Below are 144179 nucleotides of genomic sequence, written 5' to 3'. Positions count from 1 at the left end.
GTGATCCGGCTACATCGGCGACGGTGGTGAAGATTCCGTTGGCGGCGGCAATTCCCAGCGACGGAGAAGCACAGGAACTCAAGAGCGACGACCAGGGGTCATGGAGGCACCTTAGGGTTTGAGGCGAAACGGCTTTGATGAAGAAAAATCAAAGATTTGGTCCGCTCGTATATATACCCATTCGCTGTCGGTGTCACCGAGATTACGAAATCGGTGTCACCGAGTTCCTCTACTGTCAGCTCACAGGGAAACTCGATGGAACTGAGTTTGCGATTCTGATGGTACCGAGATGGAAAACCTAGTTCAACTTTGGACTTTGTTGGAATCGAGTTTGTGAAGTTGGATTCACCGAGTTCATTCACAGAGAGGTTTTGGAGGTCAACCATTGACGATACGGAAGTCCGAGTGCTCCTTCACACTGAGGGATCGACAAGTTCTTGTTCAAGTTTTGTGGTGAAGCATGAATAGAACTTGAGATGAGATAGCATAGATAGCTAGAGAAGGGTCCTATGTATTCTTGTCCATCCACTTGTCAAAAGATAAATCAAGAGCCAATTAACAACAATAGGATGTCCTCGAATGATCAAACACATGCATCCCAACATGCTCACACAATAAGAATGGCAAAGAAAAACATGGTGAACATGCACAATCATCCTAACAGCTATCAAGCACTTGGGCGATGACAAAGTCATCTATATATGAGTATATTGACATAGGAGACAAGTAAGAATACTTGATCATAGGTCATACTCATCGTTAAGCACAAGTGGGGTTACCACTTTTACATAAGAATTAATGTGTTCATATCCTTAGGAGACGCTTATACTCAAGTCTGAGAGTAAAGCTCCCCCTTTATATGACATCCCCACTAAGTGGGATCAACTAACATTGGGTTTTGTCGTAGAAGACTTCAAGACGGTGAAGTAGTGGTGGATGCTCAAAGTTGATGAAGATCATCTTGAGTTGGGAGCAATCCTTGTTGTTTACATACTCTTCTCACCTACACGTGTTAGTCCCAAAGCACGAGGAACATATGCAAGATTATCTATGGACATGGAGTGAAACACATATGAAATGATGTCCAAAGATGCATTAATTACCTTATTCTTTGATTACCTTTGAGGGAATGTGTGACTCCTTTAACTAATGCATATGGTTGCGGTTGATTGCAAATGGTTCTTGCCAAAATGAATATGTCGGCATTCTGGGAATGGGTTTATCCAAACCTGCATGCGTGCGGCCCAGGGTTGGCCCACTTCATCGACCGAAAACCAGCAGGCCCGGCACCACTCAAGGCAAGGCCCTCGTGAGGGGCCAAGCGTCGTGAGGAGGAACAACATGAAGACCCGTAGGGGCCCCCTCAGGACCCCTCCAAAGTGGCGGATATTCTAAGGTGAGGCCCGACCTAGGGAGTTAAGGCTGACGTGGGGGAAGGAGAGGTGAGAAGCAAACAGCAGGGTGGAGCAGTTTCCCCTTTAGTGCAAAGGGGCAAGGACGTACCGGTGTTCCCAAGGCATCTTCCAAAGGTTTCCTTTCTGGTGCAAGAAAACCATCACTGCCCGGCAACAGGAAAGACGTCATCCCTGGACCCATCCCTGCAGCGTTGGCGGCCACTTTGTAGGCGAAGACCACCTTTGGGTAGGGGAGCAAGTTCCCCCGTTCGCCTTCAAAATTGGTTGTTGTGGGATCGCTTCCCGCCGAAATGGTAAGGGAAGAGGACCGGGACCGCCGCTATGTATAGAGGATAGGTTACTTCGTAGAGGGGGATCTGATCGATTCTTTCACGCACCGACACCACACAAAGGCCTCCCAGCCTCCGGAGGCCCTCGAACACAGTACTAGTTCATCCACCAACCTCCACGAGAGGCAATATACCAAAGCAGGAGTAGGGTATTACTCTTCTGAGCGGCCCTAACCTAGGAAACTGTCATGTTCTATGTGTTCTTTGGAAATATTCCCTAGAGTCAATAATAAATTGGTTATTATTATATTTCCTTGTTCATGATAATCGTTTATTATCCATGATATAATTGTATTGATTGGAAACTCAAATACATGTGTGGATACATAGACAAAACATTGTCCCTGGTAAGTGTCTGGTTGACTAGCTCGTTGATCAAAGATGGTTACGGTTTCCTAGCCATAGACAAGTGTTGTCACTTGATAACGGGATCACATCATTAGGAGAATGATGTGATGGACAAGATCCAAACTATAAACGTAGCATATGATCGTGTCAGTTTATTGCTACTGTTTTCTGCATGTCAATGTATCTATTCCTATGACCATGAGATCATGCAACTCCCGGACACCGGAGGAATACCTTGTGTGTATCAAACGTCGCAACGTAACTGGGTGACTATAAAGGTGCTCTACAGGTATCTCCGAAGGTGTCTGTTGGGTTGGCATGAATCGAGACTGGGATTTGTCACTACGTATGACGGAGAGGTATCCCAGGGCCCACTCGGTAATAGAACATCAGAATAAGCCTTGCAAGCAATGTGAGTAAGGAGTTAGCCATGAGATTTTGTATTACGGAACGAGTAAATAGACTTGCCGCTAACGAGATTGAACTAGGTATAGACATACCGACGATCGAATCTCGGGCAACTAACATACCGAAGGACAAAGGGAACATCATACGGGATAAATTGAATCCTTGACATAGAGGTTCAACAGATAAAGATCTTTGTAGAATATGTAGGAGCCAATATGGGCATCCAGGTCCCACTATTGGTTATTGACCGTAGAGGTGTATCGGTCATGTCTGCATAGTTCTCGAACCCGCAGGGTCTACACACTTAAGGTTCAATGATGTTGCAATATAGCTGAGTTATAGGTGTTGGTAACCGAACGTTGTTCGGAGTCCCGGACGTCATGAGGAGCTCCGGAATGTTCTGAAGGTAAAGATTGATATATAGGAAGTCCTTTTTTGGTCACCGGAAAAGTTTTGGGCTCATCGGTAGTGTACTGGGAGTGCCGGGAGGGTACCGGAGACCATCGGGAGGGGTGTCACGCCCCAAGGGGCCTTATGGACTATGGGAGGATACAAACCAGACCCTAGTAGGCTGACATAAGCTCCCACTAAGGCCCATGAGGTTTGAGAGGCAAAAACCAAAAGGTGGAAAAGGCGGAAAGGGTTTCCATGTGGAAAGGAGGAATCCTACTTCTAGTAGGATTGGAGTAGGACTCCTCAACCTTGAGGGTTTGGGTCTGCCTCCTCCCCTCTCTCCCTCCTATATATAGTAGAGGTATTGATGGTTTTTGAGACATAGGAAAACAGCCACATGCCCCCTCTACTTCTCTCTAGATCTGTTCTTCCTCTAGATCAGTTTTTTTGAAGCGCTTAGGCGAAGCCGTGTTGGAATAGATCCACCACCACCACCACCATGCCGCCGTGCTGGAGAACTCATCTACCTCTCTGCCCCTCTTGCTGGATCAAGAAGGCGGGGATCGTCATCGTGTTGTACGTGTGCTGAACGCGGAGGTGTCGTCCATTCGGCAGTAGATCGGGATGGATCGTGATGGGATCGCGTGACGGATCGTGATCAGATCACGGGAGGGGCTGCGATTTGAATCGTGAAGATGTTCCACTACACCAACCTTATTATATACTCTTTCGCTTAGCGATCTACAATGGTATGTAGATTCACTCTCCCCTCTCGTAGATGATCATCACCATGGACAAGTATTGCGTGTGCGTAGGAATTTTTTTGTTTCCCATGCAACATTCCCCAACAGTGGCATCATGAACTAGGTTCATCCGTAGATGGTATCTCGATAAGAACACAAAAGAGTTTGTGGGCGTTGATGTTCAATTTGCTGACCGACTTTGTCTTTTCTTGATTCGGCGATATTGTTAGATTGAAGTGGCCCGGACCAACTTTACTCGCATGCTTACGAGAGACCGGTTTCATCGACTAACATGCAACTTGTTGCATAAAGATGACTGATACGTCTCCAACGTATCTATAATTTTTGATGGTTTCATGCTATTATCTTGTCAAACTTTGGATGTTTTGCATGCCTTTTATTTATTTCCTGGGACACTTATTAATCCAGTGCCAAGTGCCAGTTCCTGTTTTTTCCATGTTTTGACCCCTTTCAGAGGAGGATTTTGAAAAGTGTCCAAACGGAATAAAACTTCTGAAAAGATTTTTTCCGGAACGGAAGAAGATTGGGAGACTTGAGAACCAAGGCAGGGGGTCCTCAGGGACCCCACAAGCCCTCATGGCGCGGCCAGGGGGGCCCACGCCGTCCAGGCTTGTGGGCTCCCAGGGCCACGTCTGCCCTAGGGTTTGCGCCTATATATCCCAAAAAATTCCACAAAAAATCAGGGGAGCATCGTAATCGCTTTTCCGCCGCGGAAAGCTTCGATCTCCGCAAGATCCCATCTCGGGCGCGTCCTGGTGCCCTGCCGGAGGGGGGATTCGGATACGGAAGGCTTCTCCATCAACACCATGACCTCTCTGATGATGCGTGAGTAGTTCAGCTGAGACCTATGGGTCCATAGCTAGTAACTAGATGGCTTCTTCTCTCTCTTGGATTTTCAATACAAAGTTCTCCATGATCTTCATGGAGATCTATCCGATGTAATCTTCTTTTGCGGTGTGTTTGTCGAGATCCGATGAATTGTGGATTTATGATCAGATTATCTATGAATCTTATTTGAGTTTCTTCTGATCTCTCTTATGCATGATTTCATATCCTTGTAATTCTCTTCGAGTTGTGGGTTTTGTTTGGCCAACTAGATCTATGATTCTTTCAATGGGACAAGTGCTTGGTTTTGGGTTCATACCGTGTGGTGACCTCACCAAGTGACAGAAGGGGTAGCGAGGCACGTATTGTGTTGTTTCCATCAAGGGTAAAATGATGGGGTTTTCATCATTAGTTTGATATTATCCCTCTACATCATGTCATGTTGCTTAAAGCGTTACTCTGTTCGTCATGAACTCAATACACTAGATGCATGCTGGATAGCGGTCGATGTGTGGAGTAATAGTAGTAGATGCAGAAAGTATCGGTCTACTTGTCTCCGACGTGATGCCTATATGCTAGATCATTGCCTTAGATATCATCATGACTTTGCGTGGTTCTATCAATTGCTCGACAGTAATTTGTTCACCCACCGTGATATTTGCTATTATGAGAGAAGCCTCTAGTGAACACTATGGCCCCCAAGGTCTACTCCACACCATATTTCCAGCCTTACACTTTTTACTTCGTTGCACTTTACGCCTTCAAATCTCACTTTTGCACTTGAAGGGATTGACAACCCCTTTGAAGCGTTGGGTGCAAGTTGTTTGTTTTTGCGCAGATACTTTGGACTTGACGAGGCCCTCCTTTTGGTTCGATACCTTGGTTCTAAAACTGAGGGAAATACTTACTACTTTGCCACCCCCTTTCGAATCTTCCAGCACCTGACGCAAAAACATGTCGTGATCTTGGTGGTGCATGAGCTCATGCGCCGACACGCCACCCGCCGCCGCCGCGTCGGCGGGCACAAGCGCGCTCTTTGGCGTGACGTCACCGGCGATAACCAAGCGCGGCCCCGTGGAGGATGTGCTTGTCTGCTCCCACTACTAGAGGCTACAACAGGGGAACCACGCGGGCACGACCCAGACACCCGCCGAGGCCTGCCCCCGCTGGGGTCCGGCAAGAACTCCTGGAGGGACGGGACTTGGCCGCATTGGTGAGGCGTCGTCCAGCGCCCCCCGGCATGCTTCACAAAACGAGGAGGGAGTACCGAAGGCCCGACTACATCAACCCCTGGAGGCACGCGCAGTTCGATGATGACCCCGTCGAGAAGCATCCCGGATATAGAGGAAGCAGTGCGGATCACCACTGCGGCAGGAGACACGCACGCGCCCATAGGGCCGCCCCCGCGCAAACACGTATGAACAACACCGTAGGGGTGGCCCGCGGGGGTGGCTCCGCGGGGACACCCGGCGTGGGTGTCCTCGCGGGGCGCACATTCAGGTAGGGAGCCGCTCCAGGCAGACGTCTGGTTCTCGGGACCGGGGACCTCTCGCCTGGGACGGGGTGGACGCACCCTTGCATCCAGGTCGAGAGGCCCCAGCCTCAAAACGTAGGGTGCAGCACACGCCCATGTTCCCGGGTCAAACGATCCTAACGTGGAGGCCAGGGGTGGTATATCCGCCCCTGCCTTTGGGGCGTGCGACGCCTGCCTGGGGACTGAGGGTGGAACACACGCCCATGTTGCGAGTGAAGGCTTTGTTCGATCATGAGCGGGTGTTCGGGTACCCTCTGTTGCCCTCAGGTTGGGCTGCGCCAACCTCGAGGCATGGCCAAGGGTACTAACGTGGGTACCTGTGGGGCCTCAACGAGGCGCGTTGGGGCAATGCCCCGGGGACTCAGGAGCTACCGTCTGGGTGAGATCTCCGGTCAGCGAGCGCTGGGGGCTCCACCCACGCTCGAGGGATCGCTCAGGGCGGACCACGCCATGTCGCTACAAGCCTAGGGACCACAACGGAGCACGCACCTGAGAGGCATGGGGCTCCCGAAGCGTCCCCGGGACCTGCATCGACCCATGACGCCTCTGCATCGTCCTTCAATCCTTCCGGAACCTACTTCATCCCGTGACACTCTCACGTAATAACGAGCCAAGGATGTATATGTCCGGGGCCGCCCCGAGGACGCGAAGGGGTTCCTCCCATGTCTAGTGGCAGCCCTACGCTCCGCGAAAGGGGATTAGACGAAGGCAATCAACACAGTCCACCAATGACTTCCGGGATCACGCACCTATGCCTCGGGGGTAGGGACACTCGCCAGGCCAAAGCGTCCCAGATACACCCCCACCGTGACACTCTGACGTAATAACGAGCCAAGGTTGTATACGCCCAAGGCCCCCTGAGGACGCGAATGGGTCCATCCCATGCCTAGTGGAAGCCCTATGCTCCCCGCAGGGGGGAGACGGAGGTGGTGAATAGCTTAGGTGTCGGACGCGGCCGTTTTCTTGTTTTTTTCTCGCGTTTCAAGTTGCGACCCTCAAGGGCCTCCCCTTTTGTATTGGTAAACGTTTATACACGGGGCGCCGACCGAACCGTTTCGGTCGGACGCACCGCGTTCGTCCGATCTGGGCGGATCGCACGCGTCCCCTCCCCCCGTGCAGGTCGCCGTCGCCCCGCTCCCCCCGCGCAGGCACTGCCGTCATGTGCTTCCCCGCCGCGCAGGTCACCGTCGCCCCTCCCCCCGCCCAGGCGCCGCCGCCGTGTGCTTCCCCTCTGCGCAAGTCGCCATCGCCCCCTCCCGTCGCGCAGGCCCCGCCGTCGCGTGCCTCTCCTCTGTGCATGCCGTCATCGCCCCCTCCCCCGCAGGCACCGCCGCACGCCCTCGTACCCTTCGCTGGCGTTGCTGCAAAACCACCATCGGCGGTGCTCGGGCCGAGCCACAGGGGAGGTGACATGGCTGCCTCCTGCCATGGATTGATCTATGTGTATGCATGTATTAAAAAAAGCTACAAGCAATGTGCAAAAAGCTTCAAATGGCATAAAAAAGCTTCGACCGTTGATAAAAGAAGTTACAACCACATCCATGAGAGTTGCAACCGAACTTCACCGGAGTTTTGTAGGCGGAGTGGCAACCATGATGAAAAAATGCTACAACCATTATACAAATTTGATACATCAGTCATTTTTTTTGTTGCAACCGTATTGGTTTTTTGCTACAACAATTGACATGGGCGAGTTGCAACCATGATGGAAAATGCTGCAATCATTATACAAATTTGCTACATCAGTCATTTTTTGTTGTTGCAACCGTATTGTGTTTTTTCTACAACCATTGACATGGGCGAGTTGCAACCATGATGGGAAATGATGCAACCATTATACAATTTTGCTACATTTGTCGTTCTGTTTTGTTGCCACCATATTGTTTTTTACAAGAGGTTGCAACCATGAGCGCACGCTGCTACATCCAGGGAGGTTAGAAAGGGAACATAGGTGAGGGTGGCGAGGGCGGCGACCGACGGTGGAGGGCGGCAAGCGGTGAGGAGGTGAGGCGAGGTGGTCGGCGCGTGGTGGGGCGTCGGCGCGGGCTAGGCGCGTGTGGGGACGGTGGCGCATGCGGGTACGGTGACGCGTGCGAGGATGGCGGGCGGTGGGGGCTCGCGCGACTAGATCTGACGGTTATGGGGCCCTGATCTAACGGCTGCTGCGCGACCGGCGCGAGCCCTCGGGTCAGTGCGCCGGCGCCTAGCACTGCCCTTTTGTATTTTGATCCATCAAAGGCTCGAAGATCTCTTTGTTTGATGTTTTGAAAAGAAAAGAAGGGGGGGTTTCTTCTATATGTTTCTCTCGTTTTACCAAAATCGAGTCCTCTTTCTCCTTTTGTTTTGGTTTGTGTTTCGCGGAAACCATAGTAGACCGCCGGCCTCCCAAGGCAACCACAGGGGGGGAGGAATGGGGAATCGGTCGAGCGTCAAAGGGGACCCCTGAGGCGCGCCTCAGGAGTCTTACCGGTTGCAAAACCACTTGGCCACCCTGGTGCCGTCCAGGCACATTCGGTCGGTATCAGGGGTGTTAGGGCCTAGCCCCATGAGGAACGACCTTGACTAGGTCGCGCTTCACGACGGCAGGGAAATATGCGGGACTGGGACCTGTCGACATAGAGCGGTTTGAGTGTCATGGGGGACTCCTGAGCAACGTTCCTCAGGAGCCTTACCGGTCGCAAGGCCAGTCGACCGTCCACGTGCTGCCCATGTCGGCACTCAGGGCGTCGGGGCATTGCCCATGAGGAACAACCTTGGTAACGGGTTGCGCCTAGCGGCGGAAGGGAAATGTGCGAGACCGGTACCTGCATACATAGAGTGCCAAAAGGGTCCTCAAACCACTCCACAAGTAGGGAGGAAGCATCACGAACGGAGCCATGCTCGCGGGCCGGACTGTTAGCATCGCAACAAACACGGGGCTGGCAACGGCCACGGCCAGGAGGGAAGCATTATGCACACCTTTTTTTTTCAGAGAACGCATTGAAAGGTAACATCCGTATACACCAAAGTTGCTATTAAACCTAGTGCGTAACCCTGTTAGGGGAACAAGAAGGAAAATCAGGGGGACGCATCATCGTCGAAGCTCACGCTGCCACCTTCGGGAGCTAGCCTCATCACCAGGTCTTCCACGTGGACCTCGACCCATTCGGCCAAGGCGACACAGACCGTCTCTAGCACCGGGGCCAACACTGCGTTGAAGTCAAAGTTCGGGTCAAGGCGAAGGAGGTGGTTGAAGACGTCCGAGGCCGCTTGATCCAAGAGGTCATGTGTCTTCTCTTCTGTGAGCGCGCGTGCCTTCTTGGCACCTGCCTCAAGGCATCCCACAACATGGAGGAACAAGCCCAAGTACCCAACATCGTCGGCCACCAGGGGGCTCGTGACACCCTTGCCACAGATGTCGCTCAAAGCCTGGGAGGCTCTCCTCTTGAGGGATTGGAACATCCGTGAGCGTTCAAGCTGCAGGCCACTCCACCCAGGGAAGCCATGCCTTTCACCTATTTTTAAAGAAGAGACAGTTTATCTTTGGGAATAGCCTGGGCATCCAGTGCAACTTGCCGATGTTTCACTTCCTGATCCAACCTCTTCCGAAGAACATCAACCTTGTTTTTCACATGGTCAATACGCTCGCGGAAGCGGGACTCCTGGAGCCTCAGCTTCGCACAATAGTCAAGAAGAAGGGGACACTGAGCCTCCACCACCACCGTGTCAATGTCCTCCTGAAGCTTCATCTCACGAGAAGAAAGGGATTCTTCAACAAGTGACACCTAGAGGTCCCTCACCTCTAGATGCTCCCGCTCCACGTCCTACTCCACCTCTACAAGTGTCAGCGAATCGGCGGACGCTCGGATGCCCACGCCAGCGGGGAAGAACTTAGCAGGTGGACCCCCTAGGGTGGCCCTCCATTGAGCCTGCTCTCCAAGATCGGCGTTGAGGGCACACAGCTCCCTGTGGAGATCCTCGGAGGCCCTGTGCCGACAATCAGCCTCCCGATCCTCAAAGAGAGCACGCTCGCGGGCTTCCACCGCCGCGGCAAGGGACCCCTTTGCCTCCGCGCGGGCGTGCTCACGCTACGGACGGTTGAGGTTCACGACAACTTCTAGCTGGAACCACCCCGACACAAGGTGTCGGCGCTCATCCCCGAGGCATACTTCATTGCTGGCAAGCCCCGCTCCTAGATGCTGAAGGGGGTCCACTGCAGTGTGGAGCAAGTACCACAGCGCGGCACACACACCTTCAGGAGGCTCCAGTGGCCAACAAGAGCTCTCACTTCTACATGTCGAACGGGAGAGGCGCGCGAGGAGCCTCTTAGCCCGAATCCATACCCGGGGGCTGGGGGCTCATATGCAGGTGCCTCGTCGAAAGGAAGCGCCCCTGAGGCCCCACGTCACCAAGCAGAAGGGGTCCGAAAGGGAGGCGCAACACGTCCTTAGGAGGAACCACAGGAGGATCACGCGCGGATGACTTGGGAGGTTGAACCTCGCGAGGTGCGAGGGAAGAACCCACAAGGTGCTCTGCGATCTCAGGGGTGGGCAGCACCGATCCACCTCCCCTGTTGCTGGTCTAGAGCGTGCAGAACAAAGGCTTGGAAGGGAGGCACAGAAAGAAAGGACGAAGGAGGGTACGAGCGCTTACTCATCCACGACGACCCACTTCTTCACCGGGCCCCACCGCGTCGAGGGGTGACCGCCTTCAACCAACCTCCTCTTTCGGCCGACGCGGGTAGCTTGGTGTGGAGACTCGATGACCCTCGACTGGAGCTTGAGGGCGGGGGCGGCGACAATCATCGTCTACCGGTCGTCGCCACCAACCCCGGCTCAACGTGGAGCAAGAGCTGAGGGAGCACGCGGCAATACACCACCCACCCTGGCTGCGGGAGGGGCGAAACGACCAGAATTTTCGTGGGCCTGAACCCCAAGGGTCGAGGCCCCCCGGGGGCACGCGTCCCCCCATGGAGGAACCCCCACTCATCGAGGAACGACATCCCCGCGACGAGAGTTTCCGGGGCCATGAAGTCATACAATGGGAGACCATTCTAGGGAAGCTCATCAGGATCGCTACCAGTCAGCCGATGGAGCAGCTCGCGAAGGACGCCAGGGGAGAGAGGCGGGACCTGGATCTTCATGGGGTCATGATGTCCTGCGTAAGCCCACATTGGACGGGAGTGGCGTTGGAGAGGAGCAATCCGCTGGCGGATAAACTCCCGCACCACCATCGCCATTGTCCCCCCCCCCGCCCGCTTTAGCTTCTCCAGCCGGATCAGGACCGGCGTGAGTCGGGGGGTCATCAAGCTCCTCGCGCATCCACCCCTAGTTCAACGTTGCACGTGTCGGCGGGGGCTGGAACAGGGCTCCGGCCCCCGCAGTTTCGATCTGCACCCACTGCCGCTGGAACCCCTCTGCTTCGGGGAAGAGCTCGGCGTCGAGGGCCCTGGGGGCCGATGCGTCGGCCGTTTTCAAGGACACACACCCGGAGCAATGCTCCTCGGAGATCAATTCAAGGTATAAGAAGTGGTGAAGCAATGCCATGGAAGGGATAACGCCAACAAAGGCCTCGCACAAGAACGCGAAGGCCGAGAGGAGAACCAGAGAACTGGGGTCAAGGTGGAGTGCGTGGATCTGATAATGCGAAAGCATTGCAATGAGGAAGCTCGAGACCGGCGACAGCACACGAGACAGAAGGGCGTGGATATTAAGGGGAACTGCGGGGGTCGCCGTCTCGCCCTGAGGCCATGAACCTGGCCAGATCTTGGTGGCCTCCCACTCATTGGACCGGACGCGACTACCTGTCAGATATTCTCACCACCGTTGACCGGACCAACACGGGCCGAGGCGCGGTCGAGACAGACGGACCACGCGAGCCACCGCTCCCCCCCGTCAAAGGCATGGCGAGGAGAATAATGGTAAAAGTGATGTAGCGCGTGGGCGCTCGGAGGAGGGAGACGGGATCACACAGGAGGGAGAACAGATGACGAAATCGACGTGAGACGAAGGCGGCTCACGGATGCGGATCTAGTGGTTCGGCGAGTCCTCTTGAGGCTGGTCTGGCACGGAGAAGAAGGGAAGATAAGCTTTCAGTTCTCCGTTTATAGGGCCCGGCCCGCAGGCAATTAGGGCCCACGATGCTTCAGACCACCCTTGAGGTTTTGCCAAGAAGCCACCCCGGGCGCGCCTTGGGCCCGGGGGCTACTGTCAGCGTTCTGGGAATGGAGGTACCCAGACCTACCTGCCTGCGGCCGAGGGTTGGCCCACTTCATCGACCAAAAACCAGTAGGCCCGACACCAATAAACGAAAGGCCCTCGTGAGGGACCAAGCCTCGCAAGGAGGAACATCATCAAGACCCGCAGGGGGCCCCCTCAGGACCCCTCCTGAGTGACGGATATTCCGAGGCGTAGCCCGGCCTCGGGAGTCAAGGATGACGTGGGGGAAGGACAGGCGAGCAGTAGACAGCAGGGCGGAGCAGTTTCCCCTTTAGTGCAAATGGGGCAAGGACGTACCGGGGTTGCCAAGGCATCTCCCAAAGGTTTCGTTTTGGGTGCAACAAAGCCAACGCCGCCCGCCAGCAGGACAGACGTCATCCCTGGACCCGTCCCTGCAGCATTGGCAACCACTTGGCACGCGAAGACCACCTGTGGGAAGGGGAGCATGTTCCCCTGCTCTCCTTCAAAATTGACCGTTGTGGGTTCCTTCCGGCCGAAACGATAAGAAAAGAGGACTGGGGCTACCGCTATATATGGAGTATAGGTTACTTCCTAGAGGGGTATCCGATCGATTCATTCACACACCGACACCACACAAAAGCCTCCAAGCCTCCGGAGGCCCTCGAACACGGTACTAGTTCATCCACCAACCTCCACGAGAGGCAATCCACTAAAGCAGGAGTAGGGTATTACGCTTCTCAGCGGCCCGAACCTGGTTAAAGTGCCGTGTTTGTGTGTTCGTCACCAACGAATGAGTTTTCTGTCGTCCTCAGCGAGTAGCAAGTTAGGTGAGGCGAGCCCGTGAGAAATCTTCGTACACGCCCCTGAGTTTGAATCTTTAGGGTTTTGCGGAGCCAGAAATCCGACAGAATAAGAGTGAATTTCATTGGCGGAGTCACCCCTCAAGAACTTCCCTAGTTCTTCCTCTTGGGGATCCACATCAAATTGATGGTAATCCTTGGAGTTGTGGTAGCACTTGTATAGGTAGAGCTAGTAGTGTCCTTGGGAACCCAGATGACCTTGGCTTGGGGTTCTTCTTCAAATAGGTCAATGTCATCTTGAAGCTTTTCCTTGCCATTGTAGTCTTGTGGTAGAAGGCCATCTTGTGAGCTTGTTCCTTTGGGAGGAGTGGGATCACACTTCTCCTCTTGGGGAATAAACTTAGGAGTGGGATATGGACCTTATCCCCAAACATCTCCGTTGACATTGAGGTAGCCAACACCTTGTTTATTCCAATGTTCTCCTTGCTTACGCACAATTTCCTAGAACTTTTTTACTTCCGGCAAGGCTCTTGAAGATACCTTTCTCTATAATCCCTTTCAATAGATCATTTTCGTTATCAAGTGTAACTTGGCTAAGAGAATCGTTAGAGGAATCAATAGAGCTACTAGCAACAACATTAATGGTTTTAGCCTTAGCATGGTTGTTACTAGATGAAGAAACCTTCTTGCCTTTTATACTAGTGTTCCTATGTTTAACTTGTGGAACTATGTTGGACAAGAGTAACCGTTTGGCTAGATAAGAAGAACTCTTCTTTCAAAGATCATCATTGATCTCTTTTAAGAACTCATGCTCTTGCTCCAAGTTGAGCTTCTCAAAGCGTAGCATCTCATGGGTTCTTGCAAGCTCTCTATGATATTCTAGAGTTGTCTCATGAGCTAACTTAAGAGTTTTTAATTCTTGAGTTAGTCGTTCAATTTCTTTCTTATCATCATCATTCGGTTTCTCTTGACTAGCATGATAAATAGCAAGTTCATTTTTAGTGCAATCACTAGATTTATCAAGAAACAAGTCATCTTCTCCTAAAAAGTCATCATCATCACTATTAAAATCAAGATACTCGGGATGTGATACCTTGGGGCCTTTGGCCATGAAGCAGTTTCCGACTCCCTCATTTGGTGAATCAAATTAGTCGTAGGAGTTGGTGGAAACAAGTGCAATACCGGCAACACCTACATATTGAGTATAGTCGGAGTGGGAGTGATAGCTTCTCTCGGAGTGTTGATCACACTCGGATCCAGACACCCATTCACCAACATGAGCTTGATGTCTTTTCTTGAACTGCTCTTGTTGTACTTATCAGTGTCTTCGTTCATACTTATCTTCTCTCCTCCTTCTCTCCATGCGAGGTGAATCATCTCTTGAGCTTCGTCTTCGAGGTGAATATTCCCTTGTTTTGTAGGGGAACGAGAACTCATTTGAGTAGTGTCCGGGCTTCCCACAATTGTAGCAATTTCAGTCACGACTGGACGAACGTTCTCTTCATCTCTCGAGCTGGAGCTTCTATTTTTGCCTCTACTCTTATAGAACTTATTGAATTTTCTGACCATGAGGCTTATCTCTTCATTCGTGACAAGATTTTCCTTTGAAGTAGCGGGATAATCACAATAAGCTTTATAAGCACCACTTGACTTGTTGTGCAGGTCATATTTGTCCTTGAGTGACATCTCATTAGCAACAATCCTACCAATGACTTCCATTGGCTTGAGATATTTGTAGTTTGGCATCATTTGGATCAATGTGCACACTATTTCATACTTGCCATCGATAGGTCTAAGTATCTTCTTGATGATGAATTTGTCGGTCATCTCCTCGCTTCCTAAGCTGGCAATCTCATTGGTGATGAGAGCTAGCCTAGAGTACATTTCAGCGGCACCTTCACCATCCTTCATCTTGAACATGTGTAGTTGAATTTGAAGCACATCCAACTTAAATTCTCTGACAGAATCAGAACCTTCGTGCATATCAACCAAATTATCCCAAATCTGTTTTGCATTCTGAAGACGACTGGTTTTGTTGAATTTCTTCGGGGCATAGGCAGTTGAAGATGATCTCGCAGGTTGAGCATTAAGTTGCAAAATCTTCAGTTCATCATGTGTCGCATAACGATTTGGCTCATGCCCTTCTCCAAAGAAGTTACCTTGCACACCAACACGAATCACAACTCAAACATGAGGACTAAAGCCAAGAATATGCATTTTCATTTTATGCTTCCAACTAGCAAAATTAGTGCCATTGAAATATGGATCTGTACGATGATAATTTCCCTCACTAGATGCCACACTCTCCTAGGTTGTTAAACCAATTAAATGGGGACGAATGATCTGATACCACTTGTAGGATCAAAAGTATGTATAGAGGGGGGTGATTAGACTACTTGACAGGATATTTTTTTCCTTTTCCCAGTTCTACTTGAGAAACGACTACGGCAGTTATAGCAAGTCAAACACAGCCTACACATGCACTTCTAATAGTATAGCAGTGGAAAGTAAAACATGCAAGTGTAAAGTAGAGGAGTAAGGTAGGGAGATCAAACGCATGAGGTTGACACGGTGATTTTTGGCATGGTTCCGATAGGTAGCGCTATCATACGTCCATGTTAGTGGAGACTTCAAACCACGGAGGGTAACAGCTGCGAGAGTCCATGGACGGTCCAAAAGAAGCAACTTTGTCTATTCCACTATGACTTCTATCCACGGACGACTAGCCTAACTCATGGTAGATCTTCACGAAGTAGGCGATCTCCTTGCACTTACGAACATCTTGGTTCAACTCCACAACACGAAGTAGGAGGCTCCCAAGCGACACCTAACCAATTTAGGAGGTACCACACTCCAAAAGGTAATAGATGTGGTAGATCAGTGAACTCCTTGATCTTGTGCTTCTAAAGCTAGTCTCCTCAAGACAAATGATTCTCTCACAGAATATGCATGGGTAGGAGAGGTTGATTTGGTGGAAAGTTGTTTGAGGAGGCTAGAGATCAAGTTTCAAATGATAGAATTGGAATATCTTGGTCTCAACACATGAGTAGGTGGCTCTCTATCAGAAAATGGATCTGGCAGTGAAGTGTGTGTTCTAAGTGGTTCTCCCATGAGTGAGAGGTGGGTGAAGGGGTAAATATATATGCAGCAGCCAAAATCCAATCGTTACATACAAAAGAGCAAACTTGGTGACACCGAAGTTGACAACTCGGTGGTACAAATTAGTACTCAAGGTGTGAACTTTTGAATCTCGGTGAGACCAATATAAGAAACTCGGTGGCACCGAAAAGGTGACTAATGGTCCGATGACCAAACTCGGTGGCACCGATACTCAAACTCGGAAATTTCGATTTTGTGTATCTTGGCAACAGAATGTTGGTCACACTAAACTCGGTAGTACCGACTTGGTTTGAGTTGCACCGATTTGGTGGGAATGGCTAGGATTTCTGCGTGAGGTCAAACTCGGTGGGTCTAATACGGGAATGTTGGTGACACCTAATTTGTGATTGTGGATCTTGATAAAGTGGATATGTGGGAAAAATGGCTGAGTGTTTTGGTGGATAACCTTTTGCATTTGATCAATCAGTTCACTTTACTACCTCACCCCGTGTTAATAGTATTGGCTTTCCTATAGACTCAAAAGTGATTTCTCACAAATATAAAATGAAGAGTTTTCTAGATTGAAGCTTGAGCCAATGTTATTCCTTACTTGCATCCAGGGGCATCTCCACATAAACCTTAAGCCATACCATATTTTGAACTTTTTCTGAAATATACTTGGAAATATATTAGTCCAATTATGCGCATGTTGTGATCAATTATCAAAACCACCCTAGGGAGCAATTGTGCTTTAACTAGTCCACACCTACCTGCCATTAATGATTACAAGCATGCTAGGTAACCAAAGATCAAAGGTTGATGTTGGCCCCTTGCCAGGCAACCAAATTTCGATGGTTCTCTGATGTCTACTACAAAACTTTATTCTTGTAGACTTTGTTGGGCTTCCAAGCACAATTTTTTTAGGATAGTGGTAATTTTCCCTCAAGTGGAGGACCTAAGGTTTATCAATCCGTGGGATTTGTAGGATGAAGACAGTCCATCTCAAACAACCCTCCAATATAATACAAGAAATCTCTTGTGTTCCCAACACACCCAATACGATGGTAAATTGTATAGGTGCACTAGTTCGACAAAGAGAGGTTATTGTAATATAAAAATATAAAAACAACAAGGTAACAAGTACTAAAAGTGATCATAAACATCATTGCGATGCTTGGAAATAAGGCCTAGGGCTCATACTTTTACTAGTACAACCTGTTTCAACAATGCTAACGTAATAGAATCATATGATCATCCCTTAACGTGCGACAAAGAATCACTCCAAAGTTCATAAGTAGCAGAGAACATAAGATGAAAATTTTGTAGGTAGTATAACCACCTCAAAGTTGTCCTTTCCAATCAATCTATTTATCTATTCATATAAGTGTCACAAACAGTCGTAGAGTTCGTACTAGAATAACACCTATGATACACATTAATCAACCCTAATGTCACCTAGATACTCTAATGTCACCTCAAGTATCCATCGGTTAATTACTCTACATGCATCAAACAATTTAAGATTCATCATATTCAATCCAACACAAAGAACTTCAGAGAGTGTCCCAAGATTTTTATCGAAGAAAGTACGACAAGAATGTGTATCAACCCATATGCATAGATTACCCCATTATCACGACAGGAATCCGGAAATTGTGTACCAAAACGTATATCAAGTGAATCATTAGAACATCCCATTGTAACCACGCGCATCCACATGAAATACATACATCAAGTGATGTCAAATATAATATTCAATCTGACAAAACAAAATCTCAAAGGAAATATTCAATTCAGCACATCAAGATAGCAAGGGACAAACACCATATGATCCAACAATTAACAAAGCTCGTGATACATAAAGATCGTGATATCTCAAGAACACACTAGAGAGAGAGATAGAGAGCGAGAGGGAGATCAAACACATAGCTACTGGTTCATACCCTCGGCCCGAGGGTGAACTACTCTCTCCTCATCATGGACACCACCTGGATGATGAAGATGGCCTCCAACGATGATTTCCCCCCTTTTGTAGGGTGCCGGAACAAGGATTCAGATGAGATTTCCTCGGTACACACGCTTGAATTGGCAAAGCGGAAGTTCTAGGTTTAATTTTTGAGGGTTGTTGTATATATATGAGTTCTCATTGCTGGAATCACGTCAAACACAACCATGAGGTGGTCCCAAGTTATCCTGGAGCGTCGAGGGGTGTGTGCACGCCCTTTTGGCTTGGCACCAATAGGTGGACTCCTCCGATGGTTCATCGCTCCGATATTTATTATTTTATTCAGAATAAGTCGTCAAAAAGTTTTGGGCGACTCCGAGAACTTTTATTTTCTACACAAAAAACAACATCGTGAGATTGATAGAAGAGGTGTCTAGAGGGGGTGAATAGACTACTTGCATAAATTAAAATCCTAGCCTTTTCCCAGTTTAATGGTTAGCAGATATTAGCGATTCTAACAAGTCTAGTGCACCCTACACATGCTAGTCAACAAATATGGCAGCGGAAAGTAAATACTTTGCGCATGTAGTAAGGAGTAGAGTTTAGGATGATCAAACGTGAAGAAGTTGACACGGCGATTTTTGGCATGGTTCCAATAGGTGGCGCTATCGTACGTCCATGTTAGTGGATACTTCAACTCACAAAGGGGCACTGCTCCGAGACACCACAGAGGTCCCCACCCACAAGGATTCCACGAATAAGCGGCCTTGTCTATTCCACCACGACTTCCTTTCACACACGACTAGCCTCACTCATGCTAGATCTTCACGAATTAGGCGATCTCCTTGCCCTTACAAAGTTCTTGGTTCAACTCCACAACATGAAGTAGGAGGCTCTCAAGCGACACCTAACCAATGAGGAGGCACCACCCTCCAAAAGGTAATAGATGTGGTAGAACTATGAACTCCTTCCTTTTGTGCTTTTAAAGATATTTGCCTCAACACTCAATCACTCTCTCTCAGATTTGGTCGGGGTAGGAGAGATTGATCTTGTGGAAAGCAACTTGGGGAGGCTAGAAATCAAGGTTCAAACGGTTGGTATGGAATCTCTTGATCTCAACACATGAGTAGGTGGCTCCCTCTCAGAGAAATGGATCTGGAAAGTGTAAATGTTTTATGAGTGCTTCCTCTACGAATGGGAGGTAGGTGGAGGGGTATATATCGGGCATCCCCCAAAATCGAATCATTACAACATTATTGTCCAACTTGGTGACACCAAAATGTTAATCTCGGATGTATCGAGTTCACTAAATGTGGCTCTCGGTGAGACCGATATATGAATCTCGGTGGTACCGATACGTTGACCTAGACTGGATTTCCAAACTCGGTTAGACCGACTTCAAACTCGGCAATTCTGAAACTTGAAGTTATCTTAACCAAAAGTTGGTCACCCAATATCGGTGGCACCGATAGGAATGTTGGCTGTACCAAGATGGTGGGTTTGGCATAGGATTTGTCTAAGTGTAAAATCAGTATGGCTTGGTAGGAAAAGTTAGCGGCATCGATTTTGCATATTTGGTTTGGGACATATATATTTGTGGGAAAGTGGCTGAGTATGTTTGGTGGCTATCCCTAAGAACTTGAGCAACCAATTCATCATAATACCACATCCCATTTTAATAGTATTGGCTTTCCTATGGATTCAAAGTGATTTCTCACAAGTGTGAAATGTAGATTCTTCTTGTTTGAAACTTTAGCCAATCCTATTCCTTCCTTCATCAAAGGGGCTGCTCCTCACAATCCTTTAGACAAAGCTCTCTCTGGACTATACCTGAAATATACTTGGTAAAAGTGTTAGTCCAAGAGACAATGCATGTTGTCATGAATTATCAAAACAACCAAGGGAGAACATGTGCATTCAAACACCATGGTATTTCTTTTGAAAACTGCGTCAATCTAGGTTAGTACTAATTAAACCATATCAAGTGCATCAAAACCATATAAATGTATTGTAAACATGAGTAAATTTGGCATGAATACATCATAAATTATAGATACGTTGGGGAAGAATCAGCATCCCCAAGCTTAATTCATTCTCGTCCTCGAGAAGGTAAATGATTAAAGACGTAATTTGTGAAGTGTGAATGCTAGCATAGTATGTACATTTTATTAATGATAATTCCAGTCACTTATTCTTGCATCGTAAACAACAACTCCTTTTCTTATAAACTCATCATGATAGGGTAGAAATCAATTCACATGTCATGGCTCAAACAATGCATTCTCTTGAAAGTTAACAACTTATATTCCTAGGCACCAAATAATTTCAATGCATCTTAATTTTAGCAAAGTCTAAGTAAGATGACCACATACTCCATTGTCTAATACTCGAAGCATATTTTTAGAAGAAACAACATCCATTAAACAAATACAAACATGGGAGTTAATGTTTTGCCTCCTAACGCACTTATCATTTCAACGTTACAAAAAGGGATTTCAATATCTTCCATGCTAATCACATTATTGGCGGTTCCCAGACAGAAATGAATTTTACCCCCCCCCCCCCGCTTCACCATTCAAACACTTTCCATGGCTAGCCGTATCCACGAGTGCTCACAAAACAATCAACTTTCCTGGGGGAGTTCTTGTTTATTTATTTTTGTATTATGCATGACTAGTAATATTTTTTACCAGCCTCTCTCATGCAATGACAAGTGAATAAACACTCATCATGAGAATAACTAGTTTAGCATGGAAGATATTGACAGCCCCGATCGCTCCGTTAGTGTTACGGGCACACAAAATAGATGTTTATTTGAATTTTTAGAGGTGGCACATGCAAATTTACTTGGAATGGCAATGAAATACCATATGTAGGTAGGTATGGTTGACTCTCATGGCAATAAACTGGGTATAAGGGTTTTTGGATGCAGAAGTAGTATCTCTACTTCGTATGAATTTTTGGCTAGCAAAAGATCCTAAGCAAGCACCACATGTTAAAAGATCCATAAAAATATAACTTCTTGCAAATATACCCAAACATAACCATTATGTTGTCTTCCTTGTCCAACTTCAATAATTTGATCAAGGTTGAAAATAATTAATGGGTATTCACAATCATAAAAGATGTCCAAGATGATATATTTGTATGTGAAAGTTCTCTTTCTTATACTAATAATTCATGAATTGCGTGTACGACCAATATTGTGATTGTCAAACGTCAATATATTTTATTTTCTAAACGAAAAGTGAAACTACTACTAAGCATAAAACACATTGATAATTTCAAATTCATTATATTTCATTCATTCACAATTTACTCTTAAGATATAAGTGAAGCACAGGAGTAAACAACAAACTACTCTCAAAAAAATATAAGTGAAGATCAATCAAGAGCTGTAGTTATTAAAAACAAAATCTATTGTTTGATTATTATAATCTTCATTACTGACGCAACCCCATGCGATGGATATGGCTTGTGGTAAGACAAATGATTCTTGATGCATGACTCATGCGGGTCAAGATGTTATTTGGACACATCCCCACTTCAGTTGTAACAAGCACATATCGATGGGTGACATCCACCGCACAAATTAATACGCTATCTGGTCCCAACCCAAATAGATGGTTGTAAGCATTAAGTCCTCAATATGTGTACCTTCTCTTTATTATAAGTGTTACATCATTACTAGTTTGATTGATCTGGTCAAAGCTTGTAACCGACCCTTTAACAATTGCTCGCTAGAGACCACAATGTTTCTCTCACAGGTTCGATAACCCAGGTCACTTTTTGGGGAAATATGTGTGGGATACTTTTTGGTTCTTTACCAGATCATACAAAAAGAAAGTATAATCAACTCACCCCACTTTACAATGACTGTTCTTTGAGATCTCTAAAATTAATGATCCTAAAGCTAAAAAGATTGCTACTATTATCCTTATGAATGAATTTGATTACATAAATCAAGAAGATAGAGATATCTTTGATTATTATGGCATGAATAATGAGTATCCTTTGATAAATGAAATTCTCCATGATCAATTTTATGCGTAGATTTGCATCTAAAGATCATCATGCTTCTAAAGAGAGTACTAGAAAGAGAATCCCAAATTTGGCTTTAATCCAACATCTATTTAATAGCACTAATAATAAATATGATTGGATTGTTAGAGGAAATCAGCAAGGATTTAATGAGGATTTCTTTAAACATGTTAGAGTTCTTATAGATGGCGAATTTACACTCACATATGAAAGGTCCCTTGATGACCATATTCCTGAAGAAACACAAAGCATTGATATTCAAATTAATGAGGGTAGCCCCTTCCATTATTTATGTTCTCTAATAGAAATTATGTTGTTTAAATATAAATTCTAAGGAATGCTTATGATAATATTATTTACAAGGAAAAGATAAAAGAGGACAAAACGTGAAACTTTCATTATGCCTAGCTAGGGACATGCAACAATAGAGCTTAGTGGGAGGCAACCCAATATTTATGTTTTGTTTTATTTTCTATTTTGCAAGTCAACATGATTATTGCTTTTGTAGTAATTATGTTCCACTATAGCAATCATTTACTTTTCCATCAGCCATAGAGGACGACAAAGGACCTGTCCATGGATGATAAAGAACTTTGCCGTCTGCTGGCTAGCGGACCCACTTCCAACACTGAAAATCACGGTACACAACTTCATTGTCGTCTACAGCCGTAGCGGACGACAAAGACATTTTTCCGTCTACTTCCCGCTCTAGCTGACGGCAAAGGGCCTAGACAGCAAAGTATAGTTGTTAGCCCCATTAGGTGGCTAATGGTAGACTTTGCTGTCAGCATGCGGACAATAGACTTTGTCGTCTTCCCTATGATGTCAGCACACGTGTGGTTGCGCGTCATTCATGCTTTGTCTTTGCTGTCTACCAAGGAGGTATTTGTCGTCTGCTAGCTGACGGCTGAATGAAAAAATGGGTCACGCATTGTGCTCCCAAGTTGCACATGGTGCTGCCACGTGGCAGCCTTGTCGTCTACCTACCAATGACAAAGGGGTTTGCCATCCGCTGGCTGACGACAAAGTGCGTGTATTACCACCATTTTATCTGTTTTCTGTTATTTTCTAGCATTTTCACAACACATATATGAGACATACTATTTCAAGATGAAGCATAGTCCATGTATTCAAACAAATAGTATGTACTTTCCAATATCATCGTGAAATATTGAACACGAGAACACATAGGCTATTAAAAGCACGAATACATACATAGTTTCACGCTGTTCATCCATATATACATACATAGTTTCACATTGTTCATCAATACAAATCAAAACAAAAATTAAACACTAGCATTCCATCAATGCCAGCTTCCATGAAGTGAATCAAATATTCAAAATAGGAAGAAGAAAGTTAGAAGTAGAAGAAAAATAAGATTAGAAGAAAAAGAAGACTAGAAGAAGAAGAAGACTAGAAGAAGAAGAGGAAGAAGAAGACTAGAAGAAGAAGAAGAAGAAAGAGACGAAAAATAATAAGAATAAAGAAAGAAGAAGAACAAGAAGTAACAACAATAAGAACAAGAAGGAGTACAAGAGGGAGAAAAAGAAAGAAGAGAAAAAGGAAGAACAAGAATATATTTTCTTCTTGTTCTCTCTTTTTCTCATCTTTCTTCTTCTCTTCTATATTTTTATCCTTTTCCCTCTCATTCTTTTTTATTCTATATTTTTCTTATCTTTCTTATTCTATTCTTTCTTTTTCTCCTCTTCCTTGGTTTTCTTCTTCTTATTCTTATTTGTGTCATTTCAAAGCTAACTTAGGTAATTAAGCCATTTTAGAGCTAACTAAGCTTGTTATGTAATTTTGGAGGAAAATGAGGTAAGTATGGGGCATTATTTAGCTAACTTAGGTAATTATGCCATTTTGAGCTAACTAAGCTTATTGCATCAATTTGCAGGAAAATAATGTAAGTATATGTCGGGACCCCGATCCTAAGCCATAGGAATCCAGCCTGTAACACATCGCATCCCTTTGTGGTCTCACGCACGGTTAACTCCACGGCTGCAGCCTTACCTTAGCCGGGACCGTTTGCGTCTTTTGACTCACGTATGCGATAGTGTCGCTAGCATTCCAATGTCAAAGAACCCGGATCGACATGTCTAGTCATAAACCAAAGTGGCAGTTCCGCACAAGGACAGGCATACATGACCCAACAAAGCAGGTGTCGGTCATCAACGAACGTAGACGAGTCGTAGCAAGCTACAAGGACTCCATTACGTTGCGTGACATTTCCCAAAGGGGACAGACACAGCAGCTAAGAAGGACACATGCCGGTCAACCAATGTGTCCGGAGCAGTAGCGAACTACCAAGGCTCGTTGGATCACAAAGGGGCATTTCCTTGTAAGGAGTGCTACTAAAGTCCACGACTAGGTATTCGAACCCCATACATATCAAGTAAGACACACGTACGCATGGCATACCGATATGTATAGATACATCGATGGCATCACAACATAACCATAAACATACAAACTTTATTTAAGAGGCTCAGAAGAGCCACACACATAATATTACACATTAAGGGTCTCACGACCCATAGTAACAGTCATACAATACAAGCCAGCGGAAGAGTTATAAACTGTCTGGGTACAGACAGTGCAACTAGAAGGCACATGGCCTGACTATACTACAAAGCCGACGTAGGGCCAGATCGTAGCTGGGACACCAGCTACTCGTCGTCGTCGATGTCTACGAAGAACCCTCCATTAGGGTCATTAGCAACCTCTGCAACATTTATTAAGCAAACATGAGTACGAAGGTACTCAGCAAGACTTTAGGATGACTAACTACTCATGCAAGGTATCAAGAAGGTGTTGTGGGGTTTCATGTGGAAAGCCAGCATTTGACTCGTGGCTAGACAACTTGCTTTTTGAAATTAGTTTTGACAACTTGATTTCTCGCACACGAGTCCACTAACACCACAACAATACTCTATCGTGGAATCATTCCGTCTCCATACGGAAATGCCGTCCATGACACTCACGCTTATCTTGACAATTTTATGAGTAGCCATTGAAGTTATCTATGAACAACATATGTCTCCAAGTAGTCCATATCCGCGGACGCGGCTATTCGAATAGATCATAACCCTGCAGGGGTGTACTTCGTCACACACGCTCCCGCCACTTATCGCCATGTGCACGTCATGCACCTCGGCAACCTTCAAGCGGAAGCCCAGCGAGGGAGTCGGCCACGACCGTTAACCACACTAGTACCTAGTCCAGGTTTATCGCCTATCTGAGAGTAACCCTTACGGAAGTCCGGCCGAGGTTTCCGCCACGGCCTCAAACGATGTGCGCAGGGTTCCCAAGCCCACCATCCGGGTGCCACTTGGTACACCGTGCCACTGCCTACGGCATCACGGTCCACCTCTCAGGTCAGCACCATGCACGGCCTCCAGCATTACTATAAACACCAGAAACTACTTGCAACTCCTGGACCGAGTACTACGCGATTAATAGGCCGAGCGGGGTCATATTTCAGGGCCCAGCATGTGGTAGTATCTAGTCTTGGATTACATACACGGAACTCAGTTCCTAAGGACGGTTCCAATGAAACAACCCGCCATGTACTCCTACACAGCCTTTCACCGGTACCTTTACCAAATCAAGTTCAACACACGACCTTTGCCCACCGAACACATTCCACATTTCTATTCATCTCCCAGATGACAGACCATACACAACTCTAAGCATAGCATGCATAGCAGGATAAGGCACATCATAGCTCAAGCAACTACCAGGTATGCTAGGTTACAAGGTTCGGCTATTTACTCTGACAAGGTTAAGTCATGCAAAGGAAGTGGGTCCAACTATCGTGGCAAAAGCAGTTGAAGCATTTTATCCTAATGCAATAAATAGGTGCAGGAGCAAGAACATAGGAGTTATCGGGATGATCAAAAGGGTTGCTTGCCTTGTTGCTCAGAGGAGGAACGATATCCGTCAGACGGATATTCGATGGAATCCAGGGGTGCGGAGCCTACCGAAATGAATGGCAACATTCAATAACAATCATATGCAATCAAAATGATTCATGAGCATGGCATGAGAATGCAAGTGATAAGTTATTATAATCAAGATGTTTTAGGTTTAGAGTTGATTTGAATCACATTCGAATAGCAATTCAAACGGGTATTCTCGGATGCCGATTTAATTGATTCGACCTGATGCTCAGATCAACCTAATGTTAACATGCATGAAATGTCATGTTATGATACTGATTTACCTCTAGGGCAGTGTGTGATCATTGTATTTATAATGAAATTTGGATATTTTTGCAAATTCCATTTATAAAGTGATTAAAAGAATTGAATTATTCCTTATTTCTCAATTTAGGGTTCTGTAACTTTTTCAAACCTAGCTGAAAATAGCATAATCAGAATCCTTGAATTGTTCTGACACTTTTTCATATATAAATTATTTTCATTGGAGTTACAGATTAATTTCTATGATTTTTGCAATTTTTAGCAATTTCCTGAATTATTTTTATACTGGAAATTCCATTTATTGCATCAGGCTGACGTCAGCAGGTCAGCCGACCTGTTCAGGTCAAACCTGACAGGGGGGCCCCACTGGTCAGCCTCTCTGGGACTAATCCCGCGCTGACCAGCCCCTAATTGGGGTTTGACCAGGCGTGGGGCCCTCTGGCAGCGACTCAGGAGAGGGCGATTAGGCCCTAATGGTCGGCCACGTCGACGGCCAACGGAGGGTGGTCGCCGGCGACCAAACCCGCAGCGGAGGGCTCGCCGGAGGCAACCTAGACGGCGCTGCATAGCACGAAAACACACGCGGTTTGCAGCTATAGCATGCTCGCGAAGTGGCCGATCTGGCAGGACCAACTGGGGAGGCTAGGGTCGCCGGAAGAGGCGTCGGCGACGAGCCGGAGCGGCGGCCGAAGCTCGGGCGTCGTCGGGGGCTTTGAATCAGAGGGATCCACGCTTAGTTCTTAGTTGCTACGGCGTCTACGCGTCGTCCTGGAGCTGCTGGTGCTCTCGGGAGGACGAGCTGGACATCGGAGGGCTACCGGCGACGAGCGGCAGCGGCGGTGTTCGTCGGGCTCCGGTGAAACTAGGGCTAGAGGAGGGGATCGACGGGGAAAACTTAGGGAAAACCACCGCATGCTCACAGGGAGTGCAGAGAAGAGCTCAGACGGCTCGGGGAAGGCCTGGGGGCGACGAATCGACGGGAGAGGTCCGGCGGCCGGAGGAGGAAGACGACGGTGTTGCGGGCGTTGCAGGGCTCGAGGAGGCTTCGGCTTCTGCAGAGACGACCAGGGCGACGAGGCGGATCTAATGGCGTGCTCGGGGAGGGGTTCCGATGGTCAGGGGCACGGCTAGCTCGAGCTCGAGCTCGGCTCTAATGGCGGCAGGAGGGAGAAGGAGGGGATCCGGGAGGAGGGGAAGAACCGAGGCGAGGAATGGATAGGGGAAGCGCTGCGGAGCTTATCCCCGTCGTCGCCAGCGCGAACCGGCGGCCAGGCAGGCACGCAGGTGCGTGGCCGCGCCGGAGGAGGCGGCGGCCACCTCCTGCTGCCTACTGGCGCGGGGAAGGGGACGAGCGGCGAGATGGGCTGGGCCTGGCTTGGGCGTCAGGTAACTCTTTTCCTTTTTCTTCTGCTTTTGTTTTTCTGTTTTGCTATTTATTGCTTTGCTAATTATTTCAGCTCCAAAACAAAAAGTAAAAACTAATTTTGACCTCCTGAAAAATTTGTTATAATATCCCCACTCATTTCCAAGACTTTCAACATTTTTGGAAAATTTTAGCTTCTGATTTCAAATTTTTAAATTTGAAACCAGTGGCTTTTGCATTTATTTAAAATGCTTAAAGTGTCAAGAAAATAGTTTTCTCTAATGCTCATTTACTTTCATGGTTTATCAGAAAGTTTGAACATTTCTTGAGGCCATTTTGGGTTCATTGATTTTGAACTAGTTAAAATTTCCTTTAATTGAAATGGTGGCTAGGGTTTTGAGTTTTACCTTTGCCACTTGGTTGTTTTTGTTGAAACTTCTTGGATGCAAATGCAAAGAAGACATGAGCACAATTCTATCTTGGTTAAGGGTTAGGGATGTGACAGTATATGTCATTTTTGTGCTAACTTAGGTAATTATGCCATTTTTAGCTAACTAAGATTATTGTGATATTTTGGAGGAAACAAAGGTAAGTATAGGTCATTATTGAGCTAACAAAGGTAATTATGCCATTTTGGAGCTAAGTAAGCTTAATATGTCATTTTGGAGGAAAATATGGTAAGTATAGGTCATTATTGAGCTATCTTAGGTAATTATGCCATTTTTGAATTAACTAAGCTTATTATGTCAATTTGGAGGAAAATAAGGTAAGTGTAGGTCATTTTGGTCCTAACTTAGGTAATTATGACATTTTTGAGCTAAGTAAGATTATTATGACATTTTGGGGGGAAAGATGGTAATTATAGGTCATTATTGATATAACATAGGTAATTAAACCATTTGGAGCTAACCAAGCTTAATATGTCATTTTGGAAGAAAATAAGATAAGTTTTTGTTATTACTGAACAAACTTAGGTAATTATGCCATTTTTGAACTAGATATGCTTATTATGTCATTTTGGTGGAAATGAAGTTAAGGATAGGTCATTATTGAGCTAACTTAGGTAATTATGTTATTTTGGAGCTACCTAAGCTATTATGTCATTTTGGAGGAAAATAACATAATTATAGGTCATTATTGGGCTAACCTATGTAATTATGTCATTTTTTAGTTAACTAAACTTATTATGTCATTTTGCAGGAAACGAAGCTAAGTATGATTATTGAGCTAACTTAGGTAAGTATAGGTGATTATTGAGCTAACTTAGCTTATTATGTCATTTTGGAGGAAAACAAGCTAAGTATATGACATTTATGGCCTAACCAAGGTTATTATGCCATTTTGACCTAACTAAGCTAATTATGTCATAAATGAACTAAATAAGTATGTCTTTTTTGGGGTAAATAAGCTAAGTATGTGGAATATTAGGGCTAAGTGGCATGTACGGAGCTAAGTTTGCATTTTTTAAGAAAAACTCTAGATAAAATGTACCGTTGTCGTCATCGCGGAGGTCAAGCACTGGGGTTGCTCACGCTGATTTCACCTGGAGAAGGGTTGTGCCATGCGGCTTGGGAGTTATGTTGCACCAAACATCATTTGCAATGTCTTGTTAGCATGATGACACTCAAGCTTTCAGAGTAGTAACTAATGACCATTCAAATGAAACTCACCGTTCCCACTGGAGTAATGACTCGCATCGACGGAGGTGTCTGACCGGTATTCTCGCACATAGAATGCACATTTGGTTTTGACGAGTTAGACATATTAGTTAGTAATGAAACAAACATTACATGCATGATTTGGCTAATATGGAGAAGAAACTTACCACCAGGATCTCGTACATCGCCCAGTGAGCCGCCTCATTCCGTGCCTTCTCGTCCTCCAACAACCTAGTCGTCTTCTCCTCCGCCAGCAATTCCTTCGCCCCGTTCCCTCTCCTACATAAGTTCCTGGGTTGTTGCTCTCTTTTTCTGAAGAGTAGCCTCCAACACTACTCTTTGTTAGCATTGTAATCATCGATGGCCGCGCACACGGTGTAATGGAGGAAAGATATCTAAATCCGTATAACTAACCTCGATGGCGAGATTGACAGGCTGTGGATGAGTACTTATCTCAGGACAACAGCTTGTTTGGCGCGCCTTGATATCTGGGAGAGTGAGAGGACAACGTTTTAGTCCATCTCCAATGTCTATCGAGCCATGGGGCCTCCCACCACCAGCTATCATCACCAGCTCTCGATCAATAGGATGTCGGCTCGGGTTATAGTCCTCCCCTTTCCTCTCCTTCCCCTCCTCATTGTACCTCATGAGCTTGTGGTGGGAGGATATGTTGGTGAACATTTCTGGATGATGGAGGTCACACTTAGAGAATGCCTTGGCCTTCTTGTACGAGGTAGTATGGTCCATGGCACAAAGGTTGTACACCTCTAGCACCTCCGTTTTATTGTGCCGCGCCTAAAAGAGACGAACAAAAGTAAAGGGCTCAAGATAGCATGAATAATGAATTGCACGAATCATGAAGCAAAGCATATACCCAATTTTGCTCGAATAGGAATAAGTTGGCGCTGCGTTTATGGTGTGGCACACCAACAATTTGGACACGTCGGTCCTTCACATTGTCGTGGATGGCTCGCTAGTGGTCTGTGCACCACTCATCCACCAATTCCTCCCAACAATCCATCTTATCCTCACACCATCTTGGGGGCACCTAAGTTAGTAAAGAGAAATTTGAGAGCTATACCTACGAATCAAATCATGGAAACTAAGTACAAGGCCTTAAGAATAGGTAATTTCATTAATGTACTGATGCTTCTTCAGAAACTTTTCATGGCACGACGGTTTGTCCGTCTTAATACCACGTGTGGCGTAGTAGTTTCGAAAAGCCTGTGGTCGAGCCTCGTGTCATAAGTTTTGTAATAGGCGAGTGCACTCGGTATCGATAACCTTCATCGCGTCCTCCTTGCATCCCTCCTCACACTTGTAGAAGGTCTACAATCAAACGAGACAACACTGATTAGTACAATAATTGCTATTGTTAATTTTTAATTGTGTAAAGGATAAATTACCCAAAAGCTTCTGATCACCATGTTGGCCCTCATGTGGCACAAGGCACCCTCGATAGTCTCCTCCGGCGGGGCCTGAGCAGCCTTGTAGTGCTCCCAGCTCAATCCTAGCCCCGGCAGCAGAACCTCATCACCAAACGTGACAAACACCGGCAAATTTTGTAGGCAAAGCACACCAAAGACGGTGTTGGGCCAGCGGACTCCATTGGCACAATGCCAACCCCTGCGGTATGACAAGGCCAACGCATTAGATATTTGAAGATACATGAAGGTAAAAGGTACCAAAATAATAAATGCACTTAGTTCTCCCCATCAGACCAAATCACCAGCCTCTGTTCGTGGGTCGCTGATACGTCCATTTTGCATCACGTTGTGCCACTGTTATTTATAGTGGTTTTATGCATTATACCACTTTATTGAGTAATTATAATGTCTTTTCTCTCATAATATGCAAGGTTTACACCAAGAGGTAGAATGCTGACACATGGAACTCTAGACCTGAAAAAGCTACGTCAGAGATACCTATTCTGCACACCTCCAAATGGTATGAAATTCATGAGGATTATTTATGAAATAAATAAGAAATATTGGAGGAAAGAAGTACTAGAGTGTGGCTACCAGGTGCCCATTTGGCAGCAGGGCGCGCCAGACACCCCTGGCGCGACCTGGTGGGTAGTGGGCAACCCAGCTAACTTCTGGCTACCATCTTCTGTTATATATTCTCTCTTGACCTGAAAAAACTCAGGGGAGGACTTTCGGGATGAACCACCACCCTCTCGAGGTGGAACCTGGTCAAGAGCACTTTTGCCCTCTGGCGGAGCGACTCCGCCGGAGGAATTTCCCTCCCGGAGAGGGAAATTGAGGCCATCGTCATCACCAACAACCTCCTTATATTAGGGTGGCCAATCTTCATCAACATCTTCAACATCACCATCTCCTCTCAAAACCCTAGTTCATCTCTTGTTCTCAATCTTCCATCGGAACCTCAGATTGGTACCTGGGGGTGACTAATAGTGTTGATTACATCTTGTAGTTGATGCTTTATGATTTATTTGGTAGAAGATCATATGTTAATATCCAGTAAGCTACTTAATACCTCTCTGATCACGAGCATGTTTATCACTTGTGAGTAGTTACTTTTGTTCTTGAGGCCATGGCCGAAGTCATGTTGCAAGTAATCATGTGAAGTTGATATTCGTTCGATATTTTGATGATATGAATGTTGTGATTCCCTTACTGATGTTATGTGAACGTCGACTACATAACACTTCACCATCCTTGGGCCTAAGGTAATACATTGTGGAGTAGATATTAGATGGTGGGTTGCGACAATGACAGGAACTTAAACCCTAGTTTAGCGCTATTCCGTATGGGGCTGATTTGGATCCCTATGTTTAATGTTATGGTTAGAATTTTTTCTTAATACTTTTTTCTCGTGGTTGCGGATGCTTGCGGAAGGGTTAATTGTAAGTCGGAGGTTTTTCCAAGTAATAACAACACCCAAGAACTGGTCCACCCACATATCAAATTATCAAAGTAACGAACATGAATTAACCCGACATGACGAAAGTGACTAGATGAAATTCCCATGTGCCCTAAAAAACGCTTTGCCTATTATAAGAAAATGTTTTGGCTTGTACTTTGCTAGAGAAGTATTGGTCTACCTTTCTGCACCTATTGTTACTATTGCTAATCATTACTTGTTACAATTATCTTGCTCTCAAACAACTTGTTACCGCTATTTCAGTGCTTGCACAAATTACCATGCTGAAAACCGCTTGTCATTTCCTTGTGCTCGGCATTTGGTTCGACACTCTTACTTATCGAAAGAACTAATGTTGATCCCCTATACTTGTGGGTCATCAAGACTCTTTTCAGGCGCCATTTCTGGGGTATGGAGCGCCTTTTGTAAGCGGAATTTGGTAAGGTCAAATTTATATTACGTGCTATAATTTACTGTCACTTGTCACTATGGAAAGTAATCCTTTGAGGGGTTTGTTTGGGGTATGTTCACCTCAACCGGAAACACCAAGAGTTGTCCCTCAACCTTATGAACCTACTGAAAATGTTTATTATGAAATTCCTTCGGGTATGATAGAGAAACAACTAGCAAATCCTTATGCAGGAGATGGAACAAAACATCCCGATATGCACCTAACTTATGTGGATGAAGTTTGTGGATTATTTAAGCTTGGAGGTTTATCCGGAGATGAAGTCAATAAGAAGCTTTTCCCTTTATAATTGGGGGGAAATCATAGACATGGTATAAGTTATGTGATGACACAGTATCTTGGAACTGGAATTGATTGCAATTGGAGTTTCACAAAAAACATTATCCTATGCATTTTGTTCATCGTGATCGTAATTTTATCAATAATTTTTGGCCTCGTGAAGGTGAAAGTATCAATGTTATTTTCATGAACCAATCATGAGCTCCTAAGAGAAATTATTATTCATAATTTTTATGCTCGGCTTTCTCGTAATGACCAAACCAAGCTTGATACTTCTTGTTCTGGTTCTTTTATGAAGAAGACTATTGAATTCAGGTGGGATCTTTTGAAAAGAATTAAACGCAACTCTGAAGATTGGGAACTCGACGAAGGTAAATAGTTAGGTATACAAATTAAGTTTGTTTGTGTAAAATCATCTACAAATACTGATGCTTTCAGTGATTTGAGCACTAAATATGGACTTAACTCTGAGATATTAGCCTCATTTTGTGAAACATTTGCTGTTGATGTTGATCTCCCAAAAGAGAAATTGTTTAAATATCATCCACCTAATAAATAAAGAGTTGAAGAACCAATTAAAGTTCACGATGAAACTATCATTTACAATGTTGACCTAGTTGTGGCTACTGCTTATATTGAGAAACCACTTTTCCCTGTAAGGATAAAGGAACATGCTAAAGCTTCAACCGTGGTTAACAAAAGTTATGTTAGAACAGCTAATGAGAAACTAAAGGTAGAACCTAGTATTCCTATGGTTAAAGATCTCTTGGTCGATAATATTGATGGGCATGTTCTTTTTCTCTATGATGAAGCTGCTAGAATTGCAAAACCTTATTCTAAAGATAAAAATAGACCTGTTGTTGGCATGCCTCTCATCTCAGTCAAAATAGGAGGTCATTGTTATCATGATTTATGTGATATGGGTTCTACTTTTAGTGCTATTCCTTTTACCTTATATTAAGAAATTATGCATGAGGTAGCACCCGCTGAAATAGAAGACATATATGTTATTATTAAACTTTTTAACAAAGACACCAACACATCACTTGGGATTGTTAGGGATGTTGAATTCTTTTGTGGAAAAGTAAAATACCATACTGATTTTCTTGTACTTGGCTCATCACAATATGATTTTTGTCCCATAATATTTGGTAGACCCTTCTTGAACACCGGCAATGCTCAAATAGATCGCAGAAAGGAAACTATGAGTGTTAAATTTGGTGGTATGTCTCATGAGTTTAATTTCTCCAAGTTCAGTAGGCAACCCCATGATAAAGAATTGACTAGTAAAGATGAAGTGATTGGTCTTGCTTCTAGAGCCATTCCTCCTACTGATCCATTAGAACTATATATGCTAGACCATGAAAATGATATGCATATGCGTGTAAGAAATGAAATAGATAAACTTAGACACAACTTTCCCGTTTAAACTCTAGGAGGTCCTCCTCCACCCAAAGGTGATCCTGTATTTGACTTAAAGCAATTACACGACACTTTGAAATATGCGTATGTTGATGAAAAGAAGATATATCTTGTTATTATAAGTGCTAACCTTACACAGCATGAAGAAGAAGATTGTTAAAACCTTTGAGGAAGCACCGATGTGCCATTGGGTATACTCTTGATGATCTTAAGGGAATTACTACCACTCTCTGTCAGACAAGATTAATATGGAACGAGATGCTAAACCCGTTATTGATCACCAACAAAGACTGAATCCCAAAATGAAATAAGTGGTAAGAAATGAAATACTAAAGATTCTAGAATCAGGTATAATTTATCCCATATCTGATAGTATATGGGTAAGTCCCGTTCATTGGGTTCCTAAGAAAGGAGGTATTATTGTTGTCCCTAATGATAAAAATGAACTCATTCCACAAAGAATTGTGACTTGCTATAGAATGGTAATTGATTTTAGAAAAGTAAACAAATTTAAGCTACTAGAAAATATCATTACCCTTTACCTTTCATAGACCAAACACAAGAAAGATTATCGAAGCATGCATATTTTTTCTTTCTAGATGGTTATTCTCGGTTTTCTCAAATACGTGTGTCACAACCTGATCAAGCGAAAACCACCTTTACTTGTCCTTTTGGAACCTATTCTTATAGATGTATACCTTTTGTATTATGAAATGCACCTGCTATCTTTCAAAGATGTAGGGCTGCTATATCCTCTGATTTTTGTGAAAAGATTGTTGAGGCTTTCGTTGATTTTTTTTGCATTTATGGAACTTCTTTTGATGATTTCTTAAGCAACCTCGATCGAGTTTTGTGGAGATGTGAGCAACGAACCTTGTATTGAATTGGGAGAAGTTCCACTTTATGGTAAATGAAGGTATTTTCTTGTTCCATAAAATTTCCGAACAAGGTAATAATGCAATTGAGAAGATGCCATGTCCTAAAGATATTAAAGGAATTCATAGTTTCCTTGGTCATTCTAGTTTCTATAAGAGATTTAATAAAGACTTCTCTAAAATATCTGGACCTCTTACCAATTTATTACAAAAGGATGTTCTTTCCGTTTTTCATGATGATTGTGTAGAATCCATTGAAACACTTAAGAAAACCTTAACTTATGCACCTATTGTTCAACCAACTAATTGGAACTTGCCTTTTGAAATCATGTGTGATGCTAGTGCTTATGCTCTTGGTGTTGTTCTAGGACAAAGAGTTGATAATAAATTAAGTGTTTTCGTTATGCTAGTAAAACTCTAGATAGTGCCCAGATAAATTATGCTACCACTAAAAAAGAATTCTTAACAGTTGTATTTTCTTGTGATAAATTCAGATCTTATAGTGTTGATTCTAAAGTAATTTTTCACACTGATCATGCTGCTATTAAATATATTATTTAAAAGAAATATGCTAAGCCTAGACTTATTAGGTGTGTTCTTTTGCTACAAGAATTTGATTTGCATATCATTGATAGGAAAGGAGCTCAAAACCCCGTAGGTGATAACTTGTCTAGGTTAGAAAATATTCTTGATGGCCCACTACCTATTGATGTTAAAAATACAATTGCATCTCCCTATAATCCTCAATCTAGTGTTCAAGTAAAATTAATCAATGGAGAAATAAAATTGATATTGCAAAATACTATCAATAGGTCCCGAAAATTTGGTCTAAGAAATTAGATGTTGCATGGTGGGCCTAAAGAACAACTTATAAAACTCCTATGGTTATGTCTCCTTATATTTTTTATCGAAAAGCATGTAATTTACCTCTTGAGTTAGAACATAGAGCTTATTGGGAAATTGAAGAACTCAACTATGATTTCAAACTTGCTTGAAAAGAGGTTATTTGATAGTAGCTCACTAGATAAATGGAGAGCCCAATCTTAGGAAAATGCCAAACTATTCAAATAAAAAGTTAAAAGATGGCATGACAAAAGAATCCAAAAGCGATAATTCAAAGTTGGTGAATATGTTCTATTGTACAATTCTAGTCTTAGATTTTTTGTAAGAAAACTTCTCTCCAAATGGGAAGGACCATATATCGTCGAAGAAGTTTATAGGTTTAGATATATGAAGATCAATAATCCTGAAGGCGCTAACTCGAAGGTGGTCAATGGAGACAGAATAAAGCACTATATTTCAGGTACACCTATTAATGTTGAAACAAACATTATTCAAACCATTACGCCGGAGGAACACATAAAGGAGACCTTGCAAAACACTCGAAAACCCTTAAAATGAAGAGGTATGTGATACGGTAAGTAAACAGACTCCAAAAAATCCGCAAAAATATTTTATGTTAGTTTTGGAATATTAGAAAAAATAGGAAATTGATAAATGCATGGGAAGGCAACTCAGGTGCCCTCTAGGCGCCAGGTCGTGCTAGCCCTCGTGACGCGGCCTAGTGGGTAGTGGGCCCCTCAGGCACCTTCCTCGCTCCGTTTTCTTGTAAGACAAGTATTTCCCTGTATAAAAATTATTTATATATATATCTTGATGATTTGACCCCAGTACCACGGAGAAATCCTATGCTCTTGTTTTTTGCTTATTTTTTGTCAGAACTATCAAGCAAGGCACCATGTCTTATCCCCCTCCAACCGTGAAGAATATGATGCTTGGCCAATGAACATGGAAATGAAGAAGGAGGAACTAGTAGAGGCCACCAAGGAGAACAAGGGCAAGGAAGTCAAGGGGGGTCTAGCTCGAGAAGAAGGGTAGGTCATGCCGGTAAAGGAAGAGGAGGAAGAAGATTACCTCCAACCTACTATGAGCATCTCACCCATATTGAAATCAAAGCCTTTAGAGCCTTAAAAATGGTTCGTGTTCAAAATATATATCTTACTCATGAAAATATTTTGTTAATGGACCAGATCATTGGCCTTGAGAGGATTACTCAACAACTGGACAACCTCTTGAGGCTACATTGTGACGCTGCCTCATCATCTAAACCAGCACCACCTCCAACTTCATTGCCAAAAAAGGAGACTTGAGTACACGGGTATGGGCACTCCCCTTGGCTTGTGCCAAGCTTGGTGGAGGTGCCCCGATAACGCATCAGTATCACCCTTATTATCTTTATCCATCTTAGTTCGATCTTTAGTTATTTTGTGATTAACTCAAATAAACTTTTAGATCGATCAATCTTTTTGGGTACTAGTTTCGTGATCTATCTATCTATCTATGTAATCGAGTGAGAGTTATATAATAAAGTTTAGTTTGAGCTTTTGCTTCTTTACTTTCTAGCTGCAATAAAAATGAAGTAAGATAATTAACAAAATATCATGTGCTAATCTTATAGTAAGTAGTGACATCACATAAGGAGAAGTATAAGTGGTAAAGAAAATTAAAGGTTGACAAACATAGCATTGGTCGGCGATGCAACACATGAAAGAATTAATAATGGAAGAGGATATTTACATGCAAATACACTATCCTTGACATCTTTTATGATTGTGAGCCCCCATTAATTATACTATGCAAAGCTGTTGACGTTGGACAAGGAAGGCGACATAATAATTTATGTTTGGTCACATTCACATAAAAGTTATATTTTTATAGATCCTTGAAAGCACATATGTTCCCTTGGTGGTTTTGATAATTCATGACAACATACATTGTCTCTTGGACTTACATCTTTACCTATTATATATAAGGTTTAGTCCACAGAGAGCTTTGACTATAGGATTGAGTGGAGAAGCCCCTTGATGAAGGATGGAATAGGATTGGCTAAAGCTTCAAGCAAGAAGACTCTACATTTTATATTTGTGAGAAATCACATTTGAGTCCCTAGGAAAGCCAATACTATTAAAAGGAGATGAGAACTACGGTGATTTGGTTGCTAAAGTTCTTAGAGTTAGCCACCAAAAATACTCAACCACACTTCCACAAAATATATATGTCCCAAGACAAATATCCAAAATCGGTGCTACCAACATTTATCACTCGACCATACCAATTTTAGACAAAAAGATCCCAGCCAAACCCTACATTTTCGGTGCAACCGAATCGGCATCGGTCCTACTAAGTTTGGGTAACCAACCTTCTGTTGCCTCAGTACACAAAATCTTAATTTCCAAGTTTGAGTATCGGTATCACCGAGTTGTGTCATTTGACCGTTATCCACCTTTTCGTATCTACCGAGTTGTGTATATCGGTTACACCAAGATTCAGAGTTTCTACTGTTTGAGCAAGTTGGCACCACTGAGTTTGTAACTTCGGTGTCACTGAGTTGGTCAATTATGCTGTAATGGTTTTCAGAGGATGCCCATATATACCCCTCCACCTACCTCTCATTCGTAGAGGCAGCACTCAGAACACACTTAGACTTCCCAGATAAATTTTTTCTGAGAGAGAGCCACCTACTCATGTGTTGAGATCAAGAGATTCCATTCCTACCAGTTGAACCTTGATTTTTAGCCTCCCCAAGTTGATATCCATAAGATCAATCTCTCCTACCCCTGCCAAACCTGAGAGAGAGTGATTGAGTGTTGAGGAGACTATCTTTAGAAACACAAGAGCAAGGACTTCATCGTTCTACGGCATCTATTACCTTTTAAACCGTGGTAGCTCCTAGATTGGTTAGGTGTCTCTTCGGAACCTCCTACTTCGTGTTGTGGAGTTGAACCAAGATGTTGGTATGGGCAAGGAGATTGCCTACTTCATGAAGATCTACCGTGAGTAAGGCTAGTCATGTCTAGACAGAAGCCGTGGTGGTATAGACAAGGCCGCTTCTTCGTGGAACCCTTATGGGTGGAGCCCTCCGTGGACTCTCGTAGCCATTATCTTCTATGGGTTGAAGTCCCCACTAACATGGACATATGATATCTCCATCTATCGGAACCATGCCAAAAATCACCGTGTCAACTTGTTCGCGTTTGATCTTCCTACAGTCTACTCCTTACTACATGTGCAAAGTCTTTACTTTTCTGGTGCCGTATTTGTTGACTAGCATGTGTAGGGTGCCCTAGACGTGTTAGAATTGCTAAAATATGCCAACCATTAAATTGGGAAAAGAATTGGGTTTTAATTTATGCAAATAGTCTATTCACCCCTCTAGACACCTTTTCTATCGATCTCTCAATTGGTATCATAGCCAGGTCTCCAAAACCTCAATTTAAACACCATTGGAGGAATATGGATGTGCCTAGTTTAGGGAATATTAGTTGTAGAGTGCCTATTATTGATGGGAAATATTTTAGACAATGGGAATATGAAATACTTGATATATTTGATGAATTCCATTTACGCAAGTGTGTTAAATATCCCTATGAGCCTCCCATTGATCCTTTGCATCCTTCTCATGCTGTAGAACTTGATATGCTTGGTAATGTTAAAACTGTAAATCAAATCATTAGAGGAATGCCAAGTAATGTGCTTAATCAATTGCAAAATTTTGAGTGTGCTCATACTTTGTGGAAAGACTTAGAGAAAAGATATCATGACAATACATTGAAAATCTTGAGATCATTTTCCATAAATGCATTGCCTTTCACAAAATGAAACCAACCAATCCTAATTTTGATAAATGCCTTTTTGAGCTTCGTGATCTCATGCATGCTAAAGGAGATGTCATTGCCATTAACAATGTCATTGTTGAAGCCATTCAAATGCATAAATATTAACATTGTCATAGTCGAAATTCTGATGAAATTCTTGTTTCCTATGACGAGGATATTTCGTCCGACAATGACAATGTGGAGCATGGATACTACAATGAAGATGAAGAGTTTGACATCGAGTATGAGAAGACCATGAGGAACCTTAGTCTTATGGCGAACCTTAGAGACTAGATGGCTAGTGGAAAGGAGTGGGTTCTCGAGAGTGGATGCACCAACACATGACCGGAGATAAAGACATGTTCCATGAGATCATATCAAACCGTGGACCTAGAAGGTACATGACCTTTGGAGACAAGTCCAAGGGTAAGGTGGCCATATCGCATGGAAGTTCCATCCAAAATGTCATGCTTGTTGAATCCATTGGCTACAATCTTCTTTCCATATCTAGACTAGTAGACTTTGGTTTCAATGTGCTATTTATGAAAGATGACTCCCAAGTGTTTCATAGTGACAATTATAACATGGTCTTTACTGGTTTCTGTACAGGTGATCTATATGATGTTGATTTCACTAAAAAATCCAAACCACGTACATGTGTTATTGCAAAATCTTCCAAAGGTTGGTTGTGGCATAGAAGGTTAGGACATGTAGGTATGCGTAACCTTGATAGGCTTATCAAATGTGATGATATTCTTGGTGTTAGAGATGTTATCTTTGAAAAACATAGACTTTGTATTGATTGTCAAGCAGGAAAGCAAGTTGGTGGAAGTTATCTCGTGAAGAACATCACGACTACAAGAAGGCCACTCAAGCTGCTTCACATGGATCTCTTTGGCCCCAATGCTTACAAGAGCCTTGGTGGAAATTCTTATGGTCTAGTCATTGTTGATAATTTTTCCAGATTTACGTGGGTATTCTTTCTTGATGATAAATCGCAAGATCTTCAAGAACTTTGCGAGGAAACCTCAAAATCAGTTTGAAGTGAAGATCAAGAAAGTTCGGAGCGACAACTGAACATAGTTCAAGAACACAAATGTGGATACTTTTCTTGACGAAGAAGGTATCTCACATGAGTTCTCGACGATGTACACACCTCAACCAAATGGAGTTGTTGAGAGGAAGAACCGGATACTCATAGAGATGGCCAGAACGATGCTCGACGAATACAAGATGCCAACACCATTTTGGGAAGAAGCCGTGGAAACAGCTTGCCATGCCATAAACCGACTCTACTTACACAAGCTTCTCAGCAAAACGGCATACGAGCTACTCACCGAGAACAAGCCCGAAGTTGGATACTTTTGAGTATCGAGCTCTAAGTGCTATATTATTGATAAGCATCGTCGCACTAAATTTGCTCCTAAATCCCTTGATAGTTTCCTACTTGGTTATGGCTCAAACTCTCACACTTACAGTGTCTACAACAGCTTCACTCGAAAAGTTGAAGAGACGGTAGATGTGAAGTTTGATGAATCTAATGGTTCACAAGTCGAAAAATTGCCAAATGGTGTAGGTCATAAGGAACCTTCGGAATCCATCCAAGATATACCTATCCACAAGATTCGTCCCATGGAGGTGAAGCAAAGTAGTTCATCAACTCAAGTGGAAGCTCCTACTTCGCGTCAAGGAGAACCACAAAACGACATGGAGGCATCCACAAGCAGTACACTACATGATGAAAAAGAAGAAGAAGTACATCATGATGATCCACCTCATCCTTCTTCAGCACCACATCAAGGAGATGACGCCGTCAACGATAATGTGCAAGATGATGATGATGAAGAAACTCCACCATCCAACAAGAAGAAGTTGTCATGACTTCGAGCAAGAGTGGACAAAGATCATCCGCTGAATCAAATCTTCGGTGACATACAAACTGGGAGAATCACTCACTCTAAATCTCGTTTAGCTAACTTTTGCAAGCATTATTCTTTCATCTCTATCATTGAGCCTTTGGAGGTAGAATAATCCCTTCAAGACCCGGATTGGGTGAATGCCATGCATGAAGAGCTACACAGCTTTGAGAGGAAACAAGTGTGGACACTTGTTGAAAAGCCCAAAGGAGAGCAAAACATCATTTCTACAAGATGGGTGTTTAGGAACAAGCAAGATGAAGATCGACAAGTTGTACGCAACAAGGCGCGTCTCGTACCCCAAGGATACACGCAAGTCGAAGGTATGGACTATGGTGAGACTCATGCCCCCGTTGCTAGACTTACAGATATTCACATTCTTCTCGCTTATGCCAATCACCATGATATTACTCTTTACCAAATGGATATGAAAATTTCCTTTCTAAATGGTGAAACTGAGGACGAGGTTTATGTCAAACAAGCTCCCAGATTTGTGAACCCTTGGAAACCTAATCATATTAATAAACTTCGTAAAGCTTTATATGGTCTTAAACAAGCCCCTAGAGCTTGGTACAAATGTCTAACGAAGTTTCTCATTGAAAAGGGTTTTGAAATTGGTAAAATTGACGCAAACTTATTCACTAAAAGAGTTAATGGCGAACTATTTGAATGCCAAATATGTGAACGATAGTATATTTTGTTCTACAAACCCAGATTTTAGTGAAAATTTGGAAAGTTGATGTACGAGAAATATGAGATGTCAATGATGTGCGAGCTGAAATTCTTCTTTGGATTGCAAATCAAACAATCGAGAGAAGGTACGTTTATCTCTCAAACCAAGTACGCTATGGATTAAATCAGGAAGTTCAGTATTCAAGAGTGCCAAGGTATGATAACCCCCACGCCTACTAGTGGACATATTAACCTCACTAAGGAGGACAAACCAGTGGATCAAAGAGTTTATTGATCAATGGTGAGCTCATTGCTATATCCATGTTGCTCCTGTCTTGACATCATGTTGAGTGTTTGCATGTGTGCCCGATATCAAGCGGAACCTAAAGAGTGTCATCTATTGGCTGTTAAAAGAATCGTGAGATACCTAATACATACACCAAACTTTGGAATATGGTATCCCAAGGGATCTTCTTTTAATCTTGTTGGCTATTCCAACTCGGACTATGCCGGGAACAAGGTTGATAGAAAATCCACCTCGAGTGCATGTCCATTTCTTGGGAGATCTCTTCTGTCTTCGTCATCCAAGAAACAAAACTTGGTATCTTTATCTACTACTGAAGCTTAATATATATTCACTGGATCATGCTGCGTGCAATTACTATGGATCACTCAAACTCTGAAGGATTATGGCATTCATGTTAGAAATGTTCCATTATTGTGTGACAATCAAAGTACTATTAAGATTTCCTATAATCATGTGCAACATTCTTGAACAAAATATATTCAAGTGTGACAACATTACATTCGTGATCATGTTGGTAAAGGAGATATAGATCTTAAGCATGTTCGTACTGACAAACAATTATATGATATATTTACCAAACCACTTTATGAGAAAGTGCTTTATCATTAGAGGAGTGAGTTGAACATAATTGATGCTTCAAACTTGAGCTAGACTCAAGCCGGCGCATGCAAGGGCATGAGCTTGATTGTCTATTCCATGACGCTATTGATATGACACTATCTTATATCTTGGAAAACTATGCTCCCTTATATTGCATCTAACCTTTTGTAGGTACTTGGAAGAAATACACTCCACAAGCTTGCCAGCAACTCACATCTAAAGCAATCTTGACATGGCCAAGTATCAACAATCCCTTCTTCGGAGATGGAGGAAGAAGACAACAAAATCAGATCCTTGACAATTATATGATGATGAAATTCACTCATGTTATTTGGATATATTATGTTCTTCCTTGCATGACTAACCATTGTAGGTGAAAAGTGAACCAAAAAAACAAGGATAGCTCCCAACTCAAGATGAGCATCATTAACTTTGAGCATTCACGACAAGTTCACCTACATCCCATGTCATCACCAACATTCGAAGGTTTGTACTCATATCCTTGATAAAGATTTGCACCAAGTCATGAGGTAAAGTGAAAGCACAATTGCTCCCTATGGTGGTTTTGATAATTGATCACAACATATGCATCATTGGACTAATGTGTTTTCCAAGTGTATTTCCGAGAAGTTCAAAATATGCTATGGCTTAAGGTTTATGTGGAGATACCCCTGGATACAAGCAAGGAACAAAATTAGCTCAAGATTCAAGATACAAGACTCTTCATTTTATATTTGTGAGGATCACTATTGAGTCCATAGGAAATCCAATACTATTAAAAGGGGTGAGGTAGTAAAACGAACTGATTGCTCAAATGCACAAAGCTAGCCACCAAAACACTTAGTCAATTTTCCCACGTATCCACTCTGTCAAGTTCCACATACAAAATTGGTGTAACCAACATTGCCACTTTGGACCCACCAAGTTTCAACCGCAGACATAACCCTAGCCATTCCCACCAAATCGGTGCAACCGAAACTGCATCGATGCTACCGAGTTCAGTATGACCAACATTTTGTTGCCAAGATACACAAAATTGGAATTTACGAGTTTGAGTATCGGTGACACCGAGTTTGGTCATCTGACCGTTAGTCACATTTTCGGTGACACCGAGTTCTATATATCAGTCTCACCGAGATTCAATGTTCACACTTTAGTACTAGTCGGTACCACTAAGTTGTCCACTTCGGTGTCATCGAGTTTGCAATTTTGTGTGTGACGGTTGGATTTTGGATGCTGCCTATATATACCCCTTCACCCACCTCTCATGCATGGGACAAGCACTCCGAACACATAATTCATTTCCAGATCCATTTTCTGAGAGAGAACCACCTACTCATGTGTCGAGATCAAGATATTCCAATCAAATCATTTGAAACTTGATATCTAGCCTGCCCAAACTACTTTCCACCAAATTAACCTCTCCTACCCATTCATATCCTGTGAGAGAGTGATTTGTGTTGAGGATACTACCTTTTGAAGCACAAGAGCGAGGAGTTCATTGATCTACCACATCTATTACCTTTTGGAGGGTGGTGCCTCCTAGATTGGTTAGGTGTCGCTTGCGAGCCTACTACTGTGTGTTGTAGATTTGAACCAAGATGTCTGTAAGGGCAAGGATATTGCCAACTTCGTGAAGATCTACCGTGAGTGAGGCTAGTCCTGTGTGGACGTAAACCATGGTGTAATAAACAAGGCCGCTTCTTTGTGGACCCCATGTGGGTGGAGCCCTGTGTGCACTCTCCCAGCCGTTACCCTCAGGGGTTGTAGTCTCCACTAACATGGGCGTACGATAGTGCCACCTATCGGAACAATGCCAAAAATCGTCGTGTCAACCTGATGTGTTTGATCTCCCTACCTTATTCCTCTACTTTACACTTACATGTTTTACTTTCCGCTGCAATACTCTTAGAACTACATGTGTAGGGTGTACTTGACCTGCTATAACTGCCGTAGCTGCCTCTCAAGTAAAATTGGGAAAAGGCAAAAAAATTATCTTGTCAAGTAGTCTAATCACCCCCCCCCTCTAGACATACTTTTGATCCTACAAGTGGTGTGAGAGATTTGGTCTCCATTCCATTGGTTTAGAAACCTAGGAGAGTATGTCATCTAGTGAGGGAAATTTTCATCATAGATGTCCTTACTTCGATGGCACTAATTTCGCTAGTTGGAAGCATAAAATGAAAATACATATACTTGGCTTTAATACTCATGTTTGGGCTGTCATTCGTGTTGGTGTGCAAGGTAACTTCTTTGGAGAAGGACATGAACCAGATCTTGATGCGACACCTGATGAACTGAAGATATTGCAACTTAATGCTGAAGCCTATGATATCATCTTCAACTGCCTTTGCCCTGAAGAATTCAACAAAATTAGTCGTGTTGAGAATGCAAAAGAAATTTGGGATACTTTGGTTGATATCCACGAAGGTACGAATTCTATTAGAGAATCAACGTTGGAAGTGCTTTAGAGTCAGCTTGACACGTTCAAGATGAATGATGGTGAAGGAGTCGCTGAAATGTACTCTAGGCTAGCTGTCATCACCAATGGGATTGTCGGCTTAGGAAGCGAAGAGATGACCGACAAATTCATCATCAAGACGATACTTAGAGATCTTGATGGCAAGTATGACACAGTGTGCACATTGATCCAAATGATGCCAAATTACAAAGATCTCAAGCCAACTGAAGTCATTGGTAGGATTGTTGCTCATGAGATGTCACTCAAGGACAAAGATGAGCTTCACAACAAGTCAAGCGGTGCTTATAAAGCTTCACGTGATGCTCCCACTACTTTAAAAGACAATCTTGTCACTAATGAAGAGATAAGCCTCATAGTCAGAAAATTCAACAGGTTCTACAATATTAGGGGCAAAGATAGAAGCTCGTGTTCAAGACATGATGACAAGCGTTCGTCCAGTCGTGACCGAAACTTCTACAAGTGTGGGAAGCTCGAACACTACTCAAATGAGTGCTCGGCTGCCTACAAACGAACAGAAGAGTCACCTAAAATACGAAGCTCAAAAGATGAGTCAGCTTGTAAATAGAGAAGGAGTAAAGAAGATCACTATGAACAAAGACACTCACGGAGAGGCAAGGAATCAGAGAAGAAGGACAAATACACCAGGAGCAGTTCAAGAAGAAGACATCAAGCTCATGTTGGTGAATGGGTCTCTGGCTTCGAGTGTGATCACCACTCCGAGAGAAGCTATCACTCCAACTCCGACTATAGTCAAGATGAAGGTGTTGCCAAAATTGCGCTTGTGTCCACCAACTCCTACGACTTATTTGATTCACCAAATGAGCGAGTCAGAAAATGCTTCATGGCTAAATGATGAGGATGACTTGTTAGGAGAAGATGACTTTCTTCTAGATAAAACTAGTGAATGCATCGAAAATGAACTTGCTATTTATCATGCTAGTCAAGAGAAATTGAATGATGATGATAATAAAGAAATTGAACGACTAAGTCAAGAATTAAAAACTCTTAAGTTAGCTCATGAGACTACTCTAGAAGATCATAGAGAGATTTCAAGAACCCATGAGAAGCTACGCTTCGAGAAGCTCAACTTGGAGCAAGAGCATGAGTTCTTAAAAGGAATCAATGATGATATTCAAAATAAGATTTCTTCTTATCTAGCCAAACGATTACTCTTGTCTAACTTTGTTCCACAAGTTAAACCTAGGAACACTTGTAACAAAGGCAAGAAGGTTTGTTCATCTAGTAACAACAATGCTAAAGCTTAATCCAATAATGTCATTGCTAGTATCTCTATTGATTCCACTAACGATTCTCTTAGCCAAGTTACACTTGAGCAAGAAAATGATCTATTGAAAGGGATTATAGAGAGAGCTGCCTTCAAGAGTCTTGCTGGAAGTAAGCAATTTGAGGAAATTGTGCGCAAGCAAGGAGGATATCGTAAGAAACAAGGTTTTGGCTACTTCAACGTCAACGGAGATGTTCGGGAAGAAGGTCCATATCACACTCCCAAGTTTGTTCCCAAAGAGGAGAAGTCCACTCCTTCCGAAGGAACAAGCTCACAAGATGGCCTTCTACCACAAGACCAAAAAGGCAAGGGAAAGCTTCAATATGAGAGTGAACTATTTGAAGAACCTGAAACCAAGGTCAAGTGGGTTCCCAAGGATATTACTAGATCTACCTTAACAAGTGCTACCACAATTCCAAGGATTCCCATCAATTTGGTGTGGTTTCCCAAGAGGAAGAACTAGAAGTTCTTGACGTGTGACTCTCCCAATGAAATTCACTCTTATTCATTTTGGCAAGAACTATATGCAATCAACCTCAACCATATCCATTAGTTTGATGAGTCACACATTCCCTTAAAGTAAGCAAGGAACAAGGTAATAAATGCATCTTTGGACATTATCCCATGTGTGCTTCACTCCATGTCCATAGATATTCTTGCATATGTTCCTTTGGCTTTGGGCTAACCCGTGTAGGTGAGAAGAGTATGAAAACAACAAGGATTGCTCCCAACTCAAGATGATCTTCATCAACATTGAGAATCCACCACTACTTCACCTACTTGAAGTCTTCTACGGCAAAACCCAAGGTTAGTTGATTCCTCTTAGTGGGGATATCATATCAAGGGGGAGTTTACTCTAAGACTTGAGTATAGGCATCTCCTAAGGATATGAACACATTAATGCTTATGTAGAAGTGGTAACCCCACTTGTACTTAACGATGAGTATGACCTACGATTAATTATTCTTACTTGGCTCATATGTCAATATACTCATATAAAGATGACTTTGTCATCGCCCAAGTGCTTGATAGCTGCTAGGATGTGTGTGCATGTTCACCATGTTTTATTCATCATTCTTATTGTGTGACCATGTTGGTTTGCATGTGTTTGATCATTCGAGGACATCCTATTGTGGTTATTTGGCTTTTGATTTATCTTTTGCCAATTGGACGTACAAGAATGCCTAGGACCCTTCTCTAGCTATCTATGCTATCTCATCTCAAGTTCTATTCATGCTTCATCACAAAACTTGAACAAGCACTTGTCAATCTATGTGTGTGAAGGTGCACTCGGAGTTCCGTATCGTCAAAGGCTGCCTTCCAAAACCCCTTTGAAAACCTCGGTGTGACCAACTCCACAAACTCGACGCCACCGATTTTTCAAAGTTGATCAGGTTTTCAATCTCGGTACAACCAAAATCGACAACTCGGTTACACTGAGTTTCCTTGTCTGCTGACAATTGAGGAACTCGGTGATACTGATTTTGCCATGTCGGTGACACGGACAGTGCATGGGTATATATACTTGCAGACCGAATCTTTGACATCACTTCGTCAAAACGTTTCGTTCGCCAACACCCTCGCTGCCCTTGAGACCACATGTCATCTCCCTTGACTCCTCAAGCACTGCCACCGAAGGGATTCACCGTCGTCGATGAAATCTGCCCCGCCATCGTCGTCGTAGCCGAACCGCCACCAAGCTAGGGTACGGTTCGATCACCCTTGCATTCCCCATCTGATTCTTACGCATTGGGGCAGATTTTTTCTTTGAGCCACCATGTGCGAACCCTTCTATCCACCAGATAAATATTGTAGAGTTGAAGAAGTAGAAATTCTGGATCTGATCAGCCGCAGCATGCAACTTGGTGAGACCGAGTTTGCAAAATCGGTTCCATCGATTCCTGTTTTAGGTTTCCTGAGAGGAAACTCGGTGAGACCGAGAAACTCTTTTCGGTGCCACCAAAAATGAATGCCAAGTATCTGTTAAGCGATTAAGCCTTCTCGATGACTCCGAAATTGCCAACTCGGTGCCATCGATTTACATCGTGCAGAAGATCATATTCTGAGTTTCAAAACTGCAAATTTTCAAAAACATTTGAATTTTGTCATACTCATCCATTCCGTCTTTCCTATATCCACTTCACAGGTTCTGCTGTTTTCTACCTAGTGTGTTTGTCAGCATGTCAGGTTCAGATGATAGCTAGAATGACAATAGAGAGCAGATTGTCGAGATGGACTCATGCACTAGTCCAGAGAGCACTGCTTCAAACCCTAGTTCTCCTAGTTACCATGGCTTTCCCAAGGTAGCCACGAGGCAAAGGAGGAGGATAGTTTCTGATGAGGAAGACTCAGACTTTTTGCCTAAGGAAACTTCAACCCCTCCTAAGGCTCCTCCAAGGACAGTTGTCACAAAGATATCTCCCAGTGTTTCTGAACAGAGAGCACATGATTATGCCAAGAAGGCCAAAACAATTTCCAATGATGCACATGCAAAGAAGGCTGGTGTGAAGAGGCCCAGGAAGAGAACTATCCAATTGACAACCCAGAAGAAGCCGAGGAAGAACCTCCTGAGGAGATCCAGTTCCTGCAATGAAGTCTGCCCAAAGCCTACTTCAAAAGCAAAGAAGGATGTAGCTTCCAGGAAGTCTACTAAAGATATACATGTAGCTGCTAAGAGAAAAGGCCCTGCATCCAGTGCCCATGATGGACAAGAGGAAGAAGATAAGAATGCTCCAGTTCTTAGGAAGCTCAGACCATACGTTCCACACCACAATGATGCCCATCGTGTAGTAGAAGACATGAAGAAGAGGAAGGATGATGGATTAAGAAAGTGGAGAGCTGCTGATCCATATGCTGTCAGAAGAAGTGTTGTTGATCCAAGGTTCAAACCAAGGAACAACAAGATTTTTATGAGACTGTCTTATATGACAAGAGTCCTGCTCTCAGTGATATGAGGTATGTCGACTGGGCATACATAAAAAATAATGAAAATTTCTTTCCACATGTTCAAGAGAACTTCAGGCTAGTTGACATAGAAGACTTTCTTGGGAAGGAGATGACCCCATGGAATGACGAGATGATCATGCAATTTTATGCAATAGTTCATTTCTATGAAGACTCCCTAATCTGGATGACCGATGGTCACACGTATGATGCTACAATTGCTGAATGGCTGCAATCATTGGTGTTCCCAAGCAGGAAGAAGTAGATGTAGATGTGTATGCGGATGCTAAGCAGAATCACAACTCCATGGCCAATATGTAAAAGACCATTCCACATTAGTATTTGGGCAATCACAAGTTTGGTTCAGTATATTTTCTACAAGCTGGTATTCCCACGACAAACACTATACCGCGATACACTCTCATGCCAAAGTCAGGAGAAGAGAAGATTATCATAGGATTTTCAATCAACCTGCTGGACGTACTTGATACCCATACCAGATTTCGAGTGATGGATTTGATAGTTGATACTAAACGAAGGACTGCTACGGATCAGAAGAGATCATGTGGATATGCACCCTATATTCAGATGCTCATCAATGCCAAGCTAGGCAAGCATCCATATCAACTTGATCGTCCCCATCTACCTCCTCAGCCTGAATTTGAAGACAATGAGGTTGTTATGGATGATAATGATCCCAACTCAGCTGCAGCGAGAATGGCTGCAGATGCAGCAGAGGCTGAAGCTGCTAGAAATAGGCCACCTCCAGTTCAATAGCTTAGAACTCAAGTTGAGCATATCGCATTTCTAGTGAGGACTGTCCAAGGCATGGAGAAGAACATTCAGGATATTATGCAAAATCAAAAGAGCCTTGAGAGAGTTGTGGAGAGAAAATTCCACAACATGGATTTGAAGGTAACTACGTTGACCTCCATTGTCAGACAACTTCCACATGAAGTTGACTGTATGGAGATTCCATGCTAAGAAGATGAAGATGATGATGATGATGAGGATGAGTCTCCTCCTCCCACTACCACTAGGTTCAGCACCCAACCTTGGTTAGTTGTTGTTCCTGCTCCAGAGACAAGACACATATCTTTAGCACAAGCTTCAACACCTTCAGCACCAGCTCCAGCTCAAGCTCCTTCACTAGAAACTCCTCCAGCTCCAGGGATGTCAGCAGAAGCCTTCGCCGACGATGTTTTATCGACTCCATCATCAGCTGCCCAGAGAGACGAGTAGTTCTATACTTTTGAACTTTTTGGTAACTTGTTGCCAAAGGGGGGAATGTATAGATCATAGACTTTGTGTGAGAGAGAGCTTTTGACTTTATTTGCTCTCATTTGGTTTTAAAAACATATGCTTTTGTATGACTTTGTCCTATCTGTGTGTGTGATCATACGCTTTATCGTATGTGATGCTACTATATCATCTTTTAGCTATCCTTGTGATGATCACTCACTTAACTTTTTGGTGTCATATGCATTACTTTTGCTTTTACGCACCACCAAGATGTATGTGACATGGAAGAGTAACCTATGATCATAATCGATTTCGCATTTGCATTCAAATGCAAATTTTAAATAATGCACAAATCTACGGGGAGTTCTTGCTTTTCACATACTTCTCAAAGCGTCGATGCTAATCATTGATTATATCTTTTGTCGAAGCTTTGATCTATATGTTTACATCAATTACCAAAAAGGGGGAGATTGAAAGCACACTTTCTCCCTAGGGTGGTTTTCATAATTGATCACAACATATACATCATTGTACTAATGTGTTTTCCAAGTGTATTTCAGAAAAGTTCAAAAGATGTTATGGCTTAAGGTTTATGTGGAGACACCCCTAGATACAAGAAAGGAACAATATTGGCTCAAGCTTCAAGCTAGAAGACTCTTCATTTTATATTTGTGAGAAATCACTTTTGAGTCCATAGGAAAGCCAATACTATTAAAAGGGGGTGAGGTAGTAAAATGAATTGGCTGCTAAAATGCTCAAAGCTGGCCACCAAAACACTCAGTCATTTTCCCACATATCCACTCTGTCAAGTTCCACTGACAAAATCGGTGTAACCAACATTGCCACTTCGGACCCACCGAGTTTGTACCTCAGACACAACCCTAGCCATTCCCACCAAATCGGTGCAACCCAAACTGCATGGTGCTACCGAGTTGAGTGTGACCAACATTCTGTTGCCAAGATACAGAAAATTGGAATTTCCAAGTTCGAGTATCGGTGCCATCGTGTTTGGCCATCTGACCGTTAGTCACCTTTCCGGTGCCACCAAGTTCTATATATCGGTATCACCGAGATTCACAGTTCACCCTTTTAGTACTAGTCAGTACCACCGAGTTGTCCACTTCGGTGTCACCGAGTTTGCACTTTTGTGTGTAAAGGTTGGATTTTGGCTGCTGCCTATATATACCCCTTCATCCACCTCTCATTCGTGGGAGAAGTACTCAGAACACATAATTCATTTCCAGATCCATTTTCTGAGAGAGAACCACCTACTCATGTGTTGAGACCAAGATATTCCAATCCAATCATTTGAAACTTGATCTCTAGCCTCCCAAACTGTTTCCACCAAATCAACCTCTCCTAACCATTCATATCATGTGAGAGAGTGATTTGTGTTGAGGAGACTATCTTTAGAAGCACAAGAGCAAGGAGTTCATTGATCTACCACATCTATTACCTTTTGGAGGGTGGTGCCTCCTAGATTGGTTAGGTGTCGCTTGGGAGCCTCCTATTGTGTGTTGTGTAGTTGAACCAAGGTGTTTGTAAGGGCAAGGAGATCGCCTACTTCGTGAAGATCTACCGTGAGTGAGGCTATTCATGTGTGGACATAAGTCATGGTAGAACAGACAAGGCCGCTTCTTTATGGACCCCTTGAGGGTGGAGCCCTGTGTGGACTCTTACAGTCGTTACCCTCCGTGGGTTGAAGTCTCCACTAACATGGACGTACGATAGCGCCACCTATCGGAACCATGCCAAAAATTGCGGTCTCAACCTAATGTGTTTGATCTCACTACCTTACTCCTCTACTTTCACTTGCATGTTTTACTTTCCGCTGCAATACTACTAGAACTGCATGTGTAGGGTGTACTTGACCTGTTATAACTGTCGTAGCTTCTTCTCAAGTAAAATTAGGAAAAGGCAAATTATTTATCTTGTCAAGTAGTCTAATCACCCCCCTCTAGACATACTTTCGATCCTACATAAAGCAACTCAAGTGATATGAAGACATTAAAAAACTTAATCGAAAAATTGTAACCCCATTTTGCGCTTGACGATGACTATGACCTATGATGAAGCATTCTTGCTTTACTCCTCAAGTCACCACCCCACATCTATATGAAGTTTCATGTATGGTTCACATTTTTCATTGCATTCTTACTTGGAACCATTCAACTCTCATCTATATGTATGTATATTTCAAAAATAAAAAAAATCTCTTGTTTTCTTTCAATTTTGGATTTTTCTTTTTTCAAAGTTTGTGGGAATTGTCTGCTTATTTTTAAAGTTTTTTCAAACTTGAGTTTCATCGATGTGGGAAACTTGGTCCAACCAGTTTCTCCCACAGGCTTGATTTTCATTCTCGGTTCTACCGAACCGCTTTGCCTCGGTGACTCCGATATTATCACTGTCTTCTATTTTCTGATATTTTCTAGACTTTTGCCTTAGGAGGAGAAATATTATCAATGATCCAATGTTTCATTGCCTTCTAAGACTTTATTGAAAATTTTGGGAAACAAAATCAGTTTTAGCATTATTTCCTAGGGGGGAATACTTCTCTAGGGTGAGAAAACCTTAGTGATCCCATACAATATAAGAGGGAGAATCATACAAGATCCCTAACCCAGGGGAGATAGTTGAAGGAACTCTTATCCATCTTAAAGGAGAGAACATTCAATGAACCCTTTCCTACTACTTAAGGGGGATAAAAGTCAAATTAAAGGAACCCTTATCAAAGAGAGAAGTATCAAGGATCCCTTTCTCTTAATGAGCCCTTACGCTGTGAACTTTTTGGCAATTTATGCTAAAGGGGGACAAATATCAAAGCTTCCAACGAACCTATATAAAGGGGAGAAATATGACTAACAAGCTTACACAAAAGGGGGAGAAATATCACTAATAAGCTTACACAAAAGGGCGAGAGATATCAATAGGGGGAGATATATGTTCCTAAGGGAGGTCTGCCTAAGGGGAGATCTACCTAAAGGGAGATGTATCAAACCTTACATATTAAGGGGGAGAGAGATAAAATTGTTTTAGATATCATTGCTATTGGATTGAACTTGTCTTGCCCTACCTACTCCCAATATATAAATGCTATGATTCAGGGGGAGAGGAAATTCTTACATATTCGTTCTTAGGGGAGAAAGTTCTAAATTCTCTTGGAGACATACTTATTATCAAATCCTATTTTCAATATGTCTCCAATATCTTGGTATTTTTAAGCTCTTTTCATCTTTACAATAGAATACTCTTGTGTTATCTAACACTTGTTTTCCCAAGTGTACTTCTACTGCTAAGACACTCAAGAACTTCAAGGTAAGTATGTGCATCATATCATTGTTCATGACGATCTCTTTTCTCTTGCACATATTTTTTGCAAGAGTGAGTCTTCAACATGGAAGTTCTGCATTCACATATGTTTGATGCATATAACCAATATTTATATGACTTGTATTGTCCTTTCTACCATGTGTGGGTCCATGCAGTCCAAAGCAACTATCCTTTAAAAGGAATTGCACATATTTATGGGGAGATTGTACTAGTCATGTATCTTTCAAAGCTGTCATATTGTAATGCCTATCTTTATTTGAAGCTTTGATTGTATGTTGTCATAAATTACCACAAAGGGGGAGAGTGAAAACACATATGCTCCGTTCGAGGTCTTGATAATTCATGACAACATACATTGTCTCTTGGACTAACAAATTTACCTAGTATATTTCAGATTTAATCCACACAGAGCTTTCGCTATAGGATTGAGTGGAGAAGCCCCTTGATTAAGGATAGAATTGGATTGGATAAAGCTTCAAGCAAAAAGACTCTACATTTTATATTTGTGAGAAATAACATTTGAGTCCATAGGAAAGCCAATATTATTAAAAGGGGATGAGGTACTATGATGAATTGGTTGCTCAAGTGCTTAGAGTTAGCCACCAAAAATACTCACCACTCTTCGAGAAAATATATCTGTCCCAAGCCAAATATCCAAAATCGGTGCTACCAACATTTATCACTCGACCATACCGATTTTAGACAAACACATCCCAGACAAACTCTATCTGTTCGGTGCAACAGAATCTGCATCGGTGCTACCCAGTTCGGGTGACCAACTTTCTGTTTTCTCGGTACACAAAATCAGAATTTCCGAGTTTGAGTATCGGTGTCAACTAGTTGTGTCATTTGACCATTCTCCCCTTTTTGGTTCTACCGATCTGTGTATATCGGTTCCACCGAGATTCAACGTTGTTACTATTTGAGAAAGTCGGTACCACCGAGTTGGTCAACTATGGTGTAACGGTTGGATTTTGGAAGATGCACATATATGCCCCTTCACCTACCTCTCATTCATAGAGGAACCACTCAGAATACACTTACACTTGCGAGATCCATTTTTTCTAAGAGAGAGCCACCTACTCATGTGTTGAGATCAAGAGATTCCATTCCTACCATTTGAACCTTGATTTATAGCCTCCCCAAGTTGCTTTCCACAAGATCAATCTCTCCGACCCCTACCAAATCTGAGAGAGAGTGATTGAGTGTTGAGGAGATTATCTTTAGAAGCACAAGAGCAAGGAGTTCATCATTCTACCACATCGATTACATTTTGGAGGGTGGTGCCACCTGGATTGGTTAGGTTTCTCTTAGGAGCCTCCTACTTCGTGTTGTAGAGTTTAACCAAGAGGTTTGTACGGGCAAGGAGACCGCCTAATTCGTGAAGATCTACCGCGAGTGAGGGCTAGTGTTGTGTGGATACAAGTCGTGGTGGAATAGACAAGGTTGCTTCTTCATGGACCCCTTGTCGGTGGATCCATGCATGGACTCTCGCAGCTGTTACCCTCTATGGGTTGAAGTCTCCACTAACATGGACGTACGATAGCGCCACCTTTCAGAACCATGCCAAAAATCGTCGTGTCAACTTCTTCGCGTTAACTCTACTCCTTACTACATGTGCAAAGTATTTACTTTTCCGCTGCCATATTTGTTGACTAGCATGTGTAGGGTTCACTAGACTTGTTAGAATCGCTAAAATCTGCCAATCATTAAATTGGGAAAAGGCTAGGATTTTAATATATGCAAGTAGTCTATTCACCCCCCTGTATAGACACCTCTTCTATAGATCTCTCAATCCTCTAAAATGTGCTGCTTGTGCAATATCTTTCCTAGACAAAACTCTGCACTAAGTAGAGATAATACTTGTGTATCCAAAACCTTAAACCCAAATACATGTTTTAAGAGTCCACCATACCTACCTATGCATTGAGTAAGACACTTCAAGTAAGTTGTCATTGGTGCAAAAGGTAAGAAAAATTGCTTCTAAACGTGTTCGATCATTTAGTGTAAGGGAAATTAAGGATTGTACGAACTTGTGATGGCAATAATAAAAGTGATAAACCGTATAATAAAGGTTCCCATCATGAGGGGCAATATAACGTAAGGTTCCTTTGCACTAAGGGATTTGGCATACAACCAAAAAGCGCATGACAACCTCTACTTCCCTCTGTGAAGGTCCTATGTTTTATTCTTCTCTACTCATTCTTAATTTATCTTTTGCGAGCATCATGTGGTGGGGAAATATCTTGACATATATATCCAGTTCGATGTGCTTGATCATGAGTTATTATTGTTGAGATCACCCTTGAGGTGAATAATTAGGGAGGTGACACTTTAAGACCCTACCTTTCTATCTATCTGGTTGAAACCTTTTGCTCATTTTTAGGGGTAAGTGTTAGAAATCATAGAAGACTAAATGATAGTTGATTATGTAGACTTCCTTAAAAGCTCCAATATGTAACCCTTCTTGAAAATGTGATGAATTGTAATGCAAAGTTGACTGAAAACATAGTTTGTCAGTTTTCAATAGAGTTTATGCTTCATACTTCGATGTCGTGATGAATTGTTACTTGCTTATGAGAAGTTTTATGATCAAAGTTATATGTTGAAAAATATGTGATGAAGTATATTATAAAGTTTATTGTTGTTATAATAATGAGCATGATGCTACTAAGTTCGTATTTAGTTTTTATCGACACCTCTCTCTCAAAGCATGTGGTCATGATTTTCGTTATTATCTTTCGCTTGAGGACAAGCAAGGTCTAAGCTTGGGGTCGGTGATACGCCCAAGTTGCATCATATTTTTCCACTTTTATTTATAGTGCTTTTACACATTATGCCACATTATGGAGTAATTCAATGCCTTTTCTGTCATCATATGCTAGGTTTACACCAAGAGGGAGAAAGCCGTCATATGGAATTGTGGACCTGAAAAAGCTACATCATAGATACCTATTCTGCACACCTGGGCAGAAACTTCACGAGGATTTTTTAGAAAAAATAAGAAATATTGGAGGAAATAAGTACCAGAGGGTGGCTACCAGGTGTCTACTAGGCATCCGGGCATGCAAGACCCCACCTGGTGCGGTCTGGTGGGTAGTGGGCTAACCAACCCACTTCTGGCGACCATCTTTCTCTAAACCCTAGTTCATCTCTTTTGAACTGAAAAAATCAGGGGAGGACTTTCGGGGCAAAGCGACATCGTCTCGAGGCGGAACCTGGGCAAGAGCACTTTTGCCCTCCGACGGAGTGATTCCGCCGAAGGAACTTCCCTCGTGGAGGGGTAAATCAAGGCCATTGTCGTCACCAATGACCCTCTCATCTTAGAGAGGCCAATCTTCATCAACATCTTCAACATCACCATCTCCTCTCAAAGCCCTACTTCATCTCTTGTGCTCAATCTTGTATCAGAATCTCGGATTGGTACATGGGGGTGACTAGTAGTGTTGATTACATCTTGTACTTGATGCTATATGGTTTATTTGGTTCAAGATCATATGTTCATATCCAATGTGCTATTTAATACCTCTCTGATCATGAGCATGTTTATCACTTGTGAGTTGTTACTTTTGTTCTTGAGGCCATGGGAGAAGTCATGTTGCAAGTAGTCATGTAAAGTTGATATTCGTTCGACATTTTGATGATATGAATGTTGTGATTCCCGTACTGGTGTTATGTGGACGTCGAGTACACAACACTTCACCATATTTGGGCCTAAGGGAATGCAGTGTGAAGTAGTTATTAGATGGTGGGTTGCGAGAGTGATAGAAACTTAAACCCTAGTTTATGCGCTATTCCATAAGGGGTTGATTTGGATCCCTATGTTTAATGCTATGGTTAGAACTTATTCTTAATACTTTTCTCATAGCTGTGGATGCTTGCAGGAGGGTTAATCATAAGTGGGAGGTTTCTTCAAGTAAGAACAACACCCAAGCACTGGTTCACCCACATGTCAAATTATCAAAGTGTCGAACGCGAATTAACCCAACATGACGAAGGTGACTAGATGAAATTCCCATGTGCCCTCAAGAATGTTTTGCCTATTATAAGAAGCCGTTCCGACCTATCATTTGCCACAAAAGGATTGGGCTACCTTGCTGCACCTATTGTTACTATTGCTACTCGTTACTTGTTACAATTTTGTTGCTCTCGAACAACTTGTTACCGCTATTTCGGTGCTTGCAGAAATTACCTTGGTGAAAACTGCTTGTCATTTCCTTCTGCTCCTTGCTGGGTTCGACACTCTTACTTGTCGAAAGGACTATGATTGATCCCCTATATTTGTGGGTCATCAGTCGCCGGCGGGGGCGAGATCCTTGTACCACCACCCTGGTACACGGTGATCCCCTCAACCACCTTGCCCTCACTATCAGTAAACTGATCCCCGCCGCCATCAGCATGCCCACCCGGCGCCTCAGGCAAATCTGGACAGGTACCCCATCCGGACGTCTCCTTGGACGTAGTCCTATCGAGAGTCTAGAGGACCAAAGCTTCTGGGACCAGACTCTCGTGGGCCAAAGAGTGCGGGACCGGAGTCTCGTGGGTTGAAGGCATGTCGACCCGAGCCTCGTGGTTTGGACTCCTCGTATCCTCCACCTCACGCGGGTCCACCCTAGATGTCATCTGCTCGGGTCAATTAGCTGGGGGTGGCAGCAAGGAAGGACTCCCACCTCTCCTGTGGCTACGTCATGTACCTCCGGTGTCCCCATACTGTCTATCAGTGCTCTCTATGGGCAAGGAAGCCGATAAAGACGCGCCCGCCTGTGTCCCCATACTGTCTATCAGTGCCCTCCGGAGAGCTTGTGGTGGAATGGAAGTAGCCCTCCCGCGGACCACCGATGAAGATGTACCAGCAGAGCCTGTGGACATGAAAAAGAGTAAACGAAATTAGTACAACATAAAAAAATGAATACATGACCTGAATAATAATATGTAAATAATTTAAAATGGGATGCATACAAACTAATAATAGTCTGAATCGTCTATGTATGATCTAGGATCAATAAATGCATCATCATCATCACTATCACACGTGTTGTGATGAATGACATGCTCATCGGGTTCAGCGGGATCAACATGTGGAAGGCTTTTCTGTAATCAGTCAAGCATTGACAGGTCATCCGCAATAGTAACCTATTCTTGCTCCGGCTCTTCTTGTTCTAGCCCAGGGGTGTAGTCGGATTCACTGTCGATATCTACTTCCATTTTCTGGGGTCAAGTAGAGCGGTTCTTGAAACATTTTTTGGAAAGGTGTGTTTCTTGGAAAAATTCTCCTTCATATGCATTTGGGTTAATGTGAGGTTCATAATCCTCACATTATCAGTTTGTGGTGGATGTTGTTTAGAACGTGGTGCCATTTTCTGGTGGATGTTGTTTAGAACGTGGTGCCACTTCATAAATGACATCCCAACTACTCATATTTTTATCAGTTTGTCACGCCCACGATAGATAGAAAACTTGGGTCGCATGTTGAGCCATAATCTAACTGGGTGCTTTGTTTGATTTTGACTAGCCCTATATGTTCATGAGTCCTTCTAGACTCCTTTAGCTCGAACCTATAACATTTGAAGACCACGACGTTCGGTGGGTTTTCACCATAGAATTGAAGTTCATAAATTGGTTCAACATCTACCCAGAAACCTTTGTACCACATCCCAAATCAATATTATCACCATCGTAAGCCTTTGTTCTTCCACAATTCCATCTGGAGGCCTTTTCTAGTACTCTGTCGAAGGGGGGATCCATCACAAAAGTCATTCTCATCAACCTGGCTACCTCCATGGTGATGTGTTAGTAGTTCCCCAAAGGACCTATGGGTCCATAGCAGTAGCTATATGGCTCTCTCTCTCTTTGATCTTCAATCCCATGTTCTCTTTGGAGATCTATTCGATGTAATGTTTGTGGTGCATTTGTATGGATCCAAAGAAGTGTGTTTTATGATAAGATTATTTATTGAAGTAACATGGTCTTTTCAGATATATTATGTATAATTCTATAATTATGTATGTTTTTTGATCTATGAGTTTTCATTGCCCAAGGTGAGGATTAGATCTTTATAGAAAGTGGTGTATAGTAGTATGTTCAATATTGCGGTGTCCTTAGTCTGTGACAAGAGGAGTTGCAAGACATGTATTGTATTGTTTCTACTAACAATAAAACGAGGGGGTTAGAACATATTGCATGGTATTTTTCTGTCTACATCATGCCATCTTGCTTTGTGCATGACTTTGCTGTGAACTTGATACCTTGTGATGCATGTTGGATAGCGGTCAAGGGGTAGAGTAATAGGAGTACATACAGATGGATGTCGGACTACTTTTCACACACATGATGCCTATTTACAGATTATGCCATATACATCTCCAACGTATCTATAATTTTTTATGGTTCCATGCTATTATCTTGTCAAACTTTGGATGTTTTGTATGCCTTTTATATCTTTTTGGGACTAACTTATTAACTAAGTGCCAAGTGCCAGTTCCTGTTTTTTCCGTGTTTTGACCCTTTTCATAGGAGAATATTAAACGGAGTCCAAACGAAATAAAACCTCCGAAAAGATTTTTTTCCGGAACAGAAGATACGCACGGAGCCTGAGAACCAAGGCAGAGGGCGCCATGGGAGGCCACAAGCCCCCTAGCCGCGGCCTGGGGGGCCCGCGCCTAGCAGGCTTGTAGGCCCCCTGTGGCTCCTCTGCCCCACTTCTTCCGCCTACAAATCCCTGAAAAATCCAAAACCATGAGAGAGATCCACGAAAATACTTTTCCACCACCACAAGTTTCTGTCTCCACAAGATCCCATCTTGGCACATTCTGGTGCCCTGCCGGAGTGGGAAATTCGGATACGGAGGGCTACTTCATCAGAACCATTGCATCTCCTTTGATGCGTGAGTAGTTCACCATAGACCTTCGGGTCCATAGCTAGTAGCTAGATGGCTTCTTCTCTCTCTTGGATCTTCAATACAAAGTTCTCCATGATCTTCATGGAGATCTATCCGATGTAATCTTCTTTTGAGGTGTGTTTGTCGAGATACGATGAATTGTGTATTTATGATCAGATTATCTATGAATCTTATTTGAGTGTCTTCTGATCTCTTATATGCATGATTTCATATCCTTGTAATTCTCTTCGAGTTGTGGGTTTTGTTTGGCCAACTTGATCTATGATTCTTGCAATGGCAGAAGTGCTTGGTTTTGAGTTCATACCGTGCGGTGACCTCACCCAGTGACAAAAGGGGTAGCGAGACACGCATCGTCTTGTTGCCATCAAGGGTAAAAAGATGGGGTTTATATCTATTGCATGAATTTATCCCTCTACATCATGTCATCTTGCTTAAGGCGTTACTCTGTTTTTCATGAACTCAATACACTAGATGCATGCTGGATAGCGGTCGAGGTGTGGAGTAATAGTAGTAGATGCAGAAAGTATCGGTCTACTTGTCTCGGACGTGATCCCGATATGTATGGTCATTGCCTTAGATATCGTCATGACTTTGCGCGGTTCTGTCAATTGCTCGATAGTAATTCATTCACCCACTGTAATATCTTCTATCTTGCGAGAAGCCTCTAGTGAACACTATGGCCCCCGGGTCTACTTCACATCGTATTTTCAGCCCTACACTTTTACTTTGTTGCACTTTCCGCCTTCAGATCTCACCTTGCAATTAATCATGAAGGGATTCACAACCCCTTTGTAGCGTTGGGTGCAAGTTTGTTGTTTTTGCGCAGGTACATTGGTGCCTCATCTTGATACTCCTACTGGATTGATACCTTGGTTCTCAAACTGAGGGAAATACTTACTGCTACTGTGCTACATCACCCTTTCCTCTTCAAGGAAAAAAACCAACGCAAGCTCAAGAGGTAGCAAGAATAATTTCTGGTGCCGTTGACGGGGAGCATCATGTGAATCTTATCCAAGTAAGTGTCGCAAACTCATCTCTTGCATTTACTTATTTTGCCTCTCGTATTCCTCTCCCCCACTTCTGAAAAACAAAAATTTACAAAAATATTTGCCTTTTTCATTCGCCCCTTTCTTTGCTTGCTTTCTGTTTGCTTGTGTGCTTGTCTACTTGCTGAAGTCACCATGACTGAAAACACCAAACTTTGTGACTTCTCGAATACTAATAATAATGATTTTATTAGTACTCCGATTGCTCGCGCCACTAGTGCGGAATCATATGAAATCAATGTTGCTTTGTTGAATCTTGTTATGAAAGAGCAATTCTCCGGCCTTCCTAGTGAAGATGCCGCATCCCATCCTAATACCTACATTGAGTTATGCGATATGCAAAAGAAGAAAGATGTGGATAATGATGTTATTAAATTGAAGCAATTTCCGTTCTCATTGCGAGATCGGGCAAAAACTTGGTTTTCATCTTTGCCCAAAAATAGTATTGATTCTTGGAACAAGTGCAAAGATGCTTATATATCCATGTATTCTCCGCCGGCTAAGATTATTTCTCTTTGTAATGATACCATGAAATTTAAGCAACTTGATCATGAACATGTTGCACAATCTTGGGAGAGAATGAAATTCATGATTAGGAATTGTCCCACTCATGGCTTGAGTCTTTGGATGATTATACAAATCTTCTACGCTGGTTTGAATTTTGCTTCTAGAACTATCTTGGACTCTGCCTCCAGTGGAACTTTCGTGGAAATCACATTAGGAGAAGCCACAAAACTCCTAGACAATATCATGACAAACTATTCTCAATGGCACACTAAAAGGTCACCTACTAGTAAAAAAGTACACGCTATAGAAGAAATTTACTCGTTGAGTGCTAAGATGGATGAGTTAATGAAATTTTTTGCTAGTAAAGGTGCTCCTTTAGATCCAAATGATATGCCCTTGTCTTCCTTGATTGAGAGTAGCAATGAGAGCTTGGACGTTAATTTTGTTGGTAGGAACAATTTTGGCCACAACAATGCTTTTAGAGGTAACTATATTCCTAGGCCTTTTCCTAGTAATCTCTCTAGTAACTTTGGCAATTCCTACTACAATGCTCATGGAAATTATAATAAATTACCCTCTGATCTAGAGAGTAATATTAAAGAGTTTATCAACTCACAAAGGATTTTCAATGCGTCCATAGAAGATTTGGCTAGGAGCGTTGATAGAATGTCCCTTGATATTGATGCTTTGAAAGTTAGATGTGCTCCTCCCAAGATCAATACGAATGAAACTTTTAAGGCTATGTGTGTTTCCATGAATGAGAGTAAAGAAAGAACCGCCCAAATTCGTGCTAGACATGAATGGCTTAAAAAGGTGTGTTCCCGTGATGAGAATCACAAAGATCTTAAAGTGCTTGGTGTGACTCCCATTGAATCCTTGTTTTGTAGTGTCAAACCTAATGATGATGGGGCTAGATATGAATCCACTTTGGTTGAAAAACGCCCCAATGATTTGGAGTGTCACATCCCTGATCCCTATTAGAGTTTAGCAAGTTGTGCTCATGTTTTCTTTCTTTGCATTCAAGAAATGGAAATGAACTCAAAGGAAGTGGTGAAATCAAAGCAAAACCCTAGCCACTCCTTATTCAAAAAAAAAACAATTCAACTAGTGCTAAATCAATGAACCCAAAATGGCCATTAGAAAAGTTCATCTTTTCAGATAAATGTTGAAAAGAAGATATCAGGGGTGAAACATATTTGCAAAATGCTTTTGGCATTTTATTTTAAATTTGAAAGTCACTGAAATCAACTATATATTTGATTTCAAATAATTCAAAGTTTCCAAAAACGTTGAAAACTTTATGTGTGGTTGGAAATATTCCAACTGAAACTCTAGTATTTTTCAAACTATTTTTGAAATAGTGCTGAGTCAAAATTTAAATAGAACCAAATGTCAGAAGAATAAACAGAAACTGGAAAGAAAGAAAAATGGAAAAACCCTAGCTACTGCTCACCTGAGGCCCAGCCCACCTCTTCTCCTGTCGTCTACCTCGTGCCATCGAGCAGCAGGAGGTGGCCGCCGCTCGTTCCGGCACGTCCACGGACCTGTGTGCCTACCTGGACCTCCCTGATGCACTGGAGAGGAGGGATAAGTCCTCAGGGATCCATTCCCGACCTCATCCTCTCCCCATTCGCTCTATCTCCCCTCTTCCTCTCAGCTGTCATTAGAGCCCGAGCCGAGCTCGAGCTCGCCGTCGCTCCAGCCCCTCTCCCTCTCTTCTGAGACGCGCAAAAGAACCGTCGAGCCCTGCATCACCTCAACGTCATCGTCTTCTTCCTCGGATCGCCGACATTCACCACGACCGTTCTCCCTCCTCAGGACATCCCCGAGCCCGCTTTCGACATCACTGCACTCCTTGTGAGCTCAAGGTGCTTCCCCCCTTGTTTCCCCTCTCGATTCCGAGCTCTAGGCCTAGTTTCACCGGAGCCCGACGAGGACCGCCGCGGTAGCTCATCGTCGGTGACCCTACGGTCACCGGTTGGTCCACCCGAGGCCTGCAATGGCTCCAGCTTGTCGTGTAGATGCTCTAGGAGTCGAGCCCCGCGTGAAATGGCCTCTGTTTTGATGACCTCGACGATGGTCGAGCTCCGGCAGCCGCCGAGCTCGTCGCCTACGTCGATTCCGGTCATCTCAGCCCATGTGGCTTGTTCCTTTCTGCTCGCGATCGATTGGCCGATTGAATGAGCCCTTCTACCGTGCGTTTGGTCACAGAAATAGGAAACCCCGAGCCCCTCCGCCGTCTCTGTGGTCGCCGGAGCTCACCGCCGTCGAGTTCCACCTTTTCGCCGGTGGATTTGAGCGCCTCAGAGTCAATCACATGTGGGGCCACGTTCAAACTAATTAACTGTAATTAAAAAACTTAATAAACTTAATCAGACACTGACAGGTGGGTCCTACCCTGCTAATTAGCTAATTAAATTAAAACTTAAGTAAAAACTGTCAAGAGTCACTGACCAGTGGGTCCCACTGGTCAGGTTTGACTTTCAATGGCCAGCTAACCTGCTGATGTCATACTGATGCAATAAATCTAATTCTGGATTTAATACAATTCCAAAATAATTGCAAAACTTTGGAAATTCATAGAAAATTGAATATGACTCCAAATCAGACAAATAATATATGCAAATTGATCAGAAAAATTCAATGAACACAATGGTGCTACTTGCATGCATGAAAAATAAAGTTATAAAACAGCATCACGTCAAATCAATTAAATGATTAAGATAAATATGCCATTTCAAATGATATTTGAATTTGTATTTCAAGCCAGACGCAAACTAAGGTTTCACCAACCACATTGAAACATATCACCCTTCATTTCATGGCATGTTCATGTATCATGACCGTTGCATATGATTGTTATTGATTGTATGTTGTTACTCGATAGGCCCCGCCCCTTCGGATATGACTGATTATCCGAGTGATGGATATCACCCCTCTGCTGAGCAACAAGGCAAGCAACCATTTTGAACATCCCGAAAAATCCCCTGTTCTCGCTCTTGCTCTTACTCATTGGATTAGGTCAAAATGCTTTCAATGCTTTTACCACGTTAGTTGAACCCATTCCTTTGCATGACCTGTCTTTGTCACAGTAAATAGCTAAACCTTGCAACCTAGCATACCTGGTAGATGCTTGAGCCATGATGTGTATTATTCTGCTATGCATGCTATGCTTGGAGTTGTTTAAGTTCTGTCATCTGGGTGATGAACAGCATCGTGAGAATGTGTTCAGTTAATAAAGGTTGTGTGTTGAACCTGATTTGGTAAAGGTACCGGTGAAAGGCTACGTAGGAGTACATGGCGGGTTGTTTCATTGGAACCGTCCTTAGGAACTGAGTTCTGTGTATGTAATCCAAGACTAGATACTACCACACGTTGGGATACTTAATTGACCCTCTCGACTTATTAATCGCCTAGTACTCGGTCCACGAGTTGCAAGTAGTTTCTGGTGTTTATAGTGATGCTGGAGGCCGTGCATAGTGCTGACCTTAGAGGTGGACTATGATGCGGTAGGCAGTGGCACGACGTACCAAGTGGCACTCGGATGGGGGGCTTGGGAACCCTACGCACATCGTTTGCGGCCGTGGCGGAGACCTCGGCCGGACTTCCGTGCAGGTTACCCTCCGATAGGCGATAAACCTGGACTAGGTACTGGTATGGTTAACGGTCATGGCCGACTCCCTCGCTGAGCTTCCGCTTGAAGGTTGCCGAGGTGCATGACGTGAACATGGCGATAAGTGGCGAAAGCGTGTGTGAAGAAGTACACCCCTGCAGGGTTATGATCTATTCGAATAGCCGCATCCGCGGATATGGACTACTTGGAAACATATGTTATTCATAGACAACTATAATGGCTACTCATAAAATTGTCAAGATAAGTGTGAGTGTCGTGGATGGCATTTCCATAGGGAGACGGAATGATTCCACGATGGAGTATTGTTGTGGTGTTAGTGGACTCGTGTGCGAGAAAACAAAGTGGTCAAAGCTATTTGAAAATGTAAGTTTGTCTAGCCAAGAGTCAAATGCTGGCTTTCTGCATGAAACCCCACAACTCCTTGTTGATACATTGCATGAGTAGATAGATTATCCTAAAGTCTTGTTGAGTACCTTGGTACTCACGTTTGGTTAATAACTTGTTGCAGAGGTTCTTAATGACCCTAATGGTGGGCTCTTTCTAGACGTTGACGACGACGAGTAGGTGGTGTCCCAGCTACGATTTGGCCCTAGGTTGGGTCTGTAGATAGTCACGACATGTGCCTTTATCTTTCCGTCTGTCTGTACCCAGACAATTTTAATCTTCCGCTGGCTTGTAAGACTTGTTTGAATGACTTGTGATGATGGGTCGTGAGACCCCTATCTATGTAATATTATGTGTGAGGCTCTTCCGAGCCCTCTAAATAAAGTTGTATGATTATGGTTATGTTGTGATGCCATCCATGTATCTATGCATATCGGTATGCCATGCGTACGTGTGTTGTACTTGATATGTATGGGGTTCGAATACCTAGTCGTATGCCTTAGTAGCACCCTTTACGGGGAAATGCCCCTTTGTGATTCCACCGAGCCATGGTAGTTCGCTACGCGATGTAATGGAGTCCTTGTAGCTTGCTACGACTCGTCGACGCTCGTTGTTGACCGACACCTGCTTTGTTGGGTCATGTATGCATGTCCCTGTACGGAACTTCCACTTGGGTTTATAACTAGACATGTCGATCCGGATTCTTTTACATCGGAATGCTAGCGATACAATTGCATACGCGAGTCAAAAGGCGCAAACGGTCCCGTCTAAGGTAAGTCTGCAGTAGTGGGGATAACCGTGCGTGAGACCGCAAAGAGATGTGATGTGTTACAGGTTGGATTCCTATGGCTTAGGATCGGGGTCCCGACACGGAGTCTATCTATCTTGATGCTAAAAGCATTGAAAGTGGAGTAGAAGATATCAGAAGTTTGAGTAGTAATTAAACTACTACTTTGGATTTCAAGGAATTCAATTATGATAGTTGCTCTTTGATTGAATGTATTTCCTTGATGCAATCCATGCTAAACTCTCCACACGCTTATAGCCCAAACAAGGCCTTTACCGATCATATCGTCGATGCTATGATGAAATCTCTTGAAGAGAAACTTGAATTGGAAGTTTCTATTCCTGGAAAACTTCATGATGAGTGGGAACCTACTATCAAAATCAAGATCAAAAACTATGAATGCAATGCTTTGTGTGATTTGGGTGCTAGTGTTTCCGCGATTCCAAAGTCTTGCAGATTCTACTGTTAACAAACCTATGGGAAGGATCAATGATGTTCTTATTATTGCAAATAGGAACTATGTACCCGTGCATTTCATTGTGCTTGATATTGATTGCAATCCTACATGTCCTATCATTCTTGGTAGACTTTTCCTAAGGGCTATTGGTGATGTCATCGATATGAACGTAGGGAATATTAGATTTCAATTTACTTTAAATAAGGGCATGGAACATTTTCCTAGAAAGAAAATAAGATTTCCTTATGAATCCATGATGAGGGCTACTTATGGTTTGAGTACCAAAGACGACGATACGTGATTCTATCGCCTTATGCCTAGCTAAGGGCGTTAAACAATAGCGCTTGTTGGGAGGCAAACCAATGAATTTATCTTTGGTTTTTGCTTTTTGTTTTGTTGCGTCCACACCATCATAATTCTGTTATGATTGTGTATTTTGCGTTTCTTTTTGTGTTTGAGCCAAGTAAAACCTTTATGATTAGTTTGGTGATGGTTGTTTGATCATGCTGGAAAAAGACAGAAACTTTTCATTCACAAAATTATTTTTCATTTTTATCCAGAAAGAGATTTTGAGTTGATTCTTTTTGCTGCTGGTTGATATGCCAATTTCCCAAACTGTTGTAAGTGTTCAGAATTTTTGAGATACCAGAAGTATACGAAGTATACAGATTGCTACAGACTAGTCTGTTTTTGACAAATTCTGTTTTTGTGTTGATTGCTTGTTTCAATGAAGTTATGGATAGTATCGTGGGTACTAGCCATGGAAAAGTGTGAATAAAGTAATCTAACACCAATATAAATAGAAATCAAGTTGCTACAGTACCTCAAGGGGTGGTAGTTTGTTTTCTTGTGCTAATGATATCACGAGTTTCTGTTTAAGTTTTGTGTTGTGAAGTTTCCAAGTTTTGGGTGATGTTCTCATGGACAAAGGGATAAAGAGTGGAAAGAGATCAAGCTTGGGGATGCCCAAGGCATCCCAACCCAAATTCAAGGACACCAAAAAGCCTAAGCTTGGGGATGCCCCGGGAAGGCATCCCCTCTTTCGTCTTCAATCCATCGGTAACATTACTTGGAGCTATATTTTTATTCACCACATGATATGTGTTTTGCTTGGAGCGTCGTGTATTATAGGAGAATTTTCTTTTTGTTGTGTCACAATCATTCTTACTGCACACCTTTTGAGAGAGACATGCACTCATCATGAAATTGCTAGAATACTCATTGAGCTTCGCTTATATCTTTTGAGTTAGGCAATTTAGCTCACATGTGCTTCACTTATATCTTTTGAGCTAGATAACTTTGCTCTAAGTGCTTCACTTAGATCTTTTAGAGCACGGCGGTGTCATATTTGGAGAAATAAGAACTCTCGATCTTCACCAATATCTTTTTGAGAGTGCTCTCTCTGAGTAACTTGGTAGTTGCCTTATGCTATGAAAGTAGTCCCAAATGTAATAGGCACCCAAAGAGGATGCAATAAAACTTCCATATTCTTGTGCATTGATTAGAAAGAGAAGTTTGATTCCTCTCAATTAGTTTTGAGACATGGATTTGGTAATATTAAGAGTTATGTTAGTAGGGTGTTGTGAATCTAGAAATACTTGTGTTGAAGTTAGTGATTCCCGTAACATGCACGTATGGTGAACCGCTATGTTAGGAAGTCGGAGCATAATTGATTTATTGATTGTTATCCTTTGTATTGCGGTCGGGATCGCCCGATGGTTAACACCAACCAACCCTTCCCCTAGGAATATGCATTTAGCACTTTGTTTCGATTACTAATAAAAACTTTCGCAATAAGTATTTGAGTTCTTCATGACTAATGTGAGTCCATGGTATAGATGCACTTTCACTTTCCACCATTGCTAGCCTCTCTAGTGCCGCAAAACTTTTCTTGGTGCACAAACCCACCATATACCTTCCTCAAAATAGCCACCATACCTACCTATTATGGCATTTTCATAGCCATTCCGAGATAAATTGCCATGCAACTCCCACCGTTCCGTCTCATGACTTGTGCCGTCACTTACATATTGCCATTGCATGATCGTGAGATAGCTAGCGAGATGTTTCAACGTCATACTCCAAGCTAGATCGTTGCACATCCCGGTACACTACCGGAGAGATTTCCTATAGAGTCTTAGTCGTTCTAAGCATTGAGCTGTGAGTAAATTAAAGTGTGATGATCATCATTATTAGAGCATTGTCCCATGTGAGGAAATAAATGAAAAAAGAGAGGCCAAAGTTGCCCACACACAAAAGAGAGAGAGAGAGATATGGAAAGAGGCCAAAGAGCCCAAACAAAAAAATAAGAAAAAAGAGAGAAAAAGAGAGAAGGGACAATGCTACTATCTTTTCCACACTTGTGCTTCATAATAGCACCATGTTCTTCATGATTGAGAGTCTCTTGTTTTGTAACGACCATATGCTAGTGGGAATCTTCATTATATAACTTGGCTTGTATATTCCAATGATGGGCTTCCTCAAAATTGCCCTAGGTCTTCGTGAGCAAGCAAGTTGGATGAACACCTACTAGTTCTCCTTTTGAGCTTTCACATACTTATAGCTCTATGTGCATCCATTCCATGGTAATCCCTACTCTTTCACATTGATATCTATTGATGGGAATCTCCATAGCCCTTTGATACGCTGAGCCGATGTGACCATCTCCTCCTTTTTTCCTCACAACCTCCACCACACTCTATTCCACCTATAGTGCTATATCCATGGCTCACGCTCATGTATTGCATGAGAGTTGAAAAAGGTTTGAGAAAGTAAGAGTGCGAAAACATTTACTTGGCCAATACCGGGGTTGTGCATGATTTAAATTAGTTGTGTGGGCATGATGGAGCATAGCCAGACTATATGATTTTGTAGGGATAATTTTCTTTGGCCTTGTTATTTCGAAAGTTCATGATTACCTTTCTAGTTTGCTTGAAGTATTATTGTTTTCATGTCAATATCAAACTATTGTTTTGAATCTTACGGATCTGAACATTCATGTCACATGAAAGAAGTTACAAAGTACAAATATGCTAGGTAGCATTCCACGTAAAAAATTCAGTCTTTATCACTTCCCTAATCAAGGACTAGCAGGAGTTAAGCTTGGGGATGCTTGATACATATCCAACGTATCTATAATTTTTGTTGGTTCCATGCTATTATCTTGTCAAACTTTGGATGTTTTGTATGCCTTTTATATCTTTTTTGGGACTAACTTATTAACTCAGTGCCAAGTGCCAGTTCACGTTTTTTCTGTGTTTTTTACCCTTTTCAGAGGAGAATATCAAACGGAGTCCAAACGGAATAAAACCTACGATTTTTTTCTGGAACAAAAGATACACACGGAGCTTGAGAACCAAGGCAGAGGGCGCCTCGGGAGGTCACAAGCCCCCTAGCCGCGTCCTCGAGGGGTGCGCCTAGCAGGCTTCTGGGCCCCCTGTGGCTCCTCTGCCCTACTTCTTCCGCCTATAAATCCACGAAAAATCCAAAACCACGAGAGAGATCCACGAAATTACTTTTCCGCCGCCGCAAGCTTCTGTCTCCCCAAGATCCCATCTGGGGCACGTTCTGGTGCCCTGCCGGAGGGGGGGATTCGAATACGGAGGGCTTCTTGATCAACAACATTGCCTCTCTGATGATGCGTGAGTAGTTCACCATAGACCTTCGGGTCCATAGCTAGTAGCTAGATGGCTTCTTCTCTCACTTGGATCTTCAATACAAAGTTCTCCATGATCTTCATGGAGATCTATCCGATTTAATCTTCTTTTGCGCTGTTTTGTCGAGATCCGATGAATTGTGGATTTATGATCAGATTATCTATGAATCTTATTTGAGTTTCTTCTGATCTGTGATATGCATGATTTCATATCCTTGTAATTCTCTTCGAGTTGTGGGTTTTGTTTGGCCAACTTGATCTATGATTCTTGCAATGGGAGAAGTGCTTGGTTTTGGGTTCATACCGTGCGGTGACCTCACCTAGTGACAGAAGGGGTAGCGAGGCACACATCATGTTGTTGCCATCAAGGGTAAAAAGATGGGGTTTATATCTATTGCATGAATTAATCCCTCTACATCATGTCATCTTTCTTAAGGCATTACTCTGTTTTTCATGAACTCAATACACTAGATGCATGCTGGATAGCGGTCGATGTGTGGAGTAATAGTAGTAGATGCAGAAAGTATCGGTCTACTTGTCTCAGACGTGATGCAGATATGTATGATCATTGCCTTAGATATCGTCATGACTTTGCGCGGTTCTATCAATTGCTCGACAGTAATTCGTTCACCCACCGTAATATTTGCTATCTTGAGAGAAGCCTCTAGTGAACACTATGGCCCCCGCGTCTACTTCACATCATATTTTCAGCCCTACACTTTTACTTTGTTGCACTTTCCTCCTTCAGATCTCACCTTGCAATCAATCGTGAAGGGATTGACAACCCCTTTGTAGCGTTGGGTGCAAGTTTGTTGTTTTTGCGTAGGTACATTGGTGCCTCATCTTGATACTCCTACTGGATTGATACCTTGGTTCTCAAACTAAGGGAAACTTACTACTACTGTGCTGCATCACCCTTTCCTCTTCAAGGAAAAAAACCAACGCAAGCTCAAGAGGTAGCAATGCCATGGATGATCATCACAATTATTCGCTTTTCTATCAATTGCCCAGCGGTAATTTGTTACCATCGTTACTATGCTCATGAGAGAGATGCCACTAGTAAAGCTATGGATCCCGGGTCCATTCATTTTATTTATTGTTAGAAAACCTAAATACCTTGTTATTTTAATTACTCTTTATTTCTATTCACAACTATACAGTTTGATCTTGCAATTGGAGGGAAACAACGGGATTGACAACCCCCTTTCCTTTGTTGGCTGCAAGTATTTATTTGTGTGTGTGTGTGTGTGTGTGTGTGTGTGTGTGTGTGGAGGTACCGCTCATCTTGTTTGTGTGGTGTATCTTGTTGGTTTGATAAACCTTGATTCCTATGTAAAGGAAATACTCTCTCCTACTAGTACTTCATTGTTTCCTCTTTGGGATTGTGGTGTATTCTATGTGCACAAACCAGGTACGCATTCGAGAATGCTTCCCCATGTACGCCATTCATAAACTTATTCACAACAATCAAACCCAAACGTGTTCCCATTTAATAGATGGTTACTAGTTATAAATACTACTTTCTCATTAACTACTTCATATTCTTCCTCATCAACAAAAAAAAGTCATGCTTGTTCGTCATTCCTTGCGCCAACCATGGCCGGTAGAAGGAGGTATGGGTGAATAAATTACTTGGGATCTTTGATCATGGTCATGGAAGCATCAAAGAGGTCCCACCGTTCCGCGGAGTCAGCAGAGAGATCCTATCGTGCCATGGAGGCCTCAAAAGATCTCTCACGGGCAGGTGAGGGCTCTTAGAAGCGCATTCGTCGTGGAGGCGAAAAGGGCGAGCTGGCAGTGGTGAAATCGTTAGCCCGTGATGACATGCCTGATGAGCTCAATAAGCTAAAGGAGGTGATCATGTGTTTAGCTAAGTTGTAGAAGGAGAGCAAAGCCTCGGTTAAGAAGGCAACGGACAGCGTCGTGGAACTTATGGGTGACAAGGTGCTTAGTCTTTCTTATGCATTGGTTTACCTCCAATCTTAATGGATGATGTAGCATATCGACGATAAGTATTTCCCTCAGCTAAGAAACCAGGGTATCAATCGACTAGGAATGTTGTGGGAGCCCCGACTTATGAGTCGAGATCGCCGTGCTCAGTGATGCCAGAGATCAATGCTCACCGAACACAGATACCGAATAAAAGAGTCTTACATCCATACATATCGTTTGATACAATAAATGACCACTTCGGTCGAGTCTTACATATATAGGGCCTTAAAGGCCTACACTTGAAACTGAACCAATAGTGGAATTATTGGTTGAAAGCGTGAACCCATGCCATCAGCCTTAACCTACATGCATTCTGACTGGGAAGCGTCCTAGCTCGCAAGAACGTCACCGAGTTAATCTTCACCATATCCTGTTCTTTCATACCTGGTCAATGAAATAACCAATGGCAAGCCAATCAGTACTTTGAATATACTCGCAAACAGCCCATGATATGAACAATGAAAGTGAAGGATAACAATATCATGCATCTTTAGTGTAACTCATCTGGGTGGAATGATCATGTATATGCATCAAGCTAAAGAATTACTTTTGAAGAACAGGTTACAGATATCAACATATCTGCTAAGGGTTGAACCATCCGGGTTCACCCTATATGCCAAGTCATCGGACTTGTCATAACCTCAATGCATCAGCTGAGGGCTATACCATCCGGGTTTACCCTATATGCCAAGTCACCGAACTTGTCATAACCTCAATGGATCAGCTGAGGGCTAAACCATCCTGGTTTACCCTATATGCCAAGTCACAGAACTTTTCATAACTTCAATGCATCAGCTGAGGGCTAAGCCATCCGGGTTTACACTATATGCCAAGTCACCGAACTTGGTCATATTATTATCTTTATAACAACACCTTTTTAACACCAAACACACACACTCACACACACTTGGTTTATGCGGAAATATCAGGACGTAGTTTAAGCAGGACTACCCAACTGTCCTTGACCATGGACATGGCTATTCGAATAGTTTACACTCTGCAGAGGTAGTACGCTGGACCCACGAGAAACGGGAAACTTCCGTCTCATCCACGACTCGCGGTATATCACATATACCCGAGGTAAGTACCCGATCATCATCTTTCCCCTGACGATACTAGACAAAGAGGTCCACTCGATTGGTACCCAGCCACATGTTGTACGTCTTACGAGCACCGACTCTGGACAGTATCAACGATCCGGGGACCAACGGTGTGCCTGGAACTCATAATAATGGCATAGTCGTCCTACCTGGCACGACCCCATCACGGGAGCGACAACAACACTCTCGCCACTAGTATTGTGGCTCTTTGCTAGCACCGACCAGAGTAATCAACAAAGCCCCGTCCCATAAATGGATATCGTGGTCGTACTAGTAAGGTTGGGACGGTCGACAAATCATAAATCTAATCCCCTTTCCGAAACCATACTCACACAAAACACTGGTGCATCACTTCACCAAGAGTGACCACCAACTCATCATCACCCTCGGGCATTAGTGGCACCCGACGGGGTTTTCATAAACTCTTTCATTTAACTCATCATCATGCTCATCATAATATGCTCTATCTTTACTTGTCATCATGGTATTAACATGACCCTCAAGGGGTAGGGTCAAGCTCAATGCGATGATCTTATAACTTTACTAGTCAACATGACAGTAGCATGATCCTCATAGATGGTAGGGTCAAGCTCATCATGCTTGTGCTCCGAGGAGCTATATGAATAACATCATCATCATGCAACTGCTTCGAAGAAGCCTTCGGTACCATCACACCAATGATGAACCGGCATTGTGATCACATGCAACGGAAAAGTACTTGCTATTCTAGCATGCATCAATGTATGCTCAAGTCATGGTCAAAGGGCTGCCTTCCTTGCTCACGTAAGTCCTCGGGGTCTTCGAGGTCTTCCGCTCCAACTCCGAATACTTCGTCTACTCATAACTATCGTCGGAAAAAACCATAGTAAGCCACATAGCAAGCAGAATAAAAGTGCCACAAAAATAGAAGTTATATTTTTCTTGGACCTCTCCGGTCATAAGAAAAATATTTGAATCATTGTCAAGGGTTTTGAATCATCAGGGGTGTCTAGATGGAAGGAAAGAAGGGATAGGTAACCATTGAAGAAGTCAACAGAAATCATTCTGTTAAAAATGAGTGGAGGCACCCATTTAACAGAGAATGATTTTAGAAACATTTAGAAAGTGGTTTCACTGGATTTGGAGTTGAAATGAGTATTCTGGAGATTTTACAATGAGTATTAAATAGCAATAGGAGCTATTTATTTATTGCAACAGAATCAAGCATGATAAAAATGTTGACCTAGTCTCTAAAAATAGAGGATGATTTAAGAAGTCTCTGGCAGTTTGAATCACTCCAATAGGAGTTGATTTGAGGCCTATGGGATTTTTGAAAGGTGGGGTATTTATATCCAGATTGGCATTTTAAATAAAACACCACAGAAAGTTGATAGGGAAAAATGTGCAAAGCACTTATTTGGATAGGCCTGATTTTTAGGATCCTGCAGAAATTTGAATCAATGGAATTGGAGTCAGAATGAATTTATAGTGAAATTTTGAAGTTATACCAAAATAGGAAAAATAGAAAAAGACTCTGTTTCGGAGGGGGCTATCTGGCGCACTGGGCGTCAGTTAGGCCTTCGGGCCGGCCCAGTAGCGCAGTCTCCCAGGAACCCTGGTGATGCCGAAGGCGCACTTCCAGGAGTACGTCTCCTGCGCAGGGACACGGGAACGAGGGAGGGTGCGGCTACTTGAAGTTGGGGTCCCGGCCGGCGTGTGGCTGACGCGGGGGCCCCGCCTGTTGGGTCCTTCTTCCTCCTCCCACTCGATCTGAAAATAGGAAGGGGAGGCAGGGCCGGCCGATGCAGGCCTGGTCCGGCGGCGCTCCGGCCATCCCCAGCTGAGGTGAGCGCACCTGCGGGCTCGGGGAGCCGCGCCGACCCCATTTCCCTGCACGGCACTCGCAAGGGCTTCGAGAAGAGCTGCCCAAGGCCGTGGCAGGGGGCTGCGACGGAGGCCGTGCGGAGAGGAGCCTTGGCCACCTGGAGGGGAAGAGGGAGGACGAGGACTAGTGCCGCAGGCTAGGAGATCCTCCTGGAGGTGCTAAGGAGAGGGAGGGAGCTCGGGGAGGCTCTGATTCGAGCATGGCCGAAATGGCCATGGCGGCCATGGAAGAAGAGGTGGAGAGAAAGGCTCGGGAGGGAAGAAGGGGAGGCTCCTGAGCTTCACGGGAGAAGGGGAGAGCCGACAGTGAGCCATAGAGGCTCTGGGAGAGGAGGGTAAGAGGAAAGAGAGAGAGGGAAAGCTCGGGAGCTCCCTGGAGCTCTCGGTGCATGGTCGCCACGCATGCCTGAGGGGTCTTGGAGGCTAGCTGATGGTGGGGATGGTTTGAATGGTCAAGGGGAAACTCTGAGACACTCTGGGGCACACTGGCTCGGCTTGGTGTGGTCTGGAGGAAGGGGTCAAGGCGCAGAGCGCCCATACTGCAGGCCAGAGTGGTGGTCACCACGACATCCCGTGTCTTCATGGTCTCAATGGCCAGGCCAATATGTCTAGCACGTAATACATACCTGCAGCAAGGGAACTCTGGAGTTTGTCAACTAGCAAAGTTGGTTTGAACTAGTTTTGACTGCTGTAAACATTTCAGCCGGAAACTAGGGGCTGATACAAATGGTTTTCACAGGTAGAGAGGGGAGGTGAAACCATGTCCTAGAGCATGTGGTATGGAAGTACTACACACCTGCAGAAATTCAGCTCAAGAAAAGAAGTGTAGCTAGCACTTGCTGTACAAGCTACTTTTCAGTCAGAAATGAACTTGAGGAGGTGCTGCTCATGTTCTCCACATGAGCATGCCATATCTTGGTTCTAAATGAAGCCTTGGCATATATTAGATGCTCTGGAAAGAGTTGGGGGTGATAGCTTAAGTGGAAGAATGGAAGGAAGGGTAAAACAATGCTGCCAAGGGTAAAAATGAGAGAAACTTACAAAGGAACCTTCTCCAATAATTGACCAGTGGCCATGGGGAAGTTACTGGAGGTAAAATATGACTATGGGAGGCTGTGGTAGAAAGTTGAGCTCAAGGAATAAGGTGGAAGGGGCAAAAGAAGCCAAATTAGTGAGTGCATACAAGGTGTTTGATCTGTGGTTAGGCTATCAGATGGATTCCAATGGCTATGAAACTTAGCAGGGTCAAACAATAGAGGAAAATAGGCTTGCACACCAAATTCGGGATTTCCTGGAGAAGTTTTCCAATGTAGACTTGAAAAACCCTAGGAAGGGGCAGAAATGGGTTTTAGCTTAGAACCCTCTTCAAATAAATTCCCACAAATCCAATATTTGGTGTAGGGGCATTATTTGAACATTAAGGAATGCACAAAAAGTTTGACGTCAATTGGACAAACTTTACAATGTAAAGTTTGTCAAAGTCAGAAATCAACAAAGAGGGTTTTGGGGGTCTTAGGACAAGTTCCTCTATTCTCCTTGATGTACCACTTGGTGTGGATGCCTCATTGGAGTATTGGAACATGTCCACCAAATTTAAGCACAATTGGAGACACTTCACAATGTAGAGTGGCTCAACTTTGATTCTAGACAGATAGGGTTTTAGAGTGATTAGGGGAGCCAAATCAACTTGGATTGAAATGAAACTTGGCAAGATCATCAATAATATCATAGATCACATGCTAGAATTTTACTAGAATTTATTGAGAATATTTCTTATAGAAATGTTCCAAAAGCTTGAAATAGGCAGGAAAGGTTTTGGAGGGGTTTGCCCAATAATTTGAACATGACCATGTGTTGAAACTCATAAATATGGAATCAATATATCCACTCAGTTTCCCTAAATTTTCTTAAACATTTTGAAGGTAATAAAAATAACTTTCCTTCATAGGACACCATTTCTGGCCTCACAGAAGGGCTTTTAAATAAAATAATAAAATAACTTTTAAAATAATAATATGATGGTTTTTGGAAGAAATTTTGATAATAGGTTTTAAATATAAGTATTGGTGCAAAATAAATTCCCTAATTTGAGGACTTGTAGTACAAACCTCATCTCAGGGGTTTGAAAGTTTAATCCAAAGAAATGCCTTTTGGTGAAAATAATATTTGGTGAAAATAGATATTTGTTCTAAACACATGGCATGATCATTAGGCAGGAGATCATGGAATGAGGAGGTGATTAGGAGGATGGCAAGAATTAATGGGAAGCAATGATATGCAATTAAACAAACAGGCAAACAATAGTCACTCCAAGCATCACAAGCATTCACAAAAAATTTAATTGGTCCTAAATTTTGAAATAAGTTAATTAGTCAGGGAAGCCAAAAACAGGTTGTGACAAATATCCACAAGACTATGTAAGAAGCACCTGCAAACAAATAGATTGATAGATGCAAATAAGAGTGATAGAAAACAGAATGCAGCAAGGTATTTTTGGGGGTTTCGTTAATATAGATCTTAAAATAAAAGAGAAAATAATGTTAAAACGCAAATAGCAAAGTCGAGAATGAAAATAGATGGTGTGAACTAGACCCGGGGGCCATAGGTTTCACTAGTGGTTTCTCTTGAGAAATAGGAAAAGGTGGGTAGACAAATTACTATTGGGGAATTGATAGAACATCGAATAATTATGACGATATTCAAGACAATGATCAAGTATATAGGCATCACGTCCAGGATAAGTAGACCGACTTCTTCCTGCATATACTTCTATTACTCCACACATCGACTGCTATCCAGCATGCTTCAAGTGTATTGAGTTCATGAAGAAATGGAGTAATGCCTTAAGAACGATCACATGATGTAGACAAGATCAATTCATGAAGGATACATGGGTGTAATGTATCTTTCTATCACTGAGATTGAGCACCGCAAGATCAAACCCATCACAAAACAGCTCTTCGCATTGCAAGATAAAAGATCAAGTTGGCCTGAAAAAACCAAATATCAGAGAAGAAATACGAGGCTATAATAATCAAGCATGAATATGTTTTCATAGATGTGATCGTAAACTCAAATTCATTGGATCCCAAGAAACAGACCACAAAAGAAAGAGTTACATCATATGAATCTCCAAGAGACCATTTTATTGAGAAAAAAACGAGAGAGAAAGCCATCTAGCTAGTGCCTACGGACCCGTAGGTCTGATATGAACTACTCATGCATAATCGAAGGAGCACGAATGAGGATGGTGAACCCCTCCGTGATTGTGTTCCTCTCCTGAACAAGCTCTAGATTGGATTTCATGATTTTGGAACTTGCGGCGGTTGAAACGAGTTTTCTTTCACTCTTCTAGGGTTTTGTGAATATTGGGGTATTTATAGAGCTTAGAGGCAGTGGAGGAGGTGCCCGAGGGCCCCACTACACACCAGGCCGCGCCATGGGCCTTTAGCATGCCCTAATGTCTAGTGGGCCCTCCTGGGCCTCATCTTCTGCTCATTCTTGGTTCCCAAGTTTCCTTATGGTCCAAAAAATTCTCCATAAAGTTTTGTGGCAATTGGACCTCATGTGATATGGATTTTTTACGAAGGAAAAAGCAGGAAAAAAACAGCAACTAGCACTAGGCACTATGTCAATAGGTTAGTCCCAAAAAATGATATAAAGTTGCTATAAAATGATCATAAAACATCCAAGAATGATAATATAAGAGCATGGAACAATCAAATACTATATATACGTTGGACACGTATCAGCATCCCCAAGCTTAATCCATGCTCGTCCTCGAGTACGTAAATGATAAAAACAGAATTTTTGATATGGAATGCTGCCTCATGTTCATCATTTTATTTTTTTTGTTTCCAGCATTGTCATATGGACTTGTAGATAATCCAAAGCAATTTTCTATAGTTTGACATGAAAATCTCAATACTCAAGCTTATCAACAAGCAACCAAGTCTTTGAAAATATCAATGTTGAAGAACATTATCCCTACCCTATCATGCTCTATCATTGATCCATTCATGCAACATACTCAAATATAAACTACATCCAATGCTCAAGTATGAGAATGATGTTCCTTAGTTGGTGCTTCATAAGAGAAGATGGACACTCAAATTCAAAATAAAAATTGCATAAAGTAATTAGATAGACCCTTCGCAGAGGAAAGCACGGATTTGTAGAGGTACCACACCTCAAAGTGCAAAATTTAGAGATAATTTTTTTAGGGTGGCAAGCTTTTCCTATGAACGAGAATGACTAAGAGTTTCCAATATCCTCCATACTAAACAAATATAGGTGTTTCCCAAACGAAAAAATAAATTTTATTCCTTTTTCCACCATTCTTTCACATATCACGGCTAGCCGTATCAATGGGTACCGTCCATGCCAACACTTCCCAAGGAATTTACTATTTGACAACATATATTTTTTGCATTTTGGGATTTGGCATCCCCATTACCGCCATACTCTCGGGGAATTATAAGTGAATAAACACTAATATTTAGAATTACCTATTTAACATGGAAGATATCGGCGACCCCTCGCAGCTTCCTGAGACGCAAAGGCACACAAAACAGAAATTTATTTTGAACATTAGAGTTGGCACTTGCAAATATACTTGGATCATCGTTGAAATGCCGCATATAGGTTGGTATGGTGGACTCATTTGGCATAACTTTGGGTTTAGCATTTGGATGCACAAGTAGTATTCTCGCTTAGTACAAGTGAAGGCTAGCAAATAGATTGAGAAGCACCCAACCAGGGAACAAAATCATCATAAGTGAACATTAAGCATAACTAACACCGAATAATGCAACACAAGGATGATGTAATTTCATAGCATAATTATTGACTTCATTTGCATGCATAGGGAATCACAAAACTTAATACTGATGACGAGTTGATGGATATACTTCTCGCCCCTCATTGGTTACCCCAAGTGGAAGGTGGAGATGTAGTCAGCAACAGATTTTTCCTTACATGGGGACTGTAAGGTTTATCGAACCAAGAGGACTCTGAGGATCAACAAGTAGGTGTCCGCTGCTCTAGCGCTAGTAGAATATGTGGACCTACAGACACAACAAATAACTTTGCTCCCACCGAGTTCAGAGAGGTTGTCAATCTCTCCAGCCTTGTCGTTTGCAAAGGATCAAACACAAGCGGGAATAGCGATAGTGATTGCAACGGAAAAGTAAATAAAAGTAGTAAATGGTGGAGGTGTAAACTATGGTGGTAATATGGACCACAGTCACATCATGTTCACTATTGATGTCTCTCACCCAAAAGACGATAAACAACTATGCTGGTAAACAAATTACAGCTGGGCAGTTGACAGAATTATAAACGCACCGCAATGCTAATCATGCTACAAGAAAGTTAGAGGCTCAAAAGTAATGGGCAGTACACCAAGACAAGTAGACCGTTTATCCATCAACATCTACTCTCTAATCATCCACCTTGAGATATCTATCTAGAACAACTCGCTGGTATTAAGTTGCAAGCCCCACCGAAAGTGTAAACTCAAAGCAACGAACAACTGCATTAACGAACTTTGCGTAAGGTAAACAATCCTTCCAACCATGGTCACAAGCACCGTTGTTTTCTCCCTGGTGGCAACAGCACATCCCCTAGTCTCATGTTTTTGTCACTCAAGCTAGACATCAGGGGTCATGAGCCCACAATCATGCATAGCACTCCCTCTTGGAGTTACAATCTACTACTCGGCCAAAGCAATAAAAAGCAATGGAGAACATGCATGGATTACTCAAGAACATAATATAAAAGGAGAACCAAATGTATAACTCATCACAATCTGAACATAATCTCATAATCCAACGGATCCTAGCAAACTCAGCATAGAAATAACAAATAAATTACATAGATGCCTTGATCATGTAGGGCAGCTCACAAGGGCTAAGCATTGAAGCACAAGATTGGAGAGAAGACATCACATAGCTACAGGTCCTGGACCCATGGTCAAGGGAGGACTACTCACGGCACGTCCGGGAAGTATCCATGTTGGTGGAGAAGCTCCCGGAGGTCAATCCTCCCTCCGGCAGGGTGCCTGAAATAGGTCTTCTGGCGCTCCTGATCTCAGAAGCGCTGCGGCGGGCGGAACGGTGGAGAAATTCGCGATTCTGGATATATCTTTAGGGTTTTCCGTCCGAGGGGTAAATATAGGCCAAAGGAGGGCGCCAGGGGGTGGACCAGTCGCCCAGGCGGCCTGGTGGCGCGGCCAGGAGGGGGGCCGCGCCAGGGGGCCGCCTGCGAGAGGCCTGGCTCCCCTCTGGCCCACCTTGGTGCTTCATAAAGCTTCCATCATGCTGATTTTTATATATTTTTCTCGGGATTTTTGGGGCTCTGTAAATTGGGGTAAAGTCCTTGCAATTAAAAGACATCAGTAGACAGAAACTGGCACTGGGTGTACTGAGTTAGTAGGTTAGTACAAATATGTGTAAAAAGTTATGAAAGTGTAACAAAACATATACCAATGTCACCCAAAAGAGCATGGAACAAACAGAAATTATAGATACGTTTGGGACGTATCAACATCCCCAAGCTTAATTCCTGCTCGTCCTCGAGTAGGTAAACGATAACCCAAATAATTTCTGTGTTGACATGCTAACACACATATAAGAACTTTAAAGTAAAGCAAATAAGATATGCAATTAAAGTCAAGACAATAACAAGCAATTGTCTATATCTAGTATTGAAATTAGCAAAGTAAGAACATAAAGGAGCAAGAGCTCTCGCTGTCCGTGACTCGAATGTCTTCGAATGGTGTTTTCATGCAAGAAGTGGGAGAAGGGTTTAGAGCGTAAAACATATTATATAGATTAATTGAGAACTCAATCTACTAAATCTTCACACTTGGTCTCCTTTGGAATCTTATTTTGACTCATCCCTACACCACTAGTCACGCACAAGTCAAAATGATCCTCTCCCTTTCGACTTTGAGCACTCGTGCAATGGATGAGCGCAAGCAAGATATGTTGTCACTTAGTATGGAAATGAGAATATTGATGGGGAAGGAAGTCAAAAAAGGTGTGAAAGGCTCACATCAATGAGGACAATGATACGTCTCAAACATATCTATAATTTTTGATGGTTTCATCCTGTTATCTTGTCAACTTTGGATGTTTTATATACCTTTTATATCTTTTTTGGGACTAACTTATTAATTCAGTGCCAAGTGCCAGTTCTTGATTTTTCTGTGTTTATGACTCTTTTCAGATCTGATTTTGGAACGGAGTCCAAACGGAATAAAATCCCCGAAATAATTTTTTCCAGAACAGAAGAAGATCGGGGGACTTGAGGGCCAAGGCAGGAGCGCCACAGGGGGGCCACAAGCCGTGTAGCCGCCACCAGGGGGGCTGGCAGCTACCAGGCTTGTGGCCCCCCTGGAGCTCCCCTTCCCTATCTCTTTTGCCTATAAATTCCCTAAAATCCCAGAAAAAATAAGGGCATCCACGAAAACACTTTTCCGCCGCTCCAAGCTTTCATTTCCGCAAGATCTCATCTGGAGACCCTTCTCGGTGCCCTGCCGGAGGGGACTTTGGAGTTGGAGGGCTTCTACATCAACATCATCGCCTCTCCAATGACTCGTGAGTAGTCCACTTCAGACCTACGGGTCCGTATTTAGTAGCTAGATGGCTTCTTCTCTCTCTTGGATCTTCAATACATAGTTCTCCATGATCTTCATGGAGATCTATCTGATGTAATCCTCTTTGGCGGTGTGTTTGTCGAGATCCGATGAATTGTGGATTTGTGATCAGATTATCTATGAATTATACTTGAGTCTTTGCTGATATATTATATGCATGATTTGATATCCTTGTAAGTCTCTCCGAGTCTTGGGTTTTGTTTGGCCAACTAGATCTATGATTCTTGCAATGGGAGAAGTGCTTGGTTTTGGGTTCATACCGTGTGGTGACCTTTCCCATTGACAGAAGGGGCAGCAAGGCACGCATCGTGTTGTTTCCATCAAGGGTAACAATATGGGCTTTTATCGTAGATATGAGATTGTCCATCTACATCATGTCATCTTGCTTAAGGCGTTACTCTGTTCTTATGAACTTAATACACTAGATGCATGCTGGATAGCGGTCGACGTGTGGAGTAATAGTAGTAGATGCAGAAAGTATCGATCTACTTGTTTTGGACGTGATGCCTATAGATATAATCATTGTCATAGATAACGTCACAACTTTGCACGGTTCCATCAATTGCTCGACAATAATTCATTCACCCATGGTCTACTTGCTTTCCTGAGAGAAGCCACTAGTGAACACTACGGCCCCCAGGTCTATTCACAACTATCGTCTCCACTTTCACTTTTACTTTGCTTTGTTTACATTTTGCTTTCAGTTCTCACTTTGCAAACAATCTATAAGGGATTGACAACCCCTTCATAGCGTTGTGTGCAAGACCTTTGTGTTTGTGCAGGTACTTGTGACTCGACGTGCGCCGCCCACTGGATCGATACCTTGGTTCTCAAACTCAGGGAAATACTTACCGCCACTGTGCTACATCACCCTTTCCTCTTCAAGGGAACACCAACGCAAGGCTCCAAGGCCGCGGGGAAATCCTTTTCATATTTTCCAAGGAAGTCCCTAAAGGCGTAGCCCGTAGCAGTAGGATTCTTGGCGCCGTTGTCAGAGAAGGTGTGTTGTCGCAGTAGCAGAAGGATTTCTAGCGCCGTTGCCGGGGAGGAGGATCGCTTGCTGAGGAGAGATCAAGTCAAGATCTATCCAAGTAGGTGTCACAAACTCATCTCTTGCATTTACCTTTTTTGCCAGTTGCCTCTTGTTTTCCTCTCCCCCACTTCACATTTTCCGTTTTCATTTGCCTTTCTCCTTTGCAGTTTTCTTTTGCCTTTTTGCCTTTCTCCTTTGCCGTTTTCTTTTGCCTTTTTCCGTTTTCTTTTGCCAGTTTCCTTGCTTGCTTGTGCTCTTGTTGGTTTGGTGAAGTCATCATGGCTGAAAACACCAACTTTGCAACTTCTCGAGTACCAATAATAATGATTTTATTAGTACTCCGATTGCTCCCGCCACTAGTGCGGAATCGTATGAAATCAATGTTGCCTTGCTGAATCTTGTTATGAAAGAGAAATTATCTGGCCTTCCTAGTCAAGATGTCGCATCCCATCTCAATACCTTCATGAACTTTGTGATATGCAAAAGAAAAGAGATGTGGATAATGACGTGATTAAGTTGAAGCTTTTTCCTTTCTCGTTGCAAGATCGCGCAAAAACTTGGTTTTCTTCTTTGCCTAAAAACAGTATCGATTCTTGGGATAAGTGCAAAGATGCTTACATATCCAAGTATTTTCCGCCGGCTAAGATTATCGCTCTACGTAATGATATCATGAATTTCAAGAAACTTGATCATGAACACGTTGCACAATCTTGGGAGAGGATGAAGTTATTGATTAGAAATTGTCCCGCTCATGGCTTGAGTTTGTGGATGATTATACAAATCTTTTACGCTGGTTTGAATTTTCCTTCTCGCAACATCTTGGACTCTGCCTCAGGTGGAACGTTCATGGAAATCACGTTAGGAAACGCTAAAAAACTCCTAGACAATATCATGACCAACAACTCTCAGTGGCACACTGAAAGGTCACCTGCTAGCAAAAAGGTACATGCTATAGAAGAAATTAACTCGCTTAGTGCTAAGATGGACGAGTTGATGAATTTGGTTGCTAGCAGAAATGCTCCTTTAGATCCTAATGACATGCCACTATCTTCCTTGATTGAGAGTAGCAACGCTAGTTTGGACGCTAATTTTGTTGGTAGGAACAATCTTGGCAACAACAATGCTTTTAGAGGAAACTATGTTCCTAGGCCTTTTCCTAGTAACTCCTCTAACAATTATGGCAATTCCTACAACAACACTTATGGAAATCACAACAAATTACCCTCTGATTTAGAGAGTAATATCAAAGAGTTCATCAACTCTCAAAAGATTTTCAATGCGTCCATAGAGGAAAAACTACTCAAAATAGACGACTTGGCTAAGAGCGTTGATAGGATGTCTTGTGATGTTGATGCTTTGAAAGATAGATGTGCTCCTCCCAAGGTCAACTTGGATGAAACTTTAAAAGCTATTGGTGTCTCCATGAATGAGAGCAAAGAAAGAACCGCCCAAATTCACGCTAGGCATGAATGGTTTAAAAGGGTGCGTTCTACTGATGAAAATCACGAAGATCTTAAAGTACTTGGTATGAATCCTCTTGAATATTTGTTTTCACGTGTAAAACCTATTGATGAAGTGGCTGGATATGAATCCACTTTGGTTGAAAACCTCCCCAATGATTCGGAGTCCACCTATCTTGATGATAAAGGTGTGGAGAGTGGAGTAGAAGAAATCAAAATATTGGGTAGTAATGAAACTCCCACTTTGCATTTCATGGAATTCAATTATGATAGTTGCTCCTTGTTTGAATGCATTTCTTTGATGCAATCCATCGCAAACTCTCCACATGCTTATAGCCAAAGCAAAGCCTTTACCGCACATATCATAGATGCTATGATGAAATCTCTTGAAGAGAAACTCGAATTAGAAGTCTCTATACCTAGAAAACTTCATGATGAGTGGGAACCTAGTATCAAAATCAAAATCAAAAACTATGAATGCAATGCTTTGTGTGATTTGGGTGCTAGTGTTTCCGTGATTCCAAAGTCTTTGTGTGATATTCTTGGTTTTCATGAGATTGAAGAGTGTTCTCTTAATTTGCATCTTGCGGATTTTACTGTCAAGAAACCCATGGGAAGGATCGATGATGTTCTTGTTGTTGCAAATAAGAACTATGTACCAGTGGATTTCATTATACTTGACATAGATTGCAATCCTTCATGTCCCATTATTCTTGGTAGACCTTTCCAAAGGACTATTGTTGCTATCATCAATATGAAGGAAGGGAATATTAGATTTCAATTTCCTCTAGGGCATGGAGCATTTTCCTAGAAAGAAAATAAGATTGCCTTATGAATCTATGATGAGGGTTACTTATGGTTTGAGCACCAAACATGACTATACGTGATTCCGTCACCTGTTGCCTAGCTAAGGGCGTTAAACAATAGCGCTTGTCGGGAGGCAACCCAACGGATCTATCCTTTTTATTTCTTTTTTGTGTTTTCCACACTTTCATAATTCTATTATGATTGTGTTTTTTGTATTTCTTTTTGCGTTTGGGCCAAGTGAAACCGTTATGATTAGTCTTGGGGATGATCGTTTGGTCATGCTGGAAAAGACAGAAACTTTCTGCTCACGAAAAGAATTTTCCTTTTTTTCTGTAAGAGATTTTGAGTTGATTATTTTTGCTGCTGATTTATATGCAAATTCTTGAGACTGTCGTAATTTTTCAGAATTTTTGAAGTACCAGAATTATACGAAGTATACAGATTGCTACAGACTGGTCAGCTATTAACAGATTCTGTTTTTGTTGACTTGGTTGCTTATTTTGATGAAACTATAGGTAGTATCGGGGGGTATTAGCCATAGAAGATTGAAACTACAGTAACCAAACATCAACATAAGTAGAATTTAAGTTTTCTACAGTACCTAAGGAAGTGGTGGTTTGCTTTCTTGTACTAATGATATCACGAGTTTCTGTTTAAGTTTCGTGTTGTGAAGTTGTCAAGTTTTGGGTGAAGTTCTTATGGACAAAGAGATAAGGAGTGGCAAGAGCTCAATCTTGGGGATGTCCAAGGCACCCCAAGTTGATTCAAGGATGCCGTAAAAGCCTAAGCTTGGGGATGCCCCGGGAAGGCATCCCCTCTTTCGTCTTCAATCCATCGGTAACATTACTTGGGGCTATATTTTTATTCACCACATGTTATGTGTTTTTCTTGGAGCGTCTTGTATCGTAGGAGTCTTTTATTTTGGTTGTGTCACAATCTTCCTTGCTGCACACCTAGAGAGATAGACATGCACTCATCGTGATTTTGTCGAGCTTCACTTATATCCTTTGGTTAGACAATTTAGCTCACATGTGCTTCACTTATATCTTTTGAGATAGTTGATTTTTCTCTATGTGCTTCACTTATATCTTTTAGAGCACGGAAGCGTGTGGCTTGGTAGTTGATCTATGAGATGGTAGTAGTCTCAAAAGGGGTAGTTATCCAAAGGGATATTAAAACTTCCACCTTCATGTGCATTGAATAGTTAGAGAAGTTTGATTCCTCTCAATTAGTTTTGAGTTGTGGTTGTGGTAATATTTAAGTTATGTTAGTATGGTGTTGTGTATCTAGAAATAGTAGTGGTGAAGTTAGTGATTCCCGTAGCATGCACGTATGGCGAACCGCTATGTGATGAAGTCTGGGCATGATTAGTCTATTGATTGTCATCCTTTGTGTGGCGGTCGGGATCGCGCGATGGTTTATACCTACCAACCCTTCCCCCAGGAGTATGCGTTGAATGCTTTGTTTCGATTACTACTAAAACTTTTGCAACAAGTATATGAGTTCTTCATGACTAATGTTGAGTCCATGGTTTAGATGCACTTTCACCTTCCACCATCACTATCTTGTTTAGTGCCGTGCAACTTCCGCCGGTGCACAAAACCCACCATTAGCCTCCCTCAAAACAGCCACCATACTTACCTACTATGGCTTTTTCAAAGCTATTCCGAGATATATTGCCATGCAACTACCACCATGACATGTGCCACAGCTTCTACATTGCCATTGCATGATCGTAAGATATCTAGCATGATGTTTCCATTAATGTCTATGCCATGCTAGATCATTGTCACGGTACACTACCGAAGGCATTCCATATAGAGTCATCATTGCTCTAAGTTTTGAGTTGTAAGTGTGATGATCATCATTGATGGAGCATTGTCACATGTGAGGAAATAAAAGAGGCAAAATATTCCCACCAATATATATATCTATATATATCTATATATATATATATATAAGAGGCCAAAGAGCCCACAAAAGAATGAGAGAAAAATAGAGAAGGGACAATGCTACTATCCTTCCACACTTGTGCTTATTAAGCACCATGATCTTCATGATTGAGAGTCTCTCGTTTTGTCACCGTCATATAGCTAGTGGGAAATTTTCATTATATAACTTGGCTAGTATATTCCAATGATAGGCTTCCTCAAATTTGCCTTACGTCTTCGTGAGCAAGCAAGTTCGATGCACACCCACTAGTTTTATTTAAGAGCTTTCACATACTCTTAGCTCTAGTGCATCATTTGTATGGCAATCCCTACTCATTCACATTCATATCTATTGACGAGCATCTCCATAGCTCATTGATGTGCCTAGTTAATGTGACCATCTTCTCCTTGTTTGTCTTGCAACCTCCACCGTACTCCATTTCACTTATAGTGCTAAAACCATGGCTCACGCTCATGTATTGCGTGAGAGTTGAAAAAGTTTGAGTAAGTAAAGGTGTGAAAACAATTACTTGGCCAATACCGGGGTTGTGCATGATTTAAATTCATTGTGCAAGGATGATAGAGCATAGCCAGACTATATGATTTTGTAGGGATAACTTTCTTTTGGCCTCGTTATTTTGAAAGTTCATGATTACCTTGCTAGTTTGCTTGAAGTATTATTGTCTCCACATCAATAGCAAACTATTGTTCTGAATTTAATGGATCTGAACATTCACGTCACATAAGAGGAGTTACAAAGGGCATCTATGCTAGGTAGCATGAAAGCATCAAAAATTCATTCTTTATCACTTCCCTACTCGAGGACGAGCAGGAGTTAAGCTTTGGGATGCTTGATACGTCTCAAACGTATCTATAATTTTTGATGGTTTCATGCTGTTATCTTGTCAACTTTCGATGTTTTATATACCTTTTATATCTTTTTTGGGACTAACTTATTAATTCAGTGCCAAGTAACAGTTCCTCTTTTTTCAGTGTATTTGGCTCTTTTCAGATCTTATTTTGGAACGGAGTCCAAACGGAATAAAATCCTGAAATAATTTTTTCCAGAACAGAAGAAGATCGGGGGACTTGAGGGCCAAGGCAGGAGCACCACAGGGGGCCCACAAGCCCTGTAGCCGCCACCAGGAGGGGGGGCGGCGGCTACCAGGCTTGTGCCCCCCCTGGAGCTCCCCTGCCCTAGCTCTTTCGCCTATAAATTCCCTAAAATCCCAGAAAAAATAAGGGCATCCACGAAAACACTTTTCTGCCACCGCAAGCTTCCGTTTCCGCGAGATCTCATCTAGAGACCCTTCATGGTGCCCTGCCGGAGGGGACTTTGGAGTTGGAGGGCTTCTACATCATCATCATCGCCTCTCCAATGAATCGTGAGTAGTCCACTTCAGACCTACGGGTCCGTAGTTAGTAGCTAGATGGCTTCTTCTCTCTCTTCGATCTTCAATACAGAGTTCTCCATGATCTTCATGGAGATCTATCCGATGTAATCCTCTTTGGCGGTGTGTTTGTGGAGATCCGATGAATTGTGGATTTGTGATCAGAATATCTATGAATTATATTTGAGTCTTTGCTGATTTCTTATATGCATGATTTGATATCCTTGTAAGTCTCTCCGAGTCTTGGGTTTTGTTTGGCCAACTAGATCTATGATTCTTGCAATGGGAGAAGTACTTGGTTTTGGGTTCATACAGTATGGTGACCTTTCCCAGTGACAGAAGGGGCAGCAAGGCACGCATCGTGTTGTTGCCATCAAGGGTAACAAGATGGGCTTTTATCATAGATATGAGATTGTCCATCTACATCATGTCATTTTGCTTACGACGTTACTCTGTTCTTATGAACTTAATACATTAGATGCATGCTGGATAGAGGTCGACGTGTGGAGTAATAGTACTAGATGTAGAAAGTATCGGTCTACTTGTTTTGGACGTGATGCGAATAGATATAATCATTGGCATAGATAATGTCACGACTTTGCGCGGTTCTATTAATTGCTCGACAGTAATTCGTTCACCCACCGTCTATTTGCTTTCATGAGAGAAGCCACTAGTGAACACTACGGCCCCCGGGTCTATTCACAACTATCGTCTCCACTTTCACTTTTACTTTGCTTTGTTTACTTTTTGCTTTCAGTTCTCACTTTGCAAACAATCTATAAGGGATTGACAACCCCTTCATAGCGTTGTGTGAAAGCTCTTTGTATTTGTGCAGGTAGTTGTGACTCGACGTGCACCTCCCACTGGATCGATACCTTGGTTCTCAAACTGAGGGAAATACTTTACCGCCCGTGTGCTACATCACCCTTTCCTCTTCAAGGGAACACCAACACAAGGCTCCAAGGCCGCGGGGAAATCCTTTGCATATTTGCCAAGGAAGTCCCTAAAGGCGTAGCCCGTAGCAGCAGGATTCCTAGCGCCGTTGTCAAGGAAGGTCTGATGTCGCAGTAGCAGACAACCATAGGAGATAGAAAGACAAATGATAGATATGATGTGAGGAGGAGGGATTGCCATGCAGCGGATGCACATATGACCTAAGGTAAGCTCTCTTGTAACTAGTGGGGGTGCATCCAACTTACTTGCTCATGAAGACCTAGAGATCATTTGAGGAGGCTCATCATTGGAATATAGAAGATAACTTCTATAGTGTAAGGGTCCCCACATAGTTATGCATGAAGGATAATCTCTATGGAGTACAGATATAACAATGGAGTACGAGTGTGGATCTTTCAAAAGGAATGGTAGTTTTGCCCCCTTCTCTCTTTTTATTTCGTCTTTTGTGGCCTCTTTGGCTCTTTCTATTTATCTCTCATTTGTCCTCTTTGGGATATTTTCACGTGTCCTCTTTTGGGATCTTTTAATTTGTCCTCTTTGGGATCTTTTCCTCACTTAAGGGCAACACTCTATATTCTACAAGAATAAAAAGAAGATCTTCACTCTTTATAAGAAGTACTCAACATAAAGACAAATGAAAACTATCATGATGTATGCAAATGTATGCCTCTAGCAGTGTAGCAGGATATGCAATGAAACTAGCGCGTCATGTAGCAATAATAAGGGCAAGGCCCAACTAGCATGTGGCTCCTCTATCAAGCAAAAGCATGTATGACATGAAGATCAAGTCATGAGATGGTGGATATTGCATGCCAATCTCTCTCGGAAAGGCTATGGAAATGCCTTAATAGGTAGGTATGGTGGCTTTTTTGAGGAAGGATATAATGAGGCTTATGATGACAGAGCGTATCATGCCAAGGGTTTGGATGCACCATAGAAGCTTGCACCAACTCTCAAGATGAGAAAGGGCAATGCACGGTACCGAAGAGGCTAGCAAAATATGGATGGTGGAAGTGCCAACAATCGAATACTCGCATTAGTCCGAAGAACTCATGCACTTATTATCGGCAACTCTCTATCTACTTAGGAGATTCACAAAGAGACGAGTACCCTGAGGAGGAGTGTTTGGGGGTTTGGTTATCCTTGCGCACCCTCGACCCATGATAAAGTGAGGGTACTCTATATATTCCAACCCCTCCGGAGGTTAGCGATCCATCTAGTTGCTAGAGTTCTCAACTATTTTTTTTAGTTTTTGAAAATACACACGAATTTCCCAAAATATGACACCTATCAATAATAGGCTCAAGCTCTTGACATCAATAGTCCAAACATTACTCAAATCAATACCTCAAAACTATTGCAAGTTACTACTATACTTAAATAGCAACCTCAATTACCTACTCATGCAAGACACACAACTCAGTGCAACAAGCCAACTCTCTAAACAAGATAAGCATGATAACTGAAGATAGTTCCTAAAGCAACCTAAATAAAATCTCTTAAAAACATAAAGCATGAAAACTAAGAGCAAGCATGACACCGGCTATGAAAAGATAAAGAACACACAAAAAGATAAGCATGAAAACCTATGTTGTGTTCTAGGGTGGAGTGGAGCGTATTTCTCTTCCAAAAAAAGAAGGCTAGGTTCCAAATTGTTATGAACAGCAAGCAAAACTAAAACAAACTAAAAAGTAAAGAGCGGGACGCTCCAAGCATAGCACGTAACATATGAAGTGATAAAAATATAGCATGGAGAAGGGCGAACTGTTGATTGTTGATGGAGAAGGGGTTACACGGGGGCATCCCCAAGCTTAGACGCTTGAGTATCCTTGAATATTTCTTGGGGGTGCATGGGGGCATCCCCAAGCTTGAGCGCTTGACACTCCTCGATCTTCTTTCATCATCTTCCGTCACATACTTGACAACTCCCTTCGTACGAAACTCATCATAAGTTGATTAGAGTGGTTAGTGCCCATAATAAAATATATTTTCCTCTACTGGAGATAAATATTTTCAGGAATAGATACTATTTCTAAAGATTGCCAAAAGGGTTTTTCAAAGGAAAAGCAAGCTTAAGATTTAAAAAACAATGAAAACACAAAACAGGGCAGAATCTGGGAAAAACAGAACATGAGGTAGTAAATAATTGTTTCGGTGCACTCTGCAACTCAAATCAAAAAACTCAGAACAGATGCCATAAAGACAATTATATAGACCATACTGCCAGAAAAATTCAGATAAAAAAGTCTAGTGATTTTTGGCGAATTTATCCGTCAAGCAGACAGAATCTGTTTCTAGACAGTATGTCACAACTTTTGAACTTTCTTGCAATCGATGGCTAAAACTTGGCACAAAGCTTGAAAATAAGGATACAACGATGTTGCTACAGTAGTGAAACGCATCAAGACCACTAAAACTGCAAGTAAAAACAAATTGGGTTGCCTCCCAACAAGCGCTTTCTTTTATGCCTTTGAGCTAGGCATGATGCAAAAAGATGAAGTATTATTAACTTCAAAAGAATAACTTGCCCGAGTAACGGACTCATAAGGTAACTTAATCTTCTTTCGAGGGAAGTGTTCCATTCCATTTTTAAGGGGAAATTGGAATCTAATGGTCCCTTCTTTCTTGTCAATGATAGCACCAACGGTGCGGAGAAAACGACGTCCCAAAATAATTGGACACGAGGGATCACTCTCAATGTCCATAATAAGAAAATCAACGGGAACATAATTATCATTGACAACAATAAGAACATCATCAATTCTCCCTAAAGGTTTAGTAATGGAAGAATCAACAAGATGAACACCAAAAGAGCATTGATCCAAAGGTTTCAAATCAAGCATATCATACATTCTTTTGGGCATAACGGAGGCACTAGCTCCAACATCACATAGATCAAAGCCAGAGAGATTATGCAATTTAACCTTGACCATATGATCCCAACCATCTTCTAGTTTTCTAGGAATAGAAGTCTATAGCTTGAGATTCTCCTCCGTATCTTTCATAGGACCATTGGTAATATGCTCGGTGAAGGCAATATTGAGTGTACTAGTGTGGGGGTCTTTAGCCATTCTTTGCAAAAAAGTGATAACTTCGGAAAGACTACAATTATCAAAATTAATATCATCGTTATTAAGTAAAATTCTAGTGTCAACCTCTATATTTGATTTGCTCTTTGTTACAAAAGTTTGGATGTCTTCCCAAGTTTGGGGAAGTTTAGGAGCAACTTCAAACCGAGGATCCGGTTCCTTCCTGGGGAGACCATGCTAAGGGCATAATTATCCATAATAACTAACATAGTCACAAGGTCTATTACTTTTATAAATACCCATAGTGGCAATTGGAGCAATAGAAGTGAAAGTAAAATCATTGTTGTTGTGACTAGAGACGTCACACAACTTTGTGTTCTCAGTGGAACCCATAGCAGCAACAACAATCAAGAACAAAGCAACTAATTTTTTTTATGGTTTTTGGTATAAGACTCTAAAGCAAAACTAGAAAGCAAACTAAAAATACTAAAAATTAAAGGTAAAAGATAGTGTGCAACTCCCCTATCTTGAAGATTGGAGTCCCCCGCAACGGTGCCAGAAATTTGCTTGATGACGAGTTGATGGATGTACTTCTCGCCTTTCGTTGGTTACCCCAGGTGGAAGGTGGAGATGTAGTGAGCAGCAGAATTCCCTTACACGGGGACTGTAAGGTTTATCGAACCAGGAGGACTCCGGGGATAAACAAATAGGTTTCCTCTGCTCTAGAGCAAGCAGAAGACGTGGACCTGCAGACACAACAAATAACTTTGCTCCCAACAAGTTCAAAGAGGTTGTCAATCTCTCTCGCCTTGTCGTTTGCAAAGGATGAAACACAAGCGGGAATAGCGATAGTGATTGCAACAGAAAAGTAAATAAAAGTAGTAAATGTTGGAGATGTATACAATGGTGGTAATATGGACCAGAGTCACATGATGTTCACTAGTGATGTCTCTCTCCCAAAAGACGATAAACAACTATGCTGGGTAAACAAATTACAGCTGGGCAATTGACAGAATTATAAATGCACCGCAATGCTAATCATGCTACAAGAAAGTTAGAGGCTCAAAAGTAATGGGAAGTACGCCAAGACAAGTAGACCGTTTATCCATCAGCATCTACTCTCTAATTATCCACCTTGAGATATCTATCCAGAACATCTCGCTGGTATTAAGTTGCGAGCCCCACCCAAAGTGTAAACTCAAAGCAACGGACAACTGCTTTAACGAACTTTGCATAAGGTACACAATCCTTGCAACCGTTGCCACAAGAGACGTTGTTTTCTCCCTGGTGGCAACATCACATCCCCTAGTCTCATGTTTCTGTCACTCAAGCTAGACATCAGGGCCATGAACCACAATCATGCATAACGCTCCCTCTTGGAGTTACAATCTACTACTCGGCCAAAGAAATAAAAAGCAACGGAGAACATGCATGAATTACTCAAGAACATAATATAAAAGGAGAACCAAATATATAAATCATCACAATCTGAACATAATCTCATAATCCATCGGATCCCAGCAAACTCAACATAGCAACAACACGTAAATTACATAGATGCCTTGATCATGTAGGGCTTCTCACAAGGGCTAATCATTGAAGGACAAGATTGGAGAGAAGACATCACATAACTATTGGTCATGGACCCATGGTCCAAGGAGGACTACTCACGGTACATCCAGGAAGCATCCATGGTGGTGGAGAATCTCCCGGAGGTCAATCCTCCCTTCGGCAGGGTGCCGAGAAGAGGTCTTCTGGCGCTCCCGATCTCGGAAGCGCTGCAGCGGCGGAACGGTACAGAAATTCGCGATTCTGGATATATTTTTATGGTTTTCCATCCGAGGTGTAAATATAGGCCAAAGGAGGGCGCCAGGAAGTGGACCAACCGCCCAGGCGGCCTGGTGGCGCGGCCAGGAGGGGGCCCGCGCCAGGTGGCCGCTTGGGTGAGGCTTGGCTCCCCTTTTGCCCACATTGGTGCTTCGTGAAGCTTCCGTCATGCTGATTTCTATATATTTTTCTCGGGATTTTTGGGGCTGTGTAATTTGGGGTAAAGTCCCTGCAATTAAAAGACATCAGCAGACAGAAACTGGCACTGGGTGCACTGAGTTAGTAGGTTAGACCAAATATGTGTAAAAAGGTATAAAAGTGTAGCAAAACATATAACAATGTCATCCAAAATAGCATGGAACAAACAAAAATTATAGATAAGTTTGGGACGTATCAAACACCAATATTCTTACTAGAGCATAATTACTCATCAACATAACTCACATATTACTATCTTCATATGGCAAAACTACTGCAAGGAATCAACCTTAATATCCGATGATCTTAATGAAGTTTTTTATTATATCTTTGCTGGACATTTATAAATTTGGAACTAATTTTCATTTAAAGAAAATTGCCAATGCAAATAACAAGCTCTGAAACAAATATAAGTCAAGAACGAGAGCACAAGTTTCTTTAAAAATTTTGACTCTCAAAATTATATAAGTGAAGTAAGAGAGGATTTATTCAAGTTTAAAAAACTCTCAAAATAATCTAAGTGAAGCATGAGACCAAATTTCTTCAAACTAATAGCAGCGCCATGCTCCAAAATATATAAGTGAAGTACTTGAGAAATTCCATGGCTCAAAAAAATTAAGTGAAGCATAAAGAACGATTCTAACAAATCTTAGCATAATTTGCCTCTTTAAAATGGGTGTGTCTAGAAAGGTTTATTTTGAAAAACTAACCAGCAAAGGAAGCAAAGAAACAAATGATACAATACGCACCAAGAAAAATTCATGAGATGTGACGAATAAAAATATAGCTCCAAGTAAAATTACCGACGGCTTTTAGAAGAAAGAGGGGATGCCTTCCGGGGCATCCCCAAGCTTAGATGCTTGGTACTCCTTAGATATTTCCTTGGGTTGCCATGGGGCATACCCTAGCTTAGTATTTTATCACTTCTTATTCCTTCATCCATGGTGATCTCACTCAAAACTTGAGAACTTCAATCACACAAAACTCAACAAAATTCTCTTGAGATCCGTTAGTATAAGAAAACCTAAATTTACTATTGGTACTGGTGAAAACCTATTTCATTTTTTTCATTATACCTACTGTATTCTAACTTTAGAATGGCTTATGCCTCTTCATATAAACCATAGAATCATTAAAGTAAGCACATAACGTAAAGAAAACAGAATATGTTAAAAACAGAACAGTTTGTAAAAATTCAAAATTTATTATACTTCTCTAACTCCAAAAATTTATTAATCCTGTGTACAAAATTCAGACACTTTTGATATTTCTGCGATTTGTAGGAGTTTTTCTACTTGACGCAAAAATTTGTGTTTCTCAACATGATTAAAGCAACTAACACCCCACATGACCCCAAAGGCTTTACTTGTCACAGACACTAAATAACACACAAAAAGCACAATTGTAATAGTGGAATAATTGTGCAAACACTCTAGAACACAAAGCAAAAGTGAAAAATAATTTTAATTCATTGGGTTGTCTCCCAACAATCTCTTTCTTTATAGCCATTAAGATAGGCTTGAGATTTTATTGATGCTCACATGAAAGATAGTAGTTGAAACACAAAGAGAGCACCGTGTAGCATACAACAAACACATTCAAGTCTAACATACTTCCTATGCATAGGTATCTCATAAGTAAACAAATTATCAAGACAAACAAATATCTAACATATGCATGGAAGAAGAAAGAAACAATAGCAATCTCAACACGAAGATAGATAATTTTGTAACATGAATATTTATATAACCATATTTGCATCTCTCATAAGAATTACATATACACTAGTAGAAAAAGTGCTTTTTGTCCCGGTTCGTAAGGGCCTTCTGTCCCGGTTTTGGAACCGGGACTAGAAGGTCGTTACTAATGCCCTCGGCATTTAGTCCCGGTTCTTACACCAACCGGGACAGATGGGCCTCCACGTGGCCGCTGCAGCCAGGCCAGGCAGGGGGGCCTTTAGTCCCAGCTGGTGACACGAACCGGGACCAAAAGGCATCCACGCGTCAGCACCTGGCTGAAGGTGAGTTTTTTTTGAAAGGTGCTGGTTTAGGGGTTAATTTAGGTTGTTATATAGACCAACCAAGGAGCATCCATGAGCAAGCACAAAAAGAAATAATTGTTTCTTTCATCAATGGGCATCCATGAGCATGCACAAAATTTCATCAGGCACACCACCATCATACTTAAAAGTGAAGTAGTAGTTATACACTATCGTACTTAAAAGGTTTACACTATAAAGATTAAAGCTCCATCAGGTTCTTAAGATCTTCACTCCTGCTTCTTCACCTTCTCCTTCATCATCCTGATGCGCTTAGAGCGGCGAAGCCCCAGGCCAGGCTGTGGGATGTACTCCTCTACCAGAATTGGCATGGCCCTGTCGCCCAGCTGTGGGATCACCATCGCGAGTCCATCGTCGCTGCTACTTTTGCTGTAGCCAGAGTCGCTGCTACTTTTGCTATAGCCAGAGTCGCTACTGCCGTAGACATAGCACATGTCGCAGTACTCGCTGCTCCTGCTCCCATTGCCTTGCCAAATGCAATTTTTTTGTAAAAAATGGGTGTGAGACATAGCCTAATGGATAGGAAGAAGAGACAGAGCGTACTGGCATCATCGTCGTCCTGGTAGCTCCTCCGACACATAGTCGTGTCGAACACCTTCACGGCGAACGTGGCGTTGTCGTCGTACCTGAAGACAAGGAAGTACCCGTACCGCAGGTCGTAGGCACGGATGAACTGCTTCTAGCCACGATCTAGGTACATGCTTCCATCGGTGTCGAACGCCACCTCCACGTCCCACAGCTTGCGAAGCCCGTTGCCGTCCTGCCCCAGCTTCATGTTCTGTGGCCGATGACCGTCCAACATCTTCAAAAAATTGTCCGGCAGCACCTGCCTGCTAGAGGATTTCTCAAGTATAATCGTGAAGAACTCCACCTCTGAAAAGCAGCAGAAGAGACCAATTACTACCCTTTACAACATTGTCAGTACTTGCTGCTCCTGCTCCCATTGTCTTGCCAAATGCAAAAAGGTTTTTTTAAAAATGGGTGTGAGACATAGCCTAATGGAGAGGAAGAAGTGACAGGGCATACTGGCATCATCGTCGTCCTCGTAGCGCCTCCGACACATAGTCGTGTCGAACACCTTCACGACGAACGTGGCGTTGCCGTCGTACCTGAAGACAAGGAAGTACCCGTGCCACAGGTCGTAGGCAGTGACGAACTGCTTCTAGCCACGATCTAGGTACATGCTTCCATCGGTGTCGAACACCACCTCCACGTCCCACAGCTTGCGAAGCCCGTTGTCGGCCTGCCTCAGCTTGATGTTCTGTGGCCGATGGTCATCCAGCATCTTCACAAAATTGTCCGACAACACCTGCCTGCGGAGGATTTCTCAAGTATAATCGTGAAGAACTCCATCTCTGAAAAGCAGCTGAAGAGAGCAATTACTACCCTATACAACATTGTCATACAACATTTACAGCAACATGATCATCAGTATTAGGTAGGAGTTTTCTGCATAGTGCTCTCCAATTTTAGCATTCAAAGTAGGAGTACTTTTCCAATTTGAGCATTCAATAAGCAAAACCAAATCGTAAAATAAAGTAGTATTCAAATTAACATGCATTCAATTAAGCAAAAGTACATCATCTCTTGTCATACATATAGCATCACTAATACAGCTAGAACCGTAGCGCCCGACGGGTATCGTCGCGGGTGGTGGACACCGAAAGAGAAGGAACCATCATAGGATCATAGCTCCAGTGAGATCCCTGAAGAAGCTGCCAGGTATTGGAGAACCTGCCCTCCAATGCAACCATGTAGCGAAGGATGTGCTCGTCCTCCTCGCTGACACGGTGACGTACCACCTCCGCGGTGTCTGGAAGCCTCGGCACCGTCACTGGCCCACGCGACCACCACCAAACGAGGATCGGGTCAACAACGGGCTGACTCCTCACCAACCTACGCTCCCCGGAAGGTAGCACCTCCCAATACCAGCCGGGAGGAGCCCAGTCCCGGACAGGGCCCCTCTGATCAAGCAGGTGTCCTCCGCCGAGTCGACGACAAGGATGCGGGATAGGCATTGTAAAATGAACTAAAAAATAAACTAGTTCTATTAATTTTCTTGCTAAAATAAACTACTGATATATATAGTAAAATAAAGTAGTTTTATTAAATCAACTAGTTCAACTACTAAGCACTTACTATAAATAAATAAAACCAAAGCTATATTCACTATGGTGATAATACTAGTTGTTAATTATCTGTCTCATATTGCACTACAACTAACAATCTAATGAACAAGAATTAATATATGCCATCTTTTGGTTGGTAACAACATTAGATTAATTGAACTACCATAAGTTTTGCCAAAGTGGCAGAAATGTTTATTCCAGTGAGCAAAAATTGCATATCTTATCCCATTGCTCATGGAGGACAACATAGGATAAGCATATCAAAGGAAATGATGTTCCTAGAGTATCCGAAATGCACAAGTATCCGAAATGCACAAGTATCCGATATGCAGGACTACCAAAATAGGTTGAGATGCACAAGTATCAGATTCGTAGGACTACCAAAACAATGTTGTATGCTTCTTCTATGTTCGTGCCTACATTAATTATTTTTATCCTATAATTGTCACCTCTTTTTCAACAGTAGCCATTATTCCATGGAATTTCTAACATAAGTACTTGTACCTGTTATGGAAAAATGTCAATATCTCCTTCCTTGATCTTAATCAACTAAAATGAGAATGTATTTTCTTAAGTTATTACCAGATGCATACTATCTAGATAACATCTTGCAAACTAGAACACAAACATATGGTACAAGAAATTAGAAACATTGTTAGTTTAATTTAAAAAAGAAAGGTTTCGAACAAAGATCTGGATGACTACAAATTTGACATATTCGATCTTTGCATATATATGAACATAAAAACATGCATATTCAACAATGATATCAGCAAAAAAATCAAAAATTAAAAACAATAAAAAAATATAGAGCCGTGGCGGCGGCTCACATCGGGGGCGGCCGGGGCGACGGCGTGGGCGGCGAGGGCGAGGGCGACGACGGCGGGGGCGGAGGGCGAGGGCGACGGTGACGGGTGACGGCTCGAGGGTGGCGGAGGGCGGAGGGAGACGGCGACGGGCGACGGCGGGGGCTCGGGGGTCGGAGGGCGACGGGCGACGACGATGGGGCAGCCTGGCGGCGCCGTGGATGAGCTCGCGGTGTCGTCGGGCGTGGATGAGCTCGCGACACCGTGAAACCTGGAAATTTCCAAAGTGTTGGCTTATATAGCAAAGGCATTGGTCCCGGTTCATGGCACCAACCGGGACCAAAGACCTCTTTTCAGCAGCCCAAAGGGCGGGAAACAGAGACCTTTGGTCCCGGTTGGTGGCACCAACCAGGACCAAAGGCCTCTTTTCAGCAGCCCAAAGGGCGGTAAACAGAGACCTTTGGTCCCGGTTGGTGGCACAAACAGGGACCAATGCACCCCTTTAGTCCCGGTTGGTGCCACGAACCGAGACGAAAGGTGTGTCCGCGACAGTTCCGAAGAAGTTTAGTCCCACCTGACCAAGCGATGCGCCTTGTTAATGGTTTATGAGCCCCTCTACGGCTGCTTATTCGAAGTGTCTTATAAAGAAAATTCAACCTAAAAATCGAAGGGTGTTTAGGTTGAATTTTCTCTATAAGCGCATCATTTTGTTGTAGTTTTTTTTTTATTTTATGAAAACTTTTTTTAGTTGATATTTTTTGATTTTTTTAGTTCATTCTTTTGATTAATGTTTTATTTGATTCTTTTTAATTGATTCTTTTTAGTCCATTTTTTAACAAATAAATACCAACCGGGACAAATGGGCGTGTGCTGGCGCGGTGCGGTGCTATGTTTAGTCCCACCTCGCTAGCCGAGAGGGGCTCGGAGTGGTTTCTAATTACTAATTTATTCTCTTTTACGATAATTATTTTTGCTATTAAAGTTTGTAACAAAATTCTAATTACTTATTTATTTTCTTTTATGATAATTCTTTTTGATTTTAATGTTTTGAACAAAATTCTAATTACTTATTTATTTTCTTTTGTGATAATTCTTTTTACTATTAAAGTTTGTAACAAAGTTCTATATAATTTGAGTTTCAATAATACGAGAGGTTTATAAAAGCTTTTTAGTTGATTCCTTTAGTACCAGTTCTAAGGTTGTTACAAAGGCATTTTATACGAAAACTTGTCTCTTAAAACCTGCATATTCATACGGAAACTTGTCTGTTACAACATGCATTTCAAATGAACTACAAAAAGGTTGAAAGTTGGCATGGTATCATCCTAATAGTTGTGGAGAAATTCTTCACTTTTTCTTCGCTTGTGTCCTTCCCTTATTGCGCCATAACCATGGATAATCTTCATCATTTATCAGGATGCTTGGGTCAGCCTTGACTTTGAAGGGAGGAATTTCATGAAACTTTTCATAATCTTCTGACATGTCTGTCTTGCCCTCCACTCCCACGATGTCCCTTTTTCCTAAAAGAACTATGTGGCGCTTTGGCTCATCGTATGATGTATTCGCTTCCTTATTTTTTCTTTTTCTTGGTTTGGTAGACATGTCCTTCACATAGATAACCTGTGGCACATCATTGGCTAGGACGAATGGTTCGTTAGTGTACCCAAGATTGTTCAGATCCACTGTTGTCATTCCGTACTGTGGGTCTACCTGTACCCCGCCTCCTGACAGATTGACCCATTTGCACTTAAACAAAGGGACCTTAAAATCTACTCCGTAGTAAAGTTCCCATATGTCCACTATGTAACCATAATATGTGTTCTTTCCCCTCTCGGTGGCTGCATCAAAGCGGACACCGCTGTTTTGGTTGGTGCTCTTTTGATCTTGGGCGATCGTGTAAAATGTATTCCCATTTATCTCGTATCCTTTCCAAATCGTAACAGTCGAAGATGGTCCCCTGGATAACAAGTACATCTCATCACAAACAGTGTTTTCATCCCTAAGACGTGTTTCCAACCAACTGCTGAAAGTCCTAATCTGTTCACATGTAATCCAGTCGTCACACTGCTCCGGGTGTTTGGAGCGCAGATTGTTCTTGTGTTCATCAACATAAGGCGTCACCAAGGTAGAGTTCGGTAGAACTGTGTAGTGTGCTTCAGACCAAGAATATCTATCCCTGCATATTATTGTCTCCCCTCCAAGCGTGCCTTTTCCAGTCAGTCTCCCCTCATACCGCGATTTAGGGAGACCTATCTTCTTAAGGTCAGGAATGAAGTCAACACAAAACCCAATTGCATCCTCTGTTTGATGGCCCATGGAGATGCTTCCTTCTGGCCTAGCGCGGTTACCGACATATTTCTTTAGGACTCCCATGAACCTCTCAAAGAAGTACATATCATGTAGAAATACGGGGCCCAGAATGACAATCTCGTCAACTAGATGAACTAGGACGTGCGTCATGATATTGAAGAAGGATGGTGGGAACACCAGCTCGAAACTGACAAGACATTGCACCACATCACTCCTTAGCCTTGGTATGATTTCTGGATCGATCACCTTCTGAGAGATTGCATTGAGGAATGCACATAGCTTCACAATGGCTAATCGGACGTTTTCCGGTAGAAGCCCCCTCAATGCAACCGGAAGCAGTTGCGTCATAATGACGTGGCAGTCATGAGACTTTAGGTTCTGAAACTTTTTCTCTGCCATATTTATTATTCCCTTTATATTCGATGAGAAGCCAGTCGGGACCTTCATACTAAGAAGGCATTCAAAGAAGATTTCCTTCTCTTCTTTGGTAAGAGTGTAGCTGGCACGACCTTCATACTGCTTTGGAGGCATGCCGTCTTTTTCGTGAAAATGTTGCAGGTCGGCCTGTGCCTCAGTTGTATCTTTTGTCTTCCCATACATGCCCAAGAAGCCTAGCAGGTTGACGCAAAGGTTCTTCGTCACATGCATCACGTCTATCGAAGAGCGGACCTCTAGATCTTTCCAGTAGGCTAGGTCCCAAAATATAGATTTCTTCTTCCACATGGGTGTGTGTCCCCCAGCGTCACTCGGAACAGCTAGTCCGTCGGGACCCTTTCCAAAGATTACGTGTAAATCATTGACCATAGCAAGTACGTGATCACCGGTACGCATGGCGGGCTTCTTCCGATGATCTGCCTCGCCTTTGAAATGCTTGCCTTTCTTTCGACATTGATGGTTGGTCAAAACAAATCGACGATGGCCCAGGTACACATTCTTCCTGCAGCTTCCCAGGTATATACTTTCGGTGTTAGCCAAACAGTGCGTGCATGCATGGTATCCCTTTTTTGTCTGTCCTGACATGTTACTGAGAACGGGCCAATCGTTGATGGTTACAAACAGCAACGCGTGCAGGATAAATTCCTCCTATTTGTGCTCATCCCACGCACGTACACCGTTTCCATTCCATAGCTGTAAAAGTTCTTCAACTAATGGCCTTAGGTAAACATCAATGTCGTTGCCGGGTTTCTTAGGGCCTTGGATGAGAACTGGCATCATAGTGAACTTCCGCTTCATGCACATACAAGGAGGAAGGTTATACATACATAGAGTCACGGGCCAGGTGTTGTGATTGCTGCTCTGCGCCCCAAAAGGATTAATGCCATCCGCGCTTAAACCAAACCATACGTTCCTTGGGTCACGTGCAAACTCAGCCCAGTACTCTCTCTCGATTTTTCTCCACTGCGACCCGTCAGCGGGTGCTCTTAACTTCCCGTGTTTCTTACGGTCCTCACTGTGCCATCGCATCAACTTGGCATGCTCTTTGTTTCTGAACAGTCATTTCAACCGTGGTATTATAGGAGCATACCACATCACCTTCGCAGGAACTCTCTTCCTGCGGGGCTCGCCGTCAACATCACCAGGGTCATCTCGTCTGATCTTATACCGCAATGCACCGCATACCGGGCATGCGTTCAAATCCTCGTACGCACCACGGTAGAGGATGCAGTCATTAGGGCATGCATGTATCTTCTGCACCTCTAATCCTAGAGGGCAAACGACCTTCTTTGTTGCGTACGTACTGTCGGGCAATTCATTATCCTTTGGAAGCTTCTTCTTCAATATTTTCAGTAGCTTCTCAAATCCTTTGTCAGGCACAACATTCTCTACCTTCCACTGCAGCAATTCCAGTACGGTACCTAGCTTTGTGTTGCCATCTTCACAATTGGGTACAACTTTTTTTTGTGATCCTCAAACATGCGATCGAACTTCAACTTCTCCTTTTGACTTTCGCATTGCGTCCTTGCATCGACAATGACCCGGCGGAGATCATCATCGGGCACATCGTCTGGTTTCTCTTGATCTTCAGCAGCTTCCCCTGATGCAGCATCATCGGGCACATCTTCTCGTTCCTCTAGATCTTCAGCATCTCCCCCCATTGCAGCATCACCGTATTCAGGGGGCACATAGTTGTCATCGTCCTCTTCTTCTTTGCCGTCTTCCATCATAACCCCTATTTCTCCGTGCCTCGTCCAAACATTATAGTGTGGCATGAAACCCTTGTAAAGCAGGTTGGTGTGAAGGATTTTCCGGTCAGAGTAAGACTTTGTATTCCCACATTTACTGCATGGACAACACATAAAACCATTCTGCTTGTTTGCCTCAGCCACTTCCAGAAAAATATGCACGCCCTTAATGTACTCGGAGGTGTGTCTGTCATCATACATCCAGTGCCGGTTCATGTGTGTGCATTACATATAACTACGTGTGTCAAAATTAAGAAAATCAGACAAATATCTATATAAAGTAAGAAAATCAGACAAGTATCATAAAGAAGATAAGAACAAGAGTCTCACCACGGTGGTGCCGGCGACGAGATCGGCGCGGGTGATCAACGACGGTGAAAACGGGGACGGGGTGTGACGGACCCCTAAATCTAGACAAATCTCGAAAAAAATGGAGCTCCTAGGTCGAGCTTCGAGACGAGAAAGCTTAACTAGTGTGGCTCTGGCATTTCATCGAACACCTCATGTGCATAGGAGGTGAACTAGAGCACCCAAATGCCCTCTCCTTGCCGGATTGAAAAAACAGAGCACTGTGGAGTGCTCTGCCACGGCGGTGGGTATATATAGGCAAGTTATTTGTCTCGGTTCGTGGCATGAACCGGGACTAAAGCCGCCCCTTCTGTCCCGGTTCATGCCACGAACCGGGACCAATGGTCGTGGGCCAGCAGCGAGGAACATTGGTCCCGGTTCGTGGCTCGAACCGGGACAAATGGTTCCACACGAACCGGGACCAATGCCCACGAGGCCCCGACCGGCCCCCTGGGCTCACGAACCGGGTCTAATACCCCCCATTGGTCCCGGTTCTTGAAGAACCGGGACTAATGGGCTAGCGAGGGCCGAACGATAGCCCTATTTTCTACTAGTGATAGGATCACATTCAAGTTAATTGATATATCTATCACATAAAATATTCTCTTCACGATCCACATGCATAAAATTCTTATATTGTTCCAATATATTGGGATTAACGTTAAATAATGTCACGACCTCTCCAAGCCCACTTTTATCAAAAAAAATCATGAGATAGATAATTCCCCAAAATAGTGGGATTGTTATTACCTAAATTTGACACTCTTCCAAACCCACTTTTAATACTATTGCAAACATTATTATCAATGTCATAATCATCACGAGGATTAAATAAATTTTCAAGATAGTAAGAAGCATCACCCCAATCATGATCATTACAATGAGTAGTGGACATGACAAAATTGTCATCCCCAATCTTATAGTTTTGCATATTATTACCACAATTGACATTAATATAATTTATAATAACATCATCTCAATCATGCTTTTCATTCAAGGAGATATCGTGAATCACTTTATAAATTTCTTCTTCAAACAGTTTATCACAATATTCAGATTCATGATTTTCAAGCAAAACTTCACAATAATAAAGAGCACTCAACTCATTAGAAAAACTTCAAGAAAAACATGAAGGCAATAGAAGGAAGCTAGCAAGAAAAAGTCAAATGGAATGAAGGCAAATAAAAAGGAAAATATTCAGAAGTGGGGGAGAGGAAAATGAGAGACAAATGGAAAATAATGTAATTGCAAGGAGATGAGATTTGTGTGTAGGAACGTGATAGATCTTGACTTGATCTTCCCCAACAACGGCGCCAGAAATCTTGCTTATATGTTGGTTTCCATCCAAACTTAAATGGTGATGTACCACAGCGATAGCAAGTATTTCCCGCAGTTAAGAAACCAAGGCATCCATCTAGTAGGAAGATCCACAAGACTATGTAAGCAGCACCTACACACAAATAGCAAATCCTTGAAACCGAACGCATGGAGGTGTTGTCAAGCCCTCGTGGGTAAAGTAAGGATAGATAGATAGATGCAAATAAGAGCGATAGAAAATAGCATGCAGCAAGGTATTTGTTTTTTTTAATATATATCTTAATCAAAATAGCAAATAAAGTAGAAACACAAATAGAAAAGTAGAGATTGCAAATAGATGATGTGAGTAGACTTGGGGTTCGTAGGTTTCACTAGTGGCTTGTCTCGAGAAATAGCAAACGGTGGGTAGACCAACTAATGTTGAACAATTGATTGAAGAGCAAATAATTATGACGATATTCAAGACATTGATCATGTATATAGGCATCACATCCAAGATAAGTAGACCGACTTCTACTTGCATTTACTTCTATTACTCCATACATCAACTGCTATCCAACATGCATCTAGTGTATTGATTTCATTGAGAAATGGAGTAATGCCTTAAGAACGAAGACATGATGTAGACAAGATCTATTCATGTAGGAACAGATCCCATCGTTTTATCCTTGATAGCAACAATACATGTGTGTCATGTCTCTTTCTGTCACTGAGATTGAGCACCGCAAGATTGAACCCATCACAAAGCACCTCTTCCATTGCAAGATAAAAGATCAAGTTGGCCAGACAAAAACCAAATATTTGAGAAGAAATATGAGGATATAGTAATCAAGCATGAATATCTTTTCATAGATATGATCGTAAACTCACAATTCATCGTATCCCAAAAAACACACAGCAAAAGAAAGAGTTACATCATATGGATCTCCAAGAGACCATTGTATTGAGAAACAAAACGAGAGAAAAAGCCATATAGCTACTACCTACGTGTTGGGGAACGTCGCATGGGAAACAAAAAATTTCCTACGCGCACGAAGACCTATCATGGTGATGTCCATCTACGAGAGGGGATGTGTGATCTACGTACCCTTGTAGACCGTACAGTAGAAGCGTTAGTGAACGCGGTTGATGTAGTGGAACGTCTTCACATCCCTCGATCCGCCACGCAAACTATCCCGCGAACAGTCCCATGATCTAGTGCCGAACGGACGGCACCTCCGCGTTCAGCACACGTACAGCTCGACGATGATCTCGGCCTTCTTGATCCAGCAAGAGAGACGGAGAGGTAGAAGAGTTCTCCGGCAGCGTGACGGCGCTCCGGAGGTTGGTGATGATCTTGTCTCAGCAGGGCTCCGCCCAAGCTCCGCGGAAACGCGATCTAGAGGTGAAACCGTGGAGATATGTGGTCGGGCTGCCGTGGCAAAGTTCTATCAAATCAGCCCTAAAACCCCACTATATATAGGAGGAGGAGGGGGGAGACTTGCCTTGGGGTCCAAGGACTCCCAAGGGAGTCGGCCGAGCCAAGGGGGAAGGTCTCCCCCTCCCAAACCGAAATCTACTTGGTTTGGAAGGTGGAGTCCTTCTTCCCTTTCCCACCTCCTTCTTTTTTCCTTTCCTCTTTGATTTTCTTTCCTATGCGCATAGGCCTCTCTTGGGCTGTCTCACCAGCCCACTAAGGGCTGGACCGGCACCCCAAACACCCATGGGCTTCCCCGAGGTGGGTGGGCCCCCCCCAGTGAACTCCCGGAACCCATTCGTCATTCCCGGTACATTCCTGGTAACTCCGAAAACCTTCCGGTAATCAAATGAGGTCATCCTATATATCAATTTTCGTTTCCGGACCATTCCGGAAACCCTCGCGACGTCCGTGATCTCATCCGGGACTCCGAACAACATTCGGTAACCAACCATATAACTCAAATACACATAATACAACATCGAACCTTAAGTGTGCAGACCATGCGGGTTCGAGAACTATGTAGACATGACCCGAGAGACTCCTCGGTCAATATCCAATAGCGGGACCTGGATGCCCATATTGGATCCTACATATTCTACGAAGATCTTATCGTTTGAACCTCAGTGCCAAGGATTCATATAATCCCGTATGTCATTCCCTTTGTCCTTCGGTATGTTACTTGCCCGAGATTCGATCATCAGTATCCGCATACCTATTTCAATCTCGTTTACCGACAAGTCTCTTTGCTCATTCCGTAATACAAGATCCTGTAACTTACACTAAGTCACATTGCTTGCAAGGCTTGTGTGTGATGTTGTATTACCGAGTGGGCCCCGAGATACCTCTCCGTCACACGGAGTGACAAATCCCATTCTTGATCCATACTAACTCAACGAACACCTTCGGAGATACCTGTAGAGCATCTTTATAGTCACCCAGTTACGTTGCGACGTTTGATACACAGAAAGTATTCCTCCGGTGTTAGTGCGTTATATGATCTCATGGTCATAGGAACAAATACTTGACACGCAGAAAACAGTAGCAACAAAATGACACGATCAACATGCTACGTCTGTTAGTTTGGGTCTAGTCCATCATGTGATTCTCCTAATGACGTGATCCAGTTATCAAGCAACAACACCTTGTTCATAATCAGAAGACACTGACTATCTTTGATCAACTGGCTAGCCAACTAGAGGCTTGCTAGGGACAGTGTTTTGTCTATGTATCCACACATGTAAATGAGTCTTCATTCAATACAATTATAGCATGGATAATAAACGATTATCTTGATACAGGAATTATAATAAAAACTATATTTATTATTGCCTCTAGGGCATAATTCCAACAGTGTCCCACTTGCACTAGAGTCAATAATCTAGACCTCACATCATCATGCGAATTACATTGTAATAAATCTAACACCCATACAGTTCTGGTGTTGATCATGCTTTGCCCGTGGAAGAGGTTTAGTCAGCGGGTCTGCTACATTCAGATCCGTGTGCACTTTGCATATATTTACGTCCTCCCCTTCGACGTAGTCGCGGATGAGGTTGAAGCGTCGTTTGATGTGTCTAGACTTCTTGTGAAACCGTGGTTCCTTTGCTAGGGCAATGGCACCCGTGTTGTCACAGAACAAGCTTATTGGATTCAGTGCGCTTGGCACTACTCCAAGATCCGTCATGAATTGCTTCATCCAGACACCCTCCTTAGCTGCCTCCGAGGCAGCCATGTACTCCGCTTCACTTGTAGAATCTTCTACGACGCTCTGCTTGGAACTGCACCAGCTTACCGCACCCCATTAAGAATAAATACGTATCCGGTTTGCGACTTAGAGTCGTCCGGATCTGTGTCAAAGCTTGCATCGACGTAACCTTTTACGGCGAGCTCCTCGTCACCTCCATACACGAGAAACATCTCCTTAGTCCTTTTCAGGTACTTCAGGATATTCTTGACCGCCGTCTAGTGATCCATTCCTGGATTACTCTGGAACCTACCTGCCATACTTATGGCCAGGCTAACATCCGGTCTAGTGCACAACATCGCATACATGATAGAACCTATGGCTGAAGCATAGGGGACGGAGCGCATATGCTCTCTATCTTCATCAGTTTCTGGGCACTGAGTCTTACTCAATCTCGTACCTTGTAAAACTGGCAAGAACCCTTTCTTGGACTGTTCCATTTTGAACCTCTTCAAAACTTTATCAAGGTATGTGTTTTGTGAAAGTCCTATCAGGCATTTTGATCTATCCCTGTAGATCTTAATGCCTAGAATGTAAGCAGCTTCTCCTAGGTCCTTCATAGAGAAACTTTTATTCAAGTAATCCTTTATGCTCTCCAAAACCTCTACGTTGTTTCCAATCAGCAATATGTCATCCACATATAATATTAGAAACGCCACAGAGCTCCCACTCACTTTCTTGTAAATACAAGATTCTCCAACCACTTGTATAAACCCAAATGCTTTGATCACCTCATCAAAGCGTTTGTTCCAACTCCGAGATGCTTGCACCAGTCCATAAATGGATCGCTGGAGCTTGCACACCTTGTTAGCATTCTTAGGATCGACAAAACCTTCGGGTTGCATCATATACAACTCTTCCTTAAGGAAACCGTTAAAGAACGCCGTTTTGACATCCATCAGCCAGATTTCATAATTGAAAAATGCAGCTATTGCTAACATGATTCTGACGGACTTAAGCATCGCTATGGGTGAGAATGTCTCATCGTAGTCAACTCCTTGAACTTGTGAAAAACCCTTTGCCATAAGTCGAGCTTCATAAACGGTCACATTGCCGTCAGCGTCCGTCTTCCTCTTAAAGATCCATTTGTTCTAAATAGCCTTGCGGCCCTCAGGTAGTACCTCCAAAGTCCACACCTTGTTCTCATACATGGATCCTATCTCGGACTTCATGGCTTCTAGCCATTTGTTGGAATCTGGGCCCACCATTGCTTCTTCATAATTTGCAGGTTCATTGTTGTCTTACAACATGATTGATAAGACGGGATTACCGTACCACTCTGGAGCAGCACGTGGTCTCGTCGAACTGCGTGGTTCGACAGAAACTTGAACTGGAGTTTCATGATCATCATCATTAACTTCCTCCTCAACCGGCGTCGCAACGACAGAGGTTTCCCCTTGCCCTGCGCCACCATCCAGAGGGATGAGAGGTTCGACAACCTCGTCAAGTTCTATCTTCCTCCCACTCAAATCTCTCGAGAGAAACTCCTTCTCGAGAAAAGTTCCGTTTTTAGCAACAAACACTTCGCCCTCGGATTTGAGATAGAAGGTGTACCCAACTGTCTCCTTTGGGTAACCTATGAAGATGCACTTTTCCGCTTTGGGTTCCAGCTTTTCAGGCTGAAGCTTTTTGACATAAGCATCACATCCCCAAACTTTAAGAAACGACAACTTTGGCCTTTTGCCATACCACAGCTCGTATGGTGTCGTCTCAACGGATTTTGATGGTGCCCTATTTAAAGTGAATGCAGCTGTTTCTAATGCATAACCCCAAAATGATAATGGCAAATCGGTAAGAGACATCATAGATCGCCAAAACACTCTGAGCACCCAATGGCAAAGCCCCAAACTTGGTGAGTTAGAGCCCCAGAACACCCTGAGCACCCAGTCAACCAGCCCCTCACCAACTCCAAGCACAAGTGACAAGATCTTCAATTTGAGCCGCATGCCAGTACTGGCAACACTAGTGTTCCTTGCCTCCTTTGACCAGATCGTGCTCCCACTAACACACAACGGCTAGGCACACTCCCAGCAACACTCAGGACATGGAGGAGACGTGCCAAGTTCCCAGAGCGCACCAGCATGCCGTGGCATGCCAAAACTGCGCTCTGGGCGCGCTACAGAGAGCCTGCAACAAGGGGACGTCGCCCCGGCCAGTCCCAACCTCCCCAGTAATGTCCAAACGCTCCCCCGACAGCCATTCAGTGCAAAGCTACCACCAGGGACCCCCTCCCCTCGCGCAAGAGCTCAGGCGACGCGTGCCCGCGCGCGCCCGACGCGGCCGAGCATGCACGGTCGCTGCGGCTCGACCCCACTCGCTTTCCCTCTGCGGCCGATGCACCAGGAGGTCCTAAACCACATCCCGAACCTGTGGTTTCGCGGCCAGCACCTCACTGTGCACGCACGCGTGCCACGGTGAGTCACCGGCGCGCCCGAGTCGGCTCACCGGCGCTGGCCTATAAATAGGTCCCCCAGCACCCCAGCACCCCCCAGGCAGCTTCAAGACAACCACTAGACTCCCCCTAGCCGCCCAATCGAGCTCACAGAGCCCCGTTGCTCGAGATCGACCGAGGCCCCTCCGCCTCGGAGCTCTGGTCGATCTCCGGCTACACGCCGGCTCCTGCGCTGCCCGACCTCCCATTGCACTCCCCTTGACGCCAGGATCATTTCCCCCAATTTCCCCGAGCGAATCCGTGCCCCTAGCCACTAGCTCGACGCCAACCCGAAACCCTTCCGCCACGGTCACCTCATCGCCGGCGACCCAGACCACCTCCGGTGACGTCCCGACCACGAGCAGGTAGGCGCAGGAACGAGGGACCCATTCCCGCTCCTAGATTGGCCTGAGGACAACGGTAGCCTCGCCGGCGTCCGTCTCCACCTCTCTGGCTGGAGGTAGGAGAAGGACCCGACAGGTGGAGCCCACCTGTCGGTGTCCTGGGGCAGCCAGCGCGCGCAGCCGCTGACACTGACCCCAAGGGCCCGCAGATCAGGTTTGAACCTGGCCCGCGCGCGCCTGGTGACTGGTCTACTCGCTGGGCCGGCTCGATCTTCCCCCCTGGCCTTTTTCTTTTATTTTTAACCTGCAGCTTATATGATTTTTATAAAAATATTTAGCCAGTAGAAAAATATGATTCTTCCACGAGTAATTTTCTAAAAATGTGTAGTAATTGATTCTGTAGTGTTTGACATTTATCAAAAACAAAAACTATTTTGGTATAATAAAATGATATTAAAAGCATTTGTTTGCTTCTGTTTGCTTTTAAATAAATATGCTTAGCTAATAAAAACCATAGGAAACATTTTCCAATATAATAAACTGAATTTATTCAAACTTTGCAATATTTTTAAAAGCACCTTGTGATCTATTTTGGTGTGAGCTATTATTTATTTATTCGTTTCTCGACGGTAGAGTTACCGAGTGACGGAGGATCCGGAGCGGAAGACCTCGAAGACCCCGGATACCTAGCTGACCAAGGCAAGCAGCCCTTTGACCATGACTTGATCATAAACATTGTTGTATGCTAGTATCGATGGTATTTTCCCGTAGCATGTGATCACGATGCCGGTTCATCATTGTGGTGATGGCACCGGAGGCTTCTTCAAGCCCTTACATGATAGTGATGTTATACGCATGGCTCCTCGGAGCACAAACATGATGAGTTTGACCCTACCATCTATGAGGATCATGCTACTCTCATGTTGACTAGTAGAGTAAGACCATTGCATTGAGCTTGACCCTACCCCTTGAGGGTCATGTTATTACCATGTTGACAAGTAATGACAGAGCATATTATCATGAGCATGATGATGAGTTAAATCGAAGAGTTTATGAAAACCCCATCGGGTGCCACTAATGCCCGAGGATGATGATGAGTTGGTGATCACTTTTGGTGAAGTGATGCACCGGGTATTTCGTGTGTGTGGTTTCGGAAGTGGGATTAGATTTATGATGTGTCGACCGTCCCAACCTTACCAGTACGACCACGATACCCCTTTATGGGACGGGGCTTTGTTGATTACTCTGGTCGGTGCTAGCAAAGAGCCACATTACTAGTGGCAGGAGTGATCGGTGTCACTCTTGTGATGGGCTCGTGCCACGTAGGACGACTATGCCATTATTATGAGTTCCAGGCACACCGTTGGTCCCTGCATGGTTGATACTGTCCAGAGTCGGTGCTCGTAAGACGTACAACATGTGGGCTGGGTACCAATCGAGTGTACCTCTTTGGCTAGTATCGTCAGCGGAAAGATGATGATCGGGTACTTACCTCGGGTATATGTGATATACCGCGAGTCGTGGATGACACGGAAGTTTCCCGTTTCTCGTGGGTCCAGCGTACTACCTCGGCAGAGTGACAAACTGTTCGAATAGCCGTGTCCACGGTCAAGGACAGTTGGGTGGTGGTGCTTAAACCAAGTGTGTGTGTGTGGTGTTTAAAAAGGTGTTGTTATGATAATCACAATAATATGACCAAGTTCGATGACTTGGCATATAGGGTAAACCCGGATGGCTTAGACCTTATTAATACATTGAGATTATGACAAGTCCGATGACTTGGCACATAGGGTGAACCCGGTGTGTTTAACCATTGTCAGATATGTCGATATTTGTAACCTGTTCTTCAAGAGTAGTTCTTTAACTTGTTGCATATACCTGATCATTCCACCAAATTGCATTCCACCTAAGATACATGTTACTGTTATTCTTCACTATAAATGTTCATATCATGGGCTGTTTGCGAGTACATTCAAAGTACTCATTGGCTTGCCACTAGTTATATTATTGACCAGACATGGAAGGACCGGAGTTTGGCGACGAGTACGCCGTCGGAGACGAATCTGCGATCTAGGACGCTTCCAAGTCAGAATGCCTGTCGGTGTAGGCTTGATGGCATGGGCACCGCTTAGCCCTTACGAGATTCCGCTACTCGATGTATCTGTTTAATTGGCTTTAGGCCTCGCTCTTGAACCCGACCTTCTGGTCATTTGATGTAATAATTTTGGTACTTGGATGTAAGACTCTATTATTCAGTATCTATGTTCTGTGAACATTGATCCTTGGGGTCACTGGGCAAGGCGAACTCGACTTGCTAGTCGGGGTCCCCACAGAACTGGTATCAGAGCCATCCTGACTATAGGAAGCCTTAGATAGCATGGACGTTAGCCGAGAACGTTAGAACGCCATCCTTGCACAAAACTTTTGCACATACAACCTTCTGACTTCTCTCCTATGCCTTGTAGATGGCTGCCGTACCTGAGACCGGCTTTCCACTACTCCTAGTGGATTGTCTCGAGAAGTGCCACGTACGTCGCACGCCCATCTTCCTCTACCACGAGCACTGGGTCAACGCCGACACTAAGGAATATCACGTGGACGTGATAGTGAAGGCTAATGACTCCCCGTCTAGTTGGTTCTTCGAAGGACCACAAATGGGAGAGCTGATGTTGGCAGTGGAAACGGCCACACGAGAGGCGCTCGTGCGTCTCTGCAGCATCCTCCCTGAGATGGCTAATGAGCCTGTCACTCGTCACCTACCTTTCATTAAGGAAGGAGTGGATGGGAGTTGGACGCTCACCCCAGCTACGGAGGATAGGATGCCATTAAGGTTTCAGACCTACTTCAGCCTCTCGTCGGACACCCTGACGCACTTCCTGATTAAGGAATCAGCCAAGCTTCGCCAAGAGCTGCACCTAGTCAAGGGCCTGCTCCACACTGAGAAGATGCAGAACCGCAAAGTAAAGAAGGCAGGCGCACCTGAAGGGAGGATAGTTGATGCTACTAGGGGTGGTGTGTTACCCATCCAGGCAGTCCCTCTTCGGAGACACCGCTTGACAGCGGAAGAGTACACTGAGATCTTCGCTGCCTCGCCTAAGAGACGCCGTGATGTGCAGATTCTTTCTTCCACTCCTATAAAGGAAGAAGATGTTGATGAAGACGAGGACAAAGATGAGGATCCTGTTGAATCCGCCTTTGAGACCGAGCAGTCCGCCGCGTAGGATTTAGGATAGGGAATGAGGAGTACCTCGAGCATAGGGTATCCATGTATCCGTTTTTAATTTACGTATGTGTGCATGATGTAAGTCACCTATTGCCTTAGGCAGCCTGTAAGTGACTACATCACCTAGTTTTTATGACTGCAATTTCCATTTGTCAAAAACTGTGGTTTTGAAAACTTGGCACATGCACGCATTGGATCCCCTCTTACTAGGAGCGAATCCTTGTATTCCCGAGCAAGGTGGCATTTTGACCTGTCTGTTTCTATGACAGGATAGTGAACGCAACCCGCAACAGCACCTTCGACAACCCCAGCGCCGGCTCCTCAGGGACGCCGCAAGGAACCGAAGGAGAAGCTCACGCTAGAGGTCACCACGAGAAGCCTAGAGACCTTTCGCCACCACCTCCTCCTGAGAACTTGACGATGGCTCAGTTCCTTCAAGCTCTTCGGGAGGAGCGTCAAGCTAGCAATGCCGCTATTCAGAAGCTGACTCAAGTCCTGGTGGAAAACCCGCCACGAAATGGGAATGGCGGTGGCCGCTCTACTCTTTCTGAGTTCATGCGGACTACGCCCCCCATATTCACGGAGACGACTGAACCACTGGACACTGATGACTGGATCCGCACTATTGAAGACCTCCTTGCGCTGGTCAAGTGCACCGACGATCATGAGAAGGTCCTTTATGCTTCTCACTGTCTCGGAGGCACTGCCCGGGCATGGTGGGATGGATTCCAGATCATGCGGATAGGGCAAGTCTTCACTTGGGTGATGTTCAAGGAAGGATTTGGCGCGGCTCACATTCCACCTGGACTCATGACCATTAAGAAGCGGGAATTCCGAGCCTTGAGGCAGGGCAGTGGAACTGTTAAGGAGTACCTGCAGAAGTTTAACCTCTTGTCGAGGTACGCTCCCGAAGATGTTAACACTGAGGCCGCTAAGGTGGAACGCTTCATGGAAGGGTTACAGTAGTCCCTGCAATACCAGCTAGTGGTTTGCGACTGCCAGACTTTCAGCGAGTTGGTTAACAAGGCGCTTCTGCTGGAAGACAAGCGTCGTGCGATGGACGACACCCGCAAGCGCAAACTGATAGGCAGTGGAGGACCTAGTAGCGCAAGACCAAGACCATGGCAGTCAACACCTGCAAGACCCAACTTTCAGTAGCAGCAGTACAAGCACTCGGTGTTCCGCCAGAATTATCAGCCTCAGCCGCAAGCCAAGCCAGTAGTCAACCCGCTGAACAACGGTGGAGTCAAGACCAACCCTCCGGGGCAGGTCACCTGCTTTGGGTGTGGTCAGACCGGGCACTATTCCAGGCAGTGCCCCAACAAGAAGCCCGACGCACCGCGTCCCAATGCACCCAACCCCGGTCAAGGTGCACCAGGAAGGAACAAGCCCCCCCGCAACCAGCAGTTCAATGGCAGGAGCCGGATCAATCACATCACTGCAGAAGAGGCGCACGAAGACCCGGACTGCATTCTGGGTACGTTCCTCGTCAACTCAACTCCAGCAACAGTGTTGTTTGATTGTGGTGCCTCGCATTCTTTTGTTACTCAAAGGTTTGCGGAGAAGTGTGGTTTAAAACCCACTCTACTCCGTGGGCAGATGGCAATTCAAACCCCGGGAGCAATATTGAGGACCAACCTAGGGTGTAGAAGGGTCGAGATAGTTATCAATGGAACGAGTTTCTTGGCAGACCTCATTGTGCTTAAATCGCAAGGTATAGAAGTAATCCTCGGCATGGATTGGTTGGCGAAGCACCAGAGTCTTTTGGATTGTGCCAACAGGGCCATTACCATGACAAGCAACCAAGGAGTCAAGGTCAAGTTTGTCTCCGAGCCAGTATCGGCTCAAGTGCCTCGAGTGAACAGTCTACCCGAGGTAGAGCTTGATCAAGTGCCTGTAGTCTGTGAATAATAGAACGTCTTTCCTGACGAGCTACCCAGAATGCCTCCTGACCGAGACATCGAGTTCATCATCGAGCTCATGCCCGGATCAAGGCCTATATATAAAAAGCCTTATAGGATGGGTTCCGAAGAGCTAGCACAGCTGAAGAAGCAGCTGGATGAGCAACTCAGGAAAGGGTTCATCCGTCCGAGTGCATCACCTTGGGGATCACCTGTTCTATTTGTTTCAAAGAAGGATGGTACCATTCGACTCTGCGTCGATTACCGTTCTCTTAATGAAGTCACAATTAAGAACAAGTACCCGCTCCCCAAGATCGAAGAGCTGTTTGACCTGTTAAACGGGGCCAGGGTATTTTCCAAGATCGATCTTCGATCGGGATATTACCAGTTGAAGATTCGACCCGAAGATATACCCAAGACTGCATTCATGACCCGATACGGTCTATCTGAATGCACTGTCATGCCCTTCGGTTTGACAAATGCCCGAGCCTACTTCATGTACCTCATGAATAAGGTCTTCATGGAATATTTGGACAAGTTTGTCGTCGTGTTCATCGATGACATATTAATCTTCTGCAAGTCTGAAGAGGAGCATGAGCAACACCTGAGGTTAGTTCTAGGAAAGCTTCGAGAGCACCAACTTTATGCCAAATTCAGCAAGTGTCAGTTCTGGCTAAACGAAGTTGGATTTCTGGGTCATACTGTGACGGCACGCGGTTTGGCCGTAGATCAGTCCAAGATTACTACAGTGACCAACTGGGAATCACCAAAGGACGCCAAGGATGTCAGGAGTTTCCTTGGGCTCGCGGGATACTACTGCAAGTTCGTAGAAGGATTCTCCAGCATCGCTCGACCTATGACTCAGCTCTTGAAGAAAGGCCGAAAGTTCGAGTGGACACCGGCGTGTGAAGAAAGTTTCCAGGAGTTGAAGAAGAGGCTAACTACTGCCCCGGTATTGGCTACCCCAGACATCAACAAGGAATTCATAATATATTGTGATGCCTCTGGAACTGGGCTTGGTGGAGTCCTGATGCAAGATGGCAGGGTCGTGGCGTACTTGTCACGGCAACTGCGACCGCATGAGGAGAACTACGCCACCCATGACCTCGAGCTAGAAGCTGTAGTGCATGCTCTGAAGATGTGGCGACATTACCTTCTCGGGAAGGGATGTGAGATATATACAGACTACAAAAGGCTGAAATATATCTTCACCCAAAGGGAGCTGAATATGAGGCAGCGGAGATGGCTTGATTTAATCAAGGATTACGACCTCAGCATTCAGTATCATCCCGGCAAGGCGAACGTGGTAGCCGATGCCTTAATCCGGAAGGTAGGCTCCTTGAATGTCATGCTCAAGGAAAGGTTACCCGTCTTGTATGAAGAGATGGAGGACTTCGGGCTTGAGATGGTCAAACCAGGATACCTGGCCAACCTCGAAGTCAAGCCTACTCTGGCAGACGACATCAAGGAAGCCCAGAAGGGGCATAACAGTATCGAAGGCCTCAAGAGGAAGGTGCGAGAAGGCAAAGTCCCAGGATTCTCGATTGATGAGCAAGGAGTATTGTGGTACGGGAAGCGCTTATGCGTACCTAACAAGGCCGAACTTAAGGACTTGATCCTACAAGAGGCTCATGACACACCGTACTCTATCCACCCAGGTGGTTCCAAGATGTACCAAGACCTCCAAGAACGATTCTGGTGGCATGGCATGAAGAGAGAAATTGGCTCCTATGTCGCTAAATGCGATGTATGCCAGCGAGTCAAGGCTAAACACCAGCGACCTGCTGGATTGCTGCAACCTCTTCAAGTGCCGGAATGGAAGTGGGATAAAGTCGGCATGGACTTCATCACCGGGTTTCCCCGGTCGAATAAGGGTCATAACTCCATTTGGGTCATAGTCGATCATTTGACCAAGGTGGCCCATTTCATCCCCGATAACACCACCTACGATGGCAGCCAACTGGCCAGTCTATACATTCATCGACTGGTGAGTCTCCATGGAGTTCCCAAGGGGATCGTGTCCGACCGCGGCATGCAATTCACCTCAAGATTCTAGAAGAAGTTTCAAGAAGCTCTCGGAACCAAACTCTCCTTCAGTATGGCTTTCCACCCGCAAACGGGCGGACAGACCGAGAGGGTAAACTAGATACTTGAGGACATGCTCCGCGCCTGTGTTTTGGCTCATGGTGCTAAGTGGGAAGATTGCCTGCCGTTTGCTGAGTTTTCTTACAACAACGGCTACCAGTCCAGTCTTCATATGGCCCCACTCGAAGCGTTATATGGGCCGAAGTGCCACACACAGCTCAATTGGTCCGAAACCGGTGAAGGACTAGTTTTCGGACCAGAAGCACTGCAGGAAGCCGGGGACAAGGTTCAGCTTGTCCGAGAGAACTTGGAGGCAGCTAAGTCAAGGCAGAAGAGCTATGCGGACCCTCGTCGCAGAGATGTGGAGTTTGTTCCCGGAGACCAGGTGTACTTGCGAGTCACGCCTCTCAAGGGGACCAAGTGTTTCCACGTCAAGGGGAAGCTAGCTCCAAGGTTCATTGGACCCTTCAAGATCACAGCAAGGCGCGGGAAGTAGCTTAGCAGTTGGAGCTACCTCCTAAGCTTTCGGGTGTGCACAACGTATTTGACGTGTCACAGCTCCGGAAGTGTTTACAAGTGCCGAACCGTCCCGATCTTTACAAGGACATTGATCATCAAGCTATTGACCTTCAACCGGACCTTACCTACCGCGAGAAACCGATCTGCATTTTGGATGAAGCCGAGCATTGCACCAGAAGCCGCACCATCAAGTTTTTCAAATTTCAGTGGAGCAACCATACCGAAGTAGAAGCCACGTGGGAACGTGAAGACTATCTCCGATCAGAATTTCCCGAGGTATTTAACGCTTAGCTTAGGAATCTCGGGGACGAGATTCTTGTAAGAGGGATAGGTCTGTCACACCCTTTTTTTCACCACAAGTATTTTTATGTTGCAAAAATCAGAGCTTGTTAAAACTTTTTCAAATAATGTTGTGAGTGCAATGTCAGCCCTTGTATGAGTGAATGCTTGCTTGCTTGATGACTCAAACCCATGAAAAACTTATTATTTTGCTCTCTTCAAAAACGCTTTTTCCTTTATATGAAGATCACCTTCATCATGTTGGGATACACTACTAGCTCATGAAGCCAAGTGGCACTTCCAACCAAAGTTGGTAATCTGATCGAAATATTATTTTCATTCATTAAAAACATTAATTGGTGATTTAAAATATCATTTTCCTATTTTATAATTATGTATGTTTCTAAGGCCAGGAATGATATTCCCACAAGGAAAATTGCTTTCCTGCCTTCGAAAATTCTGAGTAAATTCATGGAAGCTCAGAAGTACATATATTTTCCATATATAAGATTTTCAACGATATTTTATATTAATATTATTTGAGTAAAACCCTGAAAACTATTTCTGTCTGTTTTATCTTTTTGATATGTTTCCAAAGGAAATGATCTCAATAAATTCCCATAAAATTACAGGAGCCCTCCCAAGCCATATTAGGTGCTCACATAAAATCTCACCCTGATCCAAGGTGGGGAAGTGCACCTAATGAGCCCAAAACCCTCTCTGTCCAGAGACGAGTTGGAACAACTCTACATTGCAAAGGTTCTCCAATGGAGCTGAAAATTTGCAGACGTGTTAGACACCCCAAATGAGGACTCCACACCAAAGATGGGATTTGTGAGACTCTGATTGGCCAGACTTCCCTTGTAAAGGACAGTACTGGTCATTTTGAGGCATTTTCAAGTTTACAAAGCTAAACTTGTTCAATGGAGCTCAAATTTGGTGAAACCCCATGTTTTTACCCCAAGACCAAACCTGTTAAGTTTCAGTTCCAGTGGTGGAGTGGAAGCACCCCAAACCACTGTCGTACACCTACTGACAGAAAGGTAAAAACCCTCCTAGCCACTGTTTTACCCAATGGCAAAGCCCCAAACTTGGTGAGTTAGAGCCCCAGAACACCCTGAGCACCCAGTCAACCAGCCCCTCCCCAACTCCAAGCACAAGTGACAAGATCTTCAATTTGAGCCGCAGGCTAGTACTGGCAACACTAGTGTTCCTTGCCTCCCTTGACCAGCTCGTGCTCCCACTAACACACAACGGCTAGGCACACTCCCAGCAAAACTCAGGACATGGAGGACACGTCCCAAGTGCCCCAGAGCGCGCCAGCATGTCGTGGCATGCCAAAACTGCGCTCTGGGCGCGCTGTAGAGAGCCTCCAGCAAGGGGACATCGCCCCGGCCAGTCCCAACCTCCCCAGTAATGTCCAAACGCTCCCCCGACAGCCATTCAGTGCAAAGCTACCACCAGGGACCCCCTCTCCTCGTGCAAGAGCTCAAGCGACGCATGCCCGCGCGCACCCGACGCGGCCGAGCATGCACGGTCGTTGCGGTTCGACCCGACTCGCTTTCCCTCTACGGCCGATGCACCAGGAGGTCCTAAACCACGTCCCGAACCCGTGGTTTCGCGGCCAGCACCTCACCGTGCACGCACGCGCGCCACAGTGTGTCACCGGCGCGCCCGAGTCGGCTCACCGTCGCTGGTCTATAAATTGGTCCCCCTGGCACCCCAGCACCCCCCAGGCAGGTTCAGCACAACCACTAGACTCCCCCTAGCCGCCCAATCGAGCTTGCAGAGCCCCGGTGCTCGAGATCGACCGAGGCCCCTCCGCCTCGGAGCTCCGGTCGATCTCCGGCAACACGCCGGCTCCTGCGCTGCCCGACCTCCCATTTCACTCCCCTTAACGCCAGGATCATTTCCCCCAACTTCCCCGAGCGAATCCGTGCCCCTAGCCACTAGCTCGACGCCAACCCGAAACCCTTCTGCCACGGTCACCTCGTCGCCGGCGACCCAGACCACCTCCGGTGACGTCCCGACCTCGAGCAGGTAGGCGGAGGAACGAGGGACCCATTCCCGCTCCTAGATTGGCCTGAGGACAACGGTAGTCTCGTCGGCGTCCGTCTCCACCTCTCTGGCTGGAGGTAGGAGAAGGACCCGACAGGTGGAGCCCACCTGTCGGTGTCCTGGGGCAGCCAGCGCGCACAGCTGCTGACACTGACCCCAAGGGCCCGCAGATCAGGTTTGAACCTGGCCCGCGCGCGCCTGGTGGCCGGTCTGCTGGCTGGGCTGGCTGGGACTTCCCCCCCCCCTGGCCTTTTTCTTTTATTTTTAACCTGCAGCTTAAATGATTTTTATAAAAATATTTAGCCAGTAGAAAAATATGATTTTTCCACCAGTAATTTTCTAAAAATGTGTAGTAATTGATTCTGTAGTGTTTGACATTTATCAAAAACAGAAACTATTTTGGTATAATAAAATGATATTAAAAGCATTTGTTTGCTTCTGTTTGCTTTTAAATAAATATGCTTAGCTAATAAAAACCATAGGAAACATTTTCAAATATAATAAACTGAATTTATTCAAACTTTGCAACATTTTTAAAAGCACCTTGTGATCTGTTTTGGTGTGAGCTATTATTTATTTATTCCTTTCTCGACGGTAGAGTTACCGAGTGACGGAGGATCCGGAGCGGAAGACCTCGAAGACCCGGATACCTAGCTGACCAAGGCAAGCAGCCCTTTGTCCATGACTTGATCATAAACATTTTTGCATGCTAGTATAGATGGTATTTTCCCGTTGCATGTGATCACGATGCCGGTTCATCATTGTGGTGATGGAACCGGAGGCTTCTTCAAGCCCTTACATGATAGTTATGTTATACGCATGGCTCCTCGGAGCACAAACATGATGAGCTTGACCCTACTATGAGGATCATGCTACTGTCATGTTGACTAGTAGAGTAAGACCATTGCATTGAGCTTGACCCTACCCCTTGAGGGTCATGTTATTACCATGTTGACAAGTAATGATAGAGCATATTATCATGAGCATGATGATTAGTTTAATCAAAGAATTTATGAAAACCCCGTCGGGTGCCACTAATGCCCGAGGGTGATGATGAGTTGGTGATCACTTTTGGTAAAGTGATGCACCGACCGTTCCAACCGTACCAGTACGACCACGATACCCCTTTATGGGACGGGGCTTTGTTGATTACTCTGGTCGGTGCTAGCAAAGAGCCACATTACTAGTGGCGGGAGTGATCGGTGTCACTCTTGTGATGGGGTCGTGCCAGGTAGGATGAGTATGCCATTATTCTGAGTTCCAGGCACACCATTGGTCCCTGCATGGTTGATACTGTCCAGAGTCAGTGCTCGTAAGACGTACAACATGTGGGCTGGGTACCAATCGAGTGGACCTCTTTGGCTAGTATCGTCAGGGGAAAGATGATGATCGGGTACTTACCTCGGGTATATGTGATATACCGCGAGTCGTGGATGACACGGAAGTTTCCTGTTTCTCGTGGGTCTAGCGTACTACCTCTGTAGAGTGTCAAACTATTAGAATAGCCGTGTCCACGGTCAAGGACAATTGGGTGGTGCAGCTTAAACTATGTCCAGCGTTTGCGCATAAACCAAGTGTGTGTGTGGTGTTTAAAAATGTGTTGTTATGATAATCACAATAATATGACCAAGTTCAATGACTTGGCATATAGGGTAAACCCGGATGGCTTAGCCCTCATTAATACATTGAGATTATGACAAGTCCGATGACTTGGCACATAGGGTGAACCCGGTGTGTTTAACCCTTGTCATATATGTCGATAACTGTAACCTGTTCTTCAAGAGTAGTTCTTTAACTTGTTGCATATACCTGATCATTCCACCAAATTGCATTCCACCAAAGATACATGTTACTATTATTCTTAACTATAAATGTTCATATCATGGGCTGTTTGCGAGTACATTCAAAGTACTCATTGGCTTTGCACTGGTTATATTATTGACCAGACATGGAAGGACCGGAGTTTGGCGACGAGTATGTCGTCGGAGACGAATCTACAATCTAGGACGCTTCCAAGTCAGAATGCCTGTCGGTGTAGGCTTGATAGCATGGGCACCGCTTAGCCCTTACGAGATTCCGCTACTCGATGTATCTGTTTAATTGGCTTTAGGCCTCGCTGTTGAACCCGACCTTCTGGTCGTTTGATGTAATAATTTTGGTACTTGGATGTAAGACTCTATTATTCAGTATCTGTGTTCAGTGAACATTGATCCTTGGGGTCACTGGGCACGGCGAACTCGACTTGCTAGTCGGGGTCCCCACAAGGTTAGTCCCAAAAAGTGATATAAATTTTCTATAAAATGATCATAATACATCCAAGAATGATAATATAACAGCATGGAACAATCAAAAATTATAGATACGTTGGAGATGTATCACAAGGCGAAGCTCCGCATCAATTGCGACCTGCTGAACAAGGAGATCACCGGTTGTGCGAAGCTACAAGAGGAGATCAATTCCTTGGTGAATAATATGACTGCCATCATCGTGGAACTTATGGAGGACAAGGCGAAGCTCCGTATCAAGCACGAGCCGCTGGAGGAATTTGTGGTTGCTCTCAAGCAAAGTCTTGAGGTCGTGAAAGGGAGCAAGGATGCTCACTACGAGAAATCCTGCGCCATGGACACAATGATGAATATGGAGGAGGAGAGGTGATAGGAGATGCAAGTCATGGAAGCGATGAATAAAGACAGATAGGAACTCCACATGCAATAACCCAGCAGGACGGTCACTAGAGACTGGGCAGAGAGGAGCGACCTAGTTCATTGTGTGTGTCTTCCTTCTTCTTTGCCCTTGTATCTTTCTAGCATTGCTGCATGTTGTAGATTATCCTAAATATGTAAGACAATTATTGTCCATTGCCATTGTCATCATATTATTTCGTTCATAGGTAAATGTATACGAGTCGAAAACAAGCTAGAAGTCACTTTCTGGGCGAGGCACGAACTAATAAATTATAATGTTGAGCGAGGCCATGGGATCACAAGAAAACTACTCCCTCCGTCCAGGTGCATTAATCGTCTGTTAAGAAACAGCTCGGGTGCCACTGACGAAGAAGTTGGGAGCGAGGCGGTCGGGGAGTGGAGCTCAAAGGACCCGCTTCTTGGTGAGCATGCGCAGCGGACTGCTCGCAAGTGTCCCACTGAGAATGCATAGTGCACTGCTTGCACGGGTCCTGCTAAGCCAGCACGGTGAACAACTCACACACGTCCCATTAAGCCTATGTGGAGGACATCTCACAGCTCCCCGTCTAGTCGAACAACTTCTCGCACATCTCCTCCTAGCCAATAAAAAGTGGGATGTGTGGCGGCACCTAAATGGTTAGTAGAACACCCACGATTTAAATAATACAACCATTTGCGATAATAACATGGAAGCTATTTCTTAAAAAATTCATATGTGGGTTGTTAATATGTGCACCTTTCTCTCAAATTAGACACGAAAAATACCCCATCATATTTGTGCAATGTCATGACATAGTGCAGAATTTCATTAATTTTGGATGAGTTTCGAATTTACTATAATTTAAAAACCAAGTTTCTCAGTGTTGGCTCTAGGAAACAAAACTTGTATAAAATTGGAAAACAAAAAATACCAGGGTCTATATGTGTCGAGTCATGACATTATGCTAAGTTTCATGAAATTAAGGCGAGTTTCGGATTTACAAGAATTGAAAAATCAAGATTCTCAATGTTTGTAGCCAAGACACGACGCCAAGATGTATCAAATTCATTCTTGATTCTTTCGTAGGACCTAAACATGCACCCAAGGACACGTATATGATTTTTAACCCATTTTGGTGCACCACAACATGTGCATGTAGTTCGAATTTGAATTATGCACATTAAATGCTGAGAAAATTCAACTAATGTATATAAAGGCCATACAAACCCTGAAATAATTCCATATTTAAAATGCCACTTCTATTGCCTTGCATTGCCTCTAGAAAAAAAATCAAGGTGAAAAGAGGCAGCAAATGTCATATCAGCCACAAAGGTGACATGTTCGCTATCGAAACCACAAGGCTTCTTGTGAGAACCTCCACTTTGTAAGAAACAAGTACCCAAAGTTGTCCAACGAGAGCATGTTGGTCGCATGTCATGACACCCTGTCACGTTTCATGAATACCTGACGAGTTTTGATTTACTGGGTTTAAAAACCAAGTTTCTCAATGTTTGCGGCCAAGCCATGATGCCGAGATATTTGAAATTAATTCCCAATTCTTGCATGGTACTTAAATATGCACCAAAGGACACATACATTATTTTTTAACCCATTTCGGTGCACTGGAGCATGTGCCTATGGTTCAAATTTGAATTATCCCATTAAATACCTATAAACCTCAGTTAATGTATAAAAGGCCAAACGAACCCTGAATAATTCCATATTTTAACATGATGATAACCCACAAGTGTAGGGGATCGCGACGGTCTTCACGGGTAGTATTTCACCCTAATTTATTGGTTCAACACAAGGGGAGCCAAAGAATATTTATTGTCCTTGCCAGCTGAGTTTTCAATTGAACCGCACCTCACGATATCTCTCTACAACAAAGATTTAGTAGCATGGTAAATAGTAGTAGAAAAGTAACACTAGTAGTGAGAGCAGAAACTTTTATAGCAAGTGTGAGAGTAGCAATAGCAATAGTAACTTAGCAAGATTTAGTATATGTAAAGTGTAGGCACGTGGATCGGTGACGGATAATGATTTAGATGGCATTGATCATATAACAGTTACACACTAGAGTGACACAAAACTAGCTCCAATTCATCAATGTAATGTAGGCATGTATTCCATATATACTCATACGTGATTGTGATAAGAACTTGCATGACATCTTTTGTCCTACACACCCGTAGTGATAGGGTCCTATTGGAAACTAAGGTATATTAAGGCCTCCTTTTAATAGAGAACCGGAACAAAGCATTAACACATGGTGAATACATGAACTCCTCAAACTACGGCAATCACCGAAAAGAATCCCAATTATTGTCACCTCGGGTTATGTGGATCATCACAAGTACTAGGTGCATACAACTTGAAGATAGGATCCAAACACTTACATATTTACAGAAAATATAATAAGTTTAGATCTGAAATCATGGCACTCGGTCCCTAGTGAAAAGCATTAAGCATAGCAAAGTCAGCATAGCAAAGTCATAGCAACATTAAACTCGGAACATAGTGGACACTAGGGATCAAGATCTATAAAACTAAACTCGATTACATGATCAATCTCATCCAATACCACCACCGTCTAGCAAGCCTACAAATAAAATTACTCACTCCTGGTGGTGAGCATCATGGCGGTGTTGATGGACAAGGGTTGGCAATGACGACATTGACGAATCCCCCTCTCCGGAGCCCAGAACAGACTCCAGATCATCCGTGTGGAGGAAGAACGGGAGGTGGCGGCATCTCCGGCTTGTGAAACATGATGAAAATTTGTGGAAACATGATCGCCAAATGAACGTGCTCAGTGATCCCAGAGATCAATTCTCACCGAACACACAGAAACTGAATAACAAGAGTCTTACATCCTTACATACCGTTTGATACAATAAATGACCATTGCGGTCAAGTCTTAAATATATAGGGCCTTGAGGGCCAACACGCCAAACTTGACAAATAGCGGAAATATTGGTCGAAAGCGTGAACCCATGCCATCAGCCTTAACCTACATGCATTTTGACTGGGAAGTGTCCTAGCTCGCACGAACATCACCAAGTTATTCTTCACCATATCATGTTCTCTCATACCTGGTTAATGAAATAACCAGTGGCAAGACAATGAGTACTTTGAATGTACTCGCAAACAGCCCATGATGTGGATAATGATGTTGGTACGATAATAAGAGATATGCAACATTTGCGAAAAACAAGCTTTGATAGTAAATAATCATGATGATCGATGGGTATGGATATGCATCATTAGCTAGATGGTATTCGAAAGAACAGGTTACAAATATCAACATATCTGTTAAGGCCTGAACACTCCGGTTCACACGATATGCAAAATCACCAAACTTGGTCATATCAACTCTTTTAGATAATACCTTGAACACACACACACATTTGGTTTATGCGGAAACGACTAGACGTAGTTTTAGCAGCACCACCCAACTCTCCTTGGTTGTGGACATGGCTATTCGAATAGCTTTACACTCTGCAAAGGTTGTACGTTGTACCCACGAGATCCGGGAAACTTCCTTGTCATCCACAACTCACGGTATATAACATACCCGAGGTAACTACCCGATCGTTGTTGTTCCCCTGACGATACTAGACAAAGAGTTTCCCTCTATTGGTACCCCAGCCCACATGATGTACATCTTACGAGCACTGACTCTGGATAGTATCATCCATGCGGGAACCAACGGTGTGCCTGAAACACGTAAAAACGGCATAGTCAACCTACCTGGGATGACCCCGTCATGAGAGTGACCACATATCACTCCCGCCACTAGTAATGTGGCGTCTTTGCTAGCACTGACCAAAGTAATCAACAAAGCCCCAACCCATAAAGGGGCAACATGGTCGCACATGTAAGGTTGGGACGGTTGACACATCATAAATCTAATCCCGTTGCCGAAAACATTCACACCAAAATACCCGGTGCACCACTTCTTCACAAGTGGCCACCTAACTCATCATCACCCTCAGGCATTAGTGGCACCCGACGGGGATTTCATAAACCTTTGATATTTACTATCATCATGCTCATGCTTCTGCTATGCTTAGTTCAACTTGTCAACATGATATTAGCGTGACCCTTATAGGTGGTAGGATCATGCTCAAATGCAAGTGCTCCGGAGGAGCCATCAGCAACATCATATCAATGATTTACCTAATACTCATGATCACATGCAACATGAATAATTTCTCTATTAGCATGCAATATAATATTTACGTCAAACATGGTCAAAGGGCTGCTTGCCTTTGCTCACATAAGTCCTCGGGGTCTTCGAGGTCTTCCGGTCCAACTCCGAGTACTCCGTCTACCCGTCAACAGAAGCTTGCCATAGGAGGTTTGGATCATCAGGGATTTTGAATGGATGAAAGGAGGAATAGGTGATCCCTAAAGAAGCCTACAAAAAATATTCTGCTAAAAATGAGTCGAGGCACTCATTTGACAGAGCATAAATTCAGAAATATTTAGGAAGTTGTTTCACTAGATTTGGAGTTGGTATGAATATTTTAGGGAGTTTGTAACATGGAATAAATAGCAAACGGGAGCTATTTATTTAGTGCAACAGAAACATGCCAGATAATTGACCATGGCTCCAAAAATAAGGCATGATATAATAAGTCTCTAGAAATTGGAACCACTCCATTTGGAGTTGATTTGAATGCTATAGGAATTTAAAAAATGGGTTTTAAAATATTCAAATGGGCATTTGAATATTAATCCCACAGAAAGTCTTCTGAAAAATGTGCAATGCACATATATGGATAGGTCTTGATTTTAGGGACCTACAGAAATTTGAATCAACATTTTTGGAGTTAAGATGAATTTATAAGGCATTTTTGAAGTTGTGCCAAAAGGAGAAATAATTAAAAGGGATCAACCTCAGGGGCTATGCTGCGCCCACGACGCTGGAGAGGGAAGTGGGCCGGCCCAGCAGGTCGCATGCGCCAGCAGAGGGCTACATCGAAGACGTATTTGCCGAAAACCGCCTAGGTCGCACGGGAAACGGCTTCGGGAGGAATGGGCCTCCACATACTCCGCGCGGGTCCCGGCTACCAGTGACTGACTCGTGGGTTCGCCGGCCCACCAGTTAGGTCATTCTTCCCCGCGTGGCCACCTCGCATGGCTGGACTAGGGAGGCGAGGCCGAAGCTCCGACGCTCTGTCCCGGCGGCTCAGTCCACCCCCGTTGGTGCTCTAGCCACCAGAGTGCTCGTGGCGGCGAGCTGCTCCACCATGGGGCTTCTCCCCACGGTGAGGAGCAATGGTCGAGCCAGCATCTGGCCAGGGTGTCGCGGCCGTCAGAGGAGGAGGTAGGGCACCACCGCCACCCATGGAGGGAGGGGAGCAGAGAAGAGGCTGCAGGGGCTCCCGGGGCACCTCTACGGAGCCAGAGGAGGAGAGGAGGGGGGCTGGCGAGCCCAGACGCGACCATGGCCGAAGTTGGCCACAGAAGGAGAGGAGAGGCTCAGGGCAGCCTCGGGTTGGTTTGGAGATGTTGGGAGATGCAGAGGGGAAGAAGAGAGCTAGCCAAAGCAAGAGATGGCTCGGGGGAGAGTACAAATGGAGGGGAGAGAGAGAGAGAGAGAGAGCTCGGGAGCTCTCGGTGCATTCTGGACAAGGTGAAAGCACGCATTCCAAGGTCAACTTGGCATCTTCTAGGCGTCGAGAAGAGCTTGGACCAGTCAAATGGAATCCCCTGGTGCTCTGAGACACGTTGCAACGGCAGGAAATGAGCTACAGCAAGAGGACAAGGGGTAGAGCACTGTTATTGCATGCTGCCAGCATGGTCACCGTGGCCACTCATGTCTACAGGGCACTCATGACCAGTCAAACATGTCCAACACATAGGGCACACATGCCGGAAGGAGACTCTGGAGTTTTGTTGCATTTGGGGCTCGTTAGGTGGGGTTTTGACTCAGGTTAAGTATACAATAGCAAACTTAGAGCTAAGGAAAGTGGGTCTCAAATGGGGAGTCTTGGGGAAAATCAATGTCTGGCAGTGTTAGTTATGCAAGGACTACAATGCTGCCAAGTTTGAGCTCAAGCAAAGATGGGTAGCTAGTACTTGCTATACAAAGCTACATTTCAGCCAGAAATGAACTTGTAGATGTGCTGCTCATTTTACCTACATGAGCATGCCATCTCTTGATTTAAAATAATTCCTTGGGATGCTAGGGACCCTCTGGAAAAAGGTGGGGGCTTTAGCTTAAGCAGAAGTATAGGAAGAGAGGTAAAAATGGTGCTACCATGGTGAAAATGAAGGCTAGCTACCTGGAGTCACCCTCCAATTATTGACCAGTGGCCTTCTCAAATCTACTGGAGTAAAAAGGTAGCTAGGGAAGTTTGTGGTAAAAGTTTAGGCTCAAGGGTAAAAGTGGAAGGGGTCAAAGGAGCCAATTTGGTGAGTGCACACAAGGTGTTTGATGAGTGTCAGGGCTACCAGATGGACTTCAATTGGTATGAAACTTAAGAGGATCAAATAATAGATGAAAATAAGATTGGACACCAAATTTGGGATTTGGTGGAGAAGGTTTCCAATGTGAACTTGGAAACCCCATGAAATGGGCAGAAATGGCCTTCTGCTTACAAAACTATTAAAATCAATTCCCACAAATCCAATATTTGGTGTGGGGCATTATTTGAGCATTAAAGAATGCCCAAAAAGTTTGGGTCAATTGGAGAAACTTTATAATGTAAAGTTTCCCAAAGTCAGAAATCAAGAGAGAGGGTTTTGAGGGGCTCGAGACAAGTTCTTCTATTCTCCTTGATGCACCACTTGGTGTGGCTGCATTACTGGCTCACATGAAGGCATTTAAATAAAATGGTAAAATAGGTTTTCAAATGATAATATTGTGGTTTTGGTAAGTAGTTTTGATAATTGGTTTTAAATAAAACATTCGGTGAAAAATAACTTCCCTTATTTGAGGACTTGTAGTACAAATCCCAGCTCAGGGGTTTTGAAAGCTTAAATCAAAGAAATGCTTTTCGATGAAAATAATAATTGGTAAAAATAGATTTTGGTCCTATACACATGGCATGAAAATTAGGCAAGGGTTTGGGTCAAGGAGCTGAGTTTGGAGAATAGCAGGAATCATTGAGAATCAAACACACGCATACAAGCAAGCAACAGTCACTTCAAGCATCACAAGCAGTCATAAAAAAATTAGTTGGCCCTAATTTTGGAGAAAAGTCAAATTAGTCAGGAGAATTAAAACAGGGTGTTACAAAATTTCTCTATCATTTTTTTCTCCGAAGACGTGATTATATAGGACTGGGATTAGGGTGCGAGGAGCTACGAGGGCCCCACAAGTCATTAGGACGCGTCCTAGGGGGCGCCCTGTTGGCTTGTGGCCCCCTAGCACACCCCCTCCGACACGTGTTTCTCCATAATTCATTATAATTCCCAGAAAAAAACCAGAAAAAGTTTCGTCCAATTTCGAGAACTTTTATTTCAGCACAAAAATAACACCAAGGTAGTTCTGATGGAAACAACGTCAGTCCGGGTTAGTTCCATTCAAATTATGAATATTATAGGTCAAAACCAGAGAAAAAGTGTTTGGAAGAGAAAAACATTAGAGACGTATCAACTACCCCAAGCTTAACTCATTGCTTGTCCTCAAGCGATTGAGTTGATAAATGGAAAGTGATAAAGAAACCTTTTACAAACTCTTCTGTTCCCATTGTTATACACATGCTTAGCTAGTGCTCGAGTTTTCAGCATAAATCATAAATAAGTACATTCATGATAACAACTAGATATTATGTTGAATCATGGCAATACATAACCAACTAGTAAGCAATAATAAAATATCTCACATGCCAACAATTTGTCAAAATATTCATGCTATAATATAGTGGCATGGCATTTCGTTGGCCCTTTCTAAGATTGCAAAACATAAATGCACAACACATCTGAGATTCAAGCACTGACTAGACATTATAATTAAGAAATAGAAAAGATCCAGTCATGCTCATATCCCAAAGTAACTAGACTTAATGCATAAGAATGAGAATAGTGCTCTCCGGTCTGGTATTGTAAGTAAGAAGATGTTGACTCGACATAAAAGTAAATAGAAAGGCCCTTCACAAGGGGAAGCATTGAGTTGCAGTGGTGCCAAAGCTCGAAGTTTAAAACAAGGTTGGAATATAGTTTTTGAGGTGGTGCACTTTTCTTATCAATGTTACAACAAAGGTTTTTAGTATATTCCATGCTAAACTCATTATTGGTGTTTCCCAAATAGAAAATAAAGTTTACTCCTATGTACCATCCGTACACAAACCATGGCTAACCGAATCCACGGGTGCCCGTCAACATATCAACTGTCCTAAAGAGTTTTGTTTTCTTAGTTTTGATTAAGCAGGACTAGGCATCCTTTTTACGAGCCTCTCTCATGCAATGACGACGAAGAAACGCCCATCTTGAGAATAGCTCATTTAACACGGAAGATACCGACCGCCTCGTTGCTACATGAGCGGGATGAGTGCACAAATCAAAAGTTTATTTGAATTTTTAGAGGGGGCACATGCAAATTTACTCGGAACGGCAGGGTAATAGCGCATATAGGTACGTATGGTCGACTCATGTGGAACACCTCAGTTTAAGGGTTTTGGATGCACATGCAGCATTCACGCTTAGTACAAGTGAAGGCTAGCAAGAGGTTGAGAAGCGACCAACTAGAGAGATACAACGGTCATAAATATGCATTGCGAATAATTAACATTGAACGTAGCATGAGTAGGATATGAACATTATGAATTTAAACATCCTAAAGGTTTCATTAGTTTCAATTCAACTACATGTTTGCAAATGGGCCAAGTCAAACTCCTCACATTACTCAGAGGGAAATAGGATGCTACACTATCACATCATGACTATTATAATGCATGTTGATACATGAGATAAATCATTATTAACTCCTAGATGTTTAAGCATGGCATGAGAAGATAAAATCTCTTATTGTCATCACAAACATGTTTAATCATAATATATTGAATCAATATCAAACTGGCTAAACATATTTACACAAACAAAAAACAAGAAGAGTTCATATGAGCTTCCTTTGCCACTATCACTTCATCAAATAACATCATTATTTCCTTTAACTTGCATAATCGAATGACATGATAATAAGAATAGCGCAAAAATGCCATGGACCAAGCTGGAATCTGGAGGGTAGTTTTTACAGAGAAGGGGAGACAAGGTAATATGGGCTCTTTGTTAGATCAACAATAAAGCATATAAGAGCCCCTCAACATTTTCATTGTGGTCTTCTCCTTTCAAAGATTCAAAAAGAAAAGAAATTCAGAGAAACACACTGAAATATTTTTGGAAATTTTGTTTTTCTCAAGCAATGAAAATAAACCAACGGAAAACAAGAATGAGAAAATCTATTTACACGAGAAAGCTCCCAACATGCAAAGGAAATCCTTTTGGGTTTTCTTTTTTAGTACTACAACTAATTAAATGTGAAAAGGGAAAAACAAAAAAGAACTGGAAATATTGTTGGATTTTTAAAGTTATTCAAACACACATGAAAAATGCGGGAAAAATAAAGCTAACATGGATATACAATGAAAGAGGATGACACCGACAATTTATATGAAGTGTAAACATGATTGTAATGTCGGTGAGAAATACGTACTCCCCCAAGCTTAGGCTTTTGCCTAGCTTGGCGAATACCACTGGTAATCCAGATGGTGGTTGAAGTGGTAGCTTGCATTGGCATTTCTAGCTACCTCCTCCAAACTAGCGGCCTCCACTGTGGCTTTGTACTCCTACACCTCGTCTTCAAGAACATAATATCTCCTCTTTATCTCTCATGAACTCATCGCTTGGCAAATGACAAGACTTGGCATCAGCCATGACTACTTGGTTGGCCCTAGGCTCAACGTAAGCTTGTATCATCGAGGCTCCACTATATGATTCACCAGAAGTATTCTACCTTGAGGGATTTCTCCTAAAGAAATTCATCCGCCTAGGCACAAATTTCTCAAATTTTTTAGCCACAAATTCACGTCAATAAAACTTCGTAAGAATGGTAGAAACTACTCACAAAGATGCCTAGAGGCCATATCTAGCGATCATACTACTTAGAACTCAAAGAAATTAACATGCAAGCTCATTTTCTGTATTACCAAGTGCAGCACATTATGCGAAATATAAACCACTAGAACCATAACTAATTGGAGGCATGGGAGATTCACATACCGAGGAGCAATTCCTCAAAATAGTTTTGGAAACAGAGTTCCGAGCAAATAGATCAAAAATTTAAGTTCCACATGGAGGAACATGAGAGAGAGAGAGAGAGCTAGGAAAACAATTCTAGAGGTAGGAGACAATGTGGGCTAAACGGATAAGGCAAGGGTCCCTGTGGGCCCCACAAGCCAACAAGGCATGGCCTTGGGGGGCGCCCTGATGTGTGGTGGCCCACTAGCACACCCCGTCTTATAATTTCTATGCTAGAAATTCTAAAATATTTGAGAAAAAATCATGTTAAATTTTTGTGGCAATCTAAGACTTTTTATTTTTGGGGTATTTTTTATGGTCGGGAGAACAGAAAATGGGAAATTGATGGCATTTCATTTTTATTTTACTAAGGAAAACAATGAATAAACTTGTGATACAGAGAGTTATGAATACTAAATCCATCAATCACACCTCTTTCAAAAAGAATTCATTAATAAGGTTGATCAAGTCTTATTAATAATCGTTTCCAATTGACAACAAATCGAAGAATTTTTGTATTTCACTAAGTTACCTCAATGTCGATTTGCATCTCCCCAACTATAAAATAATAATATTTATTTTTCTTGGTAGTAGGCAGGGGATTGTAAAATCTCCATTCATGACCAAGGGAGTAGGTTCAATGACATTGATATTGTTAACCAAAGTTTGCTTCTTCGAAAAATGCATGGTGTGTTACTTGCCATTAACACGGAAAGTAACCTTGCTTTTGTTGCAATCATTAACATCCCCTACAGTATTTAGAAAGGGTCTACCAAGGATGATTTACATATTGTCATCCTCGGGCTTCTCAAGAATAACAGTTTATCAAGATAGTTACATTTGCAACCACAACGGGAACACCCTTACAAATTCCAATAGGTAAAGTTGTGGATTTATCAGCCATTTGCAAAGATATACCAGTAGGTGTAAGTTTATTCAATTCAAGTCTTCTATAAAGGAAGAAAGACATAACACTGACGTCGGCTCCCAAATCACATAAATAAATTTTAACATTATTTCTTTTAATAGAGCAAGGTATTGTGGGTATACCGGGCTCTCCCAACTTCTTAGGCACTCCGCCATCAAAAGAATAATTATCAAGCATGGTACCAATCTCAGTTTCAGGTATCTTTCTTTTCTTGGTAATAATATCTTTCATATACTTTGCATAAGGAGGCATTTTCAATATATGAGTCAAATATGTGCACAAAAAGACATGTCTAATCATTTCAGCAAAGCGCTCAAAATCATCATCATCCCTACTTTTAGAAGACTTTTGAGGGAATGGCATGGGTTTTTGAACCCATGTTTCTCTTTCCCTTCCATCCTTTCTAGAAACAAAGTCTCTGTTATAATAGTGTTTTTAGGAGGTGCGTTATCAAGACCCTCATCAGGTTCTATTTTTACATCATTATCATTTTTGTTACTATGCGGGGAACATTGATACGTCTCCAACGTATCTACTTTTCCAAACTCTTTTGCCCTTGTTTTGGACTCTAATTTGCATGATTTCAATGGAACTAGCCCGAACTGACGCTGTTTTCAGTAGAATTGCCTTGGTGTTATTTTGTGTAGAAATAAAGTTCTCGGATTGACCTGCGTATTTACGAAGAACAGTTCTGGAATTAACCGGAGAGGGGCCACCCCGTGGCCATAAGCCTCCAGGGCGCCCCCTAGGCCGCGCCCCCTGGCTTGTGGGGTCCCTGAGGCTCCACCGACCTCGTTTCCACTTCTATGTATTCCTATCCGAGGAGAAAAATATCAGAGAGAAGAGTTCATCTCATTTTATGATACGGAGCCGCCACCACTTCCTGTTCTTACTTGGGAGGGCAAATTGGATGTCTGATTTGGGCTCCGGAGAGGGGAAATCGACGCCGTCGTCATCACCAACCATCCTTCATCACCAATTTCATGATGCTCTCCGTCGTTCGTCAGAAATTCCATCATAGGCTTGCTGGACGGTGATGGGTTGGATGAGATCAATCATGTAATCGACTTAGTTTTGTCAGGGTTTGATCCCTAGTATCCATTATGTTCTGACATTGATGTTGCTATTACTTTGCTATGTTTAATGCTTGTCACTAGGGCCCGAATGCCATGATTTTAAATTTGAACCTGTTATGTTTTCATGAATATATATGTGTTCTTGATACTATCTTGCAAGTTATCAACACTTATTCTTGCAAGTTATAGACACTTATTACGAGTTATGATCCGCATCCCCTAGGGTGACAATAACTAGGATTCTTTCCGGTGATTACCGTAGTTTGAGGAGTTCATGTATTCACTAAGTGCTAATGCTTTGGTCCGCTTCTCTATTAAAAGGAGGCCTTAATATCCCTTAGTTTCCATTAGGACCCTGTTGCCACGGGAGGGTAGGACAAAAGATGTCATGCAAGTTCTTTTCCATAAGCACGTATGACTATATATGGAATACATGCCTAAATCCAATTGATGAATTGGAGCTAGTTCTGTATCACCCTATGTTATGACTGTTGCAAGATGAATGCCATCCAATATTATTATCCATCACTTATCTATTGCCTAGGAGCTTTCCAGATATTGATCTTTGTTAAGTTACTTTTCCGTTGCTATTGTTACAATCACTACAAAACTCCTACTGTCACGTTTGTCACCGTTACCGTTCCTTCTACACTACTTTGCTACTAAACACTTTGCTGCAGATATTAAGTATTTCAGGTGTGGTTGAATTGACAACTCAGCTCCCCTTGAGTTGAATCAATAAATTTGCGTTGAATACTCTACCCTAAAAAACTATTGCGATCCCCTATACTTGTGGGTTATCAAGACCTTTTTATGGCGCTGTTGCCGGGGACCATATCTTTATTCTATGTGTCACTTGGAATTTATATTTGTTGATCACAATGAAGAATCTGAAAGACGCTAAAACCAAGATCTACCCCTCAACTACGAGGGCAGGTAAGGAACTGCCATCAAGCTCTGCACTTGATTCATCGTCTGTTATGAATAAATGTGCGGCACCACCACCTGCTACTGAATCTGATATGTTGCAAATAATTGATTATGCTACTTCTGCTCTGCATGATGCTTATGGTCATACTTTGCTTGATACTATTGTGCCACTTCGTGAATTTCTTGATGAACAAATTGCTCGAGTGAATGTTGAAACTGATGATATTGTTGAATCTGATTAAACTGAACACTATGATAGACCTAGCTCTCCTAGATATCAATTACCTAATATACCCAAGGGTTATGTTATGGAAGGAGAAGTAGCTAGGAACTTTCTTGCTTATAAGGATAAAGATGGTCTTAAGAAATTTCTATGCAAGTGGAAAGAAAAATCTTTGAATGCTAGAATGCAATATGATCCCATGTTTGCTACTTCACCTATCAGTGTTACCGATAAGGATTATGAATTCTCTGTCAATCCTGAGTTAATTACTTTGGTAGAATCTGATCCTTTTCATGGTTATGAATCTGAAACTTATGTTGCACACCTTACTAAATTGAATGATATAGCCACCCTATTTAGTCTTGAGAAAAAATTCGTTACTACTATATTCTTAAGCTGTTTCCGTTCTCGTTAAAGGGTGATGCTAAAATATGATTTAATTCTCTTCCTCGTCGTTGTGTGCGTAGTTCCCGGGATATGATTTACTACTTCTGTGAAAAATATTTTCCTGCCCATAAGAAACAAGCTACCTTGCAGGAAATATTTAACTTTGTGCAATTTGAAGAAGATAGTCTCCCACAAGCTTGGGGGAGGCGTCTCTAGTTACTTAATGCTTTGCATGATCACCCTCTCAAGAAAAATGAAATACTTGATATCTTTTACAATGGACTAACCAATGCTTCTGGGGACCACCTAGATAGTTGTGCTGGTTGTGTTTTCAGGAAACGAACTATTGAACAAGATAAACTACTATTGAATAATATATTGAGCAATGATAATGATTGGGCTATTTCCTAACCATCTCCAAAACCAACTCCGAAGAAAAGAGGTATTCTATTACTCACTCCTGAAGATATGCAAGAGGCAAAGAAATCTATGAAAGAAAAAAGTATTAAAGCTGAAGATGTTAAGAATCTACCACCTATTGAAGAAATACATGGTCTTGATAACCCGACACAGGTAGTAGATGTAAATTTTCTTCGTAGATTTGATGAAGGTGACATTCCTTATAATAAGTCTGCTAGACAATGCTTGGATGAATTTGATAACTTTGTTGTTAAACAAGAAAATTTCAATGCTTATGCTAGTAGACAATTGAAGCATAATGCTTACATGCTAGATCGCTTGGGTGATTATATGAGTACAACTGTCAACGATTTTAGGATTATTAGTAAACATGCTTCCATGGTAACTAGTAAAGTAGAACACGTACTTAAGGGGCAAAATGATTTGCTCAATGAGATGATTAGTAAGAATAATGATCATTTTGTTAGAGTTGTGAGTGGAGGTGGTAGAATGACTAAGGAACCTTTGTATCCTGACGGCCATCCTAAGAGAGTTGAGCAAGATTCTGAGAGAGTTAATATTGACATACCTGGTCCTTCTAATAAAAAGAGAAAGAATGATGATAGGATTTTTCATGCTGCTAGTGAATCTGTTGTAGAGTCACATGAAAACCCAAATGATATCTCTATTTCTGATGCTGAGACACAATCTGGTAATGAACATGAATCTAGTGATAATATTAATGATGATGTTCATGTTGATGCTCAACCTAGTAATGACAATGAGGTGGAGATTGAACCTGCTATCGATCTTGATAACCCACAACCTAAAAATAAGAGATGCGATAAAAGAGATTTTGTTGCTAGGAAGCATGCTAGAGAAAGAGAACCATGGGTTCAGAAACCCAAGCCCTTTCCTCCTAAACCATCGAAGAAAAAGGATGATGAGGATTTTGAGCCCTTTGCTAAAATCTTTGGTATTTCCAGCATGCTTGCTAATTATACTTTTAACGATGGAATACCAAAGAAACTGGGAGATCCCGGAGTACCTACTATACCACGCTCTATTAAAGGAAATTATGTTAAAACTGCTTTATGTGACCTCGGAGCTGGTGTCAGTGTTATGTCGTTCTCTTTATATCGTAGAATTTATTTGAATAAGTTGACACCTACTGAAATCTCTGTGTAAATGGTTGATAAATCAATTGCTTTACCCATCGGTATTTGTGAGGATGTGCTTGTTGTGGTTGCAAACGTTACTATCCTAATGGACTTTGTTATTCTTGATATTCCCAAGGATGACAGTTTGTCGATCATCCTTGGTAGACCCTTTCTGAATACTGGAAGGGCTATTATTAACTGCAACAAAGGCAATGTCACTTTTCATGTTAATGGTAAGGAGCATACGGTACACTTTCCGAGGAGACAACTTCAAGTCCATAGTATCAACTCCATTGAAAAAATTCCAACGTTTACTATTGGAGACTTTGAATTCCCTCTCCCTACAGCCAAGAAGAAATATGATATACTTATTGTTGGGGACATGCATATCCCCACCGAGGCAACCTAGTGTTATTTAAAGGTTCTCTTGTTCCATGTCATTCGATTTTTTTGGTCAATAAGACTTGATCAATCTTATTGATGGATTCTTCTTTACGGGCATCAGATGGATGAATTTAGAAAGCGCAACCTTATGTACCCAACATTTATCTTCTGTTCCTTAGTGTCAATTTAGTAAAAATGATATTATTTATCTATTTTCCGTTTTATCTGTGCAATAGAAAAAATGACCTGAAAATAAAAGTTCTCAGAACGCCCTGAAAATCTAGTATGATTTTTTCTAGAATATTTAAGAATTTCTGGCACTAAGAAGACATCAGGGGACTGCACCAGTGGGCCACAAGCCTGCAGGGCGCGGCCACCCCCTGGACACGCCCCTTGGCTTGTTGGTCCCACGTGGGCCCCTTCATTTATTCAAGTAGACATCACTCCTTCCTCCAGAAAAAATCCCACCATCGCTCAAACTCGTGTTTTAGCTCATCTTGCTGCCATTTTCGATCTCCTTGCTAAAAGCTCCATTGGCAAAACTATTTTAGGGGATTGTTCATCGGTATGTGACTCCTCCAATGGTCCCATTAGTTTTTGTTCTAGTGCTTTATATATTGAAGTTGCTGTGGTGACCTTGTTCTTGAGCTTGATTGTCAAATTTTTAGGGTCCCAAGTAGTTTTGATGCACGATATAGCTTGTAGGCACTTGTGGGAGTAGTTGCTATAACTTTTGATTGAGTCTTGTTCATTTTTATGTGGAGTGACTAAATATTTCAGATTTATTTTTCAGATAAAGAAAAGATGAGGAGATTGTTGAGAGGATCTTCAAGCCGGGGTTCTAAACAAAATGAAAATAGTAAGCCTAGATACAATATTCATCGAACACGCAAGTTCAACCATGTGAATGGCCAAGTGAGGCATTCTAAAGGGCAGACGGAATTTATGAAGATTTCTACTATCTAGCAGAAAATGCAGGCTTTAACGATTTCCTCAACGATAATTGTGACCAGTATGTCCTACTTACTAATACTTTTGTGCAAAATTGTCACTTTTATCCTAGGAAGAATCCTCCCATGGTAGAATTTCATTTATATGATGTGCCTAAGGAAAAGTGACTTTACGATTTTTGCAACGTTTGCAAAATACCTTTTGAGGGCAGCATCAGTGAACCACGTCCTAGAGACATGGAGGGTTTTATTTCCGCAATCACTATAGGGGGAGAGAGAGGGGTGTCAAAGGCAAGAGCGGCCAATGTACACTTTCATGTTCTATGTTACTATTCATTATTTGCAGGGAGATGTTTAGTTGGTCGCGG

The sequence above is a fragment of the Hordeum vulgare genome, chromosome 1H (assembly GCF_904849725.1).
Source record: "Hordeum vulgare subsp. vulgare chromosome 1H, MorexV3_pseudomolecules_assembly, whole genome shotgun sequence".
NCBI classification, from domain to species: Eukaryota; Viridiplantae; Streptophyta; class Magnoliopsida; order Poales; family Poaceae; genus Hordeum; species Hordeum vulgare.
This window is presented reverse-complemented; position numbering follows the sequence as displayed.